The sequence below is a fragment of the Haemaphysalis longicornis genome, unplaced genomic scaffold (genome assembly GCF_048455015.1).
Source record: "Haemaphysalis longicornis isolate Haplotype H1 unplaced genomic scaffold, Haemaphysalis longicornis Haplotype H1 scaffold_2, whole genome shotgun sequence".
NCBI lineage: Eukaryota > Metazoa > Arthropoda > Arachnida > Ixodida > Ixodidae > Haemaphysalis > Haemaphysalis longicornis.
This window is the reverse complement of record NW_027526295.1, coordinates 77,426,206-77,570,384: the sequence shown is the minus strand read 5'-3', so window position 1 is coordinate 77,570,384 and position 144,179 is coordinate 77,426,206. Positions and strand designations below refer to the sequence as shown.

The 144,179-nt window shown below is 46.4% G+C and overlaps 1 protein-coding gene and 1 long non-coding RNA gene across 2 annotated transcripts; one reads left to right on the top strand and one right to left on the bottom strand.

The window, feature by feature from the left end:
* The first annotated feature begins 49,934 nt into the window (after positions 1-49,934).
* On the top strand, positions 49,935-81,400 carry LOC144169004 (uncharacterized). The gene is made up of 4 exons (XM_077698005.1): positions 49,935-50,622; positions 69,418-70,424; positions 75,920-76,329; positions 81,081-81,400. The coding sequence occupies exons 2-4, from the start codon at positions 69,514-69,516 to the stop codon at positions 81,305-81,307; spliced, it is 1,548 nt and encodes a 515-aa protein (XP_077554131.1). The 5' UTR covers positions 49,935-50,622; positions 69,418-69,513; the 3' UTR covers positions 81,308-81,400.
* A 38,281-nt stretch (positions 81,401-119,681) lies between these two features.
* LOC144167204 (uncharacterized) lies at positions 119,682-123,347 on the bottom strand. The gene is made up of 3 exons (XR_013321883.1): positions 123,182-123,347; positions 122,618-122,977; positions 119,682-121,569 (listed from the first exon to the last, which is right to left on the bottom strand). It is a non-coding gene; the product is annotated as an uncharacterized LOC144167204 (long non-coding RNA).
* Between the last annotated feature and the right edge of the window lie 20,832 nt (positions 123,348-144,179).

The window sequence follows — 144,179 nt, the reverse complement described above, 5'->3', positions numbered from 1 at the left end:
CCGACGCTACACAGACGACGAGGCGAGCCGTAGTGCAGGGTTCCGGATTAATTTTGACCACCTGAGGATCTTTAACGTGTGCCGAAATCTCGAACACACGGGCGTTTTTGCTTTTCGCCTGCGTCATAAAAGCGGCCGCCTCGGCCGCTTTTGTAAACTGCTGAGCGTCGACTTCCCCCTCCGTCAAGAGCAGCGAGCCCTGCTCCAAGGCTTTTGATTTCGCATCCGCTTCTGGCGAGCAGTCGGCCTCCGACGCGTTCGACAGCACGTCCACGGGTGAGGATTCCTCGGGCGGATGAGGCGACGTCAAATTTCTAGCAGCTGATCAATTCCGCTTTGCCCACCTGCGGTAAAAGCAGGGCGAGTATAAGTCAGTGCGAAATCTGGCTGATTCTACCCTTCATCTTACCTTTCGTGTCTCTCACCACTTACCCGCCACTTTTTGTAAACATCCGGAAACAGAGTCGGCAGGTAAGCTGGGTTGGCCTGGCTCTCGCTCTTTGCATTGTTCACGAAGTGCCTGCTGCATATTCGTGTGTTTTTTGGGGGGAGCCACGGGGAGCCATCAGAGCTATTAGAAAGTAAGGTAATTTAGTGCAGTTCAGCTACTGAATGACAGGAGAAAGGCAGAGAAACGGTCACTCACTTTTTCCGCCGCACAGCCCTAATCCAGGCTTCTCGGCGGTCTGTCTCGTACCACTTGCCGGGAAACGAATAGAACTTGACGATGGGCTCTTTTCCCTTCGTTTTTGCGAAGCTGTTGTGGCACCCAACTACACAACAATATTTAGAGCCCTGTCTTTTCCTCTTAGGCACGCTAGTTTTCATCACGGCGAAGCAGCAAGCAGCGTACTCCAAGAGAATCTGCGGAAGATCGCACCCCGTGTGCGGCAATGAAATGGGAGCAAAGGCCGCCAGGGGAGGAAACGGCGCTGCACGCGCGCGGCGAAACTTGAGCCGTACGCCCCTAAAGGGGGATGAAGCGAGATAGGGTAGAAAATAAGGGAGACGACGGTGATCTGCCAGAAAGTTGGCGTTGGCGCTGTGCCAACAACTGTGAGGCACATGCGTGTCTCCCGTCTGCGGGCGGACAAATCGGCGGAACGGATTTTGCAGGGCCACAAAATTAGCTACGAAGGAATTTCCGCAGCCCGAATTCCTGCTCTCTCGCGCTTTCCTGTCGAGTTCGGCCAAGAGAAAAGTGGCGAAAAAAAAACAGGAAGCATACTTAAACACGTGTCATGAAGCTGAAATGCGTCGAGTGCCACTGAAGTGTCATCGGTTGTTCTCTTTGGACATTGTGAACGATCTTATGCGTGGAACGAGAAACTGCGACCTGGTAAAGAAGGGCCATTTCTCCAAGTCGACAATCTCTACAAATTGTAAACGATCCTGAGCCCCAAGATCAATGCGAAACCTTCGACCAGGAAGTGCACTGGCCGCGATGACAGTTCATAGGACTGATATTTCATAGCGCTGATTTTATGAGCGATTTTTCCGCTTGCCTAACTTCTTTTTGGGTTGGGAGTTCCATTCCGGCGGGCGAGCCGCGTCCTGGATGCAGCCAGAGCTCTGTTATCGCCGCCGCACGGCGTCCTGGCGATGTCCGCGGTCGCCTCAGTGGGTCCGTCCGCGGTGTGCGTGCTACGCTTTCAAGGACAGAAAACGCTTATCACATTTACAACGAACTTCGGATGTAGCGAAAGAATTCAGCGTGAGGGTCGAGTTCGTGATAAGTTGGCTCGACTGTAGATGGAGCCGCGAGCAGTGAAACGCGGGAAAATTGAATCGACTTTCACAAACTTCCTCAGTGTTTATCGTGTGCGGAGCGAAACCGGAGAGGTGGATAGTGAGAAATGCGCGGGTGGGAGAAGAAAGATATTTACGTGCAGAGCGACAAAAGACTCGTCTTTCGACGACATTAGCAGCGAAGTGAGCAGATGCGTAGCCAAGCTTTCTTTATTTTGAGTTTTCAAATTAATTTTTTGTACGACCGTTCCTTCTTTGTTTTGCATATTTTCTCTCTTCATGAACCCGATCTCTGCATTTTTATATGCCCTCCTCCCCCCCCCCAAAAAAAAAAAAAAAAAATCCTGCGTACGTCATAGGAACGACAAATGAAAACACGCCCAAGGTTTTACCGGGGACTCTGTTGTTCCTTAATATAACTTACGTATCTCACGCAGGCGCATAGAGTCGTCATAACTTATACATCCTGACGTACTTTCGCCTTATCAGTCACGCAGCGATACGCACTTCACGTTTTCGAGGCCGTCGTCAACGCAAAGTCATCACAACCTTAATGTTACACCAATATTTGCCCGCATCGATGCATTCAAGTATAGTTTCTTTCCTCGCACAATATGGTGGGGGAATGCGTTGCCTGGCTCTGTTAGTACAGTAAGTGAGCAACACTTTTTGACAGACGCACTGACATACCAATGCCTCCTCCCCCCCCTTCATATGTTTTCCCCTTCGTCTTCAGGTTGTGTTATAGCGTGTGGCGTATTGAAAAATAACCAAAACCTTAAAACTCTGCCACTAAGCACCTGCTGCTCCCATGTGACTGATTTGTATTTCCGTATTTATTTGCCATATTTTTCCTTTTGCTTTCCAACCCGGCGTTGGTTTCCAACACTGATTTTGTGCTTTTCTTTATCGCATTGTATAGATTATTTTCCACCCACTCCTGCTACTATAGCCCTAATCTGGGCTGCAGTGTTTCGATATAAATAAATAAATAAATAAATAAATAAATAAATAAATAAATAGCGGACTGCAAACAATAGGAAATAAATGTTCGGTGACACAGGCAGGTAGGAGCTTCAAATTTAGGATCGAGCGTAATGAAGCAGAAAACCGTTTTCCGCCATATTGAAAACTATGACTATTGTAGCTTAGTCCGGAATATTTTCGCTCGCTCCGGATCACTGAAATACACCACTTTCGTTCCCCGGTACTGTGCAGCTCAGCGGCCAGGCAAACGGTAAAGAAGGCGGTATTGACCCTCCGCTTCCAAGTTCAAACCAACGATGGATGGCCCCGAGGACACCGCGAAAGCAAACATGTATGGCAGATTACTTCCAGAAAGTGCTCACACCGACATGTTCGCAGCTGACAAGCTATTGTGTGGGTGTATGTCCTGGAATGTTTGCACGTTTTTTACACCTCCTCCATCACACGTTTGCACTTCTTTTACACCGTCTACAGCACACGTTTGCACTTCTTTTACATCTTCACCATTGTGCGCAGTCAGCAGCGCCCCCATCTGAAATGCACCTGCACCGCTTCCAGGTCTGCCATGGAAATTGCCGGCAGTAATCCAAATAGTCCCAACATTTATAGCGCGCGTATTGGCGCAGTGATAGCATTTATTGAGTACCGCAAGTTATTTTATGGCGCGTAAATTAAGACATACCCAGCTTTCTCGCTCAAAATTACAACCTCCCAGGAACCTAGAAAATCCACTTTAGGAAATTGATATTTGGCATAAAGCTAGAAGTCAGCATGAAGATTAAAACGCTAAAATAATATTTCAGGTTTCTTAATATTTTTTTGTGTAATTCGCTGTCAAATCTAACTCCCCATGCATTTCTATGGGATAGTTCCAATGGCTCAGGAACCCAGTCGCGCAACGTGCGCGACTTGAAACTGTGCACAAAGCAAGTATTCACCTTAAATATTGGCTGTGCAAAAGAACTTTTCATTTCGCTAAGCAATTGCAGAGTAATCACTGTTGAAAGGACTGCCATGAGCGGGAAAGCTACACATTTGAAATGTGTTCAATCAACTAAACCCTTGTTATACACATCTTTTTTTTTATATTGCGTTCTCAGGACTTCGCCCTTAGGGTATACACTGTTACATGGACTTCTCACTAAATACTCAATGCCCTCGTTATTTAGGTTTTCAAAAACTGGGGCGGCTTCGCACTGGTGCACAAAGACTGAGCAAACAGCGACGTTGGCGGCGCCACCTGACTTATTCTTGGTTCGGCTAAGTTCATGCGTAGTTATGTTTGGAGGCATGGCCAAGTTTCTTGCGTGGGGATACTTCGAGGCTCTGTCAAGTTTTCTGCGTGATGTCGTCGTTAGACACCCCCCTCCCCCCTTCCCCATAAAAAAACAAAGCAATGAGCACTCGCACCTGTGGATCTTTTGCAACTCCCTTACGTTTCACCACCTCTTCACCGGTGCGATATTCGGGATTGGACCGAAGTCGTCGCATCTGTTCTCGAGTGCGGCGCGACAACTTTCGCGCCAGGCCTTCTCATCTGTCGCCCCATCTCTGTTCGTTAGAGTCCCAGCTGTTCTGTCGCCGCGGTGGCGGAACGGAGCTGCTTTTATACCCCTGTGGTGACGTCACGGCTTCGCTCCGCAGTAGAACAAAAAGTTGAGCTAGTTGGATCTGATTCACATTTTAAGCGCAGACAGACGATACACAAGAAGAAGACAACACGAGCGCTCGTCTCGTCCTTTTCTTGTGCACCGTCTGTCTGCGCTTAAAATATGAATTATCTCCGCAAATCCGCACGCAGAGCTTCCGTACGGCGCGTCGATGCTTTGAAAGCTACGGGGGAGCTGTCCCGGAGACCGTGATGACGTCATCGCTCGACGAGGTTTTGCTTCGCACGTTAGCCGGAATAACCACCGGCTCAACCAGCATCGCTGTTAATAAGGCGATTCGGGTCACTGGCTTCAGGAAAGCTGCCCTGGTCATTTGTGTATTCGGGACCACGTTATCGCTCTTTAAAATCTAGTGTTTCACCCTCACCCAAGCGAATATGTGGATTTACTTTACGTGCTATGTAACTTTTGGCAAAAGTGACAATTATAGGTTAGTCTTATGTGTTTTCAACAGTACGCACGTCCTCTGTGTGGAAAAATCGGGTCGCGCCTGTCATATTTTTTTCTCTGCTGTTAGTTCTGCGCTTCCACGCCGTAGCAGAAGAGTCAATTTCCTATTGAAGTGAGGCGTCCACACGACGACTTTTCTATAAAAGCCGGGTGTCGCACGGCTCATGAACCTTGCAGTGTCGTAGCCATTGTAAAAGGCAGCTATCATATTAAGGCGATTCTACGCTTTTTAGATGTTGCGCACCACCGTTGGCGAACAGGAGAAACGTAGTTTTATGCCATTTCCGCACTTTTTATGCGCAGTGGTTGAGCAACATTAAGCAGTTTCAGTAGCCTGACCATGTTTTCTGCTGTAAAGTTCACCGAACGATAAAACACAATCTTCACGCCTTTCTGACGCGCACAAGTACGCGACTTCCCTTGGTCGTGCACGAAGTGTAGTTTTTTCTACGACGTGAACATTTTGTTTGGGATATGATAAACATTTAGGACGTTCATTATTTACACTTTTGCCACCATTAAATATAGAGCGCTGTAAAAACTCGCAAATGCTGACCAATGGAACACTTAATCACAATTTGGGCTGCCAAACGTAACGCTCAAACAAAAATAGAACGTCTCGACGTATGCTGCAGTCATTTGGATTATTTGGGGGTGTGTTCCCTGTATATCTCCCCGGGAATTTTGGATACGTTTTTGGTCTTGTTTATTAAGCTTTCGTCAAGAAACAACTCCGTGCCCCTCATAAGACAGACACGCAAAAGTAGAAATGACCATCCTTTTATATGTGTACACTGCAATTTCTGATTCGCACAGTGTATTATTTTTGGGAAGAAGCACCATCAATGCGAGGGTTCGTTACTGACACTAGAGCAGAAAAAAAAAAGATAATTTTAACTGAAAGAAAAGTAAAAGCTGCAGAAAAAACATAGGTATTATTTTCATGTTTGAAACATTGGCGAGGGAAAGGTTTATGTACTCTGCTTTCTTTCAACCTACAAGAAGAAACGAAATGAAAGCAGTGGCCGATGCAACCTTGCATTCGAAAACAAATTGCTTTTTTCGAGGGTGAAATCGCGCCTTAAAGTTTAAACACCGAATATTTTTAATACTCCTCGAAGGCCCGTCCTGCCAGCGAAAACTAGAATTCAGTGAACGAGGAGATATTCGTCAGGCTATATCTTTCACCTGAAGCTAGGAGAGAGAGCTGCCGTCTACGCAAACTCTCTTTTTGTGCGTTGCCAGATTGCCTCATGCGCGAAGCCTGATTGGTTTATCACGCATGTACAGTGATGGAAAAATGAAATGGGGACACGAAAATATGAACCGGAACACGCAAAATCAAATAATATGGATAGTGGAGATGAAATAATGGCTCGCTAGTGGTATATCTGGAACGACACATTCTGAGTCTTTGTTACAGTGTTAAAGCTAGGCAACAATTTCACTTGCACGGAAATAAATCCCGCTATTTGCGTGTTCTGGTTCATACGTTTGTGTTTGCACTTCATGTGTCCATGACTGCACTTCTGGAGAACCCTGTTGAGTTTACCGTGTCAAAGGGCATGGCTGGAAATTCCGCGCGCTCTTAGAAGTACAGAAGAAGATGACGACGATGCGTTCGGGCAGCGCGTTCCGCTCATGAGCGCGCAATAAGCAAGCAGAAGTCGTTGCATCCGGCAGCAAGGGTACGGCCTCTTCACTGTCTCTACAAACCCCATAATACTCCCAATAACAGGAAAACTATATCTGAATTGGGACCTAAAAAAGGTGTCGACTGCTAACATGACCCGTACATTATGAAAACCATTCCCGTTTTGTTAACCCTTGCAAAAACCATCTGCCGTCCTCGGTGTACGACACATAAAAATGAAGAGCACAACTGGGTTGGTTGCTTAAAGTGTACAACGCGAAATGAACGGAACAAGTTAGAGGTTGAAGTTAAGTTATGACAAAAACAAGACCTTGTTTCTGCCCTTTTCTTTAACGTGTCTGCCGTTCAGCTCCTTTTACCCGGTATTTGACTGGTTATGAGGTTTTAACGCGCCGACGCTACACAGGCCATGAGGCGAGCCGTTGTGGGGGGTTCTGGATTAGTTTTGACCACCTGGGGATCTTTAACATGCGCCTAAATCTCGAACACATAGGCGTTTTCGCTTTTCGCCTTCATCAGAAAAGCGGCGGCCGCGGCCGGGAATTGAACCCGCGTGTCATTGGGCTCAAAAACCCTGTATCTTTACGCACGAGCCTGTATTCCCCCACCTTGAAGATTCGCGTCGCGGTTGCAACAAGCTCGGTGATAAAAGGCAAGAAAAAGCGTTGCTAGGCTGCATGGGTGTGTGGGAGTGGGAAGCCTCTCAATCGAGTTCATAGAGGGAACAATGCCGCAAGAAAACGCGTCGCCAGACAACACCCAGGATACACGGCTTGTGGCGCTGCAGGTGAGGGTGTTGCAAGGCCATGGTTTGCAACCGCGCATAAATACGCGCATTCAATGCTTTAGTCAAATCAACTCCAATTTTACGCGTTAACGCACGCGCCCTCACCTTCCAGGTTGTCGTCGGTGGTGTGTGAATTTCGCCGGTAACTGTTTGCACTGCTATAGAAGAAAAGTAGAAATGATTACACATTCAATGATTGAAAGTGAGAAAAAGGGTAAAAGTAGGCTTGCCCAAAAGGCAAGTACACTGGATCCTCTTTTTCAGTCTTTGTTGGGGCTACTTAAACACGAAAAATGTGGTCTGTCTGTCTGTCTGTCTGTCTGTCTGTCTGTCTTGTAGACCTGTGTATTTATCTGTGTTCTGTAGTGAGCCATTTTCTGTGTAATTATCTTGTGTAATTAGCGTTTTACATTCTTTATTTTAAATTCAAACCTCCAATTTCAATGTATTTATTTCACCCGTTATACCTCGGTGGAACGTGAAAGGTTTCTGCGCATGAGCCTGTGTAATAAAGTCTGCCTGTCTGTATATCTGCCCATCCATCCATCCGTCCGTCCGTCCGTCCGTCCGTCCGTCCGTCCGTCTGTCTGTCTGTCTGTCTATCTGCCCGTCCATCCATCCGTCCGTCCGTCCGTCCGTCCGTCCGTCCGTCCGTCCGTCTGTCTGTCTGTCTGTCTGTCTGTCTGTCTGTCTGTCTGTCTGTCTGTCTGTCTGTCTGTCTGTCTGTCTGGCCGCAGATTCAGCCTCCCGGCAACAAGATAACCGAATTCTTGAACGATAAATTTGCTATAGGTGAAACCTTTCTAATCCACTAAATCTGGTGTCGCATATTATAGCTCTACGAAGTGTTGAGCAAAAACAAAAATCATTGGGCATATCTGAGTCAAAACGTCACTATTAGTGAGTGTTCCTTTAATTTAAAATAGATGTGTGCTCGACATTTCGAATTGCAGATAAACAATACTCGTTGAAAATGATATTTTCACCCAAACATAAAAAATAGCTCGCGCCCGAGCCCAGACGTAGTGGCGGCACTTCATGTCCAACACTAATAATATGTTGCAGTGGAACGCCGGGAAATTGAACTGACTTGAGCAATCCTCCAACGTGTTCATCATCGTCGGAGTGAGACGGGACGGGAAGAGCGTGAGGGGTGGGTGAGGAAAGAAAAGAGTTGAATTATTTTTATTTATTTATTTATTTATTTATTTATTTATTTATTTATTTATTTATTTATTTATTTATATTGCCGCGAACCATACATTGGGTTTGTTTATTTGTGTTTTGCTTTTACCGCCCGGCTGCGCCGGTCTGTGTTATCTCTGTGCCAAGGGAAGCGCGTGTTCCATTCTTTCTTTCTGTGCCGCATGTGTTATCTGTTGTGATAGGGAGAGCATTCCGATCTAACGTGAACAGCCCAGAATAATCTTCTTGGATCTACTATGTTCTCGATGCGAATCGACGTTTCGAGAACCACGCGCGCCGAAAGATAAAAAGCCTGCAGTGCGGACGCCGAGGCATTCGATTCGACGACACTCGCCTGTGCAAGTCACTTTGTTGACCGCTGCTTCGCCGCCTCTGTATTCTTTTGAGTTGTTAGGAGAGCACAAGTTCGCTCCAATAAACGTATTTCTCATTCAAGACAACTGCTTCGTCCTTGTCTTCGTGATATCTGGTGGAGGTGCTGGGTACGCACCGGGTACGCACCCTTCATGCCCACTACAACCTCTGGAAGCCGCCAAGCCAGTCCAACAAGAGCCAGCCTCCGCGTGCAACATTTACCACCCGAGTTCGGTCTACTACAGGAGAAGACGAAGAAGAAAGACGTCACAACCAGCACCATGCTCAACCAAGCCAATCCTCCTGTCGTTCTGCAGCAGCCACGGGAACCGCCATCATTCCGAGGAGCCCCCGCACAAGACCCAGAAGAATGGTTGGAAAAACTGGAGCGCGTCCGGAAATTCAACAGGTGGGACGACGCAGAAACGTTCCGGCACGTTTTCTTTTACTTGGAAGATTCGGCTCGCATTTGGTTCGAGAACCACGAGAGCTCCTTGACAAACTGGGCTCAGTTCAAATGCGAGTTCACTAAGACCTTCACTACCGTGGTCAGAAAAGAACGCGCAGCGCTTTTACTCGAAACTCGAACGCAGCACCCCAACGAAGGGGTAGTGATCTTTGTTGAGGAGATGAAGAGGTTGTTTCGACGTGCGGATCCGGAGATGACAGAAGAAAAGAAACTAAGGTTTCTCATGCGAGGGGTAAAGCAGGAGCTTTTTGCTTGCCTTGTCCGCAATCCTCCCAAGACGGTGGCCGAATTCGCGTCTGAGGCGGCCGCGATGGAGAAGACGCTGGAAGCTCGAACGAGGCAGTACGATCGCCCGGTCAACGTGAAGGTTTCCGAGACGATCGGTGCCGGGGCTACAAGCTCCGACACACTGCGTGAGACCATCCGAGCAGTGGTCAGGGAGGAGCTTCGGAAGCTTTTTCCGACGACGCCGCAACCTCAAGTGGCTTCCCTGACTGACGTCATCTGTGAAGAGGTTCAACACGCTTTGGGCACTTCTATGCCATCCGAGGCACCCCGCGAGCCACAGGCGATGACCTATTCTGCGGCTGTTCGTCGACCCCGCCGTGCTCCAACCCGTCTACAAGAAGCTCCACCGTACCGCCGTCCACTATCGCCGCCGTCCCCACTCTCGCCGCCGTCGACCGTACCGCCGTACACAGCCCAAACCCAGACGCCGAGGAAGACTGACGTTTGGCGAACGCCAGATCATCGTCCGCTGTGCTACCATTGCGGGGAGGCCGATCACATCTATCGTCGCTGCCCGTACAGGAGACTCGGACTGCGTGGTTTCTCCGTCGACGCCCCACGCCCCCGACCCGGCCAGCGCCCTACTGAGATCGACGAATACCTGTCCAACACCAACCGAGGACCAGCCCGCTCACACCGATCGCCATCGCCCTACCCATACCAGTCGCCTAACCGCCGTAGCAATGCTGATTTCGCACGTGGAAGGTCCCCCAGCCCACGCGGGGGAAACTAAAAGCAGCAACTTCTGGAGGTGAAGTTGCTCTACGGCGAAATACTGGAAACCTTCCAACGACGCAAGGACGCACCGAAGACAGTGATTCACGACGTGCCCTCATCCCGACGACCCGACCCAGCCCTGACGAGACTCCTGAACATGACGACAGCTACACGGCGCGACGCGTACCCGACCTGACCGAGACGTCCGTTGAGAAGACGACGACAACGACAATGCACAGTGCCCGACCGTCAACACGTACAAGCAGAGATACGACGCCCCGACGAACTCGGAACTCGAGGAAGACTGCATCTGACGTCAAGGTGTCCATCGACGGCTTTGACGTAGTCGCCCTCGTAGACACGGGAGCGGACTATACGGTAATGAGCGGACCATTTGCGTCTAAACTGAAGAAAGTTATGACAAGATGGGACGGTCCGCATATACGCACAGCAGGAGGCCACCTCGTGACGCCAAGTGGAACGTGCACATCACGCGTCACCATAGACGGCACGATGTACCCTGCCGCGTTCGTCATCTTGCCTAACTGCTCCCGCGACATAATTCTCGGAATGGACTTTTTGACGGACAACGGCGCAATAATTGATCTGCAGACCAAGTCGATAACTTTTTCCTCCGATCACTCCATGACGCCGGAACCGAACCCCGAACACCGTCCAGCTGTAAAGATAGCCGATGATCATGTCACCCTGCCACCCCGCGCAAGTTTGATGATCACAGTCTACTGTGAAGGTGCTGCTCCTGACGTTGACGCTATCGTGGAGAGTGACCAAAGGTTGCTTCTTGACCGCGGTGTGTCTGTCGCAAGAGGCATTGCGCGCTTCAAGGAACACCAATCCCACATTTTGGTTACTAATTTCACCGAGGAATACCAGCATTTAAACAAGGGCGCGGCAATTGCATTCCTGGAAGAAACGCAAGAAGCAAGTGACGTGATCGCGTCGCCGACTTTGAACGCACCCCCGTAGAAACCTTCAAGCTCCCGCAGCCCTTCGACGTGAATCCGGTGCTACCGCAAGAACAACGGAACAAATTATTGGCTTTGCTGCGTCGCTATAGCGAATGTTTTTCGTCGAGCGCAAAACTACGTCAGACCCCTCTAGCGAAGCACCGAATAATAACCGAAGATGGAGCCCGACCTACCCGACAGTCACCGTACCGCGTCTCTTCACACGAACGGGAAGCCATCCGGACTCAAGTCGACGACATGCTCAGCGACGACATTATACAGCCATCGAAAAGCCCCTGGGCTGCGCCCGTCGTACTCGTAAAGAAAAAAGACGGCACATTAAGGTTTTGTGTTGACTACCGGCGACTGAACAAAATCACGAAAAAGGACGTGTACCCCCTCCCCCGAATCGACGACGCCCTCGACCACCTCTGCCACGCGAAGTACTTCTCATCGATGGACCTGAAGACCGGCTACAGGCAAATTGAAGTGGACGAGAGAGACCGAGAGAAGACTGCATTTATAACCCCAGACGGCCTATACGAGTTCAAGGTGATGCCGTTTGGGCTGTGCACAGCACCAGCGACGTTTCAAAGAGTCATGGACACTGTGCTAGCTGGCCTTAAGTGGCACACCTGCCTCGTATACCTCGACGACGTAGTGGTATTCGCCCGGACTTTCGACGAACACCTTGCAAGGTTGGAGTCTGTACTCGAGGCCATTCGTACGTCGGGGTTGACGCTGAAGCCTGAAAAGTGCCGTTTCGCATACGAGGAACTCAAGTTCTTGGGCCACGTCGTCAACGCCGCGGGAGTCCTACCTGACCCGGCAAAAACTTCAGCTATCGCGGACTTCCCTAGGCCGAAAGACAAGAAGGGCGTGCGAAGATTTCTTGGCTGTGCGCATACTACCGGCGCTTCGTCGCAAACTTCGCACGCATTGCAGAGCCACTCACGCGCTTGACAAAAGACAGCACCCCTTTCAGCTGGGAAAACGACCAAGAAAAAGCATTCTGCGAGCTGCAAAAACGCCTGCAAAGCCCGCCCGTGGTCGCTCATTTCGACGAAAATGCCGAAACGGAAATGCACACGGACGCCAGTGATATAGGCTTGGGTGCCGTCCTTGTCCAAAAGCAAAGCGGCTGCGAAAGGGTAATCGCCTATGCCAGCCGTGGTCTGTCGAAGGAGGAGAAAAACTATTCTGCCTCTGAGAAAGAGTGCCTGGCTATTATATGGGCGATTTCAAAATTTCGCCCATACGTGTATGGAAGGCCATTCAAGGTTGTAAGAGACCACCATGCGCTGTGTTGGCTCGCCAATTTGAAGGACCCCTCTGGCCGTCATGGGCGGTGGAGCTTGCGCCTGCATGAGTTCGACGTTACAGTCGTTTATAAATCCTGCAGGAAACACTCCGACGCCGACTGCCTGTCCCGCGCCCCCGTCGACCCACCACCACAAGACTCTGATGAAGACAGCGCGTTCTTCGGGATCGTGACGGAGAGCGACCTAGCCGCCCAGCAGCGTGCCGACCCCGACTTACGCGTCATAATCGAGTACCTCGAGGGATGCAACGTTGCCGTTCCTAGGACCTTCAAACGCAGCTTACCAGCATTCAGCCTGAGAAACTCCATCCTCGTGAAGAAGAATTTCAGCCCCGGAACAAGAGCGAATTACCTTCTCGTCATCCCCGCGGACCTTCGTGACGAAATTTTGGAAGCGTGCCACGATGACCCGTCTTCCGGACATCTCGGCACAGCCCGCACAATTGGAAAAATCAAGGCGAGGTACTACTGGCCCGGCCTTACCTCTGACGTCACCCACTACGTCTGGAGCTGCCGTGACTGCCAGCGACGAAAAACGCCGCCGACAAGACCCGCCGGACTTCTACAACCGATCGCCGTCCCATCGAGACCATTTCAACAGATTGGAATGGACCTTTTAGGCCTGTTCCTTACGTCACGATCACAGAACAAGTGGATTGTCGTAGCGACAGACTACATGACGCGCTACGCAGAGACCTCCGCTCTTCCGAGGGGGGCTGCACAAGAAGTGGCAAAGTTCTTTATAAGCCAAGTTGTGCTGCGACATGGAGCCCCGGAAGTCCTAATCACAGACCGCGGAACGGCATTTACTGCGGAGCTGATGCAAGGAGTATTACGCTACAGCAACACGGATCACCGAAGAACGACGGCGTACCACCCCCAAACGAACGGACTAACAGAACGTCTGAACAAGACAATCGCAGATATGCTGTCAATGTACGTTGACGTTGAACATAAGACTTGGGACGAAGTGCTCCCGTATGTCACGTTTGCGTACAACACGGCTATCCAGGAGACGACACAGCTGACGCCGTTCGAGCTTGTCTACGGTAGAAGGCCGACTACGATGCTCGACGCCATGCTTCCGCACGTAGAAGACGACGACCTCAACGCCGACGTCCACGGATATCTTCAACGTGCGGAGGAGGCCCGCCAGCTCGCTCGAGTTCGTATAACGGACCAGCAGCTGGTGGATGCGGGCCGCTACAACCTCCGACGCCGAGACGCCGAGTACCAACCAGGCGATCGTGTGTGGGTTTGGACTCCCATCCGACGACGCGGACTCAGTGAGAAGCTCCTGCGACGCTATTTCGGACCCTACCAGATTCTACGACGTGTTGGCCAACTTACCTACGAAGTGATCCCTGATGGTGACTCCGGCACATCACGACAACGCAGGCGGCCTGAAGTCGTCCACGTGGTTCGCCTAGAACCTTTCTACGGACGATGACGAACTTTTATTTTCATTTGTTCGGACTGTCGCTTATGTTAGCATCGGGTCGATGCACTCTTAGAGGGGGGGTAATGCCGCGAACCATACATTGGGTTTGTTTATTTGTGTTTTGCTTTTACCGCCCGGCTGCGCCGGTCTGTGTTATCTCTGTGCCAAGGGAAGCGCGTGTTCCATTCTTTCTTTCTGTGCCGCATGTGTTATCTGTTGTGATAGGGAGAGCATTCCGATCTAACGTGAGCAGCCCAGAATAATCTTCTTGGATCTACTATGTTCTCGATGCGAATCGACGTTTCGAGAACCACGCGCGCCGAAAGATAAAAAGCCTGCAGTGCGGACGCCGGGGCATTCGATTCGACGACACTCGCCTGTGCAAGTCACTTTGTTGACCGCTGCTTCGCCGCCTCTGTATTCTTTTGAGTTGTTAGGGGAGCACAAGTTCGCTCCAATAAACGTATTTCTCATTCAAGACAACTGCTTCGTCCTTGTCTTCGTGACAATATTGTACCCTCAGGTCCAATTGCATTGGAGAGAGGAGTTGGGGGGCCGAGGGGGGGGGGCTGGATCGTGCTCCGCGTTATATTAGGGAAGTTAAAATCGCATTGAAGGATCACTGTGTACATATGCTATTGAGGACGTCATGTAGTTCGTTTATGAAACAAAGCAACGAAGCCGGGGGTCCATAGCAAACACCTAGAACATACTTGCGTGGGTAAATTATCAGTGAGGACCAAATGATGTCAAGCTTGCTGCAATCCAATTCTTGACGCCGTAAATACGTTAGAAATGGTGATAAGTACGCCACCACCTCGAGACGTAGTGCGTTCGCATCGCTATACGTTAAATCTAGAGGATTCATGGAACGTTTCAGAGTTTTTTACATTGTTGGACAGAGAAGTTCGAGTAATGGCGACATTATTCGCCAAGGAAGAACCTAGTACGAATGACAGTAAATCTTGTTTGTTAATGACGCTGAGTGCGTTAGTGAATAATACAGACAGTTGGTTTAAAGTCCGTCCACTCCCCTATTGCTTACTTATGCCACAGTGTCACCGACAGACGCAGAATCGACGACGGGTTCATGTGACTCGGTATTTTCATTCCTCTTAATTCCTTCAATGCTGTCAATGTGTGCGTTGTAAGTTTATAGTTTTTTTGCTTATGATAAGTTTGTTTTCACTCCGTAAAAAGGCAGAAGAACAGGGTCGGTTTTCTGCGAATTTACTAAGCTTTTTCCCGGTGACACGGGTAGCTGGACAAAACTATTCTGATACTGCAATATTTTTCGGTTTGAAAAGCTTTCGTGCAGGGAGTACCGGTTCTTTCAGTTTAAAGTTCGCATACTTCGCCATACAGTACCACATCTGTTTTGCCACAGACTGCTTCTATGACGTGCTCGTTCGATTGAGCCGACGGGAAATGAAACTTAATAGATTCACGGGAATTGTTGTCAGTTTGTTTGGGATTGTTGTCAGTTTTGCTTCCGTTTGTTCCCAGGTTTGCTTCGATTCAGGCAAACGATGAAAAAAGTTGTCGTGGCGTGAAGGGTCCTCAAGTTCGTCGATGCGCGATGGAGTGATTACGTGGTTTGACGCACCAACACTGCATAGGCGATGAGGGCTGCCGTAGTGGAGGGGGTGGGAATATTTTTGACCACCTGGGGATCTTTAACGTGCGCCAAAATCTCGAACACACGTGCGTTTTCACTTTTCGCTTCCATCAGAACAGCGGCCACCGTGGCCGGTAATCGAACCCGTGTCCTTGGGCTCAGCAGCACAACGCCGTCGATTCGCGATTGCAAAAGGTTATTCTGTGGAGTGACGAATCGGCATAGGACGGACCCTGTATAATTTGCGCACCAGGACCATCCGCAGCACGCGATGTTTCCTCTAGGGCGACAAGTCTTTTTTGAATGTTCTATACTTTAGTTTCAATAACCTTTTGTCCGGATGTGCCAGGCCTTTTGTCCTTCTTAAGGCCCGGCGATAAGGTTGGCAGTACTTGCAAAATAAACTAAATAATAAAAAATAAATGAATACGTTTGATGTCTGCAGCAACCTTGACCTGAAATATAGAACTTTGGGGTGAGCAAGCGTAAACGAACACCCTGTAGTAACGGAAAAAATACCCATCTTTTCGGCAAGGGTTCAATCTCAGGCAAGGATTCAATGTCAAGATGTGCGTCTGAGGGTTTAGGGGGCCGGAGGTTGGACTCGATATAGCCATAGCACAGCAACAATGAAGCCATCAAGAAACACTCTGACAATGTTTCACGCAACACCCGTGGGCACGGGAACAGCAGTGTACAACGAACATTGGTCATCGTGTTTTCACAACTATTGCAGCGAAGTGAGCAGAATTGCGACCAATGTTTTTTTCTAAAAATGATATGGGCAAGTGCGCTGAAAGAGATTGCTAATTATTAGGACAGTCTCCATAATTTCTTCTTTTATCAGCGGTACAGATATTGCGCGCTCGGCGAACTGAAGAACAAAATGCTAGGCCAAGAAGTGTGAGGGAAAGTGGCAAGAATCCCACGAACAGGTGTTGGGAGTGCGCGCCACCGCATGGAGCTTGGCCGCCAACACCCGCTCCACGCAGCCCCTGGAGCTGCACGGCCGAGCCGCCACCCAGCTCCAGCGGCTGCATGGAGCAGTCGTTGAGGCCACGCTCCATGCGGTAGAGTCCCAGTTAGGTCAAGTGCGACTTCACTGGCTACCATCGCACGGGGGCATTACGGGCAACGAGGTTGCAGACGCCCTGGCTAGGGGTGCTGCTCGCCAGGCAGGGCTCCCGGCCTCCAGGGATGTGGTGTCATTCGATGCTGCAAGGACTACCCTGGCCCGAGTGGTGAAGGCTATGCATCCAGATTCCAGAGTCGGCAGTGGCCAGGCCCCAGTGGTCCTGACCGGACGCATCAGCAGAGACGCCCGGTTTCTCCTGCTTCGCCTGCGGCTTAACGGAGGCAACTGCTGCTGGCGGAGCCCGCCTGCACCGCCAGGGCCGTCGTGCGTCCCCCAACTGCGCCGACTGCCCAGAGCCCCAGACGCTCGAGCCCCTAGTGTGCTCCTGCCGCCACCACGACGCCCCGAGGCTGAACTCCGCGCCGCACTCCAGCGTCTCAGTACACCAAGCCACACGCTGGAAGACTTCCAGTTCCCCACCCGTAAGGAGCGCCAGAGCACCAGATACAGATATTCAACATTTTTGATAATGTCGAACTGCTGTAAATTTCACTGAAACAATTGTCAACAAATTGGTCGTACTATCTGCTTTTGCTGGGTTTTATCTTACTCCTTGCCGTTTTTAGCCAAAGAAGGCCACCTAGAACCTGAGGAGCACAAGATGTTTCTCTTTTTGGTCGATGACTTGTTTGCCTGAACTTGCAGTAATCGTAACAAGGTGGACATTTAGTATTTTGTACTTTTTTCACTAATTCCAAACCTACACGAAAAGAACGTAGACTTTATCCAACTTTCACAGAAATTTATTCGCATCAGTCGAACATCAGTCGAGATTTTTTAAGCGATGGCCCAACAAAACTTATTGTGGAGGTATTTTGTTTATAGTGTATAAACACAGGTTGTCTCCGAACAAAAATATACTTAGAAGAGACGGGCGGGACCACTGCTTTCCGTCTGTATACCTGCTGAGTATTGTTTGTTCAGCACTGACATTGTTTTACCGCGAAAATTTATTTAGCTAGTTAGATTTTCCACACGGACGCTGTTACAGAGCACGCGACCACGGGAATGTACCATTTTATGCTTGACGTCCCCTTCAAGGCGGAATTCGTGCAACAATTTTTCTTCGTACACACGGCGTAAGGCGGTCATTCTTGTCGCCTTTGGCGTGGAAAGTCCCCTCGCCAGAAATCAGTTCCCGCTATACGGCCACCGCCGCCGGTTCCAAAGTCTCAGAGGTGGTAACAGAACACGGGAGAGTCCCTTTGGGACTTCGAGACACGTTCTACACGGACTTCCCGCGATCGTGTCTTTCCTTTGGTCACTGAGCCGTGATCGCGGCCGCATGTGGCGGAATCGCACTGCTCCGCGGTAGTCCCGTGGTGGGTGTACCTACTTAGATCTCTGGCTTTAACGTGTGGCTCTCATATTTACCCAAAATCCAAGGACTCACGCTCACACAGATTCAAGGAGGCACTTTTCCGCACACAACCCGTATGCACTTAGTCTTCCCCACACAATACCCAGCTAAACTTGGATGCTGCCAACAGACCCTGAAACACCCTGAAAAAAACACAGACCTTCGCCCCCTGAACCCCTACGCTTCCCCTGAGAAGTGGGAGATACTGCTGTCCAGTTGCAGAGCTGGGGATCCACTCTGGCTTTTGGCCGGCGATTTGGCAGCGCGGTCAGCACATGGGACCATGGAATGAGGAACCAAGATTGCAATACAGTGAACTTACGTTATTGCAAACTCGGTTAAGATGAATTCTCGCTTATGCCGAACAACGTAAGGGCGTTTGTTTGGTTTTCCATAGAGCCAATGCAAAAAAATCCACTTAAGACGAACAGCCTTGCACGTACTCTTCGGTTAAGACGAACAACTTTCGGGGTACCAGCACTGCTGACGATTCTGGGTAGCGAACACGGCAGTCTGGGCGGGGTGCGGCGGGCATTCACGCGACCACAGAGAAAGAAAAGTAAAAGAAAACCACATCGCGAAGCGAATTCTCGCGCGCAGGAAAGAACGGAGCGAGAAAAAAGGCACACGGAAAAGGCTACCACTTCTCCCACCCTTCACCCCGTGGAGCCAGCGCCAAAGGGAAAAAAAGAGCCAGGCGAATTTTGTGACCGCTGTGCCCTTGAGAAGAGAGGCGCGAAACGTGGAGGATAAAAAAAGTTAAAAAGCGACGACGGAGACTTCTTGTTCGCGAACTTACAGCTCTCCTGGCCAATGCCGTTTCATAGTGGGTTTGCGTCGGAAGTCCCACCCCGTCAGCGCCGAGAAACCTATGAGTTCCCTCTCTTTCTCTGCTGCGTTGTTGCTTCAGGTAGCGTCTGTACGCTCTCCGTCCGCGCTTTCACTGGATAAAACCTGGCACGACCACTTTAAGGCAGTCTTCAATGAAGTTCCCCTCCCAAACAACTTATTTTCGTCGTTTTCTGCCATTGTAAGTCAACTTTATTCGCCGTCTCGACGTGACATATTTGCATGCACCTTGGCGTATTGCCGATTCTTTTTTTGGGAATGCATCTGATAAGAGAAACTTCTGATAAGACGAACAAACCCTCATGGTCCCTTTGAATTCGTCTTAATGGGAGTTGACTGCAGTATTTAATAAAGAGCTTATCTCTCTCCATCATTCTTTCTCTCTCATACTCTGTTTGGCGTACAAATATTCTGTGTACGGTCAATATTGATCGCACGAGCAATGAACGGTTCCCGTGTGATTGACCCTGTAGCGTCTTGTCTCCGTCGTCTCTGTGATAAACGTATCCGCCACTGTCAGCGCTCGGACTGCACGTTTGGTGAGCGTGGGTGACCGAAGTGTGCGAATAACAAGTTTCAGTAGCAAACCATTCACCGGTCTAAGTTCGATAAAGGGAGGAATCTGTTTACACTGTTTCCGAACTCTTTTGGTCTTCCGAGCTTTTGAGATTATTTGAACTTCAATTCTAATTTACTTTTTTTTTTAAGATTGAGCTCATTCCAAGCTGTTGCTCCCACACCAGTTTCATAAAGTTTTTTTGCCCTTGTAATATTTTTATACCCTTTCAAGTCCGGAGCCCTAAAAAGGGATTGAAGCGCGTGTTAGTGTTCACCAAGTTCAAAACTTAGCTGACTGCGTTTCGGACTCACCTAGAATTACTTATTGGCAATCCAATCGATAAATTCCGAAGCATAAACCTCCAAGATATCCACTGATATATTTATTTGCATGCCACTTAACCATCTTTACCATCTCATCTTGTAATACCGTTCAAACAGAATTTGAACAGGTGTAATTTCTTCTACCTGGCCTAACCTAAAAGACATGCGAACTATTTAGAAAATTTTTGTCACAAATGGCATCGCTGGAATAAATGAACGCCTGGTGTCGTCAGTCTGCAAGTTACTTATTTTTTAATTCAGACTGCTCCCAAATTATGACTGCCTGAAATCTTCTACTCGTAGAGGTAAACTAACGGAAATAATTAAACAATATTTTCCCAACACCGAATAACGTGCGAGAGCTCTATTAACCCTGTAAAAATACTACAAAGCTAGCGTTGTTTCTGCGGTTTGAAGCTGCCGCATATTAATTTTTTTCCTCGCAGGTAAGCGTAGCATCAGTATTGATCTAAGCAAAACTTCGCTCGCGAGGCAGCAAGAAGTATACACATATAAAGCCTACAATTAAACAATATCTACATGTAAGACACGCCGTAATAGCTTGACGAATTACAAAAAATACATTCCTTGTCACTTATACATCCTGATAAAGGCACAACAGGTGAAGACACCTTTTTTTTTCAATTTGGTAAGATACCCCGTTTTTCTGGCGACGAATTGCCGGCGAATGTTGCAAGCAACCTCGCAGAAAACAAAGTCGTAAGAACTAACCTAAGATAAAACTCATTCCGCCTTCCTATGACGAGCACTAATACTTACGCACTTAATTGTACGCGAAGAACGGCGAGCAATGATACAAGCAAAAGTTGGACAGCCACACTATCCGGTCTCCTCGCAAATACACCAGCACAGCTCGAGTGGCTTTCTAGTTTTTGCTTATCTACAGACAGACACTCGAAAAAGGAAGCGTGCCACGAAACCGGAAAGCTTCATTACCGGAAGCTGTTCCGCCACCTGATCTCTGACCGGAAGTCTGACTCTCGACGTCGTTTACCGAATCACTACATCCGGCTGACCGCAATCGCGGTTAGCGAAAAATAAACAGAGAGATGTGAACTCGGTTGGTAAAACGGTACGACTACTTTTTTCCCTCTCAATTCCAAAACAAGATTGTGGCCCTGACTCCTGTATTGCACTAGATCGCAGTGGCCGTCACAAGCGCTCGAGGAAACACACGCAAGAGACCCGGATGCGGCGCTGCATTCGGGTTCTATCAGTTGTCTGCACCTGTGCTTCTTATACCGCGTTAGCAGTGTACAGCTGGCATCCCGGGTATTTTCATTTGTTCCCCTCGAATCCTGAAACTGTCATCAATATTGGGACCATGGAGACAAAACGTGACTTCATTCAGTTCGAAAGATGAAGCTCTTGGTAACCCACTCAACTCCATTCAAACCACGAACGGCGCCTTTAGAACTTCAGAAACGCGAGGAATGCTAAAAAACCATCAAATGTCGCGCCACACTGAATTAACATTCATTCCGCTGTTCCCCAGGGCTCCGTCTTGGGACCAATTTTGTTTTTGATATATGTAATGATCTAGCTAACTGTGTTTTCTCAAATATTCACTTGTTTGCGGATGAGCCTGTAATTCTTCGAGACATTCACAATGATAACGACGTGATCGCAGTGCAACCCGCCATTGCTGCCATTTCTAACTGGCGTAACCAATGGTTACTGGACCTTAACACTACTAAGTGCACCATCTTACGCATTTCAAGAACAGCTCCTTCGTCTGCTCCCTCTTACCATATTATCACTCTTCTTGAATGACGTCGTACTGATACCTGGGAATTCACATAATTCATCTTACCTGGTAATTTCATATCAATGCTGTTATTATAAATCCCAACCGCGTGGTAAGCTACCTTCGCCGCAACTTCTTTTCTGCACCTACTTTCATACAAATCATTAAATAAATAAATAAATAAATAAATAACATTAAATACATAAACAAATAAATAAATAAATAACATTAAATACATAAACAAATAAATAAATAAATAACATTAAATACATAAACAAATAAATAAAATAAATAAATAAATAAATAAATAAATATGGGCAGGAGTGAACTCTAATTGAGCAGCAGTAAAACATTTTTATGACTATTTTAACTGCACGTTTTCATTCACGTGATGCGATCAAACGGAACTGAGGACCCCACTGAAATCTCCAAGTCATGCTTCTTGGCTGTGACATACGTCGGCGACCGCCAGTCGCACAACAGCGTTCTGTGACGTCGTAGAGAACTCGCCGGAAGATGACTGTGGAGTCGACAGTCCACTATTCGTTTTCTGTAATATCTCGGCAATTTGTTTGATGATTGCGCTAAACTTTGCATAATGGTTGTCAAGACAGAACTGATTTTGATGAAGTAATCTCGCGCTCTGCCTTCATGGCCCCTTCAAGGCGCAGAGCAAAGCACACCAGAAAGACAGTCCTGGCAAACGCTTAGGCGGGAGAGGCGCGCAGGTATGTCAAGGTGTGACGTCAAGCCTGACGTTGCCGTTGAAGGTTTAACCAAGGTAACAGGCACCCACAGCTTGACGTATAATGCGTTTTAGTTTTTATGGCACGCAAATTAGTCTCTGATGAACATTAGGCCTATGACTTGCGATCAAGCCTTACTGCCGGGCTTCTACAATTTCAAATTCGGTTAACCGTTCATTCGGTTAACCGTTGAAGCTACCTCACCTTAAGCCTAAAAAGTGCGACGGCACATACCCTAAGGCATAAATTGGCTAACGCACGCCCACCCCCTGCAACTTTTTGTTGCGTGCGAGTTACAGAGCAACCAATCTGTTCGTATATACCAGTTGCGAAAATCGCCATAGACCTCACGCATTTGAAAATCGCATCGACGGTTGGTCCCTCTGCGATTAGGGAGCACAGGGGCAAGCATAGGGAGGGGGGATTAACCAGTCAAATGTCGACAAAACGTTGAATGAGTGCTCGAGTGCTTGCCGTTGCTGCCGTAAATCATCAAAAAAAGCAGTAACAACACATTTACATGTTACCTACCTTTTTGTGCAGCCAAAAAGCCCTCCATGGGGTGCAATCACGACTACAGTAACACTTGTGTGTGGGCCTTATCAATGGTCATAACATTATACTCTTGCTTCTATTATCTCGTAGGTCCAATGATAACGCAGGAACGTTGGGGAGCACCTGTTAAAATATTCTTACGGTATTTTTTTTTTCAAACACATCAGCACGTTTTGGCATAGGAGCTTCTGTGCCTAGTAAAGCACCGTGTTTTAACGACCGGGTCGTCCTGCAGACTGCGGCAGATAGCCAGCCGCTCCATCTGGAAATCTGATTCACACTCAGCTTGATATTCGTAATAAGCTCGCAGTCAGCTTTTTTTATATTGCTCACGTATAAACGACAGCTGAAACGGCGATGCGAGCTCCGGTGAGATCACGTACTTTGCTTCTGCATAAGAAACAAACCCGGGCCTTCGGAATATGAGTCAAGCACGCGTACCCTACACCATTTCAACTCACTGAGTGTTGTTTACATACGTAGATCAATGCAAGGGTTATAGACTTATGAAACTTTGACAGTCCGCGCACGCTGTATCAGCGTACAACAAATATGACGTTACTTGGCATGTCGGTGGATTTAAACATTAAGGCAACGCACTGCCTAATTGATTGCCTTTACCCTGGACCATTGACACTGAGATTGGTACTTAGACCATGTCCCTCTCCCTCCGCTCAGCGCAAAATCTTGTCCGCGATAATTGAATTCGTCCAGGACATTGGTGTGTAAACGAAATTGTAGTCGTACCTTCATCTCATGAACCTTTGAACTCACTGCCCTGAAAAAGGACCACTATTTATTTGATTTTTTGCTCTACTACTACTGTCCTCTCCTTCGCTACACCTACTACATTTTTCCCTCTCCTGCTTCCCCGCAGAGTAGCATGCCGGCGAACTGATGAGGGCAAACCTCTCTGCATTTTCCTTTTTAATAAAGAGTTTCTCTGTCAATTCTGGTGGCCAGACCACAAAATGATGTTCAGCTTTTTTCCGTGGATGAGACAACAAGGGTTATATACTGCGTTGAACTACTGCGAGGAGGCCGCACTGGTCACCTCTTAGCACAGGGGTAGAGTCCTGGGCTTTGATTCGAACGTCCTAGGTTCGCGTCCTAGAAGTTGAGATTTTTTAAGTGAATTTGTCGCTGTAAATGTTTTTTAAGTCAATACTACGCATTATTTATGTAAATAAACATGGATTGGTATCGTTTAGGTCACTTTATATGAATAAGGCTCAACTTTATCATGGTACGCTCCACAGAATAAACCTGAGCATCCCTCTTTAGTCTGGTCCACAGAATAATGCTGCCCATAATCCTGTGTTCTTCTCCACAGAATAGGCACTAACCACATTTGACATCTTAGTACAGCATAAGTACATGCTCACTGAGGTGTACTGACCCACAACGGGGGCAGCTGGCGTAACATGCCAACAGCCTCTTCACTAGAGAACTGTGCATCCCTTACTCACAATACATGACAATGTTCTGCTAAACCCTCGCCGCATAGCCCACATGTCCAGATAACCACACTAGAGCAGTGAGAAACATGTCTTCTCAGCTCCGATGTTGACCTTCGATCAAAAAGCTCTTAAACAAAAAAAAAACTAGCCTCGAATGCCGCCTGTGCTCAAGGGCTACGGGCCGCCGCCTGAAGAAGGCAGACGATTCGGGAATCTCTTGCTGCCCCCACCCCTCTTTTTCTTAGTTTTTGACAAATTGAAGTTTTTCATCATGATCATCACTTCCACTTGGTAGTGACGTCAACGTGCTTATTCACTATTTTCCCATACCCACTTGAGGGGATTTCCAGTGACGAGGACAGCTTTAGTCAGAAGCTCACGGCCCATTAAGCAATTTAACTTAGGTGCGATGCAAACAAAAGGAATCAGAGTTCTCAGATGCCCAAACTACCTATTACCTCCATCTTAACGCTGTGGCGTACGCAGAATATCTTCTCGCGACAAGCATCCCCTGCCCTCCGCCTAAAATCAAAAACAAAAGAGGTGAAAAAGGAAACGCACGGGAAAGAGAAAGGAAATTAAAAGTTACAAGCAAAAATCAAGGAGCAGCAAAAGACGTTCGCGGACATCTGCGGGCTTCTTTAGTGTCAAGTTTGAATGCCAAGAGCATGAACGGTCAATTCACGGCCTGGGACGTTTTGGCCAGCTGTTCTCAAGGGGAATAGTCTTCTTGCCGCGTGACAGCATTTCGTTCGCGATCCGCTCACTTCTTCTGCTTTCGAATGGTTTCTATCCGTCTCCTACGCGTTGTGCCACCGCTCGTTCCTGTTGCCATATATTGGGTGATATGGCAGAGGTGGTTGATTTCGCTACCTGACTGTTCGCTCGTGTGGACGCGTTTTTCCACTTCCTCACTTCATTTGCGCTGTACTGGCGGGGAATCCTGCACGCTGGGAGACTATTTGAAGGTCTAATAGCCATTTTGCAGTTAACGACGGCAGAAGCAGTCTTTTTTTGCTAAATAGACCATCAGTCGCTCTCGCAACAAAAAGTAAACACGGAATACATTCAAATGTAAATGTAAACATTTCAGGGTGTTTGTGGAGTACTGAAGACCTTCCCACTATTTTCTACTTTTAGGGTCTCGGGATCTTGGCATTTAATGTCGCCGTCGTAACCGCCGTCTCATGTAGTCATGGTACTAAAACACCGGGACACTCGTTTACGCGTCACGCTAGTACGCTTTGTAACGCGTACTAAAAGAAAAACACCGGGACACTCGTTAATGGCGCTAGAACGCTGCGTGCTTCAAAGGCGCGAGACTTTTGCTGCAAAGCTGTATACCTCTACCCCCCCCCCCCCAACCCAATGGTTTCATTTCCGTTGGCAAAAACGCCAAGGCGCCAAGAATACGCTTAAACACTGCATGCTTCGCCCCTCCCCACATTTCACGTTAATGGAGATGGACCGGGATTTTTTTCCCTTTCAAAAACACTGCAACCTTTCTGGTGGTAACATCGAAGCGCAGTAAGGGTGCCCTGTATTCGTCATGTGATGACAGGCCACGTCTGTGGTCACACATCACATAACAACCCCCTCGCTTCTGCGTACGCCAGTGCTCATGGGGTGTATCAGCCAACATTAAACGCCAACGCTAGCACAAACGACCATGCGCTTCAGAGAAATGACTGGGAATGCGCAGTTGCCACAGCGTGTTCCCTAGACCACCCTCGGCATTCTGCTCACAAGAGGAACCAGCCAGCGAGTCAGCTCCGCGCTGCTGTGCGTGTCGTAGCACACAAAGCGGAAGGTAAGCGTCCCAAGCTGCAACAGGACACAACCCTGCGCAGCGCAGTGCACCACTCCAAGGAGCACTCAGCGACATTCAATGGCACTTCCTCATTCACAACTATTATTGAGAGTTTGCTTGTTTTTGATGTATTTTTTCAAGGCCATGGGGTTCTTTTAGTTCGTATTAATTTCGGCCACCTGGAGAACTTCACCTGCGCTGAAATATCGATATACGGGGCATTTCTCTTTCTCCTCCATCTGCAAAGGGCCACCACAGCCGGGAATCGAACCAGAGACCTTGAGCTCAGAAGTACAACGCTTTAGCCACTGATCCACAGTGGTGGTTAAGGTCGTGGGGTCGGTTAGGGCTGTAGGAACAATGTCTGCTCCGTTTGTCAGTTTAATAGGGACACCTAAGGATCAGTTGCGACGTAAGGCGCTAATTAACAGTTTTGTCGTAGGAATCGTCAATTGTGAAACCGACATTTGCAGCTTGCAGGGAGAGAACTAGCTGCTATTTCAACACCTTCTTTTATTTGTCGCCGTGCATCAAGCCCACTTCAAGGCCTGAGGTTTCGTCGACCCGTCTGCGGAACTGCACCTCATCTGAGCTGCACTCACTTAAGCCGCAAGTAAACCTCCCCTTTAACTTCGTCAGGAGCATGTAATAACCCTGTATTGTACATTTCCCGTTAATATCACCATTGCATGGCGCCATGAGGTCTTACAACCATGAAATGGCGCAAACACGAAATAGCACAAGCGCGAATTCAGGCACTTCCTGTGTCACCTGCAGCCGGTTGGGCACTCATGTCAGCCCCCTTCTTCTCGGAGCATTTTTTAGTACTGGCCGCTACTGCCTATCATCTTTCTATCCTCTCTATATAGCCCGTAAAACGGAGCTAAAAAACGCTACAAAAGAGGGGGTTTAGTTGTACCATGACTGCTTACTTCCCAAGTTGCGCGTTGTTTGCGGCAAACAGATGTCTCATTTAGCCCGCATTCGGATCTGGCCCAAGTTAACGTGCACTGTTGAAACACTAACACGTCTACATGTGTGTAATCATTGTCTCTGAGAATTTATCACACCATAACGTACAATGTAGAGGCGTATGCTCAAGATTTCTTCCGGGGCTTTGTTTGTTGGTCTGAAACGCCATCGCCAAGAGCTTACTTGGCTGATACTGGTATGTTCGAAGATATGCAGTTACATGAGTTTAGGCATTCACTCGCATTTTACCTGCGCTGTCAGATAGGTTTTACTGTCCCGTATTGGTCTCAATTATTACTTACGAATCTCATTACTTTGTTTACTAATCTTGCAAGGTTCGCACGTCGTAATAATTTTGATACTCAGTAATGTGAAGATGAAACACTGTACAATACATTTTTTTAATTTGTATAATAACGTTATATAAATTTAGTATTGTTTAGCACTCGAAGCTGTAAGTAAAATGTTGTTGCATGCGGACCTATTAGCAACAGGTCCCTCTGCAGTAAAAAAAAATCCACGACTTGTTTATACATGAACGTGGTTTTGCAATCTGCTGTATTGCTTAAGATCAAGAAATTTCACGAAAAGGGTAACCAATGTCAACCGAAGTAACCAAGGCATCTGGTATTGACAAATGAGAAAGAGATTTTATTTATTCAAGATACCTTACAGGCCCATGGGGTGAGGCAAAGAGTAAGGGGGAGCACATAAAATCAACAGAATTAGTTTACAAATTATATAACACCGGTAGGCAAGACTAACAACCAATATGAAGTCAACTGTATCAAGCAAATATACACGCATACACACACACACTCACAAAATCGAATCTGCGCGCGAGCCTCGAAACTTGAAGTCGCGTTACCAGACATTTTGTTGATTTACGCACATTTAGTGAAAAGTTGGTCAAAAATACACAGTGTTTAGTCAAACAGCATTTAGTCAAAAATGAACAGGATCATACAGGACACGATAAGCCCATCAATGCCCTTTGAAATATCGGACACTTGCCGAAGGCGAGAAAAACAAACTAGTAAAAAATACAAACAGTCTAACTGTCTGCGAAAAGTTTAGAAGCATAATAGTCAGACACAAGGCGCCTAAAGGTTACACGGCATGACACAGATGCCTTATGATCGGGAAGATCGTTCCAAAGGCGTATAGCACTTGGGAGGGCAGATGAGTTAAAAGCATGTGTGGCACCGTAAATGCGTGGAAAGCTATAATGGTTGAACAGTCGACGTGACGTGATAGATGGTCGTTGAAGAATAAACGATGGCGTTGTCGACGCATAAATGTACTTATGAAAAAGACATATGATTGCAATATAGCGACGTGTTTGCAATGGCTGGAGACAGCATTGGCGTTTAATTTGTGTGATGCTAGAATGCCGGTTATAATTTCGAGTTATGAAGCGAGCAGCTCGATTTTGGATGGATTCAATCATGTCAATTAAATATTTTTGAAATGGTGACCAAGTGGACGAAGCGAATTCCAGTTGTGGGAGAACGAAGGTTTGATATGCTAGTTGGCGAACATTTGATGGGGCATGCCGTAAATTGCGTCGTAAGTAGCCAAGTGATCGAGATGCTTTTGCACAAATGGTTGAAATGTGGTCACACCAAGACAAATCGGGAGTTAGAATGACACCTAGATATTTGTATGTCGACGTTCGCATTAGTGAGCTACCTTTTAACATGTAGGGGAAGTCGGAGTTATTGTGTTTACGACTAAACGTCATTACTTTACATTCGTTTAAGTTTAGTGTCATTAGCCACGTTTCACACCAGCTGGACAGGAGATTAAGATGGTTTTGAAGGGCAAAATGGTCATCACTGGAGGTTATTTCGCGATAGATAATGCAGTCATCAGCAAACAGCCACGCACTACATGTGAAATTTTTTCCCAAGTCATTGATGAATATTAAAAAAAGTAAAGGTCCTAGGACGCTGCCTTGCGGCACACCAGAAGTCACGTCAGAAAAGGGAGAAGAGAAGTTGTTGACAAATGTGTACTGTTGTCGAAGGGTGATGAAGTTGCGAAGCCATGATAAAGTTTGCGAATCTAGGCGAAGAGCTAATAGCTTTGATATTAGACGTGAATGGGCGACCCGATCAAATGCTTTGGAGAAGTCTAGAAGCACGCAATCTGTTTGTAAGCTATCGTTCATGTTAGAATGCAGATCAGTGGTGAACTCGAACAACTGCGTGTCGCACGACAACCCTTTCCTGAAGCCATGTTGGTTAGTAAAGAAAAACTTGTTATGTTCCAGAGGGCTGAACACGTGGGATGCAATGATATGTTCGAGCATTTTGCAACAAACGCAAGTTAAAGAAATGGGGTGATAGTTGTTGGTGGAGTCAGTGTAGCTAGATTTGTGAATGGGTACTATTTTACCTATTTTCCAATCAGATGGTAACTTCCCTGATGATAACGACTGGCAGAAAATGTGGTATAATATTTTGCTTGTAATTACAATCGTCCCTTTAAGCACTTTCGAGTTAATGTTGTCGATGCCAGCGGAAGTTGATATGTTAAGGTTCTGTATAAGACTTTCTATGCCAGCGATGGTTATATCTATAGGTTGCATATAGGCCCAATCATATTCAGGAATTACAGGGATATTACAGGGACGTTCTGTGGTAAAGACAGAACTAAAAAACCTTTTAAATATGGTGGGGCACTCTGCATCTGGAACCAAAGCAATGTCATTATTTTTTAACAAGATTTTATTAGTACCGCAGGCAGGCGATATTTCTTTCCAGAACTTTTTTGAATTAGAATTGAGCAAGAGTGGAAGGTCATGAGAAAAATATTTACTCTAGGCTGCAGTTGTGGCTTCACATTATGTTATTAGATAATTTTTATATTCCTGCCATGTCTCCTGTGTACCGGCGCGCTTAGCCCGTTTGTACAGATGCTTTTTCCTATTACGCTGTTGTCTAAGAGACCTTGTGAACGATGGGTTTGATTTATCGTTTTTGATAGTAATTACCGGTACATGTTTGCTTACCAGTTCCATTAATTTATTTTTGAAACTTAGCCAGTTTTCTTCAACATTGTGTAGACTAAAGGACGGTAAGAAAGTATGGTCGAAAAACGTTTCTAGCTCAGCATTGATAAGGTTAAAATTTGCTCGATTATAATCGCAAATTTGTTTAGTGCAATGGCGTGTAAGAGGTAAAGGCATTTTAATGGTAACTTGGAGTAGATTATGGTCAGAAAGACCATCTAGGTTAGACATCCTGTGAATGGTTTCAGGGGCCGACGTAAAAATTAAATCTAATAGGTTTGGTCCGCGGGTGGGTTCTTCGACTATTGGGGAAAAATTGAAATCTAACGAAAGATTAATAAATTCTTGAGAAGTGTTGGATGCAAGGGTAGTTACCTTACAGTTGTTTTTTTTCGGGAATCTGCTTGCAGATGCTCTTCCTTTCTTTATTCAGATAGGGATAATCGGCGTCTATTTATTGCTAGCGTAATTACCCTTTATTTTCAACGTACCCTTGCCATACTTCTTAGGGCGTAGACCAGGACGTGTGCACGCGTTGCCTTCGACACACAAACGGTGGATTCCCAACAATTGCGACATGCTGTATATGACCCCCTCTGTCGGTAGCAGTTTCACTTCTTCAGACTAGATTTTCTATTAGCACACAGCAAACCTGATGAGGCGAAACTAAAACATGCAGAAAAGCTTCCAAAGGCACACGCTCTTTTCTGTTTGAGGTAACCTTAATCTCGCGGAGCACGTGTTTTAATTAATTCTCCAGTAATGATTTCAAAAAACTTGAACTGAAAGTTTTGCCTCGTCAGGTGTTCATGAGAGACTCAAATGAGATTACCCTGAACGCGCGATGAGTGCGAGACCGGCAGTGTTTTTGTGTGGAAGCTCTGCATTAAATAAAAGTTTGTTCTCTCTCGCCACAATGGACCTTAAGGTGTGAGCCGCTGTTGTGGGGATGGCACATTACACGCTGATAATGATTACATGTGCTGAGCGACGCGGGGCAACATCGCATCCCCCTTCCTGTTTTCAACGTACTACCATCCACGAAAGTGAGCGTCAAGGAATAATTAAGGCCTCCAAATGAGCTCTCTGCTGCTGAAAAACGCGGTTGCGCAGTCTTATGCTGAAGGCCTGAGCAAGGCCGGTAGAGTGCCTACCGTCGGTGTTCCGCAACCAGAGTTCCCTGCACTTATTCGTCTTTTTTGGGTTAGTTTAGTGGCTCTTGCATTCTATACTCTGAATGCACTAACTTCACACGTTATATTCTTAGGGCTCACCGCCTCTGCGAAAATGCCTCGGCGCAATTGAACCTTGCGGCAACGCAGACAACTCACGAGACGTTGGTAGATTTTCTATAGATTAGAGTATTGTACTTTCCATAAACCTCCTGTATAGGTGTTCTTGCTTCTTCACTTGATCCCATCTTAGGCAGTGCATCTCTCTTCGGCGAACGCCCCCTTGAAAATTTGTGACGTTACATTCTGGGAAATGGTCGTTTCCTTGCTGTTTGCGCAGGCACAGTTTTCTCTTCGTCGGCTTTCGAAGCACGTGCTCCGCAATCGTTTGGCCTAATGATAATAACTTTTCGGTAAAAATGCCAGTATTCTTGTGTTATTGGTCGTCATCATGTCGGTGGCCTTTCCTTGGTGTCCGAACCTTAATTTGCAAATGACGTCATGCCAGATGCAAGTACTTTCCGCCTATTCACAATTCCACCTTTGACTGTTTAAAATGAATTATCCATTTAATAGAATATTGTTTTCCATTAGCATTTCTTGTGAATGATGGCTTCCAGGTACGATACTCCGCTTTCAATTTCTCGTTCCATTGTTCAAGTCAATCGTCTACTCAACTTAGCAATCAATGGGTGTCCAGAGCTTTCCTCGCTGTAACGGGTTTCAACGTATTGGAACCAGCTTTCACAGAAACAACAACCCGCACGGGGAACCTTGTGTATTCAATGTGACGTATTGGCGACCCTGCGGACCTCGAGCCACCTTATTCATGTTGTATCCTACCGTGGTTCTGAGTTTTAAGGTGAAGGGCTAGGAGCCTTGAACGGTGGCCCTCGGAGCCGTGGTCAAGCTCCGGCCGGTGGGCTGCCTGTCTTTTTACCAGGAACGGAGCTCCGGGACCTCTCTGACTACCAGGGTAAGGTTAGAGGAGAAAGAACCCCCGTCGCATAATTTTTCTATGCCATTCGATAAACCGAAATCCACCCCCCCCCCCCAAGCTTCTGTGCGAACTCTTTTGAGGGACTGTTTTTCAGGGTCCGGAACCATTTTCAGGGTCCCACCACTGCCATCAATTTCTTTCCCAAAGTCAGATAGCCATCCCCGTTTTTTGGTAATTGAATCTGTCGACCAATCAAATCCGGTTGCTTCCCAGTCAGTATTTCTAACTTCGAAATTTATTTATTTTATTTATTTATTTAATACATACTGCAGACCATGGCTAGGTCCAAGCAGAGGGGCACAAGAAGATAAAATGCAAAAAAATACAAACAATACAAGCAAACAAGGCACATATTACCTGAAGAAATACTTGGCAAGACATATGACGCTCAGAAACTCAAAACAGGCCGCGAAGTCCTCGTTGAAGTGAACGCCCAGCAACAAAAAACAGCCCTCTTGGAACAAACACGCATCGCAGATTCGACATCAGAATCACACCCCACCGCAGCCTGAACAGCTCTCAAGGGGTGATTTCTGACATAGATCTGATTAACGAAACCGATGCCGACCTTTTGGAAGGCATGAGAGATCAGGGTATCGCGGCTTTTGGGCGCATATCCGTGCGCCGCGATGACAAGCAATTAGCAACAAAGCCCGTTATCTTGACTTTATCCTGAATATTTCCTTTCTGACAGTTCCCAGTTCGCCACGGCCAACAACCATGAATCTGCTCCCCGTTCCATTCATGCGGTATCCCCCCGAGACTAATTATGTTTTTGATATATGTTAATGATCTACCTCACTGTGTTTTCTCTAATAATCACTTGTTTGCGGATGACCGTGTAAGTTTTCAAAAACTCACAACGAAAACGGCGTTACGGCACTCTAATAGGGAATTATTTCCATTTCTAACTGGCGTAACCAATGGTCAATGGGCATTAATACCACTAAGTGCAAAACATTAGGCATTTCAAGAACAGCCCCTTGGCACGTGAACGGATGGTGAGGTTGTCTAGACCAGCTCAGAGAGATGGACGCAAAAAACCGTTGACGGGTTTGACAAAACACACATTTCATATTTCATACATCACTCAGAACCCTTACGCAAAGCAATTAATAAATAAATTATACAAAACCGGTAACCATTCATCCCCTAACTATCAGAAAATATAATTCAAATCAGAACCCAAAAGTCTCTACAACTAAGTTCTACACCATTAATTCCACTATGCTCATTACGTCAAGTCCTAGTTAATTTCTTGACCACCACAACTCCCTAGTTGTGTCTTACGGCTGTTTTCCTAATAAACTGGCCTACCCCGGTCGTCCACAGCAGCTAGAGGAACGTCTCGGGACGATAGAACATGTCCTGGAAGAACAGAAAGCGGAGTACACTAATCTCCACCAATCCTTGCTTAGCAATCAGGCGGCCATGCAGGGAACCATAGAGGCAATAAGAGCGGAAATGCATAACTGCCTTCAGCGACTAAGAACCACCATCAACGTTCCCGTAGGCCCAATATTAGATGTCCCCTTCACAGAAGCCCCATTTCATAAAGAATTATTAGTGTGGCAGTGGAATTGTCGCGGCCTCCAACGGAGACGCGCCAACTTACAAATGTTTACTGGCTGGTCCGACCAACCCCCCTCAATAAGCCCTACAAGAACCTGGTCCCCACGCCAAACTAGGTGGCTACCAATCATTCCAAGACCCCCGCAACCTATACACCTCAATCTTAGTGCACCGTAACGTCCCAGTCAAGTGAGTGCCCTGTGACAGGGTTCCTATCCCTCACGACATGGTCGTCATTTACTCCAAAACTCCGTCCTCCCCTCGACTACACGTGCTCAACATATACAGTGGCCCCAAAAAATACACACACGCTTTCAACAAACTTTTTTCGCTAACCAACAGTGGCACAAAGCCACCCCCTCGTAGTAGTAGGCGACTTTAACGCCCAACATATAGCGTGGGGTTATCCTACAATCTCGAAAAATGGCCGCCTACTTTGGGAACACGTTCACTCGCGCAGGCTCACACTCGAAACACCTCCTGACATACCACCCAGACTTGGCAATAGTGTACAACAGACACAACACCAGATCTCACTCCTACCCATCGCATATCCTATGCACACTGGCACAACATGGACCGCACTCTTGGAAGTAACCACTGCATCATCCAGCTCACCATCCCCCTTCAACGCACTTTTGTCCCCCAACAAAAACACTAACACATAACAGACTGGCACTCCTTCAGGACCACTCGCAACGAACAACCGACTGAGTCCTCTACAGTACAGTCCCTGGATACATGGGTAGCCTAACTCCTTCGAGACAAAGAAGCTCACGACCAACCGCTTGGCCCTGAGATCCCGGCTGAAATGGTAGACTCCCGTCTCAAAAATATGTGGAGTGCAATACGCAGCCTACGGCAAAAATGGCGAACCAATGAACATAAGAAGCGCCTCAGAAAGAAAATTGCAGAGCTAAGCCACAGAACGGAACAATACGCAGCAGAACTAGCCGCAACCCGATGGGGAGAAATCTGTGACAAGCTCAGAGACACCCTCACCATGAAGCGCACCTGGTCTCTCCTCCGTCACTTCATCGGTCCCCACAAATCTGAAACTTCTCAGACCAACCGCATGGCCCAGCTTGTCCACTCCTTTACAGGTACCCCGCAGCACATCCCCTGCTCCCTTCAAGAAAAATACATCACTATTGGTAACCGTAACTCCCTACGAGACTATCAAGGAGCACCAAACGCACTCCTCGACGCGGATATAACTGAATCAGAGGTGCGAGCCACTCTTCTCACTCTCAAAACCAGTTCGGCTCCTGGGAGAGATGGAGTACCTAACAAACTATTACGCAACCTTGATGACAACACCATTACAACACTCATACACTTCTACAACAAACACTGGAAAGAAGGCACATTACCAGCTTCATGGACACATGCGAACATTTCCCTCATCCCCAAGCACGGAAACTCGTTGAGCTTAGATCACCTCCGGCCGATTTCTCTCACCTCCTGCATCGGGAAAGTACTAGAACATACTCTAACAAGGGAGATGCGGACTATTTACACGCTGTGCATCAAAGCGATCTATTCTAAAAAATTCCCCGCATTTCCCCGAGGGGAAGAATGTGAAAGTGCGAATGCACGAGTTGAATTTGCGCGGTTCGGTAATGTTCGCGAAAGAGAGATCACACACACACACACGCACAACTACAAAGAAAGAAAGATGCATTTATTCACAGACACCTATTTGTGTTGTCGTTGTACTTGATTGCTAGAGCGGATCTCAGCTTTGAAATTTTGTGTCAGTACTCCTTTAAGCGGGTGCATTAGCCCTTCTCACGCCCGATTCCTGGCCAATCCCCCACGTGGGTATGTGCCATGCACAGACACCTATTTGTGTTGTCGTTGTACTTGATTGCTAGAGCGGATCTCAGCTTTGAAATTTCGTGTCAGTACTCCTTTAAGCGGGTGCATTAGCCCTTCTCACGCCCGATTCCTGGCCAATCCCCCACGTGGGTATGTGCCATGTCAGCGGCCAGGCAGCGCGCGCCCATCTCCCCCCGTTGCCAAGAAAGACGAGGAGCGCGCACACCCGCAGCTGTTGCTATGTGGACGGACGGCGGTCGCCGGAATTCAGGGTCGCTTATAAAGTGCATTCGCACTTAAAAGAATGAGGCGTATAGTCCGAAGCCGAGGATACCAGCGCATTTCGAGCCAGTCTGTCTCAGATCGACCTCTTCGTCTTCGCTTAGGCTTGCCTTGCACGACCCACTGATGCCGCACAAACCCATAGATGAAGTGTAGGATGGATTGACCACCAGGTATTCCAGTGCATTGCTATGTGAAATCTCAAGAGTGCCGTGAGAATATCATGCATGCCAGACTCACCGTCTAGCCCTCCCCGTTTAGGTTCCGCAGAATTTGACTCGTTATACTGTCCTTGCCTGGGGCGGTGTTGATGTTTACCGCCTCTAACTCCACAGGCAGCTCCTGTAGCGGAACTACAGCAGCTCCTGTAGTTCTGCTCTAGTTCGTTCGTCACTGGCTGTGGTTCGTATACGCTGGGATTAGGTGGTGTCAGCGGTTACCGTGAGGGTTACCGTGCGGGTGGACTGGGTGCCGGGACACGCGGATGGCGTCGGGAACGAGGCCGCCCACGCGTGGGCGAGCGACGAAGCAACTATCCCCTCCGACCCATCACACCCTGTTTCCCTACCACGGCACGACCCAGACCCTGAGGACGGCAGAGCCGCTGCCAAGCAAGAGAGCAGGGCGAAGCTCCGTGCCGCTACATCCAATGACCCACCACCACTGCCAGGAGGACTTCCCAGGGGGGCACAAGTCCGGCTACACAGAATAAGAGCCGGGGCTGCTCTTACGGAGGAAGTGCTGGCAAAGTGGCGGGTATTCCTTCCCCGACGCTCAAAATACCTGAGAAAACCCCCCAAGAATACCAGGGAGACTACCATCGTGATCTGTTCCTCGTGTCACGCACCAACGAGGTCCACAATGCGCCACATGTTGTGGAAGTGCTCTATACTCGCGGCGGAGAGAAGAGCCTATTTCCCGCCGTACATAAAGAAGTGGACATCACCTCCTCTGGGCCGGAATCACCAAAAAACTGTTATGTCCCTTTGTACATACGCTAGTACCACGGGGATACAAAAGCTGATGTAGACTCTCACCTCCTTTACCGCCTTCAACATCCCTGGCTAGACCTTGAGTCCCCCTTCGAATAAAGAAATATAATAATAATAATAACCCCCCTGGACTTGATTGCGGCCAACTCTGAATGGCTTGTTGCCTTTTCGTGTCCACTTTTGGTCATCATGCCTCTTGTCTCCTGCGCGGCGTTCTCTGATTGGCTGACCAGAGCGCTACCATCTTTGACCATGATGCCTTGGTGTTTCCGTGCGGCATTCGTTCATTCGTGCGTTCCTGGAACGCACTTCAAATGGCCGTTTCTTTGTTATTTTTTTACCTTTTCCGAAGGTTCTGATGCATCCCCTCTAAGGGGGTGCCCTTGACACATCACACCTCTTCGTCGGCTTCCTATTACCCTATCAGCACTTTTTTTGAACCTGTGATGCTATATCAATATACGTAGGAGTTCACATACTAACTCATTTTACCTGGAAACTTCATATCAATACCGTTATTATCAATGCCAACCGCGAGATAGCCTACCTTCACGGCAACTTGTTTTCTGCACCTATTTCTTTAAAATCACTTTTCAAAAATCATTGGTTCGTTCCAAACTAGAATATGCAGCAGCCATTTGGGACCCTAGCCACGTCAACATGGGAACATCAGTTTAGATCGCGCAAAACACCGCATTACGCTTTATTTTTGGCGAATTCACTTATTCGGCAAGTGTAACATCGATGAAAAACTCTCTTCAATTATACCTCTACAGCTTCACGTTGGAAACACTTTCGTCTTTGTCTGTTTCCCGAAATTTACTACCATAATTACCACGTATGCAGCGAGTTAATTACCCCTCCCTCCTATATGTCCTCTCGTTTTGACCACCGACATAAAGTAGGGACAATATCGTGTAACATCAACGCCTTCTTTCAGTCATTTCTTCAACGGGCGTCAAAAAATTGGAACCGCCTTCCTGGACTGACAGCCGCCGTCGAAGACAACCATCAGTTTCGCGCACCACCATCTAACATTCTATGATTAGGGCCCATCTAAGCTTGTACTTATTTCCCTACTTGTCTTGTTGCTGTTTATTACTTTTATATGCAGCTGGGCAACCCACTCCCCTCTGAAGTGCCTCTCGGCCTCGAGAGTACAAATAAATTTAATAAATAAATAAATAACTTTATTAACATAAGCATCGCGACACGGCCAAGTGAGGCGGGCGGAGAGGGTGGCGTCAAGGAAGTCGAAACAAACGGACGCCGGAGGATGCGCAAATGAACGCTGGTGGCGAGAGTGAAGCCCTATGATGAGGCTATAAAGTCTTGCTTGGCTGTGGCCGCTGGTGGGTAAAGCCAGTCCTGCAAGCACGTGACGCTGCTTCCTTTACAAGAGATGCGCTTTGGGTGCGCTCCCGTGCACGTGCAGAGTAGATGGCCAATGGTGTGTCTCCAGCAGAGCACGTCACGCAGGGGGGGGGGGGGGGGGGGGGTCATGGCCGGCGCGGGTGAGCTGTTCGCGGTATTTCCAGCGAGAACAATGGCTAGCCGCCATTTCTTGGGTATACAAAAGCGCCACTTGAAAAGCAAGTCCTTTGTAAGCGCCGCCCTAGCACGATCCTTGTTGATTGATTGTAGGGTTTCAACGCGCCGACGCAACGCCGGCGATGAGGCGGGCGTAGTTAAGGGCTCCGGATTAATTTTGACCACCTAAGGATCGTTAACGTGCGCCGAAATCTCGTACACACGGGCGTTTTGCTTTTCGCCTCAACAAGAAAAGCCCCCGCCGCGGCCGGAAATCTAACCCACGTTCTCGTGCTACGATCCTTGTGCATAAGAACTTTGGGCCCACGTGACAGTCCGGGAGGTAAAGGGTAGTCATTGATAGGGATGTGGCTGCGGAGTCCAGCTCTAGCACATTGCTTGTAGGTAACACGGCCTTCAAAGTGGTCCAAACTAGGGTCGTGATGAGGTAATACTGGATGGGAGCGGGTACAAATAACATCGCTCGCCAGGGCGCGCACCGCCTCTTTTAAAGAGTTAACACAGTGTCCTGGCAACCTGCCTAACTGAATTTGTATTCCTTAAGTATGATGCAGCCTCCTGGCAAGCATCTTGATGGTGGCGGAGATGTAATTCTGATAACATAACCAGCTTAGTGCGTGGAATGCCTCCTCGGTCACTGTGAAAACAGTTGCATGAAGCTGGTGCGAAGACGAGTCGGAAAATTCAAATTGACGAACAGCGAGTAATACTGCTTGGAGTTGGAAGTGGGTAGACGAAGGCGCTGTTGGGTATTCTTGTTGGCAAGCATACCTCGGCAAAACTGGGCGCCACGCACTCACACTCACACAGAAAAGTACATTTTTCCTTGCGCACTCACTCACACTCACGCTCACCAGTCGCCCTCACCACTCGCACTCACTCGCACTCACGCTCTATACGCGCCCTCCACCACTCACATTCACTCGCGCTCCCGCTCACCCCTCGCCATCACCGCTCGCAATCACTCACTCTCACTATTTGTCATCACCACTCGCATTCACTCGAGCTCGCGCTCACCCCACGTCGCCTCCTCTCGCAAGCTAGTGTGGGCAACAGACCCTCAATGATTCATGAAACCGAACCGTATTGGTGCATTACGGAGTCAGAAGGCCCTCCAAATGTTATTTCTAAATCAACACGCCACCAAAGAATTAATTCTATGGTGCCCCATAGCAGGAGCTCCGTGGCGACATATTTCCGAAGCTAAAAGCAATTCCGCCATTAGCAGCCATCAAAGCGAGCGGCTCCTGCGACGAATAGCCAAGAGCGAGTACAAGCGCAATAGTGGCGCTTTAAACCCCGCAAATGGCGCGATTAGCGCGAGCGCACTCACCCTAGTGGCGAGCGGTGCTCCCGCCAGTTGCTCTCGCACTCGCGAGTGGTGAGTGGTGCTCACTGCGCGTGCCACTCGCACTCACACTCGCCAGTCCATAACGATGGTGAGGCTCACTCACCACTCACTCATGAGTTGTAAGGTGAGGGGGGGGGGGGGGGGTGATGCACTCGTGAGCCTGCCGACCTATGTCAATGACAGGTGGCACGAAATGTCGAGTGAACGGCCGCTAATCCGGCGACATTCGTGGTTGTGTCCAGGTTGCATGGGTACACTCTTAGTCAGGTCCCGGATGGCGTGCTATTTATATGCGGTAGGCAGTCTCAACGCCGTGATATAGAGACCCTGAAACACTTCTTTTCCGTGACAAAACCTCAGGTGGTTTCCGCACGCGTATATGCTGCGCCAACGCCCGTGTCACGGCTATAAACTAGCTGACAGCCTGACGCCAGGAAATAAATAAAAGAGGGGGGAAATCGTGAAGCTCCGAGCGATATGTGTGGCTTGCGGCGCATGCGCGTATTCCTCCTCACACAATGGCCCGCGAGCTTCCTTTGCGTTGGCCCCGCGGCGGCCGCTTTTCTGATGGAGGCGAAAAGCAAAAACACCCGTGTGTACGAGATTTCGGCGAACGTTAAAGATCCCCAGGTGGTCAAAATTGATCCGGAGCCCTCCACTACGGCGCGCCTCATCGCCTGCGTTGCGTCGGCGCGTTAAACCCCACAATCAATCAATCAACCTTTGCGTTGGCCGACGCCGCGTGCCCGGCGACGCGGCGAAATCCGAAAAACTTTTTAAAAATCTTGCGCGTACATGCGCAGTACGAGTGGAGAAAAGTTTGCGCGCGGCGAGTTGTGGTCCGGTGATTTGTTTCTATTGCGCACGTGCGCAGTATCGAGGAATTTCAGCGCGGAGCAAGTTGGGGTCCCGCGCTTTGACTCTTTCTCTGTGTAGTTCATACTCAGTTCCGAGCGTTTACACTTTCTTGACCACGTTCGCTTCCGCTGACATCAAATGTGTGCTTCGAGGTCGGTGTAACAGTGAAAACAACTGCGAATGCGGTGGGTTTATTAGGGCCACCGGGAGCGCAAGCCAAGCAGCGGCGCCATCTCAAGCAGGCTGGTGTGTCTATTGCGGGCATAGCCCTGTTGAGCACGAACAGATAGGTGTGTTCCTGGATTTCTTGGTATTTTTTTAGGGGTGAGGGGGGGGGGGGGGCGCAGACTGTAAGAATTAGTGTTTGCAGACAACTAGTAAGGGCCATGAAATTATGCCTTTTTCGTCGTCGTAAGAAGCCCGTGCCAAAACCGTTATCCGATACCCGAGGTCGTGCGGTAAATTTGACGTGCTTTATAGAGAGGATTCGGTTTCCAAGTGCGGCGGCCGTTTTGATATCCAGGCGAAAAATTAAAACACTTGCACATGTGACGTACGCCCGCCCAATTTTTTACCGATATCACGGGAGCGTCGACCATTCGGTCGATCAGTGCCACGTGATGGAGCGATACGGCAAACTGGGCCAGAGTAGCCGCATGCGCACTAAGCAAAGGCCGCTGCTGCCGTCGTCTGCTAGGATGTTCCAAGAGCAGACAGCCACCCCCGATTTTGTTATTTGCTTATCACATTGCCTGCCATACTCGAATCTTATCTTCAAGACCAGGCACGTGGCACCAATTGAAAACAGAGTAATCAGCACTGCCGAGCGCAAGGTTCGTACGGCAACGCTTATTACTCTGTTTTCAGTTGGCGCCACTTGCCTGGTCATGAAGAAAAATTTCGAGTATGGCAGGCAGTGTGATAAGAAAATAACAAAAATCGGGGGTGGCCGTCTGCTCTTGGAACATCCTAGCAGACGACGGCAGCAGCGGCCTTTGCCACCTTTGCTTAGTGCGCATGCGGCTACTCTCGCCCAGTTAGCCGTATCAGTCCATCGTATACGGCGCTGATCGACCGAACGGTCGACGCTCCCGTGATATTGGTAAAAAACTGGGCAGGTGTACTTCCGTTGCCGTAATGAGTACCGTGGTGCCATAACGAAATTGCATTTTTACACACGTTTTATTGTCCAGGTCAAGGCCCATAAAACCCAGTTTGATTTTTGTATTTTTCAAAATTCCATGGTCACTGGTTGTCATTTTCGCTAGGCGTAGCAAAAAGTTAGGTAACGTTTTTTCGTTACTAGGTTGCGTCGTCGTTTCGGCTAGTGACTTTTCTGGCACGTTGAGTAGTCTGGATTCTGTGGCGAATTGTAAATTTTATTAAGGTGCGTTTAAGTGGTAAAACATGAAGCAACATTCGTGATTAACACCAGCCCCCATCTTGTTGTGTTCGGCACGGCTGTCGTCTTCCTGGAATGTCAACTCGCGCTTTGCAGAAACACGATAGCATTGGCAGCGCAAACGCAGCGCGTCGCCGGCGTGGAGGTCGCTTGAAACGGTGGCTTCTAATGCTGTTAGAGATGCACTGGCTGTTGCTCGGTGCGCGCAGTTTACCTATCCTTTAGCAAAAGATATTGGTAGTACTTTTGTTCGATCTTTCACAAGACGTTTTGCGCCATACTATTGTTGGAAGTTGTTTCACAAAAAGAAACTAGGGCACATTACCCTCCGCATGTAATAGCGAACAGAGTTTCTGTACGACGTCCAATTGACGTGTCGGCGTCAAATAAAATTACGGCAACGTTTTCTCGCACGCCTTTGCACTGAAAAAGCGCTCGGCCCCCCTATGTATATGAAGAAAACGTCCTTCTGGAGGGCGTTTCAATCTACAAGCAGTAAGAAATAAATAATTGCCTAAACTACAGCGATGCACTTGCCTGACTTATGATCTTTTCACATATCTGCTATGGCGTTGGGGATACTTGTGCTGCGCCCCTTCAGGCTATAATGTTATGCCACCGATAAATAATGCTACCATTTTGTACCTGGTCACTTTTTCACCAGCCCTTTCTTTTCTTCACGCAGTGCCAACACAAGAGATTGCTACCCGTGACTCAACGTTTTTGAAATGTTTACTACGCTGTTTCCATTCGAGTGCGACGAAATTCTCGAAGCAGCAGCTCCCGCGCCAAAGATTGCTTGGGGTGATTCTACAAAGGCCATCTACGTCATCGGAAGTCGTTTCCCTGGACCATAATTGAAGCCCGGAGAAAATACTTTTTTTTGTTTGGTAATATATTACATTAAGGACATGAGATACCGGTCAGCTTTAGGCCAAACGTTGGGCGATATACAGTCAATAGCCCGCAAAAAAAGATGAGTTTCCTCCCTGTTTTTTAAGCAGCAAGCTGCTGAAAATTTCCTAAATGAAAACAATAATTTTATCTTGACAGGTCCTTGTTCTTCCAGAAAAAATATTTTCATTGGTGTGTTCCATAAGGGCAATCTGCTACTATTGGTATTTATTATTTCAGTATATGCCTTTCGTGTTCATATTTGTATTTTGGATATCAAATAAAAAGAAAACATCGTTCCTTCGACTTGGCGTCATTTATGTAATTTTCATCTCACACGTGTGCATGCTCATGAATTCGAGCATGACAAAATACTTAACAATTACATACTCAACTCAGTTCTCTGTTCGTGTCCCAAGCTTGTATGAGTAGACTACCTCCTCAAGATACGGATAGAATTAAAGTGAATTTTTGGGGAAATGCAGGGCGTTACAAGTACACGCCCGAGCGCTTATCCGGTCTGCGCGAGAAAACGCTAAGATATTCTTTGTGTACTCGTGATCCATAACAAAAAACGCAGTATCTAAAGAGCCGTCCGACGGCTCTTTACCTGGGCGTTGGAGCACCGTTAACGCAGCAATTCTGCAGGCATCGCGACACGATGTTATATAGAGTGAGTGATTTATTATTGATTCATTACATTACTAGATACGTAATTTACTACCGCCCCTCTATTACAAAAAAAAAAGGTCAAGTCATGTAACCGCACCATCAGAAGAGCTACGACGAGAAGAAAAAAATCAGTACACCATTTCATGCTTGGTATACTTGCCACTCGTGACGAGACAGCTCCTATTTTCAGCACGATAGTGCGCTTTACGTGCTAGTTATTTGCAAGCATTGTCATAGGGGGCACTTTCCGCCGATGTCCAAGAATAGTTTTGGTAACAAGGCAGAAGAACTGTTATCAGTTCTCTTTGCATCGAAGGAATAAATCCCCACGCGGCGCATCATACTGTTGGAACGGGCACACAGCATGACAAAAGGTTTCCGCTCGTACCAATGTACTTAAATTCCCGCAAACCGTAGCATTATGCCTCGATTAAAAAACGGTAGTCTAAAGAAAGCCACTCGCCGCCGGATGTGTTATTGAAGACTCCTGTGTAACGCGCAACAGCATGCCGAATACTTATAAGCCCATGATTGCACTCCCCAGCGGCCCGTGGGTCGTGGCGCAGCGGTTATAATTTATTTATTTATTTATTTATTTATTTATTTATTTATTTATTTATTTATTTATTTATTTATTTATTTATTTATTTATTTATTTATTTATTTATTTATTTATTTATTTATTTATTTATTTATTTATTATGTGTTTGTTTATTTATTTATTTACAGAATACTGCGGTCACGGAAGACCATGCAGGTGTGAACATGGTGATGCAGATATGCAATTTATGTGGCACGGCAGAAGCCAAATGGCGCACAAGCACCCGAAGTAACAAATAGAGAAGGTATAGACGTATCGGCGTAACTATAAACATTAGAATAGGCAGAATCTGAGCTAGTTGGATAATTTATTGATTAAATACTGGATCATAAATGGATCATAATTGACTAAATATCCGCCTCTTGATGTGTCCTAGTAGACCCAGGTTCGATTCTACGTATACGGTTGCGTGTACGTGCTTATGTGTACTTTGTGTGTCTTGTATGATGGAACATGTGTTAGCGCATTCGTCACGGGGTGCTGGCGTTGGCCTCGCAATGCGAGCGAAAAAAAAACGGAAAAAATCAATTTTTGCCGAGTGGCCTTTTTTTTGTGAAATGCAACAAGACCCTATTTGAGGGGCCGTATGATTTGGGCGCCGCTTCGTAAGCGGGAATAGATTAGCATAACGGGCCGTAGAGAAAAATTACGGCCAGCGGACCGCCGAACACAAGGACCGAGGTTTAGGTGGCCCTCTGGTTAGGTGGCCCTCAAGAGGGCCGCTTAAACTCCAGGCCGCGTGTTTGGCGAGCCGCTTACGCTCGAGGCCGCATGAATCCTCGCTTTATAGGCGGCTTTAAATTGACGCAGCAGCCCGCCTGCATGCGGGTTAGATAACCAGGAATTGACTAAGAGTGTACAAATGGCGCTATGCTGGATCCGCCTTGTAATTTGAGCCATGCGTCTGTGTTAGTTAGTATGGCGAAGCTTAGGAACTTCGGCCGGTGATAGGTGGCAGATGCGCAAGTAGCGCACGGCCAGTGAGAGTGGATGCTCGTCGGGCGTCGTGGGCCTTCTGACGAATTCGAATGATTTCTGTAAGAGGAGGGAGTTGGGCGCATTTGTATAGCTCCTCAAGCTTTGCATGTTGGGGAAAGACAGTGATAACTCGTAGGCTCTCGCGACGTAAAACCTCCCGCTGCTGCTACTGGGTCTGATTGAAGTCGAAGCATACTGCCCCATATCTCACTTTGTTCGTGAGGACAGCCTGGATCAAAACTTTGAGTGTCTCCGTTCTAGCTCCACCTACTCGGTTACTCATGCGTTTTATTATGTGAAGCTGTTGATGTCATGTTTTCTTGATTTGCTCAAGCCACACACTGCGTCCTCCATCCTCGATGACAGGAATGCCAAGAATTTTAACCCTCTTCTCCGCGAATGCCTTGACTTGAGAACGTGCAAATAGAAAAGTGTAGTCGTTCTTCTATTGTGTGCCACCAAACACCACATATATGCCTTTGCCAGCCGGAGGCTGCATCTCACTATGTTGGAGGGTGTCGGCGAGAGTATCGATCGCCGGAATTGTATATGTACCGGAACTTCCTGTTGGGTTAGATCCATCTTGCGAGGGTGAAGCCAAATCGTAGTATCGCCCGCATATATACTGCTTTAAATGTGAGGTATTTGTCGGAATTGCTGGGAAAATGTCGACGTGACAACATTTAAAAGAGCTGGCGACAAAATAGTGCCCTATGGTACACCTCTGTGGTTATGGAAGATATGAGGGTGGTACCCGTATGGATTCCAAACGTGCGGTTACATAGAACGGTTTTGACAAAATTGGTGAGTCTATCACCGGTGTTAAGTTCATTCAAAATCGCAATGATGAAAACGGGGGAAATAGCATCGGTCCACTTTCTAAGAAGTCAATAGCATCGAGGACTCCTGGAGCTGATTTGGTGATCTTTCTGCTCCTTTTTCCTATCATTCGTCGTAGCAAGAGAAGGCCGTCATGAGCGGTGGCGCGTGGCCGAAAACCCGTTTGTGCGGGGTCATAAATGTGATTGTTCGCCGTTTATTAGTAGATAGGTGAGACGGGTATCATTCGCTCCATCAGCTTGCATAGACTTGATGCGAGTGAAATAGGGCGAAAAGTAAAAACGGCAGTAGGAAGATTTTTAGTCTTTGGAATTGGTGCACAATGGATTGCTTCCATTCAATTGGAAGTATGGCAGATTCCCATACTTTGTTAATTTCCACTAACAACTGTTGTTTGGATTCCTCATCAAGGTTGCGGTGGATTTTCCAGGTCTATTTTGTCTTTCCCGAGAGCGCTGCTGACATTAAACAGTCCCAAGTGCCATGTGCAGTTTTTGAATGGTGAATAATGTGTCCTCCGCCTTCAGCTGATCACCGTAGATTGGGGCGTAGACAGTCGAGTCGTAAGGGTTATCTTGGGGTAAGCCTGGTTGGGCTACAATTCGTTTCAAATTCGTCTTAGTCTATAGACTGATCAAGTCGGAGGTTTCGCGTGGTGTTAAGGAATTTAGTTGTACCAAAGAGAGCTTTGCATGTGCGCCACCGCTTATGAGAACAGGTCCGCTCATTGAAGCTTGCACAGTTGCCAAACCCGCGAGTTATTCTAGGAGGCTTGATGTACCATCTAGCTCGCGCTGTTTTGTTGGGAACTTTAAGGAGGTCTTTGAATTGTTTGCCATTGCAAAGATATTGAAGGTGGAGGGTCTTGCGGGTCGTCTAGAGATTGATCAAGTGTTTGTCAGGTGGCGGAGTGTCGTCCCAGACGTCAAAATGTCTGCTCGAATGCTGGACAGCCCGAGCTATTTTAGTGGCCAACGGTAACGTGGTCTAATATTTCGCCAAGAGGGAGCGAAAGTGTTCACACACTACCATTGTGCGTTGTAATTTGACAGCCAGCTAAGACAACAGGGCGAGCCCCCTAAAGTTCTCTGCACTTAAAAACGATCCATCAGCTAAAGCACCTTGCCCTCACAGTTGCCACACATTCGAATTAGAATGAGCCAATTGATAATGTATGTGGGTTTGCACAAAAAAAGGCTAGGTATTTTTAGACGAAAGCTCAGAGGCACAACTGTAGAAGTTAAGCTAATGGCATTCACAGCGTTTGCGCGGCCGGACTCGGGAATACAGAAGCATAGTGTGGGATTTGTATCAAAAATAAGAAATAATTAAGCTTGAGTAAGCACCGCCAATACCGGCTAGTTACATTAATGTAGCTTATCGCATGAATCAATCAGTGACTGCCTTACTTGCCAAAGCTGGGCTTCTGTTTCTATCCACGCGTAGAAAAATGTCCCCGCCTAAATGATTTTACAGACTATACAACATGAAAATAAACTTACGTCCTGGATTATCTGCAATTTCCAAACGCGTGCCTACCCCGTCTGGCATCAATCATTCGTGGGCCTCTGTGTCGTATGCTCCTAGGGTTGGTGCTTTTAAGCATTCCTTTCTTGTCAAAACTATTGTGGGCTGCAAAAACCTTGTCCAGTGATTTTTGGTGGGACCTAATACCACTGATAGCTTTATAAAAACTTGCGATAATTCTTAAGCCAGTATGATTTTTTATTTTGATGCTGTTCTTTGTACTGTGACTTATTTACTTTTTTTCTCTGTATGAGTGTTGGTTATGATGTACTTGAGCACTTTTGTAACAGCATTCGAAAATAATAAAGTAATAAATAAACAAAAACCCACTTTTGTCCCCTTTGACGTTCCGCAAAGTTTAGGATTCGCTGGGAAGGCAAACCGAAGTCACAGCGCCAGCAGGGTTGAATGCGGTCCCTTGGCGCTGCGCTAGACCGTCATAAAAAGAGCCCATCAGTGGTGCAAGCCCATCCGTCTTAACCGTTCCGCTGTCAATAAGGAGACTGTATGTACTTATAGGCACTTGAGCCCCTGTGTGTAAATACCGTAAAAGCTCGTTTTATTCGAACCGCACGGGGACGGCGTCTCAGAATTAATGAAAGCTCCAACTAACGAAAGTGAATAACAGCACACGGCGATGGGAAAGCAGTTACGGTATATCAGTAATGTATTTCTTACAAACTCAGCAATTGCCGCCTGCCTTTTGCTCTGTAGGGCGACAGCGAGCATTCTTTCCTCTAAGTAGCTGATTTGGCGGAAGGCCTCCTCTTTGCCTTTTGTCAAAAACCAAAGAAGAGATGGACGGTATTTCATCCCGACCTGTCATTTCAGCGTCCGGCCGCACTGGTGATGCGTCCTCCCTTTTCTTCATAGTCACTGGCAGCGACAGGTTTAGCGCTTCTGACCCTAATTAATGATTCCCCCATATGTCAAACGCACCACAAAGCACTGCACTCGCGTTCACACCGACGTAGACCGCAAAGTAGACGTCTTGGAAGGCGTCCGTAATGCGGGTTTTTAATTAATTTTACCCATTTTTTTTTTTCTTTTCTCTTCGTTTTTAACCACGTTTCGGAGGCTACGCAGAGCCGTATGTAGGCAGCGGGTGCGTTTCTGTAGCGGGCATCCCAGGCACCAAACCACCCGCCCGGGCGCATAGTTGGAATTATCCGTGCCGAGTCCCCTCACGTTCCAATTACAAGGCATTTTTGAAACATAGGCTTCTATGGGAGCTTTGTCGGACCAAATCGTACATTTGAAATTATCAATAAATTTCGAATAATTGAAGTTCGAATTAACGAGCTTTTACTGTATCCGGAGATGCGCAGTCGTACGTGCTTTCGTTGTCGGTGACTGAATATTCATCTCGTTTTGTCGTATTCTGCTGGCTCAAGAACACACCTGCCTCATATACGAAACAGTTTTCCCGAGCGCCAATGCATGAGTTTCAAGGAACGTTCTGGCTCGAAATCATAATTTATGGGGGCCGCAACAAATGCTTTACAAGATGGATTGAAAGTCTGGTTGTTTCACCGCGTCAGCTGTACGTAGGATATTGCTGTCACAAGCGTACCCAGTGATCATGCCAGCGCAAGCACGCCTGCCCACGTATGTGTGTGTGCGAACATGTCCGGATAGCGTACAGCCACGAATTTTCTCCTGTGCGCATGATCAAAAGCCAAAAGGCATTTACCTATGGTTTTACCGCTCAGCCTGCAGTTTCAATGCCGTCGTAGTTCCATAATGCGGAAAGAAATTTTTGCTGCCAGCTGCGCTTGCGACCGCGCAGTCGCGGCCCTATTTAAGGCGATTATGAATTCTCTCTCAGGAGCACTTTTCTAGGTCGGCCCCAACAGGTCGACCCACCTTTAAACCACCATGCGGTGAGATGATTTAAGCTCCAAAATCTTCGCTAACGAGAACCGGCTTGGGCCTAATCCCATTTCCCTGCCGTCTTTTTTTCATTCTTTTTTTTAAAGAGGCTAAGAAATAAAAAAGCACACGAACGAAAGAGAACCCGCGCTCGCTTTTTTTTTTACGGATGCCGCCGGAGTGGAATTATTCGCCATTTTTGCTTTGTTGCGTCCTGTCATTGAAAAGCCTGCGTGGTCCTGCTCCCTCTTCGCATGGCGTAGACGGCCGGACGTCCGGGGAGCTTCTTTTCCTGCGAGAGCGGCCGTTTTCCGGCTCCCCCGCGGTATCACGAACGCTATCCACCACGCAGGCGCGCCAAAGCGCTCGATGTCAGAGACTTGGAAACGCAACGCCCCGCCTCCGGGGGAGACTCCGCTACCGCCGCTGGCGAGCTATACTGCCACAATCCCCGACCGCTGCACGCCGGGAGAAAACCCGAGCCCGGAGTTTTCCCGAGACGTGCTCGTGTTTTGTTCGGCGGCATTGGCGCGTTAGCAGCCGCCTCGCTGAGTCGCGCGCGGTTTTTATGAATTGAAGCCTCGGAGGTGCGCACCTATTTCACGGTGCGATTGCTTAACACTTTGTCGGTTTCCCATTTCGAACTTCCCGATCAGCTCAGGCGGTTCAAGGATGGTTGAAAACCTTGTAAAACGCAAATGGCTACCGTAATATTTTTTCCAATATTTTTCAGGCCCCTTTTCTTCCGTTTTGAAGTGGATGATTGGCATGTCATGCTTCGTTGTTTAATTAGGCGTCCGCAGGTAGTGTAGTGCTTCAGTGCCTGTGACAGTGCCGTGAACTAAAGAACGTGCTGCGGTGAATCGACTGGACTGAGCTTTGAGACAGCGCCAGGGACTAAAAGCGATTACAGCCTGCTGACACTTATCATCGACTGAAGGGACTGACGTCGAACTTGTGATTTGACTAATCCAAGACCGTTTTTACCGACACGGTGCATCATATGTAAGTATTTTTTTTTAATTTTCTCTCTTAGAGGTTAAAACAGAAGTTTATTTCCAGTAACAGGTTATTCTCAAATCCAAAATGCTGGAGATTTGAAATGTCAAATTTTTCTTTGGATGCCCCCTCGCAAAGTTCGATTCCTTGCACTTGAGTAATGCCTTTTGTAAACTGATATATTGGAACAGAGAAAAGCACTCGCGGATTCTTTTGGGAGTAAAAAGCATTTCCAAGGAAAGAAACTGTTCGCACAACTGCGTTTCCTTGAAATTTTCTTCGTCTTAAGCAACGTTCTGCAACGCATCTGAAACAGCCTGCGTTCCAATATGTCTTTATCAAGGGCAACTGTTTTTTGTCGCTCTCCCTCTCTTTCGCTGTTCCAAGAAAGTGAGATACTTTCCACGTGGAACCTGTTTTTTCTTCTTTCCTGCAATGTCTCCAGGCACTTCAAGTAACTGCAAGAGGCGCTATGCACAGAAATTTTGTATCATTTTTTGAAGTGTGGCACATCTCTAACCTGTTCACGTTAGCGTGCATAACGCGAACGTGGCGAGCAATATCTCAGCACACAACCACTAAGAAGTCGACACATTTCGTTGCACCTACGTTTTTCATGTCTGACTGTGAAAGATCTGTTCACTAGAAGTGTAAACGTCCAAACGAATTGTAGACTTCGTCGCGTTTCTAAGCCTTCAAATCAAGTCAACATCAAATCAAATTTTATTAAGTTCATCAAAGTATACAAATACATTGGAGTAATACAGAAAGAGGTCCCAAAGTGAAGCACTGCCGAGGGGACCTGTAATTATTGAATGTATGGCAAGTGATTCAAATTAGCGGTTTAGCCTTATAATAAGCGTGCAATTTACAAATAAATGCACCAAACCGGGGGAAATACGTCTAAAGAATATTACTTTATACACTATAACAAACCAGCATTTCATTCATTGTTCAGATTATTAGCAGACAAAAAGGAAAAAAAAGGAAAGAAAAGAAAATAAGAAAACAAAAGAAAAAAGAAACGTTTGGCGCAAAAATGAATACTTCAGAGCACAGAAATAGCAATGAGAAAAAACACATGACTATACAAATTACCAATACGCATTACTTTATCACAAAATGATCACAATGACAAAAACTAGCGCAAAAACATTTCAAGCAGAATAAATATAACAGCATTTACTTAACGGAATATCAGTTAAAATCAGTAAAGGTAATACGGTAAACAGAAAATAATTTATTTCGGGATAAAAATGCCAGGCAGTTTTCGGCAGTTATGTTCACAAAATAAACGTAGACGCCTTAAAGTAGGAAATGGTGAGGTTGCTTTGATTGATAGATTCATTCAGTAATAATATTTAACCTTGAACAAATTATATGTACTCGAGCTGGAAACAGGGGCGCATTATCCGTGCTTCAAGGGGTTGAGATGAACTGGGCCATCCTAACTCAGTCCCCCCCCCCCCCCCCCCCCCCTTCCCTCTGGGCTGGCAAACATGGCCTACTTCGTGGTTTGGTTCGAAAACATTTAACCATCCTGCTGATATACTGATGGAAATAGATTGTCTATCTCAATAATGAGTACTTCGAAAATGCGGTTCGTTTCATAATGTGCGTTATCCTGAAGTCAGCTCACAGTTCTTCAGTCTGACGTAAAAACGTTGCACTAGTTCAAAACCATGCATCGCGTAGATCGATGGAGCTGATCCAGATCATCAACACAGGGAGCGAGCCCGACTGGGATTTGAGCAGCTACGGTACTACAGTTTTGGAACACGCAATGCGAAGGCTCGTGCTCTGGCATGCAGGCTGATGTGAAAAAGCCAACCCGTAAGCAACTTTTATCCATTGCGCTGCTCATTCTCTTAACCTTGAGGGGGCGCATATTGTATATTCTTGCGGATACAAATCTTAATGCTGTCTATGTTTCTTCGCCTCCTGGTATCGTTCAATTCCGATGACACGTGCTCTGCGAAAAATTAGACACCCAGGCGATGTTCAAAAACACCCCGGAGATTTTTTCAGCAAACGCGCCATGTGTTCTTTGTAACAAATTCTAAAAAACGTGCAGTCTGAACAATGACGAAACGGTAATGCGGGAGGAGCGTGAAACAGGCCACCCTGTTTCACGCCCCTTTCGTCATTCAAGCCGCGCTTGAATGACGAACACCGCCCCAGCTGAACCTGTAACCTGCGCCGAAAGCTCAGTAGATGTAAATCAAGACGGTGAAAGAAGCGGAAAGGACGAAGTCGTGAGCAGCTGCCGCTCAGGCCGTCTGCGATCGTTGTATGCGACGGAAACAAACCAACGCAAAAATTTTCCAGCTCTCCGGAAAGAGGTTATCCGATGTACGAAACTGACGAGCGCTATTTCCCCGGTTTCGCACAGGAAGTCTGCGGTGGAGCGCGGTTGTGTTCGACCCACGACAAGTCAGCGATACGGCAGAAAACTCCCTGGATCCGTACTGATATCAACCTGTCAATCGTGTATGCATTCTCAGCTTCTTTGTGATCGGGTATCTGAAGGGACACCGCGTGTTTTGAGGCAGCGGGACAACCTTCGGTAGTAAGCGACTGTAGTCAAACAATTTTTGAACTGTATACAAGATCCCTGTAACCCTAGAGAAGGCGAGCGTGGCAGGGGGCGCCAGGAAGTTAGGTGGGCAGATGAGATCAAGAACTGTGCGGGGATTAATTTGTCACAGTTACTACAGAACCGGGATAATTGGAGATGAATGGGAGAGGCCTTTGCACTGCAGTGGGCGTAGACATGATGATGATTATTATGATGATGATTATGATGATGATGATGATGATGATGATTATGGTGGTGATGATGATGATGATGATGATGATGATGATGATGATGATGATGATGATGATTATGATGATGATGATGATGATGATGATGATGATGATGATGATGGTGATGATGATGATGATGATGATGATGATGCAATATACAAATTAACATTGAATGTGTGCACAGAGTCGACAAATGCGTGTACACATTCTCTTATTTTTTACCACCCCACTTGTTCAAATTATCCCCAAGTAGCTTGAGGAATGGGAATTCAAATGGCACCAGTTACTGGGACGTACCCTTTCTATCAATAGAATACAACCAGATCCAAATCTGAACTCCCTTTTCAAACAGCCTTGAGATCCCGTATCCGCAATCTACGGCCTCTCAGCTTCTCCCTTACCATTGGAGAAGTAACATCCGGATTCGCCCCTTGGTATAAAATATGCACCCTGACCTCCATTCGGGCCGCTGACAAGCACGAAGCCAAGCGCATGAGAATATTTACGGGAAGAGAATAGATGCCGCCCGTAGGAATGTATAGATGTAGATGTAGAAGCCAAGCGCATGAGAAGATTTATGGGAAGAGAATAGATGTCGCCCGTACGCCCGTAGATGTCGCCAGTACGGACCTACCCTAATGTTTAACACAAAGTAGCCCCAGTCACCAAGAAGTCCATCCTCATCACTTGTGCATCGATAATCGTCAACCTTGGTTGTTGGAGAGTTAGCTATCGCCTTATCCCTCATACATACACAACACCCAATCATGTGCTTTTTATAAGTTGCTTATTATACTTGTTTACGCTTTCCTCTTGGCGCTTTATATTTAAACACGTAGCCAACCTGCACGTTTAGAGTTTGGTGTCTTCCTTAGGATTTATCTTACAGCAGCTTGTAATATATTTAAGCGTGATGACAAATATTGTTTGTCTATTAGTGAGTATGTCGTATCCGCTATGCTGCAACCGATGAAAGATTGGCAGGAAAGACAAACTCCTTATCACATGGTTAGCAAAAGATAATTATTCTCCTGCGGATTAACTTAAATCCGTTACAAACAGTGACGACTTCGACCATTCTGCATGATATTCAGGCCTAATATGTTATCTTTCAAAAATACTACATGCGCTGATTCGATTATGGCCCCTGCACACTTTCTTTCGTCGTTTTTTCTTAGTTTTCTGCAGTTTCAGCAATTGTTTTTGTTCTTTCGGTTAGTCTGTTGTTCCGATACATGTATATAATTGTTTTATTCATTAGGTAAGGTGATGAAGAATGCAGTTCCAAATAACGCGCGCTAGCCAGGGATCGCGAAATCGCAGCTACACTAAACTTCGATGGATTGCCTTTGGACGGCACTGTGAACGGAACAAGAAATAATAATACCAAGAGATGAGGGTATTCTCCTAATAACGCAAGCGTATTTCCTAAAGGCCGAAAGGTCTTGTTTTGTACACCCCTCGAAGAACTAACTAGTTAAGTTATCGAAACAGTTAGTTCCGGAATTAGTTCGAATTACATAAAACAAACGAATAACTCGTACGCGTTATACCAGATGGTATACTTGGCCCACCCAAACATCGCCGGCCGCTACCGCTAGTTATAGTTAAACTAAACTGCATACCTTTACTAAATAGTCAAATAACAGGTTAGATTTGTCAAACTGAACAAAGCTGCAACTAATTCACTCCAGTGCCCCTTTCATATGGACGCACTATTTCACTGGTTCAGGTTACGTCCAGGGCAAGCTTTTCATGCCGTTTTTATTCATTCCTATGCAGAGCACCAACTTGGCAGTGTGCCGCTCAAAACAGCCTCTAATGTGTGAAGACGGCGCTGAACCGTTGACCCCTAGTTCTGTTGCATCCTGCCTGTCGGGCCAAACCCCCATTACCGAACACCAAGCTGTATGCAGAAGCGTCGTCAAGTACACAAGCTTGCTTTTCAGCGTCGTGAAACACACCGACGAACGATAAAAAATAACATTTTACCAGCCCTTCCTGAAACATAGATGTTCCTTTTCATCACGTCAGCCGGGGGGAAGCGACAAAATGCGATTACAATCTCGGGAACACAAGCACATCAATCAACACGCGGCTAATGGCCGCTCGTCAGACAAAGCGTCGTAATGAGCGATACAGAAGAGAGTAGAGCACAAAAAATAGTGCAAGAAACATTCACCGCGAGGTTTCACTCGCTGAGACACTTCCCCCATTCGCAGAATCTTTTTTGTGACCCACATCTCCGGCCTCGCATCTTTCCTGTAGTCATCTGGTGTAAACGTTCCTTTGCTTGTTTCTTGCACTTTCGTTCGCAAAAACGTGATAAATTATGGCTCCGACGCACCCATAGCGAGCAAGAAGGGCGAATTCGCGAATTAATATTGCCCCGTTAAGTAAACGACCCACCCCCGAGTTCTGACAGCCGGCGCATGGGTATGGCACCCCAGGCGATGGCGGCACCCTGAGAGGCTCGGACTGTCGACACGGTTCCCACTTCAACACCCCCGAACGCCGGCCTTGCAAGATCGGAACTTACGAGAAAGATTGGAAAGATCGCTAAAATAAGCGGGGTGGTGCATACGCTGGGCGATCCCATTGCTGCAAGGAAGGAGACTGTTTTAAAAGATACTCCTCGGGCATTACCTACGCCGCGAACCAGTTTTGACGGTTTCTTACCACGAGCAGACGTTCCTAAACATTTGTGGTTTCGTTTTATGCCCTTTCAGAAAAACAGCTTAGGCGGCAGGCAAACAAACTCGTAGTGTCGTCCTCAAATTTAGAACCTTTTAGGATTCTACGTCTAATTCGAGTTACTGTGTTTCTGGAAATGGGGCAAAAGTACACAAACCACAAACCGGGCGCAATGCATCCGCTTCTGCTTTCCAGATATAACTCCTGTGCTTTTGGTCCGTCGCATACGCTTCACACAAACTTTCTTCTATGTAGCATGTGTTAATTTCTTTCCGGTGGTTGCGTTATTGTGTTGAACATTTCCTCTTTTGCGACAGTATCGTTTTGCACCGTTCTTACTGGCATGAAGGTCAGAGCAGCCAACCAGAGTTTTTTTACACGAGGTATTTTTATTCATGGGCCTGAAGACATTGCTTCTTGATAGGTTTTATGTTACGTTTATAGTAAATTGAAAATTAATAAACTTTCGAGATTTCTGCGTACTTTTTTACCTCGGCCGATCAAGCTCGCCACCGCTATCTTTACAGGGCTAGACCCCCACCGTAGAATTAAATGTTCTTGCACTCCGGAGTTCGAGTATCTCATATGAAGCGCCTGTTCGGAGTTCAGTCTTACCTTTTTCTAATGCCACCCGACGTCATTTGCTGGTTTTATATTATCTACTGGTTTCTGGTTTTTGTGGACACGATAAGGAAGCGGTAACAATGTCGCAGGGAACGTCTGGGCACGTCTAGGCATGTAATTCGATGACGGCCTATAGTCATTTAATTTTGAAGGGGGTGGATCCACAAGAAAAAAAGCGAGAAAGCACGTGCTAAAGAGAGAAGCGTAACTAAATAATAAAATTGCCACAAAAGTCTTGCCTTGTGGTTGCCTCCCGCTACATATTATTTTGGATGTTTTTATGCATTTGTGCTTTTCTGTACACACAATTCCAAATCTCCAATCCTCGTGCTGAAAGAAAAGGCCAAAGCCGTGATAAAAAAAATTCTTGGAACATAAAAAGTATTGCATGGACATTTAATGAAAGCAGAGTCAGTGGCTTCACCCACTCCATCCCCCTCGCTTGAACTTACAAATTTCGGGGCCGGTTAGCGGACGGGTGCGACGACCCGCCAGCGCCTGTTCCCACTCCCTGTTTGCACCATTCAGGTTTCCGCACGTCTCCACGAAATTTTCTGATGAAAAGTTTTGAGTTCCCGAACAGAAAAGAAGAAATCGAAGTGTTGGAACAAAAAACAACGGCGATCCATTTTCTCGCTCATAGATATTCTGGCAGTAGGCACCGACGACGCTGCGGAATAGAAAGTTTTCTTTTCGCTTTTTTTTTTCAGAGTGAACGTTCCGGCACACCCGCGATAAGGGAAATCTGAAAACATAGCGCAAAAGTCGGAGCTCTGTTCGCTTTCGTGGGACACCATGACGACGACGTAAATTTGCTTGTAGCATTTTATGAACGATGTCGTATCAGAGATCTGTGCGGGAAAGTGCAGCTCGTCTCCGCGCTTTCAAAGCTGTGACACTTTGTATTTTCTGTCTTGGTGACATTTCGCGTCTTCTCAAAGTTTCTATGATAAGACCTGGATTTCTCTTTGGTTTTTCGTTTGTTTGTTTGTTTGTTTTTTTGAGCTCGCTGTGTCAGCCTGCGTTTGATTTCCTTAGGTACAGCTTTACGGAACCCTTGCAAACTGCTTTCTTTCCGACGGAAACATTATTTGCTCTGCTGTATTGTAACCTAAGCAACTTCAAAAAAAAAACGAACAAGTGTGGGACAATGTAAAGCCTACTTTTCTGAAGGCTTGGTCCATTTAACGTCGCGTGTGACCGGCGATAGTTGCGCATAAGGATTTGCTTGCTGTCGCTTTCTTCTGCGGAATAACAATAAACTCAAGCTACGTACTACGCAATGCCATAATTTAAGTTTGACATGATTGAATCTTGAAGCTTTCCCAAGTTTTTCCTAAAGCCGGCTGTTCCTATTTATTTACAATTTGGAATGCTTCCATGGTCTCAATGATTGCAGAACGGAATAGAATTCAGAACAAAAAGAACAAAGGTAAACTCAAGCCAAATGATGACAGTTCAGTTAAAAGAAGAAGAATTTTAAACTGGTCAGTTTAGACGATGGAGGTAATGCCAATCACGATTGCTCTCGGAACGAGTGAGTCACTATACCAGTAAACCGGATATAATGTCACACCTTCTTTGAAACAGGGATCTATGCGAAAGGAGGGCCACAATAGCGGCATGAAAAGGAATCGATGTTTAGAGTGATACATTTCGCACAAAAGAAACAGGCCAGAGAAGTTACGGTGGAATGATAAGGTAGGTGAGTTTTCTTTATGGCAGGAGCACTTTCCTGGCGGGCATAATTCAAAAGGGGGAAACGTCCTTCCCGATTCTAAACCGCTCCGACAGCAAGGTCGATGTAAGTTGACCTGTTTTCAACTTGCGTATGCCTTGTCATGTTTAGAAGAAACTTTTTTTTTAATTAGAATAAAAAAATTACCGCATGAAACTTCGTGTGCGGTTTGTCTTATTAGCTCTGTATTGAATTTGGGTTAGCCAGGGCTAGCTACAAGTGAGATTGGCAGAAGGTAAGTGTACGAGTTAACTGGTGGTGCTGTTACGAAGATGCAAGCAATGTCAGCCAAAAGAACGGCGCACACCCATGTTGTTGCATACTGCTGAAGTCGCATGCTGCTGAAGTCGCCTCGTAGGTTGACTACATCGGAAAATCAGGACACCTTATTTGCCGGGGAACATAGATGCAGCAGCCATTTTCTGCACACAAAAGCTATTTTATTCTATTTGGACGCTTAAAAGCAGATGGAAAACCTTTATTCCAACGCAAAACATCCTCAAATTCAGGAAAGGTGAATAAACATATCCGTACCGTGCTACGAGAGTAAGCCAATATAAGCTTATCCTGCCCTGAACAACCCTCGGAGGGATCTGCTTGGAATTTTCAAAAACTTCTACACGACAGCACGATCGGCATTGCACAGCAGGGATTCCGTACAAAAGACCCGTCAGATCCAGACATTTGCGTCTATGCAAACAGCCAGAATATCCCAATCGTAAATAGCCCTGGAATCCCCCGTTTACGATTACAATCAAATGGCCCCAACAAAGATACAATCCTTCATTTGTAAAATTGCACTCAGCTCACCATAACAGTGATTTACAGTGGGGGGGGGTGGGGGGGGGCGAATAAGAACAGAGGTGCGCAGTTATACACTCCCATACGACCCGTACAAGCCTTTGTGATAAGTGAAATCACGTACTTCGTCTTTTCTTAGAACTATAAAATGACAAGAAAATCAAGGTTACCGGTTTAATCAGACAGTTGGATAAAACATGGATGCCATCCCTGGCTCCGAAAGTGTACGTATGTTGTAAACCACTAACCACTACACATGCTGATGGCGAAGGGTATGAAAATTTTCTCATTGTCTCGGCGGGCTTGTCGCTTGCACTCGGCTTCTCTGGCGGCAAAAGCTGGCCCCTGAAGCATGCGCTCGGCGTCTTGGGCGACAACCGCTGTGACCAGCCTTGCCTGACGCATGCCCCATGGCCCTCAAATAACGTCAACTCCCCTCCCTTTTCGAGAGCAGCTGCAAACTTGATCTTTACCAGAACGCGCGGGAAGGGGGGGGGGGGGAGGTTCCCTTGTTCACCGGCGCCTTAACATCCATCATGCGGTTTCGATGCTTGTTTTGTGGTTTTTCCTTACACGAATACTGAGCTCTATGCTGCACGCCTGATGAGCCTGCCGCATGCGCTCGAAGTCTTGGGCGAGAACTGCTGGGTCCTGCCTGGGGTTTTTTGTTTACGACACAAAATTTTCCGACCGAAGAGAGCCTAACAGCTTCGCTCTAAAAAGCAATAGGATTACGCATTACCACGGCTACGAACATTTCAAACAATATGAATTCATATTACGATGGAAGAATTAAACGAAACGCAGCAAACAGGTCAATACCAACGCCTATCCCAAAGCAAAACGAGTACGCATATTATTCTGTATTGGAAAATCTTGGCCAATTTGTTTTTCGTAGAAAACGGCCTATTCGAACAAACATACTGGGTGACGCAAATACACAACACACAAGAAAGAAGACACGGACAGGCGCTACACTTCCAACACTTTAACAGCGGTCGAAGAACATTAACAGATTAATAGCAACGTTGCGGTCGTCGCTATTAAACTTTTGGAAGTGTAGCGCCTGTCCGTGTCTTCTTTCTTTTGTGTTGTGTATTTGCGCCACTCAGTATGTTTTTAGACCTCAACTAACACGCCCAGCAACACGTTCTCTTGGCCTATTCGAAGCTGGTGAAGAATGGTGTGACCTTTCCTTGCATAAAATTGGCGTTTAACAAATCCTGCGAACATTTTGCTGAACGAAGTGTCGCCGCCCGGGTGGACAGGAAAGAGGAGCCGGGCACCTAGATGCATCTGTTACTTTGGCTTGTGAAAGAATCGTCGAGAGATTAAGAAGGCTGGAAGCGCGGCTCAGGGCAGAGAAAAAAAGAGTAGGATTTGAGACTGAAGAGATAGCGGTCATTGCATACCTACATGTATTTCACGTCGTCTAAAGAGGGGGATGAAGATAGGGGGTGCGCGTCCTCTTTTCAGTCCAAACAAAATTAGTCAAGATATGCCCAGGGGTGCAAAGGTTCGCGAACAAGAAAGAAATAAGGACAGAAGGTTGATGAGTCAAGCAGGATATGAAATTTGTACAGTGCAATAAAGACTTTGTTTTCATGTGTGGAAAGAAATACAAAGACTGGCCGCTCCTTACCTGTCGCTTTCGGGAACATCCGAGCTCGTTTAAAGGGGTACCATGTTCGCATTTAGGCATCCATTGCAAGGATTGCAGGTGCCGTCCGGAGCTGCCACACACACACTCATTCTTGACAAACACATAACGCGAGCAGCAAGGAGATCATTGAAGATTTTCATATCAAGGAAGAAGAAAATACGTGCGTCATCCGACCATCTGACATGTTATTAGACGTTGAGTTTGCTTTTTTAATGAAGACTAAGAGTGTGCAGTGTCGTTTTTATGTGTTTGTACACGTATTGTGTGATGGCATGCAGTGGTTTGTTGTTGTTGTCTGGCCACGATCTTGCCAAGGGGTAAATTTTAGTGTATGCTATCTGATAACGGTTGCTTTATTTGTATGTACATATGTATGTGTGTTCACGACCAAACTTTTCAAATGCTAGCAGCGCTCCGTCCTGTGTTCTTTCGTGCCCAAGTTTCGTTTGCGCTTTACAAATCAGTAACCACAACGTCAACCCGCATTTTTTCTCTTCCTGCATAAATTGCTCAATCGATAAGCGTCATGTTTTTTTGTTAAATGACTGCCACATCTTTTTAAACCTATTTTCAATTCTACCACAGCTGTCGATCAAGCCGAGTTTTATAAACGTTTCTGAACTACTATTATCTACTGTTCTCTTACGGCCTGCCCTGTACCATTGCATCCGCTATAAACGCGCTTAGAATAACTCCAAGAATAAATCTTAATAGCCAATTATCCACTGTGTTTTGAATTAACACTGCAGCAATTTTTTTTCAATTTCTCATTCAATTTTGAGCGCTTCACATTAAATTTGATTTGTTCGTTCCCAGTTGTCAAATCTAGATACCAGAAAACCTTTTATTTTGATTAATCATTAGCATGATTGCTTTCTGTGGAGTCGCAGTGGTGAAAAAGCAATTACGGAAACACACTCGAACTTTCCCCGAGAAGTCATCGAGTGCATGTGGTACGGGCAATCAAGCAAAATGCGTTGGTGTATTGGGGGGACTCGGCTCATAGATAGTATACATTCTTTACAAGTCCCTTCGTGTGCGTATACCATGTGTTCATACCTGGGGAATGCCACAGCGCGTATCTAGCAAGTAAGTGGTCTTGCCATTTTTCGTGAAGATGCGCGTTTGTAATGTACGAGCATGTAGGCGTCGGTCTGAGGTTGTTCTTTTTCTCCCCCCTTGGGTCTTATAAATTTGCCACATTAATTGCATTGAACACCCGTAGTCTTACCTTCTTGCGAGTACATGGCCATGGCTTTGTGTCTGTTACTTCCGCGGCGTCAAAAGCAGGCTACAAAACACTTACAAAAGCAGACTACAAAAAACTAGCAAATCCCCTACTTTTTCAAATCTTTGCTGCTCATGGATGCACTGCCGCACGCATGCGCAAAGAGAACATTTAACGTGTTGCACACTTTTGAATGGCATTGGAAGGACGCAGATAGGTCAGCGGGTCTATGGCTGATGCCTGCTTAAGCTTATATGCGTTTTTTTTTTGTTCTTTGCTCCGCTCGCAGTGCTCTGTTACTTCAGAAGTGCCGCAGGTCTCTGGCACTGGATTTTATTGGGAACTCCCCTTTTACCGTAACGTTGTTCCCAACAAAAAACACAGCCACTCCCTGCCGCGCTGTTGCGCTTACAAAGCCTGGTCCCAGCGAATTCCTCGCCGGTCCCGCCCAAGCCGCTCAACCTCCCGGTTCTGCATTGCTTATTAACCCAACTGGCTTTTACTCTCGCCTCTTTCAGAATTTTGGCTGCGTGTGGCGGCGTCGGTCCTGCATAAATAAGAGCGGCTGATAAAAGTAGGGCTTGGACCAGCCACCTTTAATATAGATAGGCAGCGCCTTCTTCGTACACGTTGCATAATCAATGTATGCGCCGGGCTCGGGGTATGTAATAGTGCCGGCCCTTTAGCCCGCACAAAACTTCCGTACGCTCGGAACAGTGTATATAGATTGGGGGCACGTTTCTTTCGAGAACTGGAGAGACGTGCTTCTACTAGAAAGCCCCCTGTATGGAGTTCAGTAAAATAAATCGTAACGTCGATCGGTGTGCCATTTTTATTTTTTTTTTCCATCTTTCGCAGCATGTTCGCTAGCTGTGGTAAGGAGGATGGCTGGAGGAACCAAAGAGACTGCATAAGAACAGTCGGTAGAGCAACTAAGGCAGCATAACCACGAGAGAAAATCGTTCGTGTCGAAGTTCATGCATAACCCATAAAAACTTCGGGGCCGGGGTATGGAGCAGCCCGTCCATTTCGCAAACGTTACTCGGTGGAACCAATCTCAGCGAAAACAGCGAAATATCGCGCATCAAGCTTTACGTTGTCATAATATCGAGGGAAATTATTGAAATATTTTTTTTGTTATCAGATTGCATTCTTTGAGAGAAAAATTAAAGCCGTTCCACTCAATCAGAAAGCTGTCGAAAGTGCGGAGCGGTGATTCGCCATAGGGGCGGTGGCACCGTTTCACGCTAGGACTTCCCACGTTCTTCGACTGTCTGTCGCACCCTTCTCTTGATGAATTGAACAGAGGTTTGTCCAATGCAATTTAATTTTCCCGCCTTCGCAGTGCTCGTGCGCAATCTGCCTTGAACAGCGCAAGCCTGAGTGCTGTTATTTTTGTGCTTGCTTTCATCTCGTAGGTGCTGGAGCCAAACTGAGCAATTCTGAGCGCGTCGTTATTTCTTTCCTCCGCGGCCATTTTTTTTTCGCTTACTATCCTAAAAACAACCCAACGAGCATTCTTAACTAAATTGACGCGGGGTCTGCCGGTGAAGTACAAAAATTTTGCCTCAAATATACCTGCAGTTTTCTTTGCACTAACTAATGCAAAGTATGTATGACCAGTGCCAGCGGTTGTGCTTACAAACATCTCGTTCAAATATTCTGAATTTTTTGCCTGAAGGCTGAATCGAGGGACAAACAGGTATCTTTTCGAAGGCTCTGTAAAGGAGCCATGAAGACAAAACACAAGTTTAGTTCATTCAAATGATTGCCTCGTTGGAATCATACTGGCACCACTTCTACCGCAAACTTCGCTCAAATAAGCTATATAATTAGGTAAAGAGGGAATGGCCATGCGACCCACTAGCTCATTTCCCGTAACAGAACCTATGATGTCATACCAGCCAGCTCAGCGATTGGCGGAGGCCGGCAAAAGCAAGCGCAAATTATGCAGAGCTTATAAGCTTAGCGAACCGGCTACTTGCGCTTAAATTTAGGCCACATTCTTTTTAAAGCAGCAAGAATGGTGAAACAAACCATGGAAGTTACGAAAGCACACGTAAACAGAAGTGCCGATGCGTACTGCTGTTGGTACTGCGCGCACTATGCTTGGTTTAGCTGCACAGGACTGCGGGGCTTTGGGGTTGTTTCAGACGACACTGGCCGACTGACGCAAGCGACGTTGTCTTACGTGACCGTATTTGTAGGGCGAGCACCATGTTTCACGAAACGACTGTCGCCGTCAACAAAACAAGCCAGGTGCAAATACGTTCACAAACAAACCAAAGGCAGAAAACGGCTTGCTACGGTGTGGTGGCGCCATCTAGGTTCACTAACGGTAAACACGGCCCTGTGATGTCATTGCAGACCACGAAAACCCACGATTTAGCGGGAAATTCAAAATTTTAACCTAAATTAAATAATTTCTCAGTGAATAAAGCATCGTTTGCATTCGTACAAGCGCTGGGGGTACTATAAAACACGAAATCGTTCCATTAACACAAACTTGTGTTATGTCTTTATGGCTCCTTTAAGATGCGTGACGGCACGTGACTGCGGTGCCTAGATAACGTGACAGCGGACGAGATAAGACGACAAGCCGGACCCCTGAAGTGATCTGCACTTAACACGTCATGCAGCGTGGGCGAAAACTGGACAAACGGCAAAAATTTGTAGTTTGCAAACGATGTCCACGGGGAAGCGATGCAAAAACATCCCCCTCGCGAGGGGCACGATCAAATGCAGAGCATTTCCGGGGGCGCACGACGTTAAGTAGTTTGCGTTACGTTAATGTTGTTGCACTTGCGGCAACTGCTCACGAGAGAGCGCGGCGATGAGTGCGTTCCAGCCTCGCCGACACCCGCCTTTATCACGCCACGATCGCGCCACGCGCGCGCGATGCTGACGTCACGATCACGCCACAGATGTTGTTGATCCCGCGACGCGCGCGCCCCCACCTGTTGGGCGCGAACCGACCACGGAGAGAGCGCGCGATGAGATCGGAGAGTAGGCGAGGAGGAGCAGGGCTGGCGAGAGAGCGCGGCGATGAGCGCGTTCCAGCCTCGCCGACACCCGCCTTTATCACGCCCCGATCGCGCCGAGAGGGCGCACCTGCGAGCGATGCGGACAACTACGGACGCCAAGAACGGGTGCCATCGTGAGTTAAAGAAATGCTCTGCATTTAAAACTAAGACGTCTGCTAGGCAGCCTCATCGGCGAAGCGTGGTGTAGCTTTGGGTCCCGTATAGAGTTTTAGCATAGCTACTAGCGTACGCCACGGCACCTGCTGCGGGCACCAGTACTCGACTGCGCATGCCCGCACGTACATAGCGAGGCGGGCCATCTTTCACGGGAACGAATGCGCAAAACCTCAGTCAGTCACGGTACCCGCCGCCGGTAGCGTAGCGTACGCTAGTAGCTATGCTACAACTCTATATTATTCGCATCGGGCCGTCGTAGTGACTCTTCGCGTCGCTTTGGCTCGCATCGTAAGGCTTCGTATTCGCTACACTTGCCTCTGCATAAGATTGACCTACAGTGCAATTTCTGGATCCGCAAGGCCTATCCAAACCAACTGAGGGTATCCTGCAATGACTACATCTGAATGTTGCTTACTCGTAGCTGTTTAATAAACAAAGGCAGGGTGTATTCACCTTTGCGCTTGGTGGGCTTTACAAAGGAAGAAATAAGACATGGCTTGTGCTACTTTCCACAATATTCTAGATAAAGATAAACAACGACGAGAAAACTTGTGCAGTTGCGGCGAGAGCGAGAGTGAACTTCTTTCACAATCGACGTCCGGGTCCACGCTCCATGAGGTTGCGATCAAGTGATGTCCCCCCTGATGGTGAACAGATGGTCAGGAAGAGCTGTTCGGGACGAGGTTGACATGTCCAGGTGGACAACCGAGACCACCCAGGTGGAGATGTGGGAACGTGCGGTATGTGTCGTCTGTGAGACAGGTCCAGTAAGAGTGGGTGAGTGTAAATATGAAGGCGCACGCTTGGCACTGCGGTCTGTTTGGAGTATTATGAATTCGGTGTACAACGTAGTCGTTTGGTAAGGAGTGTCTTTGAGCTTGTATTAGCAGTGTCGTGCATTTCTTTGGAATGGCGTGCGGTGGACTGGGCAGTTCTCTGCGGGCTATTCGGAGTGTCTTCATGTAGGCCCTTCGCTCCTGGTGGCGCTCTTTCCTGTCGTCTACCGGAAAGTATATCTCGGGCCAGACCTGCGAAGTGCGACGAGGAAGCGCGTTACAACTTTGTCACTATTTTGTTTCATGGTGTAAGCATACTCACGTGGAACTTGGGCCAAAGGCTCTCTTGAGTTTGTTAACTTACCCACGATTGACCGAGCCTCTCTAACCTTGAGGTGCTCCGATATTTTCAATTCATATTGCAATTTTCAGCGCTCCATCTTTATTTCACTTTATTCGTCTTCCTTATTCATTTTTTCTTCCTTCTTTTGACCCCTTTCCTTTTTCCGCACCCCTACGTTCATCTCCGTATGAAGTAGCAAGCCCCACTGTTCGTGGCCGTAACCTCTTCAGTATTCATCTCACCTCTCTTTCGCTCCGAGTGATACGCTGGCCTAGATACCTTCGGGTGAATGCTGGGCACGAGCACGAGCCGCCGCATCTGAACGCTCGTTCCACTAAAACGCTTTTGGCTTGTATGAAAACACCGGTTGGGCGGCACTCACATTTCGTCGGGCTCCCTGCTATGTCCTTTAATGAATCCGCCTAGCTACACCTCGGCGCGCACGGCAATCTCATCTCTCCTTCGAGCGTGAGTAGGTATGTTCAGCGTTGCGCAACACCTGCTTCGTGGTCACCCCGGGTTCCGCACGACCTCTCCGGCGTCACCAGGGCAACCGCGTTGCCACAACTCGAAGCAGTCTCCCAAACGGCGAGCGCTGAACGAATCGCCGAACTCTCCCTGTACGTTGGGCTCTGTTACTTCAGGTGCAGATGCCTCCGCGAATGGTGGCCACCACTGTGGGAGCGGCTCTAGCTACTACCTTTAAATGCCAGGATACTCGCGCAGCAGGAAACACAGCGAAATGCAACCGTCACTCAATTCGTGTGAGCATAACGCGCAGTAACCTAACGGTGCATATTCCAATCCCGCTCCATGCGCTCATTTTCCTCCGTTTTGCTGTTTTTGCTACCATTTGGAAACTTCCCATTTTTCACAAAAAAAGCAGCCGCCTTCTTCTCGTATGCCTTCCTTGCCGTTCTTAACTGTTGGCCTTCCTGTCCACCTATACAATTTCTGTAATGTAACTCAAACAAAAGTTGACGCATTTTAAAGTATTTGCCAATGGGTTTCACGAGAAACCACATAACATATTGCCTTTCGCTGATGCTTTATTTTAGCTGAGTAACACCACTTCGTATTGTGCACTCGTGCTTGTATGAAAGTGAGTCTGGGAATTCGTTCCCTGATTCAACCAGGATGTCTTATTGTTGCACAAGCGGCAGAACTGATGACCTAAAGAATCAAAGTCGAAATTTCAAGCTTGCTGCTGCTCACGGCAATGAATCTAAATTGCTCAGTTAACTTGTTGGGAAAAAAATGTCGTTGAAATATCTGGCTCCAGAACAGCGCTGCCTTTTACAACTCAAGCTATTAGAAAAGCAACAAAAAGTTCTTGTGTCTTCTTTTCTAAAAATGTCGTGGGGCTTGAACGCGAGACTGTTTCTTACGTCCCGTCAATCGCGGTTTTCATGTTTCGTGATGGGAGTGTGCGTGTCGTTTATGAAAATTTTATTGTGTACGTTATAGAAAGCAGTTAAAGAAGTTGTATTCTGTAACTGGGGGAGGCAATTTTTTTGAACAAGTTTTTTGAAAAATGATGGACATGCACATCAGTTTACTGGTTGGCTAGCGCTTGAAGCAACTTCATGTGTGGGAGGTACAAAGATGTGCTCATAAGTTCAATGAGGGTTCGTCTACTTGTACATACTGTTCGTTGGAGTCGACATCTTTCATGAAGTTGTGCTGTACAACGGCCCTGCACAGAAGCGCAGCTTTTTTATGTATCTTTTTGAAAAGCAGCTCGAACTTTGACAAAAAAACGCAGGACAATATTGTCCTCCGGTGTTTATCAAAGTTTGAGCTGCTTTCCACCAAGAAATGTACCAACTAAAACAGGGTAGAGCAACTCTACTTGTGTAACCCACCGTCCCCCCAACAGACGATAACATAGGCCATGTTACAGCAGCCACTGAAAACTGCTGACAAGATTCTTTCTGAATTGAAGAGATCAGCGGTTGTCCCCGTGCAAACATGACGTGACAGTGGCAAAAATGGGCACTCGTGCTATTCGTTTGCCGAGGGTCCATACATTTCGTGTGATGCGCGCCGTGTTGCACAATATAACTGAAACTTGTGCTTTAGAGGTAACTAACGGTCTAAACAATACCGCCTTTGTATTTTCATTGCAAGTAGTGATCGCAATTCAGTCGCAATGACTGTGCACGGCTTCTCTAGCACTGCCAACATTCCACCCCACGTTCAGAGGCGGCACTAAAATCATCACTCAACGCCCATTGATTCACGCCTCCTTGAATAATGCGGTGGCATGCAATCGATCAAGATCTTCATAAAAGCTTGAAAATTGAGCAGGCATGAAACCTTGCCATAGTACACAGAAACTGAACAAGATCGTGAAAAAATGAACGTAATAAAATTCGAAAGCACTCGTACTTTCTTTGTGATTTTCTAAAGAAAATATGTAGCTTCTAGGCTGAAGTCTAACCAAGTGTGCATAAGGTTACCCTACCCGCCGCGGTGGCTCAGTGGCTAAGGCGTTGCGCTGCTGAGCACGAGGTCGCGGGTTCGATTCCCGGCCGCGGCGGCCGCTTTTCTGATGGCGGCGAAAAGCAAAAACGCCCGTGTGTACGAGATTTCGGCGCACGTTAAAGATCCCCAGGTGGTCAAAATTAATCCGGAGCCCTCCACTACGGCGCGCCTCATCGCCTGCGTTGCGGCGGCGCGTTAAACCCTAAAATCAAGCATAAGGTTACCCACCTTAAAGAACCTCTTCCTTCGGTGTGTTTCATCAAGTTTGAAGTCAAGGATGCAGTAAAATTATGAAACGTGATAGCTTTCTTTATCCTTCCAGTGTAATACATAATGACCAAACGGAAACAATGGCCCTCAATATTCATGCTTCTTATGTAGTTCAAGACTAACGGTACGACCTCGTAACTCCAAATGGGCATGTTCCTTATCGTTTCAGGTCCCTTGCCCAGGCGAAAGACTGCACTGGTAACCAAGCAAAGAAACGAGCCTCAGCCCTCCATCCTGAGAGTACCAATGTCCGCTACGGACAAAGATGATCAGATGGGCGCCGCGCTTGTGGCATGTAGAGCGCTACCGGCGCCAAAACCGCCCTGCAAGAATCGCCAGTGTACTGACCTTACTAGCGGCGTTTGTCACTGTAGCACTCTGGACTCACTCGTTGCTTCAATTTTGCGGAATAGCTGGAGGACGAGATGCAGAAGAGGAAGGTGACATTACATTCACGCTTCACGGAGACCGACATTTAATCATAGCCCCCTTAACGACGTCTGTTCCACAAAGTTTATTGACGTTGGCAAAAGCGCCTGAGACCTCATCTCATAGTTCCACCGCCGGACACCGTGAAACGTTTAAAGAGCAGCCGGCGAAGGATGCCGACTGGGTGTCGACGGATGCTTATCCAAGGACAAAATTGAAACTATTTCTTTATTCCGCATTCCTCGACTCTCGCCTCGACGAACCCGTGGTTCGAGTCATAGGCGCATACGCAAGCGTCGGCGGCGCCCACGTCTCTTGCCGGTTGGAGTACGCCAACGGCGACGTCACAGTTGTGGCCGCACGTCGGAAGACCATCAACGAGAACTGGAAGCTCAAGTACGGCGCAGCCTTCTTCACGTGCCCGTACCTCGACGACGGCTCGTCACCACCATCTCGTGTTCGTCTAAAGGAGACCTACGAGCTTCAGTGGAGTCCATCGATACCTGTGTTGCCGCTGAAGGCTCGGGTGGGCGAGAAGACCGGTCGGATGGCTGTGTGCGTCAAGCCTCTACACTACGACTATGATCGGGCCACCTGGCTGGCAGAGTTTATTGAGTTTCATCGCATTGTTGGCGCGGACCACTTTTTCTTCTATAACCGCAGCATTGGAAGCAATGTAGAGCGTCTCCTGCAGGTCTACAAGGAACAAGGCATAGTCTCCAGTCGCCCGTGGAACTTGGACATCAAGTGAGTTCGTAAACGTTTTTGAGCCATGTTTGCACGCAGAACTTTGCACGAATCTGTGTATTTATGGTAAAACAAATGCCACCAACGAGTCTAAAAAACTCTGCCGATTCATAAAGCCTTACGAAGATCTAAAACAAACTGTTAAAACAAGGCGTAATGTTAGTTCTAACGACCTAGTTCATATTTTAGGGATATGTATATCACTTCTGTGCTGGAATAAAAAAATAACCCTTGCTTGCTTGCTTGCAAATCTCAGCTAGCGCCATCTATTGAAAACTGGATAAACCAAACTGTGTTCCTTGTTTTTTTTTATCTCAGTAAAGAAGAGATATAATTCTTAAATAGGCAATCTAGACCGTTTGGATCATTTTTATGAATCTTCTAAACCTTCCGTAGCGGTACACGATGCTTTTTAAGCCCATGAGTCATGAATTAGTAAGTCCCATAGGAACGTGATCACGTGAGTCCCCCTTAAAGGGGTCATGAAGACAAAATGTAGGTTTGGTTTATTCAAAAGATTGCCTCGCTAGAATCATGCTGACACCACTTTTAACGTAAACTTACCTCAAAAAAGCTGTGTAATTAGGAAAAAATGGAATAGCCCTGTGACCCACTAGCTCATTTCCCGCAACCGAACCTATGATGTCATACCAGCGAGCTCTGCGATTGGCAGAGGCCGGCAAAAGCAAGCGTAAATTAGGCACAACTTTTGCGCTTGCCGAGCGAGCTATTTGCGCTTAAATTTAAGGCACATTCTTTTTATATCAGTAAGAATGCTGGGATAAACCCTGCAAGTTACGACAGTACACGTAAACAGAAGAGTACCGATGCGTACGGCTGTTGGTACAGCGAGCACCATGCTTGGTTTAGCTGCACAGGTCTTCGGTGCTTTGGGGTTGCCTCAGACTGCACTAGCCGATTGACGCAAGCGATGGTGTCTGACGTGACCATATTTGTCGAGCGAGCACCATGTTTCACGAACCGATAATTTTCTCCATGAACAAAAACAAGCCAGGTTTAAATACGGCCACAAACAAACCTAAGGCAGAAAATGGCTTGCCGCGGTGTTGCGGCGCCATCTAAGTTGACTAACAGTAAGCAAGTCTCCGCTCCACACCAAGTTTAGCTGAATGACCTGTTGTTATGATATCATTGCAACCGTCATTCAAACACACGTTTTGGCGCGAGAATCAAAATTTTATCTCAAACTGATTGATTGCGCAGTGAATAAAGCATCGTTTGCTCCCGGCCAAGCGCTGAGGGCACTATAGAACACGAAATCTTTCGAATAAAACAAACTTGTATTTTGTCTTCATGGCCGCTTTAAGCGAAGCTTCAACGAAAGTGGGTAACCAGGTACCTCCACGGCATTTGGTTATTTTTCAAAGCTAGGCTTTCCATGTCTTCTTGGTGGAAACAAAAGCGCTCAAAAAACAGGGACGAAGGAAGACGTAGGCAGCACGGCACAGCAAGCGCCGTGCTGTCTACGTCTTCCTCCGTCCCTGTTTTTTGAGCACTTTTGTTTCCACCAAGATGAACACCTACCAACTAGCCCAACTTTCCGTTCTTCTGCAGTACATTTCCATGTCTCACTGACGGCGACCACTCCGTCACCATACTCACAACACGAAAGCCAACTTTACACATTGGGTTTCACAGAACGATGATGATGATAGGCGAAGCACGTCAAGCGCGTCACAACAAAGGATTCTTCCCGTGGTCGTAGTAAACCTGGCTCCCTCCCGTTATGAGTGCGATGTCTACTCGATTGCGCCAATCCGGCACGGTAGAAGCAATTTGGATTCTATACATAAACTTTGACTCAGGCTACGTGGGAGAACGTATTGCGTTTTAACCGTCTTTTTCTTGCGAAAAGGGCGTTTATTTTTTGTCACAGACGTGCATATCTTCCCCACTCGAGTTGAAGGTTGAAAAGTGTCTCGTATTCAGCGATAAGAACTGTTTGTATTTATTTATTTTGCACTAAAAGTCATCCGCACAAGTTTATGAGAAAAATTTAGATAGTTCCCAGTCTCAAGTATTATTCTAGGGTTTCCTCGAAGTCGTACGGTACGTGTTGAACAATGCATCCACAGGCAGGGCGAGAAATAAAGGCAGCCTGCAACACTTTTTCCAAGTTTTTATGAAAACTTAAATACTTGCCGAACGCAGTCACCCAACACACCCACTACTTAGATTAGGCGTCGCAAAGTACCTCAACCAAAAATTACTGCTCCATGCCCATTAGATAACTCGCTCAAAAGGTTTTTTTCTTTTTCCCGGTCTTGACGTGCTTCGGAGGCTCGAATTACGTCATTAAGGCCATGTAGCGGCTGTTAGCCGGCTTTCTTTCACTTGCAGCAATGAAAGCTTTTCGATAGAAACTTTAAAAATAAACCACAAAAACAAAGCAGGAATGGAAGGCGGATCTGGTGCCACAAACAAATCATGCAGTGGCGCCCCGTGCTAACGATAACTATAGTTTTCGCAGCGCTTCCAGACGCGAAGGAAAGAGTGAAAGCATTTATCGGAAGTGTTGCAGGGTCCCTTTAAGTGCTCGGAAGTTGCGTGGACCACACGGAAGCCGGACAGCAATTTTCCTGCGTCGGATGTGCGCAAAACGCGATAAGCTGGCCACATAAGCTCGGTGGTAGGACACAATTAAGGTTTGTAAAACGACTATGTGTCTTACATTTGAAGGTTAGCGTGCTATGAAACATTTAACAGGCAGCCAAGTGCTCAAAAACCTTTAATGGTAGATTAACGCCACCAAACGAAAAATACAGCAGGTGTTTTTTATAAACACGTTGAAGCATTTCAGAAAAACTAAATAGACAATATGCCCCATACTTCATGCGCATTCTCGCTTGGGCCAGACTACCCTAGACCACTTTCTCAGCCAAACGCTTACCCAGAAATTGGCTTCTTCGCACGGAGTGGATCCAGTGCTACTAGGACCATTTCAAGTGTTTGTTACTTAAGATAATTAGGTGAGATACATTTTTCAAACAACCTTGCGGTGTTCCATGAAGCCTGTGGGAAAACAGCGCCTGGTTTTCTTGGCGCGCCCTAGAAAGTAGACGCAAAACCAGGCATCCATTGAAGCAAGCGTCTTGTTCTTTCAAGTAGACAACGCACAAAACCCCAGAACGCGCTGCGTGCTGTACGTGCATCCATTCTTCATGGTCCTCTTCGTTGCGTGGCTCATTCGAACGACGCGACAGTTCCTCGGAAAGTTCAAACACAATTTAGAACAATGTCACTGCAGTAATCTCTTACTGAAAAAGAACAAGTCTCGATTGTAAGGGTGTCGCAAAAACATTTTGTCGGTAAAACTCTTTTACTGAAACACCTCATCTTTGCAAACTAAACAGAAGCTAAAAGACCTCACACAAAGTCCTATATTTAAGGAAAAACGTCTTGCATGGGTGAATGCAGTCACTAATTTTGCCTGAATGTGTAATTTAAAAGCGGCATCTAAGACAGGGAATAACTGACGGTTTGTTAGCGAAACGCATACGTGTTGGGTAATCGTGAAAAAGAAACGTGCATGGCGCCCCTGGCAAACATTCGTTTTATTTAAACCTGAAATAACTCCCCAGGATAACCCTGGATACACATATCCTACAGCATATGAAGTTTTGCTTAAATATATCTCAACAGGAAGCAATATGACGTTACACAGAATAAGCAGTCTGAAGATGTTGAAGACTTTTGAGTGTAGGCAATAAGAAAGGTCGCTTCAAGCCCACTGACGAAAAGTGTCTAGACTTTTACACTTCAGGTAACGAAGAGATTAAATAATGTATTGGGGTTGGCTTAAAGTACCGGAATACCAGGGTATCTTTTTGCGTCCCATAACGAAAGACGAAAAACTTTGTTTTTTTAAGACAGCTCGTATCGGCGCTGTGTTTGTTTTAGGCTTGTATGTGCCGGCATTAAGTGTTCTATTAGAACTGAGTAGTGCAATTGTTTTTTACATAAAATGTTTGCTGAAGAACATTTATCCTCAGAAAGACTCAGAAATAGAAGTTAGTTAAATTTGTACTCCCGCTATACTATCTACCCGGCACTGTTCTTCAGATCTTCGAAGTTTCAGCACGAAATATTTTCTTGTCATTTTTGGTCACCATGATGCTGCATTAAAAGGTAACATTCATGTTTAAAATATAGAAAAGCTAGCCCAAAGGTCAGGAGGTGGCCATTGCTACGGACATATCCGGCACCAGTGCAAAAATAATCGTTACCGACTCAAAATCGCCAGTACGAAATTTTGCGAGAGGTAGGGTATCACCTGTGAGAAATCGCCTAAAGAAATAACAAAAAAAGTTTTAATAAAGTGGCACCAGCACATTAAGGTGGGACACGAAATGGAAGGGCCGGCGACGCCTCCCGAGGTTTAATCGACCGGGAAGACGTCAATCTCTCCTCCCCACACATGGTCAGATCGGAAAGAGATCGCACGGTGTATTACCGAGACATCGTACATCATTACAGATCGACGAGACGAAAGTATCCCCCGCGCCTGCAGCCTCACTAAAATGGGGTTCATTAGCGTGGAGGCAGTTGCAGACGAACACGTTTCAAATCCTGGTTACGCTGAGTCTCTGCTACCCCTACAGATAGTGCGGGTCGGGCAAACCTCTACCCCATGCTACGGCCGCCGCCCCCCCCCCCCCCCCCCCGAGGGTCAATCAAAACGACGCAGTAAATACAAGGTGGAACTCGTTTAATCTAACGAATGCGGAGCAATGGAAGACGCGCTGCTCAGCCCCACTCGGAAGTACAACTTCGGGTCGTCCGGATGTCCGTGGCCACTGCCAGAATCCAAGAAATTTTGGCCGGCGACAAATGGACGAAGGAGAATGCCTTCTCCTCCTTCATCCCTTTTCTTTTTGACCCCATAAAGGGCACAGTAAAAATTGCTGCTACTACTAGAAGCAATGAAAAGTTGACGGCCAACATAAGCTCAGCACGTGCATCCTCACAATAAAATTTCACAAACGATGTGTGTGCGAAGACGTACGCTGCTTAAGAGAGAAAGCAGCAGGGCAGTTTTTAACTCCTGGTAACGCCAGCGTATTATTACCGCCACCCTGTTTATGCCGCCATAATGAGTTTGGCCCTCCAACAAACACCACACAACGTCGCGAGGCACGAGCATAGCATGCACAGGAAGCACACAATGTTTTTTTTTTCTTTGTATAATTAAAAAAACAGCGTTAAAATGTTTTATGTTCGAAGCCTCTCTAGGGAAAAATAGCCCACATGTATAAGTACCCCTTAAATTTCTATTGTCGGCGCCTGTAATTTAAAAAATGCAGGGACGCATTTTTCTTTTGAATATATCCTTGAAAGCTTTTTGTTTGTTGAAGTCATTTTCCCTGGTACTGTGATTTTCCCTGGCGACCATATACGAAAGGATGCTTTTCCCTCTTCCGCTATACCTGAACCAACGAAAACGAAGCATTACCTTCACTGTTCCACTTATTCAGATCGCAGAAAGAAATCCGTACCGAGGGCCTGTTCGCCTCCCTGAACGACTGCGTGTACCGATGCATGCACCACTTCGACTACGCCCTGGTCCTCGACCTGGACGAGTTCGCCGTGCCGCGCAAGGACAACAGCCTTCTCGCCATGGTCTCCCGAATAAATAAGGATTCGGCGCCCCGCACCATCACTAGCTTCGTGCTCCTCAACAGCTTCTTCTACCTGTACTGGGAGAACGACACCGCAGCCTACGGGTTCCCGCCCGAGACCGGACCGGCCGAGATTCCGTACCTGCTGACCCAGTACAAGACGCGCCGGTCGAAGAAAGTTTTCCGCGTCGGTTCCCGCTCAAAGTACATCGTGCGTCCCGTCACGGCAGTCGAGGTGGGCAACCACGTCGTCTGGAGGTATCTCGGTGAGTTTCAACGTCTTACACACGTACAACTGCGCAGTGCTTGCTTACCAGTCTGGGTGGTGACGTTCATCATCATCAGCAGCAGCAGCAGCCTACTTAAAGGAGTACTGACACGAAATTTTCGTGTTACGTTTTTTTCGCTGCTACGCGTGCCTACCAGCCCACTAATCATAGAATGACAGATTAGACGGTCGAGCGCAGCGTAAACATTCATTTACGGCGTCGTTTATTCGTGCCAGTTACGGTTTCGACTGAAAAACGCCGAGCGGCCGCCATAACAGGATGTATCACATGACGTCACCATTCTTGCCGCATTGCTGCCTCTCTGGAAGCGTGTGCGAGCGAGCGCACGCGCGCGCCCAGACCGGCCGAGGTCTTCGCCGTCCCCACAGGCCCGGGCAGCATGACGTCAGTCCCAAAACCATGACGTGTACACACGCCCGAGCAGCGCGCGCCAACCACAGCCAGCGTGTCGGCTTTGTCCCGGGAGCCCCGACGTCGGCAGTTTGGGGCAAGTAGCACATGATGTCACGTCGGCCCGCTCTGGGCTTTCTCGTGCGGGCGAAGATTAAAATGGATTTTAATTACGTTTCGCTGAACTGTTGCTGTTGAAACTTGCTGGGAGATATCACCTGATAAAAAGGAAGCGTTTTACATAGTTATCACAGCTTTTAAATTTCGTGTCAGTACTCCTTTAAGTCCACTGCAGGACGAAGGCCTCTCCCATTGACCTCCAACTGCTTCTGTCCTGCGCGGCTCCAGCACACTGTTTACTATCGAATTCCCTTATTTCATCCCTCCAACGGATTACTGGCCTTCCCCTCCTTCTAGACCCATCTTTTGAATGGTTCACCGGTTGTCGGTTCGCCTCACTACATGGTCAGCCCAAGTCCATTTATTTTTCTTTATTTTAACTGATATCTTCTAATTTAGCTCGTTCTCTAATTCAGGTAGCCCGTTTCCTGTCCCTGAGTGTTAGCTCTAACATTATTCGTTCCATGGCCCGTTGAGCCGACCTACGTTTGCTTTCTAGTTGTTTAGTAAGGCGCCATGTTTCAGCTCCTTACGTCATAAGCGGCAGTATGCACTGTCTGTTGATTTTTCTTTTGAGTGACGGAGGTAGCTTAGTTTTCAATATTTGGGAGTGCTTGCCGAGCGCTCCTCAGCCTATACCTAGTCTGCGCTGGATTTCTCTTTCGGGGTTGGGGTCAGCGCTAACCATCTGTCTGAGGTAGTCGCATTCTTTTACTTCTTCTAGCGTTTGATTTCCTAAGCTGAAGAGAGGTTAGCGAGGTTAGGTGTTGCCAAATGAAAGCTTTATGGCGCCTAGATGCCCTATTCATTTGTTTTCTTTATTGCTGAAGACCGGTAGGTTTCCTGGCACCCCTAATTCTATTTGGTGGATCCGACTTCACAGGGCACGTTTCTTTTTAAGCCAATAAAATACGTTGCAGGTGCCTTCCCCGTATCTGATAGCTGCAATATTACGGCTATCAACCACTTTATACGCATCACACTGAGTTTGATTTAAATAGTGAAGACGAAGCTGGGAATGCAGTCATTTGCCTGAAAGGACCAATGGGATACCCTGTGCTCTTCTCAAAACAGTCACTGTTGCCTAACTCCTGGCAATCTTTGCTGGTTGTCACTTAGTTCACCATACTCCCCGGTATTTTGAGCTGTATGTAGAACTAGCGTCTCGATTCATTCATTCGATTTATAGTCCTTAATTTCTTTTTCCAGATGTTTGCACTACAGTGATTTCCCTTTCTTGGGTGGTTTTGAAAGGATATCGTGCATTTTTTATATGTCCCTAAAAAACGAAGCAAAAGAAAGCATGATGCCTCTGAAGCTTGCTCAAGGATTCAGAAGCATATATCTGAAAGATGGCGCGAAAGCATTCCTCGTGAATGATCATTTGCTTCGTTTTGGCCAGTCTTTATATGACATGACAAGTATCAATTCAATAAATTTAATGGGCTAATATGAATTCACAAGCATCAATTTACGCCAAAGAGCATCAGATCAAGCGAATTAAAGTGGTTGGTTGTGTTGGTTGTGCTCATGCTCGGGGCTGTGTCCCTCCCTCCCTCGTGGTCGTTGTCCGCCGTCCGCACTCTACTGCGCATGCGCGTCTCTTCAGCCCCGTAAGCGTTTGGGCTCGTCAGCGCAGCCCACTATAAAATAGTTAGGCGGCGCCCGGTTTCGATCCCACGACTCTCTGGCCGCAACGGGAGGTACGTGGCACTCTTCCCACTGCGCTACTAACCGAGACGGGAGCATGTGCTACGAACGCGCCCTATGTCCTTCACTCATTCAAACTACGTCAAGAAGCTACTGATACAACGAAGGCACGCGAAGCTGAACGCCAACGGAAACAACTAACTAAAAACTAATGGGAACTTGAGTCGACCCCATGGCTGCTTCGCATACTACTCAGGGTTCCCCTACAGGAAGGTGGTGTACTTTTTTTGGCATTTACACTCCATTTTCTCCCGAAATGTGATTAACCTTTACGCGGGCCTTTTCTTGTGCTTTCGTAAAAGGTAATTCGTGTAATACTTTTCAATGGAAAAAACTCTTTGGGCCAATGTTACATAATTTTTGCCTGAATTGCGCCTTTTGTTTGCTATGCGCTGCAAAGAGTTTGACATGTATAAACTCTGTGATCGAGGCTAGTATTTGGAAAACCAGCTATACGCTAAATATTTCCCTTGTTCGTGGACATTGTTGCAAAATAATTTTTTTTGGGGGGGGGACCCCAACCATCTTGGGGTAAAACTTGTTTAAGAAACCGATGCTGCAAAACCTAACGCAGAAAGCCTGCCTCGTTACGCCAGAAACAAGCGAAACAAGCGAAGTCATAAACCCAAAGTTTGGTTCGTCCTTCCACCAAAGAAAAAAAAAACAAGAAAGTAAAGAAAGTACTCAAAGCTCTCTTTTGTTGTTTTTTTTTTTGTTCCTGTGACTTCAGCACATGAAGTTTATTCTTTTAATTTTCACCCGTTTTCAGACGAAAAAAAAAAACCACAGCTGACAACGCGAGAGCCGCAGAATTATAATTCCTGGGCGGGATGCATTGCTATTTTTAAGAGAAACTCTTATATTACAAGGACAACCACTCATTGCATAAAGGTAAAACGGTCTCACACCCAATATTACACGCCATTGAACCATTACCAGGGGAAGGCAGCACGAAAAAATAAAAGATGCACTGGTGAGGCAGACGTACGACCCACCATTCGACGTTTCTTTCCGAGCCACGCCATCATATAGAGCAGTTAGCTCAGTGATAATGGAATAAAAACCATGCACGATGTATAAATTATATTTACGAGCTGAAGCACCAAGTGACCATGTAAGAAGAACTTTACTAACGACGTCTCTAATTCTGCTAAGAGGTCATTCTAAAACGAGGCTTGCGTAGAAAAAGCAAGGGGAGCTGAGGCCTCGTTAATCAGGTCTTGAGTAAACAGCCGTCCGACGAAGGCGAGAGGCGAAGCGAGAGAAGAAGACACCAGCGCTTTTCCGCAACAAAATTTGTTGTTCGAAAAAACACACCTAGTTCAAAATGCCGCGGCCATTGTAGCGAAAACGCAGGGTAGAGGCAGCCGCGTAATTGCTTCGGCTTTTACAACCGAGACGAATGGCGATGGCGGCGTGGCTAAACTGTTCATTAATCTTTTTGCGCTGAAGTGTTGCATTGCCTTAAGAATGGTCAGGCCGGAGGAAGTAGCGAGGATTTTCTGGAATGTGCCGACACGCGATTGGTAGCCGTATATTACCTCCGTCCCCGTTTTTTTTTTTTTTTTGTGTGTTTTTTAATCGGCCTTTATTTGGCAATAAATTTCGTTGGAAGCAAGCACCGGCGGCTCACTTTGAGTTCCTGCCCCGCCTTTGCCGCGCTTTTCAGCTGTGAATGTATTTATAGCAAATATATCAACAGAGGTTTTGAGATTTAAATTACGGCCGAAACAAGTGCACAAAGAGAAAACCTTTCATACACCTCCAGCTCCTGAAAGAAATTGCGTTGTAATTTATTACCGCGTTTACCAGTACGAATCGCTACCAGGGGGGCCGTTGGAAGAGCTGCAATGCTTTTTTTGGACCTTGCTGAGTGGGCAGGTATTTTTTTCCCGTAGTATCCGTATTATCAATAACCATATAACAGGCGTATAGGATTAAGCGATGTGTAACTATTCCTTAAAATTCTGCTATTTCCTGTCATCTTATTTTATTGAATTTTTTTGCGGCTGGTTTCTTACAAAAATGTATGTATTTATCGATCTTTAGGAAGAGAGGAAGGTCTACCAGCAGGCGTAAATTGTCTCGCCTATGGGCGGACACCGGAACGCCTGCTGGTGTAGACGAGGATGGATGGGGAGGAAAGAGTGCATAGGAATAGGCGGATAGGGTCGAGGAGGGTTAACATGCCACAAGAGAGAGAGAGAGAGAGCAGCAAACGGAAAGGCCGAGAAGTTATCCAGGCTTAGAGTCCGTATTGCTACTCGATACTGGGGAAGGGGTGTACAGGGGATGAAAGAGAGGCCAGGCAAAAAAAGAGGGGAAAGGAGCAGAATCGCGAACATACTTTATACAAGAAAATTAAAAAGCAGTAACATACGGTAGCAAAAGGTATTGGTGCCTTATACAGGATATAAACATTTCCTGTATACTTTCTGCAGAGATTTAGGGCGAATTCTTCGCGAAATAATTCTGTCACTTCCTTTTTTTCACGTTGGGGCTTGCAGGTCGCCATGCGATGCACCGCGTGTCACCCGAGGACGCGCTTCTTCACCACTACCGAATCTGCGAGTTCGGTGGCTTCGACTGCGTTCGGCAGCCGTCGCTTGTGGATCGCTCGGCGCTACGCTTTAACTCGTCGCTTCTGGAGCGCGTCAACAGGGTGTGCGCCCAAGCGTTCCCACATCTCGGAGGACGGTGTCCTAGAGCACCAGGACTTGGTAACCCCTGGTAGAAAGTAACGCGCACGTGTGTCGAAGAAAGCATGTGCGACCCACGTTTGAGAGATGCTTACAAGTGCCCTAATAAAAGTTGAACGGAAAAGCAATGGCCTGGGATTATTTTGGTGCTCGCACAGCGTAGCCTGCGGAATATTTAAGCAAGCCCCAGTCGCTACATTATCAGGTAAGCTGGGTTCATCTTACGTGAACTTTACGTCAACCTTACAACTTACTTTAACAAAACAGCGCGAAGCACGGGACAAAGGGAAGATGAAGACAACACAAGCGCTGACTATCAACAGTTTATTTGAAAGCACAGAACGAAATATATAGGCGAAATGTTATCAAAGAGTACCCGCGCGCATGAGAATGAATGAATTAGGTTATTTGCTAACAGAGGAAAAGTCACAATCAATGGAAGACGCTATCTTGACAAGTATGATTTTTCTTTTTCCAGGAGAGCTACTGAAGGGGTGCTTACACACGAGGTTCCTCTTTTGTGTATCGCAAACGCTTCACAAATTTCGCGCGTGCGCTGACCCTTGTATCTTCGTAAGATACTACATTTGTCGAACTGTGGTGTACATCGGCAGGCCTTGACGTGTTGGGCAAGCATGCTGCCCGTGCCGGTCTTCAATGTGTTGGCGTGCTCCCTTAACCTGTCGTTGATGCACCGCCCGGTTTGTCCCACGTACGACTTGCCACAAGGCACCAAGGGGATCTCGTAGACCACCGCTTCCTGGCATTCGACAAAGGGCTTGGTGTGATTTACCTGGCATCCTTTCTCCGCTGCTTGATCTAGATTCACTCTCTTGCAGAGCCCGCCCAATTTGTTGGGGGCAGAAAACAGCAGCTGTACACCCGACCGTCCTACTATCTTTTTGAGTGAAAAATGCACTGGTTCGGTCCTGCGGACACACCGTTCAGACGAGTTTCACCGTGCAAGTCCAGCGTCTTTCTGCCGCCGGATTCCCAGATCACCTTCTTAGCAGCATAGCCAGCAAACTTTTGAGCGACACGAGGAAGATTGCCGCACCGGATACGCCGCAAGAAAGCCGCAATAAAATAGCAGTAATTCCATACATTCATGGTGTCAGCCACAAACTCAAAAAGATAGTAGGACGGTCGGGTGTACAGCTGCTGTTTTCTGCCCCCAACGAATTGGGCGGGCTCTGCAAGAGAGTGAATGTAGATCAAGCAGCGGAGAAAGGATGCCAGGTAAATCACACCAAGCCATTTGTCGAATGCCAGGAAGCGGTGGTCTACGAGATCCCCTTGGTGCCTTGTGGCAAGTCGTACGTGGGACAAACCGGGCGGTGCATCAACGACAGGTTAAGGGAGCACGCCAACACATTGAAGACCGGCACGGGCAGCATGCTTGCCCAACACGTCAAGGCCTGCCGATGTACACCACAGTTCGACAAATGTAGTATCTTACGAAGATACAAGGGTCAGCGCACGCGCGAAATTTGTGAAGCGTTTGCGATACACAAAAGAAGAACCTCGTGTGTAAGCACCCCTTCAGTAGCTCTCCTGGAAAAAGAAAAATCATACTTGTCAAGATAGCGTCTTCCATTGATTGTGACTTTCCCTCTGTTAGCAAATAGCCTAATTCATTCACTGATCATGCGCGCGGGTACTCTTTGATAACATTTCGCCTATATATTTCGTTCTTCGCGTTCACATAAACAGTTGATAGTCAGCGCTTGTGTTGTCTTCATCTTCCCTTTGTCCCGTGCTTCGCGCTGCTTTTGTTAAAGTTATGTACCAACTTGCCCAACTACAAAACCCTGTTACAACTTACCTTAGATGGGGAAACCGTCGCAGATATTAAGCGCCATCCTTTTTTTTTTTTTTTTGTCATGCATTTCCAAAATGGCGGATTCAAATTTAAGAGTCTGGAGGAGAATTGTGGCTACTCTGTATAACAAAGCACTGCCAATGCCCAAAAGAGGCTACTGTGTCTCTTCTCATGTTTGATATAATCGCGTCGAACATCGAGTAGTAGAAAAGCGTTCCTGAACGCTTCAGTTCAGTGAAGGCAAGTTCAGTGAACGTTCAGTGAAAAAGCCCAGTTCAGTGAAGGCAACGCACCTGCTGACCAGTCAGCAGTGATTTAAAATATAAAATGTTTTTGTCCGCGTGAAAATGCAAACTATGCTCTTCCTGCCACCTACCCATATTCCGTGCCTCTAATTAACCTCGCGTTCTTCCTTTTCGTAAACATATTCCCAGTTGTAAACATGTCGTTCCACTCGTACTATTTGCGGACACACAAGATTTTTTTCCGTCTTCTCTTCCTACGTCCTGCTTCGCAATAAAATATTGATCTTTGTCGGAGCCTTAAAAATGAACTAAAGTCATAGGTCGACTCCTTGTAAAAAGTTAAGGATGTTTCGATAATGAAAAATTCAGTGCCCTTCCACTCTGTGAAGAAAGGTTACCGGCGAAGCTGGGCGCAGTCCATGGGGTGAACGAAACAAAACAGGTTTGCTGGTAATTTGACGTGATTGCTCATAGTTCCTTGCGAATTAGGGGACTGAAACTTGGAAGCACTGCAACTTTATTATAGGGATTAAAAACGGGGACATTGTTTTCCTTCCCGCATCATAGGCATCTTACTTTCTATGTAACTGACCAACGCAAACCACTCGACCGTGGAGGACGGAAGCCAGGTTGCACATTTGAATTTCCCGCCAGCACAATGGGCACGTCATCGGGGAGGGCACGAAGCCTAGCTGTGCGTGCACGCTCCCCTCCACGCATGCATAACGTGTCAACCAGTGATGTGCACGTGCATAGAGGTGACGCCAGCCGGTGAAAATGTCGCTCCGAAATCCTTTCAAGCTAGACCAGAATTACTAGCTCAGGTCGGTGTTTCGAGCAGGCAAGTTGCTATTCATCCCGCAAGGACTCGCAGCTACTCGGCGAGGTGGACCTTGAGACGGCAGCGGCGCTGACTGCGCGTTCTACGGCAGCGGCTTTTCGTTGTTTTCGGACGCATTCGCGCTTCTGTCCGACGACACATTTTCAAGTCGCTCTTGAGCCTGCGAGCGAACGACACGCGTCTGTACATAGTGAGTGAATGTGTAACCGCTGATAGCCGCGCTAGCGCCCTTACTAGCCGATTGCGCGCTTGTGAACGAGGCATAGGCGATGGGGAGAAGGTAGAAACTTGTGAAAGAGGCGTCGACGGTGGCGAGGAGGAGCGTAGAAGCGGATCCGACTAAATCGGCTGCACCGGAATTAAAAACTGAAGGTGCGGGGCTTAGCCGTATACAGATTCGGCGTAAAAAGAGCCATTACGGAACAACGACGAAGTTTTCAAAAATACTTCAACTTTCTGCCAGAGCAGAACCTAGCCATTTGAAACTCCCGTAACCTTTCGTTACCATCGTAAATTAATACAAACAAAAACCGTGGTTAAATGAACTCACCCGTCGAAATAACTTTTATCCGGCCCCCATGATAGTAACGATAGAGTGACACAGGCACTTTACCTCAAAAATGTGGTGTAATCATTTCTTTCCACGGGAGGATTAGGGCGTGTCCCTCTGATAGTATAATAATTATTCGTATGTCCCTGTTCCTTTTGAAGAGGAAAAAAACGCCCACGCATTCTGTTCATTTGTGACATTGCACAGGAAGGCGATGACCTTCATTGCCTGTAATTATTTGCAACTCTGTGATCAAATCATGGTCAACTGCACTAGGCCACCATTTCATCACAAATCATGTCCCACATTTTTTACAAAGCAATAATTTCGGAAGCCCCCTTTCCGCCCTACTTAGCAGCCGAAAAGCGTTCTCTTTTGTTAAATTTTTTTTCCACTGCTGTCCCACTTCTTGTCAAACCTAAATTTGTGCGAAAATTACCACGCCAATATTTTGCTCAAGAAACTCCACATGAAACTCATTAAGTCGGGGACACATCTTTGAATGTATAAGCTGGATCCTAGGATACCTAATTGCACGAGTTTTGAAAAAAAAACTGAAAAATGCACCAAAAGTTTTTTTTTTTATCCGTGATGCAGTGGAATGGTATAATTAGGCAGATATCCAAGGCAGTTAAAACCATGGGTAGCTGAAATGACCATTCAGAGCTCATGCTTCTGGAGTTCGACTCAACAAACTGTAGTTGCTGGTTTTGCTTTTTATATTCCAGTTCAAATCAGCTCATAGACGCATTATGTGAGTTGTCTCTTGTGAGCCTCAATGAACAATTTTCACTAAGTTCAGATTGCGCGATGCCGACTAATGTGCATTTAAATTACCCGTCGCGCACTGTCCCCACAGTTGGCGTCATGTTACGCTTCTCTCGTGATCTACACTCCTGCCTTCACCTATTCTATCGCAAATGAACCGACATGGCCTACATAACTAGAACTTCAATTTGTATGGAAATGCGCTGAATTAAAACGGCAGCTTTTCCATATTTTAAAGAAGAAAACAAAGCAACGAAAGCAAGAAAACCGAATCTCTAGTCTCGAACAAAAGAGAGCAAATATTTGTGTCAAATCTTTACAGAAAAGACGTTAGAAATGAAGGATATTACGGGCATAATATTTCTCTCCCTCACCCCCCCCCCCCCCCCCCAAACGTCGTTCCTCATAATATCTTCAGGGGTCGATCCCAACCACCCTTATTGCGGAGGTCCAATAGTCTGTCTGTAAAGCGGCGCAAACAGCGGCACTGGCAAAACATCACCTGACAATATAAAATGGGAGAGACGCAAAAACCAAATACGTTTCCCATACGAAAACGAACAAAAACCCAACAATAAGTGTTATGCAATACGACCAAAAAAGGAGAGCAAGAATGGCGAAGTGACATGCTAGTAATGTCGGACGCTGTGATAGCCACGAAGCTGCTCCTGGTGATTCCTGCAACGGCTACGGACCCCTGGGCACGCGCTGTTGGATCCCTTCACTCGCTGCTCAGCACACTGCACCACGTATCACGTCACCGGTGAACACGGGTATAAACTCCCACGCTTCGTCCATCCAAGCCAGAGGGCACGGCGGAAGCTCAGCGAGCATGTCGCTCAAGAACCCGTTTCTGTTTCTTATTCAGGTGAGAGAATCTAGCAAAGTAGCTGGCTATCGTAGCGATGATGTTTTCCTATTGCTTCTGCCGTGCCCACAGCCACTGCTCCTTGCTTTTTGTGCGACCTATGACTGCTTTGCTGATTTGTTGTCATCTTGTGGTGATGTCGAGTCCAACCCGGGACCCGCCGTCGAGGAAATGCTGAAAACAATTATGGATCAACTTGGTGAACTTAAAGAAAACTCAGTTAAGGTTAATCAGCATTTCGATGAGACGTGCAGTAAGCTAACAGTGATAAATAACAAGCTGGATGAACTCACCCAGACCGTTACGCCCTACACTGCAAAAGTCGACGACTTGCAGGAGCAAGTAAATGGTTTAATTAGGAAAATTGATGATCTGGAGAATAGGAGTCGAAGAAACAATATCATAATTTTTGGTGTCAAGGAACCTGAGGGCGAACCTCAACAATCTCTTGAAGAGCAAGTAACAAAAAATATATTTGCAGATTTGCTCAAAATCTCAAAATTTCAGTTCCTGAAACACTGCACGATTATCTTAGCGAGTATTGCAAACGCTATACACACGTAATCCTGTGTGGGGATTTCAACCTGCCAAAAATTGACTGGAATCGCCTCAGCATTGATTCCAATTGCCGGCACTCTGAATTACTACTCGACACAGTCTTTTCGCTCAACTTAACGCAGCTAGTAAGAATGCCCACTCGACTTACACCAGGCACGAGTTCAATTCTCGACCTTATCTTTGTTTCCGAGGCTATCCTTGGGTACAATAACACCATAGAAATTCAACAGGGAATTTCTGATCACGAACTAGTATTGTTCCACAGCAACATGCTATGCACTCCTGTGCTACTCCTGTGCTACAACATGCTACTCCTGTGATACGGAAGTATCTTGATTTCAATGCTGCCCCGGACGAAAGCATTTTAGATTTACTTGAACTGGAATTCGATAAATTTCATTCCGAGTACAACAACAACGGACCGAGTGTTGATGCGCTCTGGACTCAATTTAAAAACATCGTGCAGAAGTGCATTACTTATGTTCCATTAAAAAAGAAAAAAAAATGCTAACCAAAGTCTCTGGATCACACGTGAGATTCTTCAACTCAAACGTAAAATAAGACGATTATCACGCATTTCCAACGCAGCCAGTAACTCTGCTAACGACACTGCGGACTGAGTTTCGGAAAAAAATCAAAAGCTCGAAATTTCACTTTTTTAATGTAAGGATGCATAACTTCATGAGTGTTAGTCCGAGAAAATTCTGGATGCATCTAACTTACAAAAAAGAGGGAATAAAGAAACTAAAAGTGAATAATGTTGATGTCATTGACCCGCGCTCCTTGGCAATAGCCTGCAATGATTACTTTTCCTCTGTATTTGTACGGACAGTTGACTCACCACCAGAATGTTTGGTGTCTTGCATAAATATACCTGATTTGCTTGTTACCGAGGAGGGCATTTTCTCCGCTCTGCTCCACCTCGACGCGAAAAAATCAGCTGGACCGGACGATATACCAAATGATTTCCTTGTTAGGTATGCTGAGTGGTGCTCAATATTTTTGTTTGTAATTTTTCGAGAAAGAATCCTACGAGGTGAAGTTCCAGAAGACTGGAAAAATGCTAAAGTTGTCCCCGTTCCCAAGTCCGGCGACAAATTTGATATTAAAAATTACCGGCCGATTTCTCTCTTATGCACAGCGAGTAAAGTGATGGAACACTTTCTTTTCAAACATATCAGCTCATTCTTGGAACACAATAACTTCTTCCCTCCTAATCAACACGGATTTCGGCGTGGGTTTTCAACCGTAACGCAGTTAATTAATACTACAAACGATCTCTTTAAATCGCTTGATGAAGGCGGGCAAATTGACGCAGTTTTTATAGATTTTGAAAAAGCCTTTGACCATGTCTCCCATTCTCACTTGCTGTTTAAAATACAAAAATCATTAGCTAACCCGAAAATTCTCCGGTGGCTTGATTCGTATTTGTCAGGCAGATGTCAGTACGTCGACATTGCTAATAATACGTCAAACTTAGCCCCCGTATACTCTGGTGTTCCCCAAGGTTCGGTCCTGGGTCCACTCCTATTTTTTATTTATTTGAACGATCTGTATTCTTCATCTTCAGTGGGCTGTCGCCTTTTTGCCGATGACTGCGTTGCGTACCTTCCTGTTCGCACGAGAGAGGAGCAGACTGCCCTTAGCACGTATCTAAGTGCTATCACTGACTGGTGCAATTCCTAGGAAATGAGCCTCAATGTAAAAAAGTGTGCCCAAATGACCATAACGCGTAAAAGAGACCCCCTCGAATTTCCTTACAAACTGAACAATACTGCACTGCAAACTCTACACCAGTTTAAATACCTAGGTGTAACAATAACTTCAAATATAAGCTGGAACACACATATTCGAATCATCTCATCAATTGCTATTCAACGTTTGTGGTTGCTAAGGCACCGATTAAAACATTGCACAAGCAAAACAAAACAATTGGCATACACATCTTTAGTACGACCTATATTGGAATATGCAGATGTTGTGTGGGATCCCCATACGAAAGCAGGCATACACTGTCTTGAACGCATTCAAAACAAATCTCTACGATTTATTTACAACGCGTATGGCAGGCGAGTTTCAGTTACAGAGCTACGTACCCGATCAGGACTTCCAACACTACAGGCAGGCCGGAAAGTACACCGCCTAAAATTTCTGTTCAACATTGTTAACAATAACTTAGGAATAGCCTTTAACCCCTACATGCAGTTTAATAAATCGCGTCAAACACGTAACAAACATGCCAAAACAATCGAAATGCCCCGCACAAAAACTAATGCTCCCCGTTTTTCTTTTTTTCCGCGAACAATATCGGATTGGAATGCGCTGCCACAAGCTGTCACTGAAATTGTGACCCCGGAATCATTCGTATCATCTATCAGTTCGTACTTTTAACAAACAAACAGGGCCCACAAGACGCCAACGAGCGTTATCGCCATTGGGCAAACATTGTGTACATTTCAACTTGTATGTATTTTCTTGGAAGCCCGGATTTACCTAACCAACAGTCTGTTTTCTGGTGTGTTACGCGCTTTTTTTGCTTGTTCCTGCTCCGGAAACTTTGTGATGGATGTACTTAACCAAGAGTGCTTTGTCGGCTATGTTACGCGCTATTTTGTTTTTTGTTTTTTTTTCGGACTGTTGGTTTCTACTCAGAAAACTTTGTCTCCCTTGTTCGGTTACGTGTTTCGCTGTACCACGCGAGTTCTCCGCTGCACCACAGTGCTGAATGTATCAATATGTAACCACTCCTGCCTTGGCTGCCAACAGGTCGCTGGCAGTATATTACAAATAAATAAAATAAATAAATAAATAAATAAAACACGAATGCAATTACCGAATAGGGCACTTTCACAAAAACGGGTGTCGTGGTTATCCATCTTGACACCGGAACAAAAGATTTACTTTTTCAGTCAACTTCATGTTATTCTAGTTTGTATGTGGCGATGAAGCCAATTTCTTTTCCCGTCTTGTCAAGTAGGCCTTGTCATGAATTCAAATATGAGTGACCTAGCTTACGAGGCGAGGCTATAAGAACGATGCTAGCTAAAGTGCCGTCAGCTGAAAATAACTGAAAAGAGGCGGCCTCAAAATCCACGCGGTTTATCTACCTTTACAGTAGAGGCCGCGCGTTTCAGAAATTTATTTTGTCCCTACCCCTATCTGTGGCCCTCATACCAGGAAGCCTTGCGCTTTCTTCTCAGTACAATACGAATATAAGAAAACGGGGAACGGTGTGGTTTAGTCTTATTAACAGCGAAGCAGTTTAGCAATGCGTTAATTCCGGCGTTTCACAAAACTCAGTTTAACAGTATAAAGGAAAGAATTGACGAGCACCGGCAGGATTCTAGACTGTGTCTGGTAGATCAACGGAGCTAAACCCCGTCGTTTTACCCACTTGGCTACGACGGTTTTTTTTTTGTTTATTGCCATACTTTGACACACCACAAACAAAAGACTACATTGCTAAAAACGCTAGCCAGCACTTGACTAACAGAATATAACTACTAAAATTGTTCCATGTTTATTAGCGTTTAAAACACGGGCAACCATTCCGGAGGCAAGGACTGAGCCCTCCACACTTCAATCATCATACGAACAGACCCGCAAAAGTAATCTTTGGACCGTTTGGCATCGATGCCGTGATATATTACGCGGCTGTCGAACGCCCTACGCACTCGGCTGTGACTGTGGGAAAAGAATCTCGCCACCTGCTCGACACAGAGCACGTGATATGGTACATGTTGCACCTGCGGGCGTCTACTTTAAGTATGCGCGTTCGGTTAGTTCGCTCTGCTTCTTCGATTTGCTTCTTCTTTGCCATTATAACCACAAATATGGAGTAAACGTCGTTGCGGCATCGAAGAAGGAGCAAATCGTCTGCAATCGTGGACTAAAGCCGTCGTGATTGTCGCGAACGTTGCGTACAGCTTCGCTATCTTCAAGACTTACGCGGTAGTGTCAGCTTTTTTCATTTTTGCAACGCATGCACATAGTAGTGAGCGAGATTCTTCAGGCTGTGGTTGTATGTTGAACCGCGTTCTTTTGGTGAAATCATAACATCATATCGTGTAAAGAAGAGGAAGGTAGACGGAGGGCTGATGAATTATTTCGGCGCGATGGCTAACGACATCAAACACAACACGAATCATTCTGCTCCCATAACAAATAAAAATATTTTTTTTTCATTTTTCCCTCACTAGGTTACAATCTTAAAAACTAAACTTGCTAATTTAGAAGTAAGAGTTACATAAAATAAACAAACGCTGAACATTTACCTACGGTGCAGACAATCTATTGACTCGAAGCTGTTCAGCGTTGACTTATTCTTGAAACATTTATGTACTAGAGAGATGGCGCCGCCTGTCACCGTAGTTTGCTAAACATCAATGCATCGATGCTAGGCGTCGATGCTAGTTTGCTTCCTTCCTTGCCTTCGTAAATCGCCCTGTTTTAAGAGCGAATGCTCTTTATAAGCGACCCCAAACCATCCACCGCCGGCGGCGGCGGCGGCGGCGGCGTCGGCGGCGTCCGCAGTGCTCCTCTACATTTAAAAAAGAAACAGCATCCGGCGCCAGGTTTCGATCCGAGGACTTTGCGGCCGCAGCGCGACGCGCTACCGACTAAGCCACGGAAGCCACGCTGATATCAGTGTGAGTAACGCGCCTTATATCTTTAACGCATTCAAACTACGTCGTCAGCGGCGTGCGTTGGCGACTCAGCGGCGTTATAGCGGCTTGATAACTGCGTGGTGTACACGTGATACTACAAACCCGATGGAAGAGATAGAAGAGAAGGCGGCGAGGCGGTGGGCTGCGGGGGCCGAGCGCAAGCGCCGCAAGCGGGCCGACAACCGTGCATTCGCACTTTCACATTCTCCCCCTCGGGGAAATGCGGGGGAATTTTTTAATGATTATCTCGCTGAACGATATGATCTTAACGCCGCGTATTTTTTTAGAAAGAACGAGCTTGCTATAGAAACTTCCGGGCATTACAGTGCTTGCAAAAGGTCCGTTAGAGATTGACAAGCGCTCACGGCATGGTAATGAGGCACGCATAAAACGAGATAGATAAAGGCGAGTCTTTGTCTCGAGCCCTGGCCAGAGGTCTGCCAAGCAGATACTTCCTAAAGTCAATCACAGCTCATGCGAAAGGCGCTTAAGTCCACCCGTGTACCCAGACCAGGCTCCTCTGAATGGCCATGACCGCCTCCAGGAATCAAGGGCTCGTGACCGATGGCTAACGGCTAAATATGGTCGTGTAAAAGTTGATTAATATTAATTACGCAATGCGTGAGCCGCCCAAAAAGTTATTTCAGGCTACAGCTGTACGTAGCGGCTCTCTAGAGCACCCTTTCCATCGTTACTGGGTGTATATCTGCTTGAACTGGACAATCAGTTTCAACTCTATTTTGTCACATGTTCAAATGAGTATGGAATATAAGAACGGTCACCTCAATATAAATAGAACTGACAAAATTATTCACAAGCCTCCTGTGCTTTATCCGTATGCAAGGCGGCCGGATAATCGTGCATGAAAAATATTACCGAACGACTGCAGCAAGACCAGTGACAAGGGGATAGTAAGATAATAGCGCTGTATACTAATTCGGCTTCCATGCCAACACGACGTAAAAAACTTTGGTCTGACCTCCGGAGACCACCCCATGCGACAGCGTTGATTGGTTGTGGGGTTTAACGCACCGCAGCAAGCCACACCTGGGCTATGAAGCGCGCTGTAGTGGAGGGCTCCTAATCAATTTTGTCCACCCGGGGACCTTTGACACGCGCTGAAATGCCGACACACCGGAGTTCTCGGTTTTTTCCCCCATCAGAAAAGCAGCCACCGCGGCCAAGATCGAACCACACAACGCCATTACATGCTACAACGTACCGGACAGTAGTGACGTCCACCTAACATTGTACCTCAACAGATCGCAGCTGGGAAAAGCAAATAAACCGAAGGATACCTCAGAACCTCTTATTATTTTGAATGCGAAACCACGAAGGGACTCGTAATGACTTGGCGTCGAACGGATTTGCCGGTGTTGTGAACGCTCGTCGAAGCAGAAGCTGTCGCAGCAACGACAGTGGGTGTAGCGGTGTACCCCGCAAAGAGCCGTGATCCACCCTATCTCACTGCGCCGTCAGCATTTCGGTTGGCCCCTTAGCAACAAAACCGTAGTTGCTATATAGAGCCACATGAAGTCAGACCTACGCACACCAACGTTCGCAGCAACAGTAATTTTATTTATTTATTTATTTATTTATTTATTTATTTATTTATTTATTTATTTATTTATTTATTTAACCTCTAGAGCCAATAAGGCATTACAACGCATTACACAAATACATGAATTTAATTCGTCACATTTGGACTACTAAGCAAAATAAAACATCAATAAATATAACAGCAAGAGAATAGAATAGCGAGTCAATTGTACACGCAATATATTCGACAAAAAATACAAGTGTAGCAGACACTTATGGAGCAGAGTGCCAGATGTACAACTAACAATATTACTCCGTAGCTTATTCCATTCACAAATGGAGCGATCGTTTCGCTGCCACCGACGACGCAGGCGCGTGCCGTCGCCGGCTTTTTTACGCGATGGTCCAGTGTTAATGCTGTACGTCGTGTCGAGTTAACAGTGCGCTCATAATTCGCATTTAGTTAGAGAAGAAGACAAGCTTTACGCACGCGAACATGACGTCGACCAAACGTTAAGAATCGCAGCGAAAACAGGCGCTTCTGGTGTACAGCCAGGTCTTTTCCTGATCTGAAGCAAAGGGTTAAAAAGACTTAAGGCAAGCGTGCAGTCCAAAATTCGTAGCTATGTTGCGCAGTTCATTGTCTTGGTTTACCAGTGAGGAGGTGATTTAAAAGGCAGAGAAGGTCGGAATCGGGCAGCACAGAGAGATAACGGACCCAAGTAGAGCCCGGCGTACCCGTCGTAGGGCGTCCCGCAGAGGCTTCGAAAGCCAAGTGGTTCATATAGTCCTAAGCTTTCGAAACTCATGAAACGCTGGCGCTTGTCATACATCTCCCCGTTATTTGGGGCAAAGAAAGCTGCAGGTACTTTTGAGGCAAAATATAAGTAATTAACTGGCAGTGCCCGCGTTCATTTAGTTGGGAACGCTCGTTGGGTTGGTTTTTACGATAGTAAGCGACAAAAAGTGGCAGTGTAACTCTGTCACGTGCGGGAGGAAAAACAAGCACAAAAAGAACAGAACTCCCGCTGGCGCAGTTTCAGGCAGGGGGCAGGCGAGCACTGCGGAGCCGGGAAATTTGAATTGCATCGGGTGGTAGCATAACGGCACTACACCCCATTATGGCGAATCACTTTCTCTGCACTTCCGACAGCTTTCACATTGAGTGGAACGGCTTTAATTTTACCTGCCTGAGCCACGGCACAAGTTCGGGCCGACCTATTTACGTGTGTGTTGACGAGTATTCTACGATCAGCTAAAGTGCTCACGTCACGTGGGGACGCGTGCTGCAGGGTGAAGTCTGAGGTAGCATCATTATCCCCGCATCAGAGCACATCATCACCGTTGTCCGCGCGCCACGATCATCTCACAACGCACATGGTCGGGACATGGACGTCTGCGCAATGAAAGAGGACGCTACACCAGAACAACCCAAGCGACCATCTGTCAGCCGCTCTTCCATTCGCAGACTATAGTTCCATCACGAAGATCTTATAGTTATACGTATATTTGGACACACCGTCAAGTGGGTTCTCGCAGTCCCAACAGCATCTACTTCATATTTAGAAATTTCTTGTGCCGCTCAGGTAACAGCCATTTGGCTGCGGCACCACACACCGCATAACGACCTACGTATGTGCGCGAGCCCTACATATGTAGTTGGTAATACTGATAAAAACTTAAAATAATAATAACAATGGTAATATTATTATACAACAGCAATATTCGCAATAGTGATAAAAATTCGTCTTTCAGAAGACAATATCTGAAAGTTAACCACGAACATATTTATATATCAAATTCACGCACTTGTTCCACAGTTAGCGAGTATGCAGTCTCCAACACCAACCACTGCTCGTTATATGTGACTTGAGTATTAATCTCGCGCGTGGGGTAAACGCTCGGATTGTAAATTTTGTAGCCATAGAACTTAGCATTTTCTGACAGCTGTTAGCGTCGTTCAAGGGGTGGTATACTTATCTCATTTATTCCTGTCGTAGATTCTCCACCACCGATACATGAGACGTAGCAGGAGGGGGCACTGAAACAGTAGATCAAACGTAAATGCATTAAACTGAAGTACAAAGCAAGGTCAATCACTTCTATCGCAAACTGCTCATTCGGTAGCTCCCGCAGTAAACCATAAGCCTACATGCAATACCTACAACAGCGGGAAAAACAAAAAAAGCCCATAAGATTTTTAAATGGTCTTTAATGGAACAATAATAATTCGGTAAGATCTGCCCATGAAAGTGACCGAAGTAAATCAGTGCTTGAGTACGGATTTGCTTGTGTACAATCTTGTGCGACAAAATGATACAGTCAAGCGTGCGTAGATGTGTAAGGAATGTTATTGATAATGCGTGTGCGTGAGCGGAAGTAGAAAATTTCTGGTATCATCGAAGCCAAATGAACCGTACTGCTTTCTTCTGTGTGGCCTCGAGCCCACGCTTTGGTCATGATGGCCTTGAGGGTTCTGTGCTTCAAACGTAATATGCAGGCATTTGCACGCCTTTTGAAGATCGTAAAAGACTCGTATGCGCCCTTAAAAGGGGGAATGTAAAGTGCACCAATAGAACATGCCAGTGTGGTCCACGGGATTACTTTTCAACAAGGCCGAAAAACAAACTTTTTCTACGCACGGAACTCTTCCAGTTCCCTTCGTTTTATTTCTCCAGCCTGTGACCTTTCCCAGGGCCCTTCTCTTCCCCCATTTCGTTCTTAAGCTCCTCTATATACGTACTTTCTTTCGCCCCTCCACACTTCAAGTAATACGCAACATTTTTCAAGGAACCACGCAAAGTCATCGCCATCCACATCTTTCGTCTTTTTTGATGACCTCGTAGAATACCCTGCCGCTGCGTCGTTCTTTTCCCTATCTGCCCACGCTTTCGCTTCGCAGTCGCATTTCTATTCAGATCTCGAGAGTTGGCCAGTCGTGCCTGACAGCATAAATTTGGTCGAATGCGAGGGCATGACAAGTTTCACAAAGGCCTGACAACATTCACCCGTGAAGGAAAACGAGCCCAACTACTGCAGGCGCGCCCTAGAAAGTTGGAGATATGTATGAGACCGCAAGAATGGAATGCCTGATATATTCGCCATCCTAAAGAGATTCCTTGAAACGTGAAGAAAGTGACTTTCTTTTTTGTTCTCTATACTCGTAGCTTCAACCCCTTTTCGTGCGTTTCATGTCGAGGAAGCAGTCGTAAAGGAGGTTGTGAAAGGCGTTTTTTCGGATAGGCAGGGATATGTATATGCCCCAAGAGTGGCCGAGTGAAATATTGTCCTCCCATTTCTTACAACTCGCTATGGCTGCTGCGTAAGCAGCGGGACACTAAAGGGGCGTTTGAAACTAAAAACAATAAGTCTGTTGTTGAGCGTGTTGTAAAAGAGAATGTATAAGCAAATGGTACCACCAGCCGAAAAGTTCAAGAATCCTGGCAGTGTTTCTTTTACTTGCCTTGAAAGACGCCGTACAGTTGGAAATCTTGCTAGAACGAAGGAACAATTACTTTGGGGATCTCTCACTATGGTGTTTTTGCACATTCCTGCGTCGATTAGTTCTGTAGACCATGAGTGAATAAATATTTAGTTGTTTAAACAGAACACACCAAATCTGCCCCAAAATATGATGCGTAAGTTGATTTCCTTGATCGCATAAAACCAAAACGTCACATTGCTGCGCCAAGATTTTATTATTTCTGGTAGTGGTAGCTAGAAACAAACTAAAGGAATTAGAACGTCAACACTCTTTTCTCAGCTTAATTTGCATATCTTCTGCCCCAACAAGATAGCATTATTATCATCATCATCACCACCATCGTGGTGGTTGTGATTTTCGGCCTATTTGTGCACTTTGCCGGACGAAGGCCTCATCTTTATTCCTCTAGAAATTTCTGCTTTGGATTCCGTACAAAAATGTTCTGAGTTAATCCGTCACTTCTCCTCTACCTTTCGCCGCGTCCCTGAGTAGAAATTCCACCAGTCTGGTGGCATCACAGTAGTGTTTTTTTTCCGCATCACAAATCCAGCACAAGTCCACTGCTTCTCCTTAATAAGTGGGGCCACAATGTCTCCCACTCATCTTTGTTCCCTGATATAGGACGCTCGTTCCCTATCCCACAACCTTACTCCTGCCATCCTTCGTTCCATTGCTCGTTGGATGGCACTTTGCTTTTCCTACGAGGTGCTTACTCGGGCCAGCAAAGTTTGTTCCCCATAAATCTTCATGGAGATTACGCTTAGCTTGTATACGTTTATTTTCAGTGACAGAAGAAGCATATAGTTCCTCATTTAAGCGTGCTTGCTAAATGCCCACCGCAGGTGTTATTTTTCACGCCAAATCACTCTCTCGAGGCTAGGATGAGCTGTAAAAACTTGTCCGATATAGTAACACTTACCCACCCCATCGATCATTTCATTACCTAGGGCAATTGCCGTCATCATCAACAGCCTATTCGAGCCCTCTGCAGGATGAAGGCCTCTCCGATTGACCTCCAAACGCTCCTGTCCTACACTTCCCTTGTCCATTCTTTGTTTTCGAATTTTCCCATTTCGCCTCTACATCAAGTTAATGGCATTCCCGTTCTTCCACTTCCGTCTCTCGGTAGCCTCTCTTTGCAATCTCTTGGCCTGCTGCCTTCTCTGGCCACGAATACGACACAAATTAGTGAAAAAAGTAGCGCGTACATCTAATCAAGGAGGGCGCTGCTCGGGAGCTGGCCGCAGCGCCAATGAATAGTTTTCTTTCACCTCGAGTTCCGCTTTTTGGCTTTCGTATCTTAACATCTATATTACCCTGGTGGTCACAAAGGTAACGCGGTGACTTTGGGCTTGACTGCTTAATATTTCTTTATTTCATTTATTTCTTCCTATTCTTTTTTAATGCTATTACCAAGCCTTATGCGTGAAGCACCTAAAGTAGTATTTGCAGTTGCTTTCCTTATTCGAAATCAAGGTAATATTTGCCAATCTTAAATGGCTCGCACTTTTCTCCTTCGCTCTATTCCTGTCTTCTCCCACTCAAGTCTCCCTCATTCTTTCGGTTAGCAGGGAGTAAACGATTTTGGAGAGGAATGCCTCCTTGTCTTACGCCCATCCTTACAGGGAGCATTTCACTTCTCGTATGTAAGACTATCCTGCCCTTCCATTCCTGGTATATGTTTTCCAAAACTCTTATGCAGACATCCCCTACTTTCTGGTATTTCACTTGTATCGACAATATAGAACGTTTTTCTAGATGCATAAATACCACCTGAAGAGGTTTATGACTCGCGACGGATTTATTCTTTACCAGGTAAAGTTTACCTCAATCATCAATCAGGGCATCAATCAGGTAAAGTTTACCTGATTGATGCCCTGAATGTTATCAATCATTGAGCAGCCTTCTTTACATCCAACTTGTTCCCTGTAATACCTAGGATGTCGCTTATGCGGTTAGCTACTACATGTTCAAACAACTTGTACACAACAGAAAGTAGGCTGATGCGTCTGTAATTCCTAAACTCTTCGGCATTACCCGCATGGTGGCTCAAAAATCATCTCATCAATTTTCCATGCTACGAAGTTTTTTTATATGCTGGAAAGTTCATAAGACAATATCATGTGTTCGGTTCTGGGTTGCTTCGGGAGATTTTGGCCGATTACTACAGCACCACTTCCAGAAATTTTTCTGGGTACGGAGTGTTTTTTGTATCAGGAAAGCTGCCCTAGTGTGGTTGTACCTATCTATTATAAGTTTTTCGGTATTTGGGATCACGTTTCCTACCGAACAGGGTAGCACCCTAAGTGTTCCTCGGGGTGGGGGGGTTCGTCTTTTTGTAATACCTGTAATAATAATATGAAAACGTTGCTACGAGCAATACCGCAAACACAGCAAGACATAACAAGCATAAAATTCTAACAAAAGCTGCTTATCCTCGACTTTCTAGATTGTGATGGTCGATTACAGTCTTCAATTAAACACTCAACTATTTTTCATCCTCGTGGACCATTATCTGCGTAAATATTTTGCGCCATGGAAAACACTTCCTGAAGGTGCTCACACACTACCTAGGACAGAAAGGGGTACGCAGACACACACACACCTTTAAATATGGGTGCGCGGTGGCCCATATTTGTACTCCAATAAAGTGATACATTCAACCCGCACTACAGCCGCACCTTGACCACGAATGAAGTAAACTAGCCAATGAACATAATATTCGGGGAGAGCGCTCATACCCTTGCGTTACACTACGCGCATGTCTGCACTCCTTCATTTCGCAGCCAGCAGAGGAAAATCAAGCAGAAACGAGAGTCGGTGGGCAAGTCAAAAAATTAATCTTTCTGGCGCTTATTTTGGAATTAGCCATACGGACCTCTGTATTTACAAGCCAAAATGTACAAACTTTTTAATCGTAACAAGGAGTTCTAAAATAGCTGTAATTGATTTATTTGATAGGTCACGGCGTTAGTGTAACCAACTAACCACCTGTTGCAAATCCTTCCAAAACCCTCCACGAAGGGAAGCTTTTCAGCGCATTACCAATCTTTCCTCGGTCCAGAGAATGCGTAAATAGTGTTGCGACAAAAAAAAAAAAATCGGCGAATCGCTTTGCAGCAATATTCACTTCATTTATGAATGATTAGGATCCAAAATTTTAATATTGGCATTAAGGGTATACATGCTTTAAAACCCTTCAAAGACATGTTATTCTTTGATACGAGCCAGTTTATTTAGAAAATATAAAACTAACTTGTTATTATTCTACTTTATTCGTGACAGAATTTATACCTCATCGCTACTACCAAAAATGAACTGTTCAGTGGGCTCTAGAATGATTGGTTGTTGTATAATGATCAAGCAACAACGATTCATCGCATAAAAATAATTTTATCCACTAATGCCGACCATGCTACTTCGAAATGAGAAGCTACAGGGGCGGAATTGAACACTTCCCGTGCGAGGTGAGGTCAGGAAGGACGTTATTTACCTACGTTATTTACATCACAGCTTTTACAATTATACGCGAGGCCTTAACAAGTTAACAACCGAACACCCATTGCGTATTCTCCTAACACTGTACAAAAAACTAAAGATATTTACTCGGTCGCCACACCTTTCGCTTCATAGAATCGACGTAAGGCTACGAATAAACGCGATGGAACCTACAGGAATGAGGCGTAAGCCCCTCCTGCCACCCTTATATCATGTCTACAACACATTTTCTTTGGAGGGCTAGGTTGTGAAAACTTATGGGTGTAGTATTAGAAGCTTGTACAGCTAAATACTAAAAAAAAATCTCAGGGCACCAAATTTTTTATATGGGATTTGGAGGCGGGAGCCCGGTGAACTATTGCGACTAGAACCTGTTTAGCGCACAGCATTTTGCCGCCGCTACTGCAGTTTGTTGGGGGCGATGGCGACGGCGACGGCGACGGCGACGACGACGGGCACGGGCACGGCGACGGCGTCGTAACCGATCGAGCGAGGCCAGAAAGAAAACTGCGGAGAGTGCGGCGAAAGGGTTCGGGGAGGGAACTATGCTGTGCGCACACGCGGTGCTGGTCTGTGCGGTGCTTGGTGAAAGGGAGAGGGGGAGGTTTGAGCGTGACCATGATCGTCATTTCATTATTGTTGGGCATAATTTCATCCGGTGCCGTATGAACAATACCTGAGAGAGGCCGCTCGAACGTGAAGGGCCAGCGGTCAGAGTTGCTTTAGTCGGTCGGTTTCAACCTGTGTGTTGATTTTTTATAGTGTAGATGTTTTTTACGTAGATGATTAGGCTCCGCGTTATTTCCTGTGCTTTTCTCTTATGCGTATTTCTAGACACAGCAACGTATTTGTGCGTCGCATCCACATATTTGGTCATCTTTGCTTATTTCCTTTAAATACTACCATGATTGTGTTTGGTATACTTTGTAATTCTTGTGCGTAGATTTTAGGTGTGACTGCGCTGCCGACTTTCATTTATTTTTTTTTTCTTGTTATCGTCTTCCGACTTAAGCTTGTATTGCGAACATCGTAGCCATTGCTTGTTCTGTTGTGTTTTGCTACTCGCAAATTTGTGGTGTATGATCCCCAAAGCTTCACTTTTGTAACCCCCTTACTCAATTCCCTCCAAAGGGCCTGTAAGGTATTTTAAATAAACTGAAATATTGAATAACCATTCATTAAATACCTATGTGTGTTCCTTTCGACACAGTTTCTTATGCAAGAAATTTAATGGTGTTCCTGCATGTGAGTAACTTTCCATTTGCACATCTGAAGCGCAGTTACCTTACTGCGCATTTGTAAGACCGAAGCGGAAAGTGCCACATGCACCCATAATAGGTGAGCACTAAAATTGCAGTTAGACATGTCTGGAGTTTGTCCGGTGCTCCCTAAAAAAATTTGTCTAGGAACTTTTCTTTGGATTCTTTTTATCTCGAGTAAATCTGCAGCAGGCGTTGTTCCTTTTCGTATAATATACGTAGTTCGGTGTGAGTTTTAAATTTCTCACTTTATTTCGCCTCAGGATTATCCGACACCGTATTTTATTTTTTTTTTAAATGGAATGTAACGCTAAATGTAACGGCACGTTCCAATGTTCGAAGTGGAACTGGAACGCGTTCCTTTCGCAATAAAATAACTTGTAACGGTAACTCGTTTCAAAATTGTGAAGGAACGAGGAACGAGCTTTCGTTCCTGTTTTAGAGGAACGTGTACAACACTGTATTATAGGTAGGGCTTGCTGCAGTCGGCATTTTTTTATAGGACAGCTAGTTTTTATGCAAGCATTCGCATGCCCACTGCGAGTGAAGAGAACCTGCCGTGTTTGGGGATTGAGCTTAGCCCCACCTCTGGGAGTGCGTCGTCCCTACACAGCAATTTTTTGGCACGCTGCCTCCCATTGTCGCAGGCTGTGATTGGAAAGTCGCTATCTATAAAACCGGTCGTGATTCGAACGCAGTGCCACAAGAACGCCAAGGATGATGTGTTATTATATAAGCGGAAAATAAGACAGGCTGTTTTATATGTAAGGAAAAAGGTAGTTAGACGTATTTTCTTTTTTTCCAGAAGGGTTGTGCCTACTACTCTCCAGACAAAGCTGGCAGTTAACAACAATATTAATATTTTGGGGGAAACTCATCAGAGAGTTTTATTTTATCAATTTTACCATTATTTAAAATAATAAGTTGTTTGAACAGCTTGAAAATGTTTTTTGAGCGTGCCTATGAAAATGACGCCTACGTGGTGAACCGGTGCACCGATCTTCAGCTACAGTTGTACAAAACTTGTTGCTGAGAGAGTTGGTTCATACTTTAAGAAAAAAGAAAACGTGGCGTTAAACAGTTGTGGACGAAGACAAGATAGGACGGGTACAGGCGCCCGTAGCTGTCGTATCTTGTCTTCGTCGAAGTTTGTTTGGTTTCTTTTTTTTTTTTTTTTTTTCGTCAGCTACAACTTTCGCGACGGCAAATTACCCGCTCAGTCATGCGTTCCTTCGACTACGGCATGAACAACGGTATAGGTACGATCACGCACTGCCTGCCGTTTCCCCTATCCTTATCAAAGCTACCACAGAACAGGAAGGATTCCGGAAAACCTCGTAAAAATCCCATTGTCATGGCAAGCTCAAGCTACTATTTGTTGTCTTCCCATAACACCTCATGACGGCATGGATTCCTAGGTGCAGTTTCCTCTCTAGCTTATGGTAGCAGAAACTCATGAAACTCATCATGAAATTCATGAAAGTCATAAGAAACTCATGTAGCAGCGAGTGCAGTGATAGCTGGGAGACTAGCGACATCTTTGGGCCAGTGGGTGAAGGAGGAGGCGCTCGCACAGAGCTGAGCAATTTGTGGCCGCTACCAAAAACACGGATGTTGGCAATCGGATGATCTGTGTTGACAACTTCACTCCTTTCTTGCGACAGGTAGGTTGTACAACGGGGTGCGAAACAGTACTTGGAGTCGAGGTAATGATTTTGAGCTAGGTGGGACGCAATACTGCTGCTGCTGCTGCTGCAGCCTGCACAAACGCTGCCGCACAACAGCGCTACTACGGCGCTCACTCTGCCGCGTTCGCGCAACGACCAACTTGTACTCGTTCATACGGAAGTATGGGTCGAACTGCAGCACAAGGTTGTCATACCGACGAACGGAACAGTCACTCTCTTCGGGTAACCAACGTTAACACGGTCCACCCAGGAGTCGCGGCTGCCTGCGCTGCGAACATCCCGTGCATACCACGCCGCAGTAGCAAAGGCGACGCGTAAGCATAGGCATGGCGGCGCACACACATAATGGATTCGGGTAGTTTCGGGTATGCGCGCTACGCCAGTGAATAGAACCTGCATTTGTACGTATTACTTTTTTCTCGCGTCTTTTGCTGCCACAAGACGCTTTTGCACGCAGGTGATATCGGGTGAACCTCTGAAGGCTTTCAGTTTTCTGGTGCCCTTCTCGTGAAGTTGGGCATTTTTATGGCGGTCACACTGCCACAGATAAATCCCGAAAATCACACTACTAAACCACGCGAAACTCTACCGATCAGTCTACGCACGTGCCTCATAAAAGAATGCTGTAGATGAGGAATTCTCCTTGCAAGGAAATCTTGAGGTACATGCTAAGAACAACATCAGAGAGTAAAACAAATTAGCAATTTTTTCAGCGTTCCTATCGCGTTTTTTTTTTTTTTTTTCACGCTGTAATCCCGCATGTGTCTAAGCTGCATGCGGCTTTTCTCGATCTTAGCATGGCTCATCTCTATAAAGTTGCAGAGTATGACTGCGTAGCTCTTGTTGTGTGATGAATTTTGATAAAAGTCATGAATTTGCAGCTGTAAATAGTCTCAAATGACACGGCGTTTTTTTTTTTTGTAGGGTGTTTAGGTCAGCATTTCTTTTTTTAATTTGATAATAAAGTGCATTTAATCATCCCAAATGCTTATTAGAATGCCGCTGCGTGTGCCGGCGGAGAAAAGGCGTAACCGTCGTTCTAATGCACAAAATTTTAAATAACGGGGTTCATGTAAAGCCGACGGCGACATTTCATAATCACATAAATATTCATCGTGCCTGTTATCTCTTAGATGCCTATAGCTTGTTTCGCAATCGTATACTGCTGAGCACCATGTTCTCTGGACGAGGCCACGTAGTAAGTTGTTGAGGGGATACGCCCGGAAAAAAATGAATCATAGGCACGCAATACAGGCTCGTTGTTTTGCCAAAAGGCTTTTTACCATTAACTCGAGGCACTTACCCTATACGTCGACTGAGAATAGATATTCGTTGCGTCCAACATGCAACCGTCAGAAAGAACCCGTCTTCAAACCGTCCTTCTCAGTGCTGCAGCTGGTATAAGTATTAGCCAATTAAGTTATTTATGTTTGTTTTCCACGACGCTACAATAGATGTTAGTTTTATTTTTCGTTTTCTTTTCACTGCACGTGCCCTTCGTTTCGGCCCTATAGCTGTTCCCTCCATTCGCTGGCGGTTTTGATTTGTCGCCGAACGCGATGTGCGTGCTTCCTCGCACTTACGCCACTACGCGTAGGTAGACGCAAATGCGCCGGCGTTAATGCGTTTTCGTCGTTAGGCACGGCCTAACATGTCCCCTTCGCCGGCCTTCGTGTCTTCCTGTTTCATCCGCAGCAGATGTCAAGCGAATGTATTGCGAAAGGACAAATCTGGCCTGAACGTATTTGCTTCTACGCTTACTGCATTAGGATAGCACGTCACCATTAAACCTCTACACCAGGCAAATTTTGGTTGCTGGTGTTGCAGGCATGAATGTTAACTGTTTGCTCACTTTTTTTAGATTCACGCTGTGACGCCGATGATGCATTTGCTGTATGCGTACTGTGGGCCTCCCGTGTCACAAATACGGAGGTCTAGAACATCCATTTTTTGGTCTCTGTGGGATAGCCGCGTTACCGCGTCTAGAAACATGTTCATGGAGTGTCTTGGATATATTCAATAAAAAGAAAATACCGCTTTATGTGGGAAGGCCTTAAAGGGACCCTGCAACACTTTTTTCGACTTTTTTTATATCTTAAATGCTTGCAGAAGTAATTAACAAACGCATCTAGTGCTTAGATTAAGGGGTCGCAAAGTACCTCAGCCTAAAATTACTGCTCTATGCCCATGAGACAACTTAGAAACTTTCTCAAAATATTTTTTTCTCTTTCTTGGTCTCGGCGTTGTTCGACCGCTGGAATTACGTCATTACAGCGGTCTAGCGGCTATTGGCCGGCTTTCCTTCAGTAGCAGCAATGAACGCATTCGATGGCCACTTACAAAAAAAAAGGCCACCAAAGCAAAGCGTAAATGGAAGGCGGGGCTGTTGCTACGACCAAATCAGCAGTGCCGTTCCGTGCTGGCGATAACTATAGCTTTCGAAGTGCTTGGAGAAGCGAAGGAAAGAGTGAAAGCTTTTATCGGAAGTGTTGCAGAGTTTTTTTAAGACGCTCGATTAAACTTATTGCCAGTATTCGAAAAAAATTGGCGCAGCTTCCAGTAGTGGTGCAAGGCTGGAGAAAAAGCGGAGCTCGGGGTCGACCTGGCTTCTCTCTACACTGGCAGCGAATCTCAGGCGAGAGGAAGCAGCCGAACCCCAGCAGTGCAAATATGTTGTGGGCGGCACTGTAAAGCAAAGATCATTAAACTATGTACAGTGTTTTATTCAGTAACAATCGTTGTCATCCCTTTTGTCGTCGTCTTCCTACGGCGCAGCCGCGTAGGGCAAATCCCCTTGAGGCGCGTGCTAACCCCGGTACCTCCACTTATTCGTCGGCTGTTCCGGTGGCCGTCTTCACGCGCCGATTGTGAAAGGATGGCCTGGCAGGTTCATCGTCATCTTCGGCGCGGCGTACTCGTGGCGCGCCGGTCGCTACACGGTGACGACGACGACATCGGGAACGCCTCATGTGGCGTAAGCCCACGCGCAAGCCTGGACGACGCCGGGTTGTCGGAGCAACGCACGAGCTCACGTGCGCTGTAGGTTTTCTGCCTGCGCCGGAAGCATTTGTGTCGGCCTAAATGACTCTGCTGTTAATAACATGTAAGACAAGAGTCACTAATCGGTCGGTTTTACTGATTAAGTTGAAACTTGGCTTTTCTATCGCCTAGCAGGCAACCACATTTCTGCAATCTGCCTTATACCCCACCAAGGCAATCCTATGGTTAGGCGCAACCGCTACGCCCTCGTTTGATAATCCGTGCAGGGAAGAATAAAATTTCGGCTAATCACGATGTCGAGCATATATGGTATGGCTCAAACGTTCGCTCTGCGCTGTGACACTATGCAATGCGGGCATGACGTTCGGCATTGCGTCGAGCCACGACAAACATCCTATTTTTAGTGGGCATATGCTCGACATCGCCATTACCCGAAATGGGCGAATCGAGCGCATTGTTTGGGAGGTAAACCAATGGATTTTCTTAAAGTGTTGTGTACTGATATGTCTTTAGTGAATTTCGTAAGTCTGTTCCTTTACTCTGTTTAGTGTGCGATATTTTAGGCCCGCATAGCCGGCTAAATGATGTCATAGAAATGGTTTTTTTGTTCCTTCTTTGTTTACCACTCTTTTCTGTCAGAAAAAGTGGAATTTTTTCAAATATTTGTCTCAAGTTGTGTGGGTATGACGTTTAGAATAAATGTAATATATTTATAACCAACCGCTTCAAATGAACATTGCAGTATCACATGGGGCATCATATTTGAGGGATAAACGCCTTCTGCATGAATCCAAGTGATTATGGCATGATAATAGCGGCCACGGCGTTACAGGCACCCACCTTATCCCGTAATCAATACGCCGTTATATTTGGTTCCGTTACCGCGAAAGAGTAATACGAGCGCCTCTGTCACATTTGGAATTAACGGGACTTTCTGATGAACACAGAGTTAAGTTGAAGCGAAAAATCACTTGATTTTGACTTAATTTTTGCCCAATATAAAATAACATCTCAAATCGAGTACAAATAAACTTGCTTGGTTCAGACTTTCTGCAGGCCATCTTGTTGGTGGGGGTGCTCACAAGACACGGGCAAAGGAAGAAAGACGACATGGCTTTCTTCCTTCATCAGTGTTTCGTGAAGGAGGATTTGCCCAACAGGATGAAAACTTGCAAAACTTGTTCGGCTCAATTACTACAGGCCGGGAGCTCTGCAGTGAATGCTTCGGACAGGTGTTCGAGGTTTAGCGAAGAATAAAACTGCCAACTTTGCACTGTAAGACTTGGCTGCACTGCTGTTTCTTTTTTGGTATTCCCTTGTGAGAGTCTCAACCTCATGAATGGGAAGTGCTTGACTTAATTCGTGCCTGTGATCTAGCAGCGATCTCCTACCTCTGCTTTCACTTCTTTTTTAACTTGAGGCGCCGTTCTCAGCCGCCCTCTGGGAACGGACTCCGCATTCTGTCCCCTGCCCAAGGGATCTGTTATCTCAAGAGCGCCGGCCGGTGTGAAGAGCCCGACCTTTGACTCCCGCGCCACGTTCCGCACTCCTGGGAGATCGTACCGCGCATTCGCCAAAGAGCCATTTTCAGCATCACTGAGCTATTGTTCTTTGCTGAGTGTTCACCTGTTCCCGAGTTTGCAGTCTGTTCTCCAGAAAGATCATTTGCTGTGGTAATATTAAGCCTACTTCTCTGCCCTTCGGTTCGACCACCCAAATGAAATGGCTTATATACGTAATGCCATTTTTTGTGAAAATTTGGTCACGCTGGCGCCCGTACGTTATTTACGCTGATGGCTGGCGTGGCTCGGCAGATTTTTTCCACTTCTGTTTACCACACATTGGCCGAAACGTAATGGTGGTTTTTAGACCGAACCGCATATTTTTTAGCCGGCTGTCGGGCTGATAAGCGCTTTCTCTTTTTCGCTTGTGCCTACAGGCACCGTTACAGCTGTAGTTATCACCAGCACAAGTGGCACTGGACATCATTTGCTTCCTGCAATCATTTTCATGCAATTTCCTTTAAAGTGGAAATTAAATGCTTTCATTGCTGGCATTTAAAGGAAGCCGGCCCAGAGCCATGATATCACTCTAGTGACGCCACTCACAAGAATGCCCTGGCCTAGAAAGGGTGAAAAATCTTTTAAGCAAGTTTGTAAGTCATCCAATGAACGCAGAGCAGTAATGTTTCGGAGGGGTAGATCGTGACGCCCTAATATTTTGTTACGAGACGACGATGAAGAGGACAATGCAGCGTGGCTTTGTCATCCCAGCCTCCGACTACGAAGAAGCTATATGGGTGCGCTCAGCTTGGCCGCCATGTAAATAAGCTGTAAATACATCGTCCGACTGTCTCATCGTTCTTGTCGTCTGTCCTACCGCCACGTAGCAATATGTACTGGATGCAGTTGTTGAATTAATTCTGAAACCGTTTCATATTTTGGCGACAGTTGAAAAAGGGGTTGCAAGGTCCCTTTAAGAGTGAGTGCCATCTTTGAAACAGGTTGAAGAAGCGCCATGCTGGCTTCCGTTACTTAGCGCAGTCGCTCAACGGCTGAGGTGGTGTACTGATGAGCCCCTCGTCTCAGGTTTAATTTCCGACAACAGATTTATTTTAAGGCGTTTTCATTAAAGTGTTCATGCGAACGAAAGCCCGCCTGTCGGTTTGTGTACTGCCGCCTGCCACGGAACCAATGAAAGAAGGCGGCATGCCGCGTGCACAGTGCCCTTGAATGCAGCTCCTCACGGCAGCAGTTGCACTTCGCTAAGGGACAAGTCGGCGCTCCCCTCGTTACTGGAATGTGCCGGCGCATTCGACTACGCAGCCTGTTGTTTCTGACGTGCTTGCTTCGATGCTTTTAATGTTTAGGTAATCTTGTGAGCGATATATGCGGTGAAATGAAGTCTGCGCAGATGTGTTTGGTTCTTAGATGCACTAATGGCTACGTAAACTCGTTAGGTGCTTCTAAGTTTGGGTAATTTTATTTATGCTGTGGGCTTTGTTCTCCTACAACTTGTGACAGAGGTCTCAGTGCATTGAAAGCGGCGAAGTTGCTGCTTATTCAAGCGTAGGCGGCACTTGTGGTAAAACGCGACCGCAGCATTGAGTTGTGAAACTCAAGGCAGGTTTTCGGTACTCTCCTGCCTCTCGTTGTTCTGCCACACACAAATTGATTTTTTTTAGATGCGACGCATCTCTTGCTCTGAGGCATGTCCCTCCTGCGTCGGCGTCGGCGGCGTCCGCACGCCACCTGCGCATGCGCGCCTCTCCTCCGCTCTTCTCTCCGACAGCTGTGCGCAACACTCTCACTCCGTCTCATTATCATAAACAACAGCTGCGTGCGCGCGCTTCGCTCGCTTTGCGCGCATGCGCGACTCTCCTCCGCTGTCTCCTCTCCTTCAGGCGCTATGAATATAAAGCGGGTAGTGCGCTGCGGCGGTTCAATCAGCACTCGCTCTCGTTCGACTTCGCGTCACTTTGCTTGACGACTGCGTGCTTGACTTGATTCTTCCGATGAGACGTGATGGAAGCGACGGTCCCTTCAGCGAGTGGTGTGACACAATCCAATACCAGCGTCACTCCAAACGCTAAAGGCAACATTACGAACAGCATGTGCATAGCATGTGCACGTGTACGTGTGTATGTGCACGTGTACGTGTGTGTAGAATGTGCATGAAAAGCAAAATTACGCCCATCGTCCCGCGTATGAGAACACCCGCATGTGATGGAAGGGCATCCTACGCGTTCACAACACGTTTCACCCGATTTAGAGAATCGACCCAATGGAAACGCCAATTCAACCCCCGGATGCGTCGCGTCACACCAGGGTTCCCTCGCGGGGAGATGGGGGTAATTTTTGGAAAACCCTTAACCAACTAGCCAGAAACCACGTCTTGTTACAGGCATAAAGTAATGCTTTTACACGTCAAGCAGTGCATTTATACTGTCATACGGTATTTGTTCTGGAAACGATTCCCGGTGGCTGTTCTAAACGTATTTCCGTGAAATAAATCATGTTTCTGCCGTAAGTAATTGCGATACGTAGGGTCGTCCGTCAGCCTCTTTCTTTTGGGGTAAATCTTAGAAGGTACCCCCAACTTTGTCTTTCGCTCATACGAAACGCTGTTTCTTCATCAACTGCCAAGGGCCGGCCAGCGCCGAGGCATACTTAAATCGGCTGCCCACGCCGGCTTTCCAGGAGCATTTAGCTGCAATTTATTCCTCTATGCGCCAAACTGCACGCAGGTAGAAATACTACACGATAAATTTGCATGAAGGAACGGACTTGTACTTCCAGTTCGACTTTCAGCTTGGCGGATTCACCGTCGTCTTCGATTTGCAATTACTGAGTATGGACGTGAATCATACACATGGCATGCCTCGTAAAGGTTGCCCTCACTCTCAAGATTTACCGATATAAAAAAGTCCTGGTTGTCTAGACTTTGCAAGCCGCTCCGCAACAGAACAACAGAAAGGCATGCACAAGTACGCCGCGCTGACCGCCACCGGCATTCCACTGACGAGCGATTCGCCACTAGCGGCGCTGTTCGCTGAAGCGACAGTGGCGCCGTACAACGGCCACCCGGTCCTCATAGGCCCTTTGCCCCATAGAGTTTCATACTAATATATACTAGAGGGAAATCTGTCGCTGCAGTAGCGGGCAGCCGTGGGCGGCGCCCCTGTCGCTAACGACGTCCCTCGCCTACTTGGCTTAGCTAGCCATATGGCTTCTTTTTTGTCTCGAAGCCAAAAACAACGAAAAAGGGTAACCTTTTTTAATCACTGACAAATTATTCTTTTTGAAGGTTCAGTTTTATAATAACAAAACAAATCTGATGAAGTTTTAACAGTAATATTATTGCTTTTTTGCAGCCAGAGCCAACCTTCCAGCCTGTTCATGAGCCATGCCAAGGACAAGTGGAAAGTGCCTGCCCGGTACATGACGGAATGCTCGCTGAAGCGCTGCTCCCCTAAGCAGTGGCGCCAGATTTCCCTCTAGTATATATTAGTATGAAACTCTATGCTCTGCCCTGCCCAGCCAGCGCTACAAAAAAGGAGGCTAAATTGGCCTCCTGGGTATACGTACACGCCTCCACGTTTTCCATGCGTTCACTTTGTGGACCATTGTTCATGAGCGCGGCGCTTGCGATATTCTTACAACGTGGGGTCCAGCTCACCATCAGAATAGATCTCTTTATGACACTCCATTTGGCAGTAAAGAAGGATATCTTGGTGCACGGACTAGTTTACAGCATGAATGAAACACCAGGTTGGGGGCTCGACACCGCCACAAGCACAATGTGCAAGTTTCTGCTCTGCTTCCAGGCAATCGTATCTTGGCTACCTGCCGCCGCCCCTCCCGCCTTGGATACACTGCCCGTGACCAGACCTCTCCCTCCGTCCTCAACACCACCCTGGATCCCCTGCGTGCCGCCATGCTGTCACAGCTTCTCCGGAAATCCGTTCTTGGCCGAACCAGGCGCCTTCGCCTGGCAACAGCCCCCAACATCGACGTCATCAATCACGGGACCCCAGCAAATCGCATTTAACCCACCCGACAACACCGGCTGCTTGGGGCTCGACACCGCCACAAGCACAATGTACAAATTTCTGCTCTGCTTCCAGGTTAGTTATCTCGACTGTGCCAAAGAATATCGTAGCAGTAACCGTTTCCTTTTCGCGGTGTCTGGCCCCAGTGCTCTGCATTGTATTGCTGTTGTGCGATTGATCTCCGATGCCGGCGCTTGTCTTGTACTGTCAAACCAGCTCTTATTGCTATCTGGTGACGTAGAACTCAACCCAGGCGCACCCAAAACTACCCCTGACCCTATCCTATCCGCTATTCAAAAGCTAGAAGCTGGGCAAGCCACCCTACGTCCCGAAATAGAAAAGCTCAAGCTAACCCATGAAACACATTCCAACCAGTTGTCCACTCTAACCAATCGACTGCTAGCGCTCGAATCTCAACTAAGCAGCCGTAACACGAATGCCGAAATGACCTCTGGCGACCAGTTAATCCAGGAAATAGCAACGTTAAAAACCGAAAGCACCGAGTTAAGCAACCGCCTCCGAAGAAATAACCTGCTTTCCTGGGTCTAGACGACACAGATAAAGAGTCATGGGAGGAATCGGAAGAAAAAGTTGTGGCTTTCTGCCAAGCAAAACTAAACTTCCAACTTAACGCATGTAACATTGAAAGGGCTCATCGTATCGGAACCCCCTCTCTCAACAAAAAACGGCCTATCATCGTCAAGTTTACTAATTTCAAAACAAAAGAGAGCGTACTATCATGTGGGCCAAGACCAAAAAATACTGACTACGCGATTAGGGAACACTTCGCATCGGCCACACGCCTAGCCCTGTCCAAGCTACTAAAATTCATAAAACCTAAAAATTGCGCGTTTAAACTGAGATTAGACAAGCTGCTCGTGGGCAATAAATGCTACATCTACAGCCCTGCCACCGATAGCATTAGTGAATGCACAAAGTTTTCGATTAGCTCTGCGGGTCATGACGAACCACCTCTTGGAACTAACAATGGCGTAAAATGACGTAAACCAGATTGTTCCACCAGCTTCCCATCTCAACGGCGACCGTTATCATTCCTGCAGCTTAACGTCATGTTCACCAACATCCGAAGCGTAATCCCAAAACGGATCGAACTTAACAGTTTCATTGATGACACTAAAGCCGATCTCGTAGTACTAACCGAAACTTGGCTGCACAGAAACATCAGTGACAACGAGGTCTTCCCTTCTAACCAATACTTTAATCTGTTTCGCCGGGATCGTGTCGGTCGCAGAGGAGGTGGCGTCCTCATCGCTGTCAAAAACACACTGTCATCATCGCTCGTATTACAGGACGATAACCTTGAATTATTGTGCATCCTCACACAAAGCCCCGCGGTCAAAGCGATTTTCAGCGTCTGCTACCGGCCACCTGACAGCCACCGATCCTTTCGTGATTCACTCACACGTGCCCTAACTGACATAAAAACCGAACATCCTGACACTCCCGCTTTCTTATTTGGCGATTTCAACTTCCCTGAGATAAGCTGGACTCTGCTTTCGACACCGAACAGAACTACTACTAATAAAGCCAACCAATTTATTAATCTTGCTTTAGACTTTAACCTTCACCAATTTATATCATGCCCAACACGAGGCAACAACACACTCGATCTGTTACTAACCACCAGCCCTGATGACATTAAAAGTGTAAACGTTTGGCCCGGCATTAGTGACCACAGTCTGCTCGACATCACCATAGCCCTTCCGTTTGCAAGAAGATCCCCTAGCACCAAACTGATTACAGACTACAAGCGTGGTAATTACAACGCCATTAACAATGAACTTATGCGATTTTATTCTTCCTTCTGTAAAACCTACGAAACACGCACTCCTAATGCTAACTGGGAATTGTACAAAAATGAGCTAATAAACTTAAAAATAAATTTATTCCTTGCCTACTTGTGAAATCTGATTCCAATAACCCATGGTTTAATAACTGCCTAAAACGCCTTCGTAATAGAAAAAAACGCCTCTACCGATCAGCCAAAGCAAAAAATGAACCACTAGCGTGGGACCGTTACCAGTCATGTGCGACTCAATATGTAAAAGAAATAGCAGATGCCAAAGATAAATTCTTTTCAACGGACCTACTATCCATTCTGAAAACTAATCCCAAGAAGTTCTGGCGTTTACTGTCCCCCAAGTCGAAGACTAATCAACTTGAACTCACAAACACGGATGGTCAACTTATAGACAGTGACAAATGTGCTACATTTCTCAACGACTACTTCACATCCGTGTTCACTCCTGTTAACAACGCGTCCATCAGAGCTCGAACATACACACCGTCCAGTGCACAGCCCGACATTCAATTTAGTCCTAAAGGTATAGCCGAATTAATTAGTACACTGAAGCTAACATCATCTGCCGGTTGCGACGAGATTAACAGTAAGTTACTAAAAAATACTATCCTCGTCTCAAGTGAAATCCTATGTCTAATATTTGATCAATCCGTACGCAGAGGCCAGGTCCCAGACGACTGGAAAAAAGCAAAAATCAGGCAATCGCTCTTCACCAGCTAATTACCGCCCTATTTCTCTTACATGCATATCGTCCAAGCTTCTCGAACACATAATAGCATCTCATGTCATGAGTCATCTGGAAAGCATGAATTTCTTTTTTCCATACCAGCATGGATTTCGGAAATTTTACTCGTGCGAAACACAGCTCGCTGAGTTTGCGCACGACATTCTAGTTAACATGGATAACAACCTTCAAACGGACGCCATTTTCTTAGACTTTGCAAAGGCATTGGATCGCGTCCCACATAACCAACTACTCTCAAAATGAACTTGCCTCGGTTTACCTACAAACATAATAAATTGGATTCAGGACTTCCTTACAGGCCGCATGCAATTCATGTTTGCCAATAACAACCAATCACCGCTTGCAGCTGTTACATCGGGGGTACCACTAGGCGCCAGTCTGTCCCCACTTTCGTTTCTAATGTATATAAATAATCTGCCAACTAACATAAAAAGTAAACTAAGACTTTTTGCCGACGATTGTGTCCTCTACTCTGCAATTAAAAGCCCCGACGATAACAGCACCCTGCAAGAAGACCTTAACACTATCGCATTATGGTGCAATAATTGGTTCATGCCCCTTAACTTATCGAAATGCAAACTAAACTCATTCTCTCGTAAACGCTCGCACCCACCACAGTTACAATATTAATGCTGTTCCCATATGTTCTGTAACATCGTATAAATACTTAGGCGTTCACATGTCACCATCATTATCATGGGAATTACACATCGACACAATCTGTTCCGAAGCATCAAGGACTCTCGGTTACCTCCGACGAAATCTAAAATCCACAGCCATAGAAATAAAGAAAACTTGTTTATCTAACATTCGTGAGACCAAAACTTGAATACGCGTCATCAATCTGGCATCCATCCCATGCATATTTGACCACTAACCTAGAATCCATACAAAATCGCGCAGCTCGCTTTATCACCTCCCAATACTCCTCCGGTACCAGCGTCACATCTTTAAAACAGTCCATTTCCCTTCCGTCACTTGTATTGCGCCGTCATATCGCACGTTTATGCCTCCTTCATGGGGCCTACTATCATCCAAAATCTAGGCATGAATTGTTAAAACCAGCCCACCGCACGTCAGCGCGCCTAAATCACACCCAGCCAATAGCACACTGACCCGGTCGTACATCGGCATTCACAAGTTCATTCTTTCCCAATGCAATAATAACCCTTTGGAATTCGCTACCCGACAATATAGTATCATGCACTGACCGCGCATCTTTTCGTAAAAAATTGGACGACCATTATCACCACTCTGAACATCAATGCTGATTCATAATATACATCCTTAATAGTTGTAAACTGCACAATTGCTCTTGCTTGTCTTTTCTTTTTCTGTGCTTTTATGTCCTATAACTGAACATGTTTGTTTGGTAATTTGGTATTAGTTTTCTCTGATCTGCTTTTTTTGTTTTGTTGTTGTTAGTTGTGCTGACTGATGCATGTCAGTTACTATTTTCGTTTTTTTTTCTTTCTTTTTTGTTGTCTTCCCTATATGTATTTGCCCCCCCTTATGTAATGCCTTCGGGCCCTTAAGGAACTACTAAATGAAATGAAAAGGTGCTTGATTGGACTCTCTCTCTCACTCTCACTCTCTCTCTGAAGTGCACCGATGCTCATATGGAGTAGCTGTATCTTAGATTATTTTTCCTAATCAGACAAGCTTTATAAAAAATTCCTTGCAACTACTGCCCATCATTTTAAAGAAAGGCAGGCCCACTACACGATTATTCCACGATTCCTTTGTTTAAGGAGTCAGGGAAGCGCCGGAAGCAGCTGCGCTTCGGCTGCGCCTACTGCTCAAAACGTTGCCTTCACGCTTTCCACAGATAAGAGGCAGTTTAATATACGGCATGATGTAGAAGTACTCTACCTTTTCTTTTTGTGCGAGTCAGGGGCAAGCAGCATTACAGCGGACAACAAAGCGGAAAAGCGTATAGGTCCCTGACAGGCAAAGTCAGGGCCAGTTTCGCGTCCTTGTGCTATTTTTACTTGGTATTTTTAGCGCTCTTATTTCACCTAGATTCTTTCACCTTTAAACTTTCCTCTTTTTTTAGCGCTCTTATTTCAGCTGGATTCTTTCTTTCTTATTTCACCTAGATTTCACATTCGACAGATTCAAGATGTCCGTCATCAGCGCCTACGACTTCCCCACTGACGTACTGTAAAACGCATCCGACGGCTGAAGACAGGCACCCGGGTTTAAAACTGCCAGAGTGTTTTCTGATTATCAGGTAGTCGTTTTCTGGTCTTTCAATCTTGTAATCCATTTCGAGCAGAAGAAATCAGGGAGCATTTCGCTGATGACCACGATCATCAATGTAGCCTTGTGCTCTCGTGCACCGGGGGGGGAGGGGGGGGGTTAGAACCATCACGACTTGCTGTGACTCCCTGCAGCCGACGACTTTATAATGAGGAAGAACCTAAGTGTCAATAAGCGTGTATTTCAATTTCGAACTCCTACCTCACCTGCTTTCTTCTTTGTTATGTTCTAATTATAACTGCGATAAATCAGCACGGCGGAGCTTTTTTGGGCTTGTTGAGGTTGTTCACGAATGTATTAATTAGGTGAGAACGACGTGTTAATTAGCAAAATAGGCAGCTCATTACAAGGAAATAACTGCTGAAAGTGTTTCACGTAAAAGGAGAAAAGAGAGTTCGATCACACCAGTTGTCCGGCATCTGTTGATGTCATTTTGTTTTGCCTTTGGGCGATGCGCTAAGCTCAACAGCAAACACAGCTCTCGTGCAAAGACCTGAACAAACGCAGGAATGGCGGTAAAGAAGCACTGATTCCATTTTTAGTGCACCGTACACTCGGTGGATGCAGTGGCGCAAAAAAAAACAGTAGCAATTTTTTTTTTCAAGTGACTTCCGCGCGTAGTAAACACCTTTCTCACTCAGAATCTCGTTGATCTCAACTGTCAGTCTGTTCAGCCAGTTTTAACATAACATAAGATCGTTCCTTTTTTCAGAAGTAAGCATTTGTTGGTTAGTAATTACGTGGACGCTTTGACGAACCAGCGTGCGTTACCGATCCCCTTTTTGCAGCGATTAACGTCCGAAGGGCCCTTGCCACAAGCAGCTGCACAAACACTTGCAAGTGGACGGCGCTAAAGTTACATAAAATCAATTAAAAACTGAACTGCAGCGGCGTAAGACTCCTTGTATACGGGACGGATTTACATCTGCAGCTCTCTGCGTCACCGCATTGCTCAGACGCGTCAAAAAAGGGCTAGCTCCTGAGAAGTTTTATATGTCCTTTCCCTCATTCGCACCAATAAAAGATCCAGAACTGTCAATACGGCCAAGGTCAGCTCACTGGATTATATTGTTCGCCATGCGGAAAGCTGGTAATGGGCGCTGTGGCCCAGCTTCCCTGCCACGTTACGACGGCAGGGCTGACTGTGGCAGCAGGGCAGCGCGCCCTCTTTAGGTATCGCAAGCTTCCTGTAGTTGCGTTAGTGGCTGAGTTTGTGTTCTGTGCGCCGTATATCCAAAAACGACGATTGAAAGAGAGGGAGAAAAAAAACTTTGTTGTTCTCAAAAGGGTTGCGATGGAGCTAAGGAACCACTTCGACGATTCACGTCCCGCCACCTCGACCGGTAAGAGTGATCCCGTACAAAAGCCCCGACGGAATAATGCCGAGGCCGACGGACGAAGGCATAATGCCGAAACGGCCAACCAAATGCAACGCGGTTTGCCGATGCGTTTGCGCTAATATTCGTTTCAATCGTTTAGTGGGTGTCAGTTTCAACATTCTTTGGTCGAACACGCAACAGTCAGAAAAGGGGCTCACGCAATGCTGCCGCAATAATCCTATTGATTGCCCCTACATTTCTTTTCCGGTGGCTGCGAGAATGTCGGGATTAGTGCGCCAGCTGAAACAATAAAAACATATTCGGGACTTCTACTGCGGTCGGCATTGTGCCAGCGGTGTAGCTTTATGGAAGAAAAGTCTTTTTTTCAGCCTTTTTTTGCAATAAAAACATTGACCATCTTGTCCCTCAGCCATCTGCCTGAAACGTAGGCCCGTACAATGAATATTTCAGGTACATATTGTGGCAGAAACACAAAAAGACAAATATGCAAAAAAGAAAGCTTCAAACCATCTTAATCTCTTTCGTCTTGTCTTGTAATGGGCAAGAGAAGGTGGCGATCTTAAGTTCTGAATAACTGGCAAACGTTCTGCATTAATTTTTTATTTCGTGGGGTTAGGCAAGAAATAAAAAAAATTCCCCCGCATTTCCCCGAGGGGGAGAATGTGAAAGTGCGAATGCACGGTTGTCGGCCCGCTTGCGGCGCTTGCGTTCGGCCCCCGCAGCCCACCGCCTCGCCGCCTTCTCTTCCATCTCTTCCATCGGGTTTGTAGTATCACGTGTACACCACGCAGTTATCAAGCCGCTATAACGCCGCTGAGTCGCCAACGCACGCCGCTGACGACGTAGTTTGAATGCGTTAAAGATATAAGGCGCGTTACTAACACGGGTATCAGCGTCGCGTCCGTGACTTAGTCGGTAGAGCGTCGGCTGCGGCCGCAAAGTCCTCGGATCGAAACCTGGCGCCGGATGCTGTTTTTTTTATATAGAGAGAGGAGGACTGCGGACGCCGCCGCCGCCGCCGGCGGTGGAAGGTTTGGGGTCGCTTATAAAGTGCATTCGCACTTAAAAAATAGTGGCTGCAGGATTCGAGGAGTTTAACTTAAGAAATTGTTAGTGAATAAAACAGTAAGATTGCCTAGCACTAAACGTGTTCGTTCTGTATTATTCTGGATAAACACCGTCCAGAGTCATAAAAAACTATCACGCTCCTACTAGCAAAATGGAGTGCCTTGCATCGTCTATTTTTCGTTGTGTGCGTTTCTATTTCAATGAGAAAAGATTCTTTCAACTCCAAAGCACTTTCAAAATCTATATTACGACCTTTGGGGCTCAGACCTACACTCTTAATCTGGTTCCACGTAAGATCCACTTAGTAACTGGAACTTTTTTGCAAAAAAGTTCCAGTTATATAATTGGAACCGTGTTCCACATATCCTGAAAATTAAGTGGAACAGTGCACCACATATTTTTGCAACTAAATTATGTGGATCGGTGTTCCAAATAAAAGTATGCGGATCACTGTTCCAAATAAAAGGGTAGTTTAAGTTACTGGAACATTGATCCATGTAAAATGATTATAGAATTTATCCGGTGCGCCGTTCCAGGCACCTTCAGACCAGCTGTTTATATAAAACGGTGTTCCTATAGACATTGGGAAGCTGTCCATGGGACTCCACTTTTCCAATATTTCTGCTTTCCTGTCGGTATACACAGGGGTCATATGCCAGGCTGGCGGATGCATTGGTATCAGCAGGAAACCGCAAGCACCATTTTAAAACAGCCTTGATATATGACCCGCAGTGATACCAACAATTGGAGAGCAGAAACCACCGCAGCAGTGTGGTCCCTGACAGTTCCCAACAGTTGCCTATCGGAGCACAGTTCTATATAAAAGTTGGTCTGAGGCACCTAGAGCGGCACACAGTCTTTAGCTTCACCCGCCGAATCCTGTTCTGGGTTTCAGCTGCATGTAAAAGAAACAATATACTTGCATTAAAATACGCACGAAACAAACTATTATGACTCATACACTGCTTTTCAACATACTATACAACTTTATTGGGTGTTAGTATTCATACATTTCAGATTTGAATAGCTGTCTATTTTAAATTGCACAGAAAATGACCAACGTACAAGGAATAAATACCATAACGATAACACTAGGCTCCAAGTGGCATTTTCACATATTCACTTTTACTCAAAAACATGGTTAATAAAGATGGTATTAGGGTCAACTGTTTCACAAATAAATAGACGTGTGCGTCTACCGCGGCACTGACAAAGACATTATACAACAGTCAGCATCAAATATGCTGTCTTATCAGATAAACCAAGGCAATTCAAAGGCGGAACTACTCATTGCGCTTGCCATGCTATGTTTACGTATAACTGTTTGGGAAAATGCAGTTTGCTATTAAATTGTAGGGAAAGGCCTAAAAACAAGCCATACACGGTTGTATTATCACAAAACTACAACAGTGCAGTGCAAGAGTTTAGGAAAACAACGCTCAAGCCAAGATTAACAATAAAACATTTTCACACGAGAGGTCACATGCGGCAGTATGCCACAATTAAAACATGATTATTAAAGATAGTAGTTTCCTGACACCAGACGTAAGTGTAACATCGAGCTATTTGTAGGCAAAATAGACTTTATGAGCGTCCTGAAAAGGCCTTTGACTTAAGGCACGTTACTTGACCAAACAATTTGTAGTTGTTTAAAATAATTCATCCCAGGAAATCTCACAAAAGCCAGCGTGAATCTTATATAATTTTGCAAACCAGGTAGCTGGAAGCATGTTACACATATTAAAATTTAACAAGCAGACTAATTATGTACGTCATCAATTCAAGCGGGAACAAGTCAGACATCCTTAAGAAGCAAACAAGCCAGCGTTGAATCATACAGGGGACCAGTTTTACAAAGCAGACTTTAAAACATTTTTTCCCGCCTCAACCTTTTACCTTAGGTAAAATTCAGTTGCGTGCTATAAAAACCCTCCCGTCTTGCTGTCAGTGTAATTGTGACCAAAGCCCTGCTTCTGCCAAGCAAGAAATGCAACTTTGTTCAAAGGAGAAGACTTGTTCAAGCCAAATACGCACATTTTAAATTATTATACGGCATGGGTGTCAGCTCACTTACAGTACTAAAATTTATCAATGAAGGCGGAAGCCATCTGCGTAAATAAGCAATGTCACTTTTGCATCAGCAGCAGCACTGCCACGAAAAAAAAAAATCTCATGAGCTACACTACAAAATCTCATGAGCAAAAACATCCACTATAGATTCAAAGACAGCCTGTGCATTGTGCCAATGATAAAAAATAACGCACGACTTCAGTGTTCAGTTGACATGAAACTTGCATGTGCCAGTAACTTAAACCTCTTCATCTGATTTCCCCCCTTCATGCCTTTCATCTGACCTCCTTCATGCCTTTCAAGAGATACTTTAACCTCTACCAATAATTAAAAATCCCAAGTAGAGCTGAACACTTCAAGTATTTCAACAGAGACTCCAACTTAAATGACACCAGGCCACTGTCAAATTTCTCATGCTTTCAAAGAACTCCCTGCAAAAGTCCTAAGAACTCTTCAAAGGCACACAACCATAAGAACATGATGACACGATCAAAAAGATGACATATGCGGCGAAGAGGATGACCACATCCTGAAGTGACAATGCAGGCGGCGAATCCGTGATGTGTTTCTTGCGGGCAATATTGATGCCGCCAACAGTGCCTTCTCTCAGAATAACCGGGCCTCGAGAAGACTTACTGCTCACCTCATGTACCTTCAAGGAAACAAGAATATTTTGTTACATGGTTGCTTTAAATGAGTGAGTTGCTTAGGCCCTTTTATAACACGGTAATTGATTTAAAATCAGTGATTTCTTGGGTTTTTTCTGGGAGTGCTGCTAAAGGTGAAAGTGCGCTAAACAATATCACCACAGACAATCAATGAAATTGTCCTGATTCTGGAAAGTATCCCACCTTGCTGCCTCGGTATCCTGAATATAAGGTTTTTTATCCTTGAGAGGTTTCGTTTATTAATCAAATAATAATTACTATAATCACCTTTCGGCATTATATTTTACACACCTTCTCTCTGCAAAAAATGTTCTCTGTACTGTATAATGTGCTCCCTAGAATGATGTAGTGAAGCTGGCTTAATATAACTTACAGCAAAACGATGTTTCTACCGCAAAGAAATAGATGGCCAGTCATAGGAAATCATAAATATCGCACTGTGGCAGAAATTGTTTGTGGAATTAGTTCCACCTAAAATATTTCCCTCTCGATATGTATTACCTTTATGGTTCGTAGCGGTATGAGGCAGAAGTTGAGCTGACTAATGCTGAACTAGGCAGTAGCACAATTTTCTTATAAACCACAACTATAGCACATTTTCTTGCAGACGACACTTTCTATGCTCTGAACAATTCCCTTAAAAAATTACCCCTTATTTAACCACCTGTCAAAATCCAATGCAAGCATTACTCATGCTACGGCTGTATTTGGGAGTATTATTGGTGCTACGGGCGTATTAAAAGCGGGAAATTTAAATCGTCAGTTGCCACCGTATTGTTGTAGCAGCAACCACGTTGGGCATGTCCATGGTGCTGGCAAATCACAGCAACAACTCTCAAGGTGTAAAGCTAAATATTTACAAAACTAAATACAAAATAGTGGTTTTTTTAGCCACTGTTGGAGCATCCGTAATAGGCGGAATGTGAACACAATGGCCAATATTGGCGTTCACGATAACTTTTTAACAGTGAGATTTTATTAGGATGAACAGCCCCAGAAATTGAGTCCCGGAAAAACAAAATGCCAGCTTACCCAAGCAAAATTAAGACCCGGGTGTTTCTGCCAGGGACGTCTCAAAGTGCACTTCCAGGAAAGTTTCGCTAACGTGTTCCGAAAAGCTATTACTGCCACCTTGAGCCACAGGTCAAGATGCCACTGAAAAGAAGTAACATTTCAAACCATTAGTTACAAAGAAACTACCTAAAAACGCGCCATGAAAGACCCAAAAATGGCAGTGCGTACTTACTTGTAGAATGCAATGATTTCATCCCGTGCAAGAGCTTTAATGTGTTGCCTTCTGATGATACATTTCCAAGAAGGGGTCCAAATACAATTAATATGGCCATATGCATTCCTTGTACAGCTGTTTTAGGTCTATCTTCGCCCTATTGCCTAGAAAATAAACAGTACAAAAATATCAGAGAATAAATTTATGCCTTGCTTTACCCAGAGAGCACGAGAAAATATTGAACAATGTCTGATTCGTTCCACGAAAGTCGCATGTCTTTTTTACAGCAGAAGCCCTGGTAATCTTTTCTTGCTTTTTGAGATATAAAAATTTGAGATATAAATTATTTGAACATACTTTAAGCTCACCTGTCCTTGGTCTATGCGAACTGGTGAATATCTGCACAATATGCACGACTCAAAAGGTACTCTTTTGTGGCTTATGAGCTCCACAGGGCATTCATAATTCGCCACACTCTCCCCGACGACCCTTCAGCATGCCGAAGATGTCTTCAGCCAGTAAATGCCACAGCCATGACTTCGCAGGAGCATGTAAAGAATGAAAATATTTTTTTTTTTTTTCAGAGGAACAAAAACATTTGTCACAACCTATCAGTGGAGGGCCAAATGTCTCCACAGTCAGCCACAGACTCTTTCTGAACAGGTCATAGAGTATGAATACAGAATGTAGCAATCTGCTTTTGCAGTATGATTTCTACGTTCAAACGAGAACAGAAATGGATTAATGTTTGGTGAACATCATGATGCAACAACTTTGCACCTGAGCGTTTCGAAAATTATTCCAACTCCCTAGCTGCCACTGACATTGATAGCATAAAATGGCAGGAATGAATTATTTTAAAACTTACTTTGTGACGTTAAAACTTCTAATAGTCCACACGTGAGCTTTATGGGTAATTATTCTGAGGTCTCAGGTTACCACTGACATTGACAGAATAGAAACGGCTCCACACTTTCTGCGTGTTTCCACCTGACTTCCCCTCCACAAAAGGAACGTTTTGTTACTACGCTGCTGCTCAGACAACCACTTTCCCTTGCATTTCACTACACGTCAGGGAGCGAACTAAAGTTGACTAGTGTAAATACACCACCTGAATTCATCGAAAGCATTGGAAGAAACAGGGAACAACTACACACACAGCACAGATAAACGTAAGCAGTGCTGGCGCCAACGTCTTGAACGCACATCAACTTTAGGCGGAATAGCGTGATTAGCACAGTAAAGTTATGGCTCTCAGAAGACCAACACAACGCAATTAACACGAAAGTTTGAAAATACCGATAAGTCTAAAAACAGACGCTCCGACAAACAAGCCGTGCAGTGTGTGCGCGCGAGACAATAGCGTGCGACTAACCCGAGAAGATTCAGTACCGCTGACAGGTACAACAACCGTCAATATACAACAAGCAACACCACACCATAAGGGGACATGCAGACTCGAGAAATGCGCGCACCAGCAACTTTCTAAATAGCACTAGCTAACGTATGCAGTCAGAAATGTCAAGCCGACTCCTACCCACAAACACACAAGCTTAAGTGAATAACGGCCGCAAACGTTTCTCGCATCGAACAGGCAGCGGAGCGGCACGTTCATCGGACGCAGTGATGAACAAGTCAATGAACAACAACCGTTACCAGAACATAAATAAGCAGCACTGACCTTTTTTGCGCCTCCTGGCAAAACTTCACTTCGTCGAACACTAAATACAGCCCGAGGACATGAAGAAATCCGCAGTTTCGCGCTACAAACAAACTGGTAACCGTTCCCGCCAGTCTGACCGACAGTTCATTTAGTACATCAGGCGCATAACGCGAGCAATCAAGAAAACCGCTATAGAAGGCCACTGGTGGCGCTGCATGCGGACGAACAAAAACTAGCTTGCGTAAACGTTGAGCGTAGGGGCGCTGCTGTTGTTAAAAGTGTTCACGCAGTCCCGTTTTTCCCTCATCGTCGTTGTACCCGTTGCCGTCCCACTATACCATGCATCAACGCAAGCGGCGCTGCCTTGCGGCTGTCAACGCATGCGCACGGCACGCCGCACTGAAGTGGCGGTCGTTTCGTAATGGATTCGGCGAACGTTTTTTTCCTCCGTGCCTTGGGCGATGCACGCCGTGGCCAGTGACCATTCCGCGGAAGAGATCACAAGCTCGGCACCCTTGATCGCTTATATTTGCTTCGGAAAATGGGAGTAGGCCTCTAAGCGGACGTCTACGCGGCTGGGAGGCTGGAACAAAGAGCTCAGATATTAGCCAATTTAACACGATAGTTGGGCTAAAGTTGTTTCTCTCCGCGGGCCGTGGGCGCGGGCGGTATGTGTGCATAAACTTTGATGACAGCTTTATCTCGTTCTATGCAGTGAAAACAAAACGACGCTTCTTTATTGACTGCATTCCCTTGACAACAAGTCTTTCCAGTACCAATAATATATACGGCGACGCTCTTTGATATCCACGTAATAGAAAACTCCTTCCGTATAGTGAATCCAGTGTGCTTACTCGCTAATTAGCGAGTAATAATACATCTGCCCGTTTTCCAGCAGTTTTTCTTCATGAACACCAATAGTGCAGGAAAAGAGCAACGGGGGGACCAGGAGGAGAAGGCAGGTCATTCGGTGAACTTGAATTACTATGGCAAGTTACAACATTAGTGTAACACTGCGAATTTTCGCGATACTGCAATGAATAATTTGAAATAAGAATGACATTTCAGTATAAATATATAAAATGTAAGGCAGATGCCGCGGGGTAGATTTAGTTCTTCGGGTTCTGTGTCGTTCTCCTCCTGCAAAGAAGCTTTCGTTTTTGCTTGTGAAAATTAATAGCCGGGACGAGACAAAATACAAAAACGAACTTCTTAGCATATAACTGCATGCGTAGCCTGATGTGTGCGGTGTAAAATGTGACGCAGTCGGTTACCATTATGTATGTACCCCATCACAACATAAGTAACGTGGACTAAGTACCATTTAGCGCGTACTACACCACAGCGAGATGACTGAGTGTTGAACAAAAACTGCCGTTTCTGCGAAGCTTTATAAACCAAATGCATTAAATGTAATGGCCTCAACAAGTATTTCGTAATGAAGATGTTCACAAAGCACCACGAATTCTTCAGCGCTATAGCAGCTATGGCTTTGCCCGAATGGCATATGGAGAAAGGGAAGACGTTTAGTCCTTCTCAAATTGAAGTCACTGGTGATTTTGTACTTGACGCCTCAAATTAGAAAAATACGATGTTCACGAAAGTGGTTTGGGTGCCGCAGAACACCTGGAAATGGGTTCCTGCAATTTCTTCTTTTGCCTAAGATATCCTCCTCTCGACATTTTTAATGCTTTGTACGGCGTTGACAAAAAAGTGGGATTTCGTTTTCTATCAAAGAACATCACTAAAACTACAGCTTAGCCGTATATGAAAGTTAACTGCTGCAAGGCAGTTTCACACATGTTGGCGAAGTTCATTATATTTTATGTGCGGTGTGCGCGTGTATATTAAACGCGCACGTGCATCTTGGGTCAAGAAGCACCTAAAATATATGCGGTTCATTGTTCCAGTTGATGCATGAAAGAGTGCATACTTCACTGCCATGCACGTGTTATGTGGAACAAGACACGAGCAAAAAATATACAAACGCACTCTTCCCAACCATTTACTGGGACATAAGTGGAACAGTAACCGGAACCGCCGACATCGCATGACCCCATTTCTTTGGTTCCAGATAAAAACCACGAACATAAAGAAAACAAGCTGACGGTTCCACATAAGATCCACCTATATGCTTCGTTCCAGTTATTCTTTCGTTCGGATCCACATAAAATATATGGATCACCCTTTTTAACTGGAACTTATATGGAACCAGATTAAGAGTGTAGTTAGGCGAGAAGTTCAAGTTGTTTTCTTCACTTGCAGTGTATGCGTTGGGGGTGCTTTCATATTTTGCGTGAAAGAAGTTGCGGGCACACGTGTCTTTTAGCCATCGAACCACCGACATTTGATTTGGAATGTTTTGTGCGAATTTGTGAAGCAGGTGTCCGGCACTGTTCCAACAGTTAAGCACTGCTTCGACGGGTTATCGCTTGTAATGCTATGTTCAGACTACCAGCGCAAGAGCAATATCGTGAGCTCAGGACGTACAAAACAGTGTTTCACGGAGTTTGGTTGTCTGAAACGTGCAACAACGCCATTATTTAAAGATATTACGACAGCTGTCACAACAGTCTGAACCTGGCCCAAGTGTTATCTTAAAGGGACCCTGCAACACTTTCGATAAGCGCTTCCACTATTTTCTTCGCGTCTGGAACCACTGCGAAAGCTATTAGTTATCGCCAGCACAGAGCGGCACTGCGTGATTTTCTTTCCGCACCAGATACGCCTTCCATTTCTGCTTTGTTTTTGTGGCTTTTATTTTAAGTTGCTATATAACAGCGTTCGTTGTTGCAACTGAAGAAAAACCGGCCAACAGCCGCTACATGGACTAAGTGACGTAATTCCACCCGTCGAAGAACGTCAAGACGGGAAAAGAGAGAAAAATCTTCTGAGCGAGTTTGCAGGTTATTTTATAGGCATAGAGCAGTATTTTTTGGCTGAGGTACTTTGGGACCCCCAATTTAAGTACAGGGTGTATTGGGTGACTGCGTTCTGCAAGCATTTATAATTTAAAAAAAAGATGAAAAAAGTGTTGCCCGGTCCCTTTAATGTTTATCCTTCTTACTGTCACTAGCCCTTGTCAAAAAGTCATATTAACACCAAACCGTGTGGCTGCGCACAGCCCTCGTAACTGCTTATGACTTCTTCATGGCTTTTGACTGCTCGCACCCTGCTAGGGCACGCTCATTTGGCGCATAAATTATGCCGACTCCAAAATGTCGGCGTAACTTCGAATACTTGAGTGCCTTTTATTACGGTGATTTTAAAAGAACCATAGCAAGAATTATGGACAGCAATCACAGAGCGCAAATGTGGAGGCTTGAAATCGCAGCTTGTTTGTGGGCATGGTAAAATGTAATTTAAAATAAAGTTTCACGTTTTCGTGGTTAACGCCACACCTGGGCAATGAGGCGCGCTGTACGTTGTGCTTAGTAAACTTCTTTACACCCGTTTTGGCCGAAAACGGTGTAAAAATCTTGTCATAAGGCACAGACCTTTAAAAGGTGTTTTTACTTAAAATTGTGCAAGGATAAAAAAATGGCATTCATGTAAACACCCTAAAATACGGGTGTAAGGTTCCTTAACACCCTAAAATACGGGTGTCGGCAGCGCAGCTACGCATGGAAATGTAGGTCGGCTGAGCGTACACAGGCACAACTTGGGCCACAAATTAACTGGGCACGAAACGCAACAGGACGCTCGGGAAGAGCGAGTACAAAGTTACCTAACAAATACATCTCCTCTTTTTGCTTTTATAGCCAGCAGAAGAAAGTCCCCTGATAGAGTCGGTTGGCTTGTCGCAAAAATCAATTATTTTAGCGCTAATCTTGTAATTATGCATTTTTATGTGAGCATATAAGGTAAGCCTGCGGATTAGCAAAAAACTATTTAATCGCGAGGTGGAGTTTCAAAAGTGCTGTAGTTATTATCTTCAAAAAGTCATTGAATTTTGTTATATACAGAACACCTATTCCACACCCTTTCAACATCCTCCGAGAAGGGTTTTATTCTTTCAACACCCCTTTTGCCACATGGGTGTAAAGCTACTGATAAGGGTGTTAGAACATAAAAAAAGTCGACTTCAACATTTTCTACGAACAGGGGGTGCTTTGTACCTTAATGGTGCTCAGAACATAATCAATGGGCAAAATTTATGTGAAACTGAACCCCCATTTGAACACCCTTGCAACAGGCGACAAAATATTAAGGTGTTCAGTAGGTGTAATAACACCCATAACTAAATAATGGGAGTGGAACACAGAGGGAAAAAAACGTGTAACTACCTCCCACCACCCTAATCAGGCCTTTACACCACCTTTTTAGAGCATTAGGATGTACCCCAAGAATGCACAAGAAGGTGTTGGGACAACAACAAAAAAGGGATAACCACTTTCACCGGATCTTGGCGGCGTTTAGAGGAGGCAAACAGTTTATTGTGTGCATTCAAGGTATTAGTTTCCTACAGCTTTCAAACGAAAATAAATCGTATTTATAGGGTAAATCACATATACAATATGCTAAAATTAGTGCCGTTCCATTCTGTCAAGATATAAGACCTGCGAAGCTGGACGCAGTCGACGGAGTGCACAAAACCAACCACGTTTGTTTGTAATTTGCGATTGAGCATACTTGCTAGCCATTTAACTGAATGAAACTTGGAAGGACTCGAGCATTATTCTAGCGAACAATCATGGGCTGTCTGTTTCCCTACCACATTGTAGGCATATTACTGTCTGTGTAACGCACAACCCAGTCCGCTTGACCAGTGAATACACCCGACAGGTCGCATTCGGATATTTAATGTCGCCGAGTAAACCTCCCTTCAGACAGACAGACATTGAACTTTATTAGGTCCGGAAGGTCTAACCTAGCGGCGCAGAGGACCGTCCAGAGTAGACGCGGGCCGCACGTGCGCGGGTGGCAGGAGGTTTAGGACCTCCGCCCTAACGCAGGCCTTCGGGACAGCCCGGAGTTGAGTGTATCTTCGCTGTGGAGCGCCATGGCCCAATCTTCCTCTGTGATTAGTTCGGCGTCATCTTGTAACGCCGGGCACTGCCATAGCATATTGTCTAAGTTACAGTAAGCTGTGTCGCAGAGGGGACAGTGAGGGTCAATGTCCGGGTGAAATAAGCTAAACCGGGTCCTGGTTGGGAAGGAACAGGTCTGAAGCATTTTAAAGGCTGCTGACTGTGTGTGTGAGAGAGCAGGGTGGGCCAGCGGGGGTGTTCTTCGCGTAAGTTGGTAGTGTGTGACTACCTCGTTGAAAGTGAGTAACGTGTCTCGGAACTCTCTGGGGCCTCGGGAGCTCGGCCTGTTCGATCGCCGCGGCTGACGGTTTCTCGCGCGCGATCGTGAGCGAACTTGTTGGCGTTGGGGAGGGTGTCGTGGACTCCGTGGCCCGTGTGGGCCGGGAACCATGTGATGTTGTGGAACGTCGCTTCTTTTCTTCCCTGTAGAATTCTGGCTGCTTATTTGGCAATAGTTCCTTTGAGGAAGGCCCTTGCAGCCGAGCGGGAGTCCGTGCAGATTTGCTAGAACCGGGTTTCCGTCATGGCGATGGATAAGGCGATTTGTTCGGCCGTAGTGGACATTTTTTTGTACAGAAGGACGCCGAGGTGACGAGGCTTCCTTTGACATCCACCGCTGCCATGCCAAACCTGCCCGAGCGGCCGTACTGGGCGACGTCCACGAACAGAGCTTTGGCCGATCCTGTATTTGCGAGATGTAAGATGGTTCGGGCCTTGGCTCGCCTTCTCCCCTCGTTATATTAGGGATGTACATTCCTCGGTAACGGGTCTATCTGGAACGTTTCCCTCACCGTTCCGGAGACCTGTGCAGTGCGATCCACAAAATCTTCGTTCATGTAGCCGATGTCTCTAAGAATCTTCCTGCCGGCCCTGGTGGAGAGCAGCCTCTGTTCTTGCGCGGTTCTTTGCGCTTCTGCGATTTCTACCAGTGAATTGTGGATGCCCAGTTGTTCCAACTTTTCCGTGCTTGCGGATAAGCGCAACGTACATATCATCAGTGAGGGCATGAAACCTATTGCTTCGCGTTGGACGGGCCCCCTTCCTCCCTCCACTCCCCGCACGTGCACGCATAAACCGGCAACCTTTCATGTTTGCGTACTTAACGTGAAAGACAGCGGAAAATATTAACAGTCGTGAAAGAGGAGTCAGCGGTGGCGAAAAGAAACGCCGGAGGGGCACCGAGTAAAGCTGCTTCACCGGAATAAAAACTGGGAGGTGAGACATATACTGATTCGCGCTAAAAATCCTGTTATCATTCTGCTTTACTCCCGACACAATTCTTAAGTTCCATAAGTGCTAACAAGAATAAAATTTTCAGGGACTACCACTAATTGACATGCTGTAAATTATTGTGTAACAACTCGTAATGTCATTATGTTTTCCAAATATGAAGGTGGTCTTGTGTCTCCTTATACGGAGAAGCTGCGGTGGTGAACTTGAACATCTTCCTCAATCGGTTAGGTGGGAGGAAGGAAGGAAGGGTGTAGAAGGAAGGCAGGAAAGTTAACCTGGCTAGAGCCTAGTTTGCTATCCTGCATGTGGGAAAGGGAAAATAGGCAAAAAAGAGAAAAGAAAAAATGACGAGAAGTTGGAGTAGACACGTATGCCCAGCGCTGAAGCACTGACACTGATAGACACTGGAGGCGTTCAGTCTATAGTCTGGTGTTTAAGTTCGTCGCCCGTAGAAAGCGTAAAAGTTCCTTAGTCGCCTTCTAAGCGGGTGACGGGAGAGGGCCAGTAGCGCAGAATCTTTCCCTCCGAAAATGGCCGCCGAGAGTCCAGGTTCCTCAGCGCTGACGACAGCTTTTTTCTTTCAGCCGAGTAGCGTGGGCACTCGCATAAAACGTGCCGGATCGTCTCCGGCGTGCCACACCTTTCGCACTCCTCACTTGCTACCATTCCTATTGTGTATGAATAAGCATCTGTGAAAGCCACCCCAGCCAGAGACGGCAAAGAAGAGTTTCGTCAGACCGCAGGAGGCTTAGTGGAAGGGGACGCTGGAGGTGCGGGTCAAGGGCACCAATGCGTGCCCATGTGACTTCATCTGGATGCCATTGCGTGATTGCTGTTTCCCGGGAAAGCATGCGGAGGGCCCTAGTTGCGTCCGTCCTAGACAGTGAGATGAGCACAGTCACCGCTGTTTGATGCACCAGCCGAGCGGCAGCGTCCGCACTGTCGTTGCCGACAATGCCGCAGTGGCTGGGAAGCCACTGCAGGGTGACATCATGACCCGACTGGGTAGTACGGTCGTACACCATTCTTATTTTTGTCAGGAGCTGTTCGTGAGGTCCCCGGCACAGGGGTGACTGGAGTGACTGAAGTGCAGCCTTCGAATCACAGAAGATAGCCCATCTGTGGCACAAACTTTGCTCGATGGTGCGAAGAGCGCAACGGATGGCCGTAAGTTCTGTAGCCGTGGAGGTTGTAGGATTGGCTATCTTGAATTGGCTGGACAGTGACATTTGTGGAATAACAACAGCGCCGGCAGAACCCGACGATGTTACCGAGCTATCGGTGTATACATGGGTTCGGTCATTGTATATCTCGTGCAGGTATGTCAAAGTTAGCTGTTGCAGGGCTGGTATGGGAAGATCACGTTTTTTCTTTGCTCCTGGAATATCTATGCACACTCGGGGCTGCATCACACACCACAGCGGAAAGAGCGGTCGCATCGCTGGCGTATAGTTCGACAGAATGCTGGTGTTGCGGGAAGCTACTACCCTTGCGAACGACGCCCGCGGACGGGTCGCTGATATTCCCGCGAGGTGGTGATCAGGTAGACGGGCGAGGTACCTGATATGTGTCCTGAGTATTTCAACTTCCACAAAGATTGCCAAAGGGTGATTCCGAGCCAGCGCAATGGTCGCTGCTGTGGACGTACATCGTGGTAGGCCAAGACAGGTGGAGGGCTCTGTAATTCTTTTGAACACCTTGGGATCTTTGCTTTCCGATATGTCGGCATGCGGACGTTTTCGCTTTTTTTAACCACTGAAAAGTGGTCCCGACAGCCGGAAACCGAACCCTCGGCCTTGGGCTCAGTAGCCGAGCGCCTTATCCGCTGAGCCACCTGGGACGGTTTCACGGTAAATTACGCAGCAAATAAGTCATCCTTGTTCCCCATCTACCTTCATGTGCTGTGGGCGCTTCGCAGTAGTATGTTTGTCAACCATACAAAGAATTTCTTAGGTCTCGTGGGGTCCTGACTGCCGCAATGGTACAAGCTGCGATCCTTCTTAGTTCCTTGCCGCGAGTAAATAGTGCGCCGACTTGGAATGAATTCTGAGAGGCACCGCGCCGGTGTGACTACGCGACCCAAGAACACCGAAGGCAAGATTTATCGTACCCATTATCACACCGGTCCCGCTGCGCTCGTATAATGCCGTCAATAACACCAGCTGGCGCCACATAAACGGGCACTCTCCCCGTTCCCACGGCGCCAAACCATCGATCCATAAATCACAGTACAAAACGAACGGAGGGCCGTGCAGTGCAGAGGCGTGTTAAGCGTCAAAAAGCAAGAGTCTCCAGAGGCGAAAGCGCCTAGGCCACATCACGCGGGAAATGTCTGGTATTACTGCTAAAATTACTGCGTCTCTGAAAGTACCGCCATAAACGGCAGCGCTAGGGAAACGTTGGACTGTTGTCAGATCCGGTCGACTTTTGCACGCGTTTCGACTGCTTCGCACAGAAATCGCCAACTACGCCTGGCAGATTTGTGGGTTTGGGGCTGAAATCACAGAACACCTTCCGCATATCAATCAAGGGATGAACAGGTCGCAACGTGGTACGATTTTTTTCTTGCACGCGAACAGCATCCCCTCTAGGGAAACGATACGCTCGCATATGGTCTTACAGTTGTGCGTGACACACACGCATACATACATACATACATACATACATACATACATACATACATACATACATACATACATACACATACACACATACGTACATACATACATACATACATACATACATACATACATACATACATACATACATACATACATGTGAACTACTTTGAAGCTACTTTGATACACCTACTTCTCACATAGTTTCAAAGTAGGTGTATCAAAATCCCCAACAATTCATTCCAGGGACTCTTTCTTAAAATACAAATGTGGACTGGTACCACCTTTCTACCAACATTGTATCCGTCTCCCTTTTGCTCCAATAAACGTTTACCTTGCGACATTCAAGCTCTCTATTTCGTAACAACTGTAATATTCTCGCGCAAATTTGTGACAGCTCACATCTCCAATCCGTTCCTGGAATACCGTGGGCGCCTCAGACATTCAAATAAATAAATTGAAAGTCTACATAGAAAATGCGCCCCAGTGGTGCGCGCGATTTCTTTTTGGGTTCCTGGGTGCCACAAGAAATTACAGGAAGGACATGACGAGAATGCACAAGAAAAATAAATAAATAAACGAGAACATTGATTACAAATAGGCGTTCTCAAAATAAAAACTGATATAAAGTCGTCAGTTGAAAAACGCCAAAGTCAGGGGCACCTTGCCACTCTGGCCCATGAACTCCGAAACTTGGGCCCCTCCTCCGCCTCCTATCTAGCGAACGCGAGTTCATGTCGCATTTGTTTTTCACTAATATGGGCCGTGCATCGAAATGCGTCGGTGCTTTTCAACAGTAGGAAGAGGACTAAAGTTTCTTCACGTGGACAGTGAACTAAAATTGTTTGTTCTTTGTCCCCGACCTTGGGAGGGCTCCCTCATCCACAAAGCCCTGGTCCGCGGCGGCCAGGTGGGCCCTGTTGACTCGCTGAACTGGTTGGTTCCGCCCGGTATGGCAGCATGCAGGTCTACTGCTCTTAGGAAAGGGAAGGGAGAGGGGGGAGGGGAGTGTCTGTGCACACTTAATCTTTGAACAGCGAAGCTGTTGTTGCTGGCCGCAATGTGGGCGGAGTGCAGCATCATCAAAAAGTTCTGCCACCTCCCCGAAGGGGATCGTGCGGAAATCGAATGCATTGGGTGCACCGATGAGTGCGCTGCGGCAAGCAGTAACGGAGAGAGGCGTGCGCTCTACTGCATTTGTATACATTTTCCGAGCGCAGCGAGCGGAGAGAGGGTACGCGGAGAGGAGAGAGAGACCCGCTCAACACGCCCGCCCCGCGCGCGAGCTCTCTCTCCCGCCGAGCTCCGCGATGCGAGCGCCCTCACACGCCCGAGCGCGCTCCTCCTCTCCCCTTGCCCTCCGCTACTCCCGGCCGAGCTACCACCTGCTCCGGTTGCTAGGCGCGCCACAGCTGTTGCTAGGGGCGAGGAGGAGCACGGATAGATAACACCTGCGGGCGCACGCCGACGGATCACGACAACCCCCGACTAAGAAATGCATTCGCATTTACGACGACGACGACGACGAAGGCAGAACTACGAGGCGCGCGCTCACGTGCGCTCGCGCTGGAGGAATGCAGGCGCACGCCGGCCAACGCAGCAAGACAACCCCCGGCTAATAAATGCATTCGCATTTAAAAACCGGGCCATAGTTACGCCTGCCGTGTAGCGCCCAACTGAGCACGCGCTTTTCGTGGGGCTCATGGCGTCGTCCAGGTTAGCGCGTGGAGCTCTCACCAGCATACAACCCAGGCCCTTCCCCCGGACTGGGTTGTATGCTGGTAAACTCCCAAATGAGTTCCAAATATCCCCAGTCCACTTCTTTTCCACTTACTATTACGAAAAATCACTCACCACCACAACCAAACAAAATTTTAAAAATACAAAAAAACAGTTCACGTGCGTCCGCGCCTCAAGAGAGGAGCACAAGACAGCTCGCGCTACAGACGCCCAGTTCGCGAAGGCCGTTGCCGCCGGGTCTAGCGCGTGCTGACGCGTTCCACTTTGGGAGAAATGTGAAAGCCTGCGGACAAGTTATAGCGCGTACTGAAGCTTTATACTTTTAAAAAATGGGAAAGTCCTGCATGAGGAAGACGACGATATGGGTGAGTATGACGATGAGCACTACTACCACAGTGAAAAGCGACGACGGAACATGTAAATAAACGATTCCAAACCTAAGGCAATGCGTCGTAGTGTGTACTTCAGTCCTTACATAGGAAGAAATCCTCCATCTTCACAATGGTTCAATCCCTGGGCGACTTAGCGTTAGTAATGCTGTCGTTATATGCCTAATTCCAAACTTAGCGCTAAAATGTTAGACTTTTGCGACAAGCCCACCAACCGTAGCGAATGATTTCTTATGGTGGCTATGAAAGCAAGAGGCTCAGGCGTATTTGCAAGGTAACTTAAGGACACATTCGCCTTTCCAGTGCCCTGCGCTGATTTCCCTGCTTCCTTCAGTTGTGATCAAAGTGGCAGGAGGCTTCGGTTCGTGTTGAACGTATCCATCAAGCAGTGCGCTCCACCGATCCGTATTGCAACACTGCTGCACTGCCCACACCATTATAGTAGGGTTTACGCGCAGTTACACACACTTAATATAGGGTGTTAAGAAGCCTGCCACCCTTACTTTGAGATGTTCACAAGCTTCAGACCGTATTTAGGGGATTACAAGCCCCCTAATTTTTCACGCTAACACCTATAGACAAAAAAACCTTCTGATTGTGTGTGCCATGAGACAAGATTTTTGCACCCTTTTTGGACAATTAAGGTGCAAGAAAGGTTAGTGTAGGGACACAGTTCCCAAAAAATATGGGACAGTTTTTATGGGGTATGGCTGTGGCAGGATGTGAAGTAGGGTAGGTGGCATGGAGGAGGGTGCCGCGCGGGAGAAGATTGGTCTGAAGTCGTAGATACTCATTTGCTTCGTCTGTGGTTGTGGAAGAACGCGGTGGGAAAGGAGTTAATCGGAGAGGATGTCCGATATCTGCAGAAAAGGGTTGTTTTTCCGGCGTTGGCACAACAATGGGGGGACGCTTGGTATGCATGCGCGCGGCGAGCGACTTGAGCCGCCGCATACCCCTGCCGGGACGCTTGTCCCGGTTTCCGGATAAGATATACGTCGGAGATAGTGTGAGCGCATTTCAGAATCTGGAGGGCGGTAAGGGAAATTGTATTTGCCTCTCTCGAGGCTTTCGGGGGGATTTGGTGGTTCACTGCTGTTTCCTGACCGAATGCGGCGCTCGTGCCTGACGGCTCCTCCACTGCCGCCGTTCCGGTGGCGTGAAGGAGCCTCCTGGGTTTTTCTCAAAACCACCTGATTGTGCGCTGCTGGCCGCGAATATTGTCCCCCGCTGCTGCCCATGCGTCCAAAGAACGTAAATACGCACGTGATCTAGCGCGAGCAAAATTGCTCAAAACTGTTCTCACAGCACCCAGTGCATCCAGACCCGAAAGAACACGTAGCGCTAACAGCGAATGCATGCTGGTGTGCTTACTCGAAGACGTCAGTAAAGGGAACAACGCGTGGCAGCCATGAAAAACGAATCAGTGTATCAGCCGGCCCCGGACACCTTTTTTTTATTATTTGCGATAGAATGCCCGTTGGCTCGAGTCACCTGCTCTTTGAGTGCCTACTCCGTGAGCGAGGTCGGCGGTGACACTTCGGTTTCCTCATACGGCCCCCTCTACAGTCAAAACTGGACTTTTGAACACTGGGTCCAGTCACCAGCTACAAATTTTCGCCCCGTATTCCCCACTCTGGTATCCTGGTGTTGATATCGGATCCCCAACTCCGAGAACGCTTCGAGATCTGGGCACCTAGCGACTGGCAACTAGACCCCATTCCCCTCCCGCCTCCATGAACCTCAGATGATCGGAAGTTGAGATACGAGAAAGCGACTGGAAGCCACCGAAAGCTCAATAAAACCGTTTTACTGACCAACCAACGAGCGTCGTGAGAGGTGCGCCCGGTGGCGACAAGCGGAGAAAATTGCCACACGCATTTTCACCTCAACTCAGTTTTACCATGACTCACTCACATGCAATCATTTCAAACGGTGCCACTTGAACTAGATTGTGCAGTTCAGAAAACTGGAATTAATGGCGATATAACTATCATTGAAACTCGCTTTATGTCGATTCCACCATGGCTGTGAGATCGGACCTTCTCAGATTTTGTATTTGATTCATTTCTTCTTTTTCTTTCTTTTTCTCCTCGCCAAGTGCTCTTCGTCCCTTTCACAAGGTCCACTCTCTTCGCTCCTGAAGTGAAATCTTGCGTACGTATTAAGTTCTAACAGACACCAACGCTAAGAACGCATTCCTGTAGACGTTAGTGAGCACACCACTGCTGCCTCAATCCCAAGGAACACACCTCCAATTAACAACAAGGCCCGACGCAAAGCAAGAGTTAAAGGTCAATGAACTACATACTAAAGTAGCGCTGAGGTTGGGTACGCAGAAGAAGCTGTATACACAAAACGATCAGCCCACGCTATAAGCGTAGTTGCAACCGACTAGAATTTACTCCTGCCTTCATACCCACAAAGGACTTCAGCACTGTCGCAGAAGCAGTCAATCCCCTTGCAGCGACCATGGTCAAAGAACGCGTCATCATATCAAACGTTCAGGCTGCGTGTCAAAACTTCCAAATTGAACGCACTTTATCAGCAGTTCCGAACAACACATCTACAAAATCACATCTACCTGACAGTCTGAGATTGCCGCGCATCTTATCGCTCAGTTGTCCCCATTGTATTCGGGCTCAAGGCTCACTGCGCCCTGGAATGAAACTACACGTCTCATGCGGCAGTACAAATTCGTACACACCGGACTCCTCCTTTCATAAATGCAGCCAACACATCCATGAGCTGAACACCCGAAATCATCACCAAAAGATGCTGACATCCTGGCATATTGCCGCATATAGGACGAAGAACCTTTCCGCCTCCACATCTCAAGATGTCTCGCGAAGGAATGGTAATGTACGGACAGCTTCAGAGACAAACACATATCTACATGGCGCATTACTACCCTTCATATACGCGACATATAATTGTAGATCATTCCTGGACCCACGCACTCTAACAGATGGCGGCGTAGTTTCGGCGACACACATGAAACCCCGCCCCAAATCCTCACCCGTCAGCTGAGCTGCGAGCGGGTCGGGTGACCAGCTGAATCTCGGATCACCGACGACATCTGCTAGGTAGGCCGGGTGATACAGGCTGCGCACACCCAGAGCTTCTACAAAAGTAAGTCCTTCACCTGGTGATCAGCCAAATAAATTTGACTGTTTGCATAATATATAATAAAATTTCTAATAAAAGTTTTTTTTCTCCTTACACCGTTGACACTTAACTATTGATTCATTCTCACTTCACAGTTTAGTGTGATTTTCTTTTAAATTTTTGTCTATCAGTATTTTCGGTTTATCTTAAAAGGTGTGATATCCTTCCGTTTTCTGATGTTTTTTTTAGCATTAGGAGTGTAAGAAAGGCCTTGATTTGTAGCAATATTTTTATCCAGTACGTGGTTCTATTTGAGCGTGTGCTTTGTTTTTTTTTTATGTTCGACGGACGTGCACGACGTCTGCGTATGTCCTGGTATTACGAAGGATTAAACTATTAAGTTTATAAACAAGCCGCCCCAAAATTTAAAAATATAATCACCAGAGGTCGACGTTTTCGAGTTCTCTTTTTGTTACTGCCGGTACGGGAAAGCCCAGACTAAGATGAACGTATAAGCCCAAAAATGTAAATACATATGTCACGCAAAATGAAGCAAACAAACGTCAACAATTTCCTCATAAAGGTAAAATGGCATGGCACGAATGAGGTTTACAAGAACAGGCAGCTCAGCAATTCACCAGAAGATGCGAACTTCAGAGAAAAACAACAGAAACACCAACGTGAAGTGCTTTTCTTCATTTTGTACTGTTTCGGAAGCAAAAAGTCGTTCCCAGTTGCTTATTTTTTCGTCTTAGTAAGCCATTAAAAGGAGGAAAAAGTAAGAAGGAAGCAGCGATGTAAACACATTGTTAAATAAATCACCGCCGGCGCACGCAGGAAGACCGAGTTAGAGGACCGAATGTGGTGCCCGACGACCGCGTGTCCTAGAATGGCAAACGAATTTCGGCGGCACGGCGCCGCAAAAAAAAAAATAAAAATAAGGGCCGTGATTTTAATTACTGCCCATTTGTGGAGCCATGTACTCTGCGGTATACAAGTGAAAGTACTTTGCGGTGGAAATAACAAGGCCGAGTGGGACTCTTCAATCCACTCTCCGAGGTAACAGTTTCGAATGCGACGGTCGAGGAAAGTTGCGCGCTTTAGATGAGGTGGCCGCCGGGACGCAGTTCTACCCCTGGCACGGATTTTCTTACACACCCCCTAGGGGGTGCGTATACTCCCGTAGTTTTTCTGGACAACTCCCCTCGAATTTCTAAATTTTATTCATGTCAGTTCCGCGAGGCAAACAAACACAGGCCCGCGAATAAGTACGAGCAAAGCATATATGGACAACCTCTCACCCAAAATTATTTCAACTGTGGCCACCTTTGACTTGAATTGGGCGTAGTAAACACACATATAATTAGCTTTCTTCAGTGATTCGGGGCCGTTCTTCGTTTACAACTGTGATCTTTGAAGAAGCTCTTGCAAATCTACATTTAAAAGTGGCTATTTGATGAGGCGAAGGGCTACGGAAACTAATTCTGGTGTTTTAATAAATTGTGAGCGCGAAAACACAATCGGTGCCTGCTTTATAAGTGCTGCATAATTCTTGTTTAAACTTTTAAATCTCGTCATTGGCCCTGGCAACTATGTTTGAAAATGTCCTTATGCGTTGGAAAATGGTGAGGCATTTAAAAACTGAATGCTGACCTTTTTCGGTAAAAACTGAATTTCTAAAAGAGTGATTTTTTTTTTCAGGTTAAGTAGCAAACACTGCCTCCCCGGTATATGTAGAGAAAAAGAGAAACATACCTCAGGGTGTGAGCATTTCATTAATAGACGTCCATCATTTAACTAGTGGACTAAAAAAGATCTAGCCTCTCACCTCCACTGCCCCCCCCCCCCCCCCACAGCCATTGAGACACTCCCCCTTGATTCGATTCCTGGGGAAACCCCTGACCCCTGGGTCCTTGGCCCTACGAGTTGCAAGAGCGATGTCGTGTTCGTAGTGCAGTACCCTACTCATTCAATCTACTCATTCTGGTCTCAGTCCGATACCTATAGGGATCGAACGGTGAGAGGAGTTCACCATCGCGTTATGAATGCACTAATGAATTGTGAGTACAATTTCAATGCATTAAGGCCACCGCGCACGCACGCGTTGCTCCGGCTTCAGACTTCCGCACCGGGCGTTTCTCTCCCGCCCCTCATACACCGTGCCAATTAACTGTTGCTGCATACGGGAAGGCGTCCCCGAACTGGGTTCATGTCTGTGTTAGCGTGGTGTTGAACTGCCAGCAAATGTTGCTGCCTTGGAGATGACCACCAGAAGCCGAAGGCAAACTTAACTGGTTTACTGCATGGCAAGCGATCAGCCGAAGAAACACAGGAACAATGCCCTTACGGGCGGGGTTACAGTACAGGACTCGAGCAGTGACAGCATTGGTTCACTGCTCAAACAGGAATGAACTACAGGGCTAATGAACTACCGTACTTCTATCCAAAGCACTAACGGTCGAACACGTTTTCCGGCTACTTTCAGTTTTCACACGGCGCGAACAGTACAGACACACACAACACCTTTTTCAGGGTTCGTGAGGGCTCGGTAGTAGCGGCGCACGCTGAGTCCGAGAAACGGGAGTGAGTAGTTCTCCGCTGCGGCGTCCGCGTCCTTCGGACAAGTCTCCACACGTCACGTTTGCCGCCGCCGAAGTTTTAATCCCGCCTAGAGTGGGGCACTAGCGATCTGGCCGTTCCCAGGCACGTTGCGGCTTGTCCGGCGCCGCTTTCTTTTACGCCGAGGGACTCCGCAAAACTTTGCAGGAGGCGCGAACATGGTTGTGGCGCGCACAGAATTGTAGCACTGTGCTTAGCGCTTCCGTGATCGCGTTTCCCATACGAAAATATTGTATGGTCGGCTATAGAAAATCCTGTTTATGGTCGTCTTAGCTATTGCGCTTCCCGACCGAATTCCGGGACGCTGGCCTTCTCGGAGATGGCACAATTTTTTTGTGAGTGAAATACACACTGCTTGTTTATTGCTCAATGATAGTGGACAGGAAGTTATTTTAATGGTTGCTCTTTTGAGAAATGGGGGCATGCTCTCACGGCAGTTGTGTTTGATGCTACCTGCTGTAGACCGACAAATGGGCTTCTTCAGCTCTCAACGTCATTTCACAACATGTGAAATGCTGTCCCTTCCACCACCGTGTGACTAGCCCAAATTATTCTAATACTACTACGTTCGCGAACATTTTCAACAGCCACTGTTTTTCTGCTTTGCGTCGCCGCACCTGTTAAGCGCGAGTACGATCGCCTTCTTCACCACCTTTCCCGCCCGCTGAATCCTATTGCGGTAAACGTGCTGTACCACGAACCATGAAGCATGACTTTGAGTTTCTATTGTGTAGCGAAGAGTGTGTTTGGTTCAAGTGCTTCAGGTTTCTTAGGACAATCGTCTTGTGTCCCCCTGGCAGGAGCCTTCCTTAAAACTTCGCTAGGCTTTCCTGCACAGCAGTGGTCTTGCATTTCTACATTGCAAATACCAATCCACGATCATCTCTCTCTCTCTCTCTCTCTCTCTCTCTCTCTCTCTGGTTTTACTTCTTCCGGTAATTCTTCGGTTTTCCAGCTCTGCAATCTTAACCGAACATCCCCACATTCAGGAATTTTCAGGGAGATTTCGTTGCTCCTTATGTGGGAAAGTGCACTGGATCCCGTTTTTTTGTGAACGGTCTCTTTGTTCTACACAAGTGAAAGAAACGCGCAAAAAAAAAATCCCTTTACCAATACAAGAACTGAGCCATCCCAGTCAGGAGAAATAAACACTGCGGTCACGTCCTTGCAAATGGAACCAAGGCCCGGGTGTGTACACCTCGTACTACCTTCTAACGAAGTCTTCACAATAACTAAACTCCATCTCCCCCAGGTAAGAAAACTAATGGTGTGCTGACACATGCAGTAGCCTGTTTCTGTTTGCAGAAGGCTTCCACTAACTCCCTTGTGTCTTTATCTGCGTGGCTCAACCTTTCCGGTAAACAAAAATGAAAAAGCAAACCTGCAGTTCAGGAGCAGTCTCCTTTTATACCGTTCTACGAGTGCGCGGCTTTTTGTTTTTTTTGTTTTTTGCCCCTATACTATGCAGTTCGATGTTCCACACTTCTACCAAATTTGTCTATCGCTTTTCTCCTATTGTGCGGCGATATACGTGCCGCTGTTGTTTGCACAGGGATGAGTACGTGCTCAATATCTTCTGTGTCTCACACCGCAAACAAAGGTTCGTGCAAAATTATGGGCCCTGCAGGGTTCTGATGTGGGTCGGACACTTTGTCATAAATCCGCAATAGCACTTCGTAGAAAACAACGCGATATTTTCAAAGTAATTTTTCACTGCGTCTCTCTGCTGTGTCATCACTCCTGCTCAGTATACCCTGTTGACTTTTTTCCGTCGATTGTTTTCTATTGAAGTTAGAATAGGCAGAATCTGAGCTAGTTGGATCATACTTGAATTAATACTGGTCAGCCTAAATTTAACTGGGTACGCAGACAATGACAAGAAACGAAGCACAAGCGCTGACTTATGTTTGTGCTTGTGCTTCGTTTCTTGTCATTGTCTGCGTACCCAGTTAAATTTAGGCTGACCAGTATTAATTCTATTGAAGTATTTGGAATTGTATTGTTTTTCATAAGAACTTAATGTTTACTTCTGAAAGTGGTATTGAAGGTTGTATTCTTGCGTGTCATGCCCTGAGTTCGTCTTCCTTCCTACCCGTAATTGTCGTAAATTCGGCACATACGCATATTTTGTGCTAAAGTCGGCAGATAGCCCAAGTTGGCCATCTACCGCATATGTTTTGCTGAACTTCAATTGAACTCATCAGCCGTTTATGCCCGATTTTTTCCAACGATTTCTAAACGCAACTGTATGTATTTCTGACGGTATCTATGAGTTCTTGTACGTTCCTTTTAACTCTTCGTGTCCCATTGCTTTGTTTTCTACGGGTAGGTGCCTAAACTGAGCAGAACGGCGCCCACGTCGCACCTCGGAAACTCACTGACAGAGACCCTGGCAAAGCGCACAGTATCACCCATAAACAATGCTACACGTTTCTTCGCAGTGATTAGTACTACGCTGCTCACTGAATCACCTCCAATATGTGCCCGAAACGTAGTGAACATTTTATGCCCAGCATACCTCGTTTCCACTGCTGCCCCAAGTTTCGGCAAATGTGGGTAAACTTGGAAGCTATCCACACTTCCCACAACATTGATATCGCTAGGTCGGCGGCTAATAAACCAAACTCGCAACGCGAGCGAGCTGCGGCAGCTTAGGGCGCAATTTTGGATTCGCGTGATAAAAAAATCATGCACCCCTCGGTCTAACGACGACGATGTGAACGGCAAGCTTTCTCGTGACGCATTCTTTGGTCGTAGTGTGAGTTTGGGCTGAGTTTCGACCATGTCGGAATGGAGCACTTTCTTTTTCAAGTTACACACAGGATCGCTACCAGTTAAAACATGGATGGAGGAGAAGGGTCTGTTTATTGGTTGGTCTAACATATGTACGCTGTGCGCGAAAGCCGAAACAGTGGAACATGTTTTCGCGGAGTGCTGGGACACCGTATTTTTTTGGGACGTCTTACAGA

Bases quoted from the DNA above. Each gene is read 5' to 3' on its own strand.
- LOC144169004 (XM_077698005.1), top strand. From the start codon at position 69,514: ATGATCAGATGGGCGCCGCGCTTGTGGCATGTAGAGCGCTACCGGCGC. The intron at 70,425-75,919 runs GTGAGTTCGTAA...CCACTTATTCAG, and splicing joins CCGTGGAACTTGGACATCAA to ATCGCAGAAAGAAATCCGTA. The intron at 76,330-81,080 runs GTGAGTTTCAAC...TGGGGCTTGCAG, and splicing joins CGTCGTCTGGAGGTATCTCG to GTCGCCATGCGATGCACCGC.